At 43.4% G+C, this 144,179-nt stretch overlaps 2 protein-coding genes across 10 annotated transcripts; one reads left to right on the top strand and one right to left on the bottom strand.

Annotated features, from left to right (window-relative positions):
• The first annotated feature begins 796 nt into the window (after window positions 1–796).
• Window positions 797–72,472, top strand: CLGN (calmegin). 4 transcript variants are annotated; one of them, XM_056562935.1, is made up of 15 exons: window positions 797–953; window positions 31,667–31,822; window positions 40,279–40,352; window positions 43,098–43,156; window positions 44,982–45,123; window positions 51,225–51,306; window positions 53,911–54,103; window positions 55,211–55,400; window positions 56,808–56,921; window positions 57,496–57,652; window positions 57,741–57,956; window positions 66,722–66,841; window positions 67,790–67,934; window positions 69,792–69,892; window positions 71,408–72,472. In XM_056562935.1, exons 2-15 carry the CDS (start codon window positions 31,676–31,678, stop codon window positions 71,486–71,488), a joined length of 1,821 nt encoding a protein of 606 aa, XP_056418910.1. In that variant the 5' UTR covers window positions 797–953; window positions 31,667–31,675; the 3' UTR covers window positions 71,489–72,472. The 4 variants fall into 4 exon arrangements, with proteins under 4 accessions (XP_056418910.1, XP_056418933.1, XP_056418917.1 ...); XM_056562958.1 differs by lacking the exon at window positions 797–953 and adding an exon at window positions 9,969–9,989; XM_056562942.1 differs by lacking the exon at window positions 797–953 and adding an exon at window positions 10,095–10,219.
• Window positions 72,473–77,863: 5,391 nt separating this feature from the next.
• Window positions 77,864–88,033, bottom strand: SCOC (short coiled-coil protein). 6 transcript variants are annotated; one of them, XM_056562968.1, is made up of 5 exons: window positions 87,738–88,033; window positions 83,995–84,069; window positions 82,458–82,541; window positions 80,218–80,356; window positions 77,864–79,433 (listed from the first exon to the last, which is right to left on the bottom strand). In XM_056562968.1, exons 2-5 carry the CDS (start codon window positions 84,014–84,016, stop codon window positions 79,424–79,426), a joined length of 255 nt encoding a protein of 84 aa, XP_056418943.1. In that variant the 5' UTR covers window positions 84,017–84,069; window positions 87,738–88,033; the 3' UTR covers window positions 77,864–79,423. The 6 variants fall into 6 exon arrangements, with proteins under 6 accessions (XP_056418943.1, XP_056418969.1, XP_056418962.1 ...); XM_056562994.1 differs by lacking the exon at window positions 87,738–88,033 and adding an exon at window positions 85,116–85,154; XM_056562987.1 differs by lacking the exon at window positions 87,738–88,033 and adding an exon at window positions 85,032–85,075.
• Window positions 88,034–144,179: the final 56,146 nt, after the last annotated feature.

Here is a 144,179-nt window from a genome sequence, read left to right on the forward strand (position 1 = left end):
TCTCCAGTATTCAGTACTCTATATACAGACAGTATATACAGATCTATGGATCTCCAGTAGTCAGTGCTCTATATACAGACAGTACATACAGATCTATGGATCTCCAGTAGTCAGTGCTATGTATACAGACAGTATATACAGATCTATGGGTCTCCAGTAGTCAGTGCCATGTATACAGACAGTATATACAGATCTATGGGTCTCCAGTAGTCAGTGCTCTGTATACAGACTGTACATACAGATCTATGGGTCTCCAGTAGTCAGTGCTCTGTATATAGACTGTACATACAGATCTATGGGTCTCCAGTAGCCAGTGCTCTGTATACAGACAGTACATACAGATCTATGGGTCTCCAGTAGTCAGTGCTCTATATACAGACAGTACATACAGATCTATGGGTCTCCAGTAGTCAGTGCTCTATATACAGACAGTATATACAGATCTATGGATCTCCAGTAGTCAGTGCTCTGTATACAGATAGTACATACAGATCTATGGGTCCCCAGTATTCAGTACTCTATATACAGACAGTACATACAGATCTATGGGTCTCCAGTAGTCAGTGCTCTATATACAGACTGTATATACAGATCTATGGGTCTCCAGTAGTCAGTGCTCTGTATACAGACAGTACATACAGATCTATGGATCTCCAGTAGTCAGTGCTCTATATACAGACAGTATATACAGATCTATGGGTCTCCAGTAGTCAATGCTATGCAGGGTATTAGTGATGCCCATATGATCACATACACCCCCAGCAGACATCCAGCTTCTCCTCCTCCCGCACTCCCATCCCCCCGCCCGGGCTCTGAGCAGCAGCAGCAGGAGGAGGAGGAGGAGGAGGATTATCGCAGGAGATCTCCCGGTGGCAGAGCTCGGATTCTACCTGTCACTGCTTCATCCTCATCATCCTTACACCGGGCCGCCCGTCCTGTCCTCCCCGATCACAGTGAGTATAGTCCCTGCACCCATCACCCCACATCCTGACACCTCAACATCATGTCATCTTCTCTCCATCATCATTGAACACGTCCAGGCGGGTGTCAGGGCTGTAGATTGGACGATGCTGTCTGCAGATCACCCCCCGACCATACATCCTAGCACTAATATCACCTCCATGTTGATGCTGGCAGGCCGTGCCAGCTTTACTGAGGGTGCTGGGCAGATTGTCTCCATGCCTTCTTCCTCTATGTCCATGGCAGCACCTCCATCCTCAGCATCTCCAGCACCTCTTGACCTCTGACATCCCCTTCACCCCCCTCTGGGTTATTTGCCCCAGTTGGGGTAGATTCTGCAGGATCAGTGAAGTTCCATGCATTACAGGGGCAGACATTACTGAATATCTACTACAGTCCTAAGTCAGATTGTAGTTTATACCATCTGCGTGTATTGCTAAACAGATGTTGCTTTATTACTACATTATTATTATTTGTTTAGCTACAAATGTGAGTGTCTTCTGTAATGACAGATAAAATACATAAGTTGTAACCATTTATTAATAATTGTCATTGTATTATTACCATTAGGCTATTGCTATAGTTATGGCAGTTTCACCTGACCCACATGGGTTCGCAATCTTTCCTTCCTTACTTGACTTGGTTGAACATGAGTTGCAGTAATGCCATATAACCCTAGCCTTATTTCTGGGGTCCCATTAAAGTCCATACCAACGGTGTCCATTTTAGGACATCGTCAGTCGTAACTCTGTCAGGCGAAACGGCGTCCCGCCTCCTCCCTCAGACCAATCTCCATCAGGCGTCAGCCGCAACTCCCTCCTCCGTCATCCTAACCTCCCTCATCCGAAACTCTGTCATCCCTCAGACGAAAAACGTTCCTGCCGTGTAGCAGAGCCGAGTCAGTGTCGGCTCTCTGCTATACAGTTTCTGCTGTACATGCTATTCAGTGTCGGCTCTGCTATACAGACTCTGTAGCACATATAGTGTCTGTAGTACACGTGCAAGTCGGATCTGCTATGCGGCAGGAAGTTGCGTCTGAGGGAAAATCTTCTGAGGCATGACGGTGCTTTGGAGGAGGGAGTTGTGGCTGAAGGATGACGGCGATTGGTGTGAGGGAGGAGACAGGACGCTGTTTCGCCTGACGGGGGACAGAGTTGCGGCTGACGACTGATGGCGATTGGTTCGAAGGAGGAGACTGGACGCTGTTTCACCTGGCGTGGGACAAAGTTGCGGCTGACTGACGGCGATTGGTTGGAGGGAGGGGGCGGGACGGAGTTACGGCTGATGACTGACAATGTCCTAAAATGGATGCCGTACATACCTAGTAATGTCTCCTTACATGCAGCAGATTCTGTAGGTGTGCTTACTTTTAGGCCTGGGTAAGGCTGGGTTCCCACTACGTTTTCCCCATACGGGAGCGCATACGGCAGGGGAGACCCAAAACCTTGCGCTCCCGCATGCCTTTCTATGCGCTCCCTCATGTAATTCATTTCAATGAGCCGACCGCAGTGAAACGTTCGGTCAGCTCATTTTATCGCCGTATGCGCTTTTACAACCGGACCTCAAACTATGGTTGACCACAGTTTTCGGTCCGGGGAAAAAGCACATACGGGGCAAAAATGAGCCGACCGGACTCAACATTTCACTCCGGCCGGCTCATTGAAATGAATTACATACGGGAGCGCATATGAAGGCATATGGGAGCGCAAGGTTTTTGCTCCCCCCTGCCGTATGCGCTACCGTATGGGGAAAACGTGATGTGAACCCAGCCTTACACAAGTCCTGCAGCACTATTGCCTCATTTATGTATATTGACCTAGGGTTAGACTTCAGTCCGCTGTAGTCTGGGTGTGAGGCTGTAGCCTGCTTATTGGGGTTGTCCTGGCTACAATATTGTCTGTCGCCAATTTGCTGTCATCTGCACCAAGATGTTGCAATTGCGTTCCCTTAGTGCCAGAGAGCTGTGTTGTATGCACTTGTATTCCCGTGTATTGCTACTTTATAGAGTACTGTATTTGTGCTCAACTGTGGTAAAAGGATATAAAACTGAAAAAGACAAAAGGCTGAAGACATTGACCATCCAAAGTGTCACATTAATAGTGAAAGACTGTTCATTTCTATCACTATGAACTATGGAAACATGGAGATGTGGCCATAGTCTAAAACAGTGATTCCCAATCAGTGTGCCTACAGCTGTTGCAAAACTACAACACTCAGCTTGCCCGGACAGCCTTTGGCCATGCTGAGTGTTGTAGTTTTGCAACAGCTTTAGGCACACTGGTTGGGAAACACTGATCTACAGCATCTGATCGAGCTTGCGTAGTTTCCCAGCATGCCTAGAGATCCAACAGGCTGGGAGTTATAGTTCTGCAACAGCTCAGGGCTGGCTCTGCCTATAGGCAAAATAGGCAGCCGCCTAGGGCACCCTCTAGAGGGGGGGGGTTCTGCTCTGTTCGCCACAAGAAACGTAGCCAGCCAGCATCTGAACCCCCCCATCTGACCCCCCCCCCCACACACACACACTATCAAATTTATCCGTTTTAAAGATCCGTTCAATGTTTCATTATAAAAAACCTGCAAATCGGCCGTTAAACGGCTGTTAGAAAATCCCATTATAGTCTATGGGATTTTTACATTATCAGTTTTAACCCGTTATAGCCTGTTATTAATAACGGACGTTATTGTTACGCCTAGCGCTCCGGGTCCCCGCTCCTCCCCGGAGCGCTCACGGCGTCTTTCTCCCTGCAGCTCCCCGGTCAGTCCCGCTGACCGGGAGCGCTGCACTGTCACGGCCGTTGGGGATGCGATTCGCACAGCGGGACGCGCTTGCTCGCGAATCGCATCCCAGGTCACTTACCCGTTCCCGTCCCCTGCTGTCATGTGCTGGCGCGCGCGGCTCCGCTCTCTAGGGCGCGCGCGCGCCAGCTCCCTGAGACTTAAAGGGCCAGTGCACCAATGATTGGTGCCTGGCCCAATTAGCTTAATTGGTTTCCACCTGGTCCCTGACTATATCTGACCTCCTCCCATGCACTCCCTTGCCGGATCTTGTTGCCCTTGTGCCTAGTGAAAGCGTTTTGTGTGTCTAAAGCCTGTGTACCAGAACTTCTGCTATCCACCCTGACTACGAACCTTGCCGCCTGCCCCCGACCTTCTGCTACGTCCGACCTTGCTTCTGTCTACTCCCTTGTACCTCGCCTATCATCAGCAGTCAGAGAGGTGAGCCGTTGCTAGTGGATACGACCTGGTCACTACCGCCGCAGCAAGACCATCCCGCTTTGCGGCGGGCTCTGGTGAAAACCAGTAGTGACTTAGAACCGGTCCACTAGCGCGGTCCTCGCCAATCCCTCTCTGGCACAGAGGATCCACTACCTGCCAGCCGGCATCGTGACAGTAGATCCGGCCATGGATCCCGCTGAGGTCCCTCTGCCTTATATCTCTGATATCACCACGGTGGTCGCCCAGCAATCCCGACAGATCGCCCATCTAACCCACCAGCTGTCGGAAATGTCCACCATTGTGCACCAACTTCAGTCGCAACTTCAGCAGCAATCATCTCCTCCGCCAGCTCCTGCACCCCTTCCGCAGCGAGTGGCCACTCCTAGCCTCCGCCTGTCCTTGCCGGACAAATTTAATGGGGACTCTAAGTTTTGCCGTGGCTTTCTTTCGCAATGTTCCCTGCACATGGAGATGATGTCGGACCAGTTTCCTACTGAAAGGTCTAAGGTGGCTTTCGTAGTCAGCCTTCTGTCTGGAAAAGCCCTGTCATGGGCCACACCGCTCTGGGACCGCAATGACCCCGTCACTGCCTCTGTACACTCCTTCTTCTCGGAAATTCGAAGTGTCTTTGAGGAACCTGCCCGAGCCTCTTCTGCTGAGACTGCCCTGCTGAACCTGGTCCAGGGTAATTCTTCCGTTGGCGAGTACGCCATACAATTCCGTACCCTTGCTTCTGAACTATCCTGGAATAATGAGGCCCTCTGCGCGACCTTTAAAAAAGGCCTATCCAGCAACATTAAAGATGTTCTGGCCGCACGAGAAACTCCTGCTAACCTGCATGAACTCATTCATCTAGCCACTCGCATTGACATGCGTTTTTCTGAGAGACATCAAGAGCTCCGCCAGGAAAAAGACTTAGATCTCTGGACACCTCTCCCACAGTCTCCACTGCAATCTGCGCCTAGGCCTCCCGCCGAGGAAGCCATGCAAGTGGATCGGTCTCGCCTGACCCTGGAAGAGAGGAATCGCCGTAAGGAAGAGAATCTTTGTCTGTACTGTGCCAGTACCGAACATTTTTTGGTGGATTGCCCTATCCGTCCTCCACGTCTGGGAAACGCACGCTCGCACCCAGCTCTCGTGGGTGTGGCGTCTCTTGATGCTAAGTCGGCTTCTCCACGTCTCACGGTGCCTGTACGGATTTCTACTTCAGCCAGCTCTTCCCTCTCAGCCGTGGCCTGCCTGGACTCTGGTGCCTCTGGGAATTTTATTCGGGAGTCCTTGGTGAATAAATTCCGCATTCCGGTGACCCGTCTTGTCAAGCCACTCCACATTTCCGCGGTCAACGGAGCCAGGTTGGATTGCACCGTGCGTTACCGCACGGAGCCCCTCCTAATGTGCATCGGACCTCATCACGAGAAAATTGAATTTTTGGTCCTTCCCAATTGCACTTCCGAAATTCTCCTTGGACTACCCTGGCTTCTACACCATTCCCCAACCCTGGACTGGTCCACTGGGGAGATCAAGAGTTGGGGTCCCTCTTGTTCCAAGGACTGCCTTAAACCGGTTCCCAGTACTCCCTGCCGTGACCCTGTGGTTCCTCCTGTATCCGGTCCCCCTAAGGTCGTTAGGGACTCTGCCTGCCACAGAAAATGCCTCTCCCCCCCTCCCAGTCCACTTAGGCAAGCCTCGGTGCCTCCTCTCGGCCCTCGTCCTGGTGTCACTCTGCCCCGTGCCAGGCCTCGCCCTCTGCCCTCCCTCCCCATTCCCACTCCTGCTGTACTGCCTGCCATTGAGGAAACCATCCATTCCTTCCCGGTGTCCTCATCCCAGGGGAGGCAGTCACCGGACAAAAAAAAGGGGAGACCTAAGGGGGGGGGGTACTGTTACGCCTAGCGCTCCGGGTCCCCGCTCCTCCCCGGAGCGCTCACGGCGTCTTTCTCCCTGCAGCTCCCCGGTCAGTCCCGCTGACCGGGAGCGCTGCACTGTCACGGCCGTTGGGGATGCGATTCGCACAGCGGGACGCGCTTGCTCGCGAATCGCATCCCAGGTCACTTACCCGTTCCCGTCCCCTGCTGTCATGTGCTGGCGCGCGCGGCTCCGCTCTCTAGGGCGCGCGCGCGCCAGCTCCCTGAGACTTAAAGGGCCAGTGCACCAATGATTGGTGCCTGGCCCAATTAGCTTAATTGGTTTCCACCTGGTCCCTGACTATATCTGACCTCCTCCCATGCACTCCCTTGCCGGATCTTGTTGCCCTTGTGCCTAGTGAAAGCGTTTTGTGTGTCTAAAGCCTGTGTACCAGAACTTCTGCTATCCACCCTGACTACGAACCTTGCCGCCTGCCCCCGACCTTCTGCTACGTCCGACCTTGCTTCTGTCTACTCCCTTGTACCTCGCCTATCATCAGCAGTCAGAGAGGTGAGCCGTTGCTAGTGGATACGACCTGGTCACTACCGCCGCAGCAAGACCATCCCGCTTTGCGGCGGGCTCTGGTGAAAACCAGTAGTGACTTAGAACCGGTCCACTAGCGCGGTCCTCGCCAATCCCTCTCTGGCACAGAGGATCCACTACCTGCCAGCCGGCATCGTGACAGTTATTTTATGATGGAAGATAGTAATGGGAGAAATAGTGCATGCACTATTTCTTCCGTTCATTCACCCGTCACAAAATAATGTCCGTTATTAATAACGGGTTAAAACGAATAATGTAAAAATCACATAGACTATAATGGGATTTTGTAACGCCCGTTTAATGGGCAATTTTCAGGTTTTTTATAACGGAACATTGAACGGATCTTTAAAATGGATACATTTTATAGTGTGAAAGGGGCCTAAGAAGATTACATGGGAAGGGGGTTGTTACAGTTTGTCACCCTAGTAGTAAGGTGATTACATGGGATGGGGGTTTGTTACAGTGTGTCACGAAAGTAGTAAGGTGGGGCATGTCACAATGGACGGGGTCAAGGGGGCGGCAATATTAGCTTTCGCTTAGGGTGGCAAAAATCCTTGCACCAGCCCTGCGTCAGCTGGAGGGACGCCGATGTAGGCTTAGCATCTCTGACCTTTCGCCTGCTTTGGTCCAGGACAGGTCCACTGCAGATTCTCTGCAGAAAATCCACAGCCATTCTGCATGTAAATCTACGTGTATAAATCCAAAATCCATACCACGTTGTGCAGATTTGCAATTGCAGATATTGTAGATTTGTAGATTTCGGAGAAGGAAAAAAAAAATCATTATTCAAAACGGTCTAAAGTAAAAATGTCTTTGCTGTCCATAGCAACCAAGGAGCCCTGATTCCTTTCTATAGGCAACAAAGACAGATCTACTGTCAGCCAATTTGGATAAATCATTGTAAATTGTATTTTTGCCGGTTTACATGCAGAAAATCCTCAGTGGTCCCGTCCTGTTTCACCTATTATTCTCTGGTTTCTGTGGCTTTTTAATGTCCAGAATAATAGAACAAGCTGCGATATTCGATCCAGTAAAGAAAACCTCCAATCTCAGGCCGGGTTCACACTACGTTTTGGCTTTACGGGGACCGGATCCGGCTGGGGGGAATGAAAACCGGGTGCTCCCGTAAACCCAGCCTTTCCGATCCAGTGTGATCAAGACAAATCCATCATGGATCCCGTAATCCATGACCCCAGCCAGTGTGAGCAAAGCCTTATGTGTGTATAATTATTGTATATCTATCTCTTTCTGTTGTTAGGATATAAAGCTGAAGCAGAACTACCTCTTACCTCATATTACTATATTAGCTTCTGCTCAAACCCCCAAGGTGGGTATTGCTACTGGGCAACGGCAGGTGAACACACAGATGAAACTATGCAGAGTTCTTAACATAAAGAGCCTTTAATAGACTGTTCTTAAAGGGGAACTCTGGAGGAAAATATATGTTTTCAGATTAACTGGTGCCAGAAAGTTATACAGATTTGTAAATGACTTCTATGTAAAAATCATAATCCTTCCAGTACTTATCAGCTGCTGTATGCTCCACAGGAAGTTGTGTAGTTCTTTGCAGTCTGACCACAGTGCTCTCTGCTGACTCCTCTGTCTGTGTCGGGAACTATCTGGAGAAGAAGAAGTTTGCTATGGGGATTTACTTCTAATCTGGACAGTTCCTGACATGGACAGAGGTGTCAGCAGAGAGCACTGTGGTCAGACTGGAAAGAACTACACAACTTCCTCTGTAGTATACAGCAGCTGATAAGTACTGGAAGGATTAAGATTTTTATTAGAAGTAATTTACAAATCTGTTTAACTTTCCGGAGCCAGTTGATATATATATATATATATAAAAAAAAGGTTTTGCCTGGAATACCCCTTTAATGGCACCAGTGGATTTGAAATTATTATTTTTTTCTCTGGAGTACCCCAATACAGACAAATATGACATATATAGAGGTCTGATTCCAGTCTGTTTGTTAGTTCACATCACAGATCCCAATAAAGTGGTTTGTTTGTGAGAAATCTATATGTAACTTACACTATAAGCTTTATGTTGCTTTTCATCAACCTGTAATCAAATAATAAAACACAAGAACAAATATTTAGAAATAAAACTCTTAAACATTGGCAACAGTTTTACAAATAAGGTCGTGTTCACATAGTTCTTATTTGTATCCATTTAAAGGGGCACTCCGGCGCTTAGACATCTTATCCCCTATCCAAAATATAGGGCATAAGATGCCTGATCGCGGGGGTTCCGCCGCGTGATCTTGCACACCGCACCCCGTTGAAATCATACCCCAGGGCGTGTTCGCTCCGGGTCTGATTACTTTCGATCACGGGGCCAGAGCATTGTGACATCACGGCTCCGCCCCTGTGTGACATCACGCTCTGCCCCCTCAATGCAAGCCTATGGGAAGGGGGCGTGACAGCTGTGTGACAGCGGAGCGTGACGTCACACGCTCCGGGGACTGATTTTAACGGGGTGCGGCGTGCAAGATCACGGGGTTCCCCAGCGGCGGGACCCTCGCGATCAGGCATCTTAGCGCAGGAGTACCCCTTTAACATTTATGTTTCATACACTTGAAAAAAGAAAAACATATTTATATATTAATGGATGCTGAAATGGATGCTACTGTATGCCATACAGCAGAATCTGTTTCCCATCGACTTACAATGTAATATACACAATAGCGTAGATGACTATGTTTTTGCATACAGCAATAAAATAAAATAAAAATGACCATAACGTTTCCAAATTTTTGGGCGTACACAATAGCGTGGTTGACCGCGTTTTTTGCATACAGCAAAATCACACGGACTGTATCGGAAACAATGGGGGAGATTTATCAAAACCTGTCCAGTGTAAAAGTTGTTGAGTTGCCCATAGCAACCAATCAGAGGTCTTTTCAAAAATGAAAGAAGCGATCGGATTGGTTGCTATGGGCAACTCAGCAACTTTTTCTCTGGACAGGTTTTGATAAATTTCCCCCATTGAAATGGAAACAAAAATGTGGTGTAAGCCTATCCGTACGGACGCAGAGTCAAACTCGAGTATACTTATAAGGCTAGGTTCACATCACGATATTTGCCCCTGTGGCACGGATACATTGGGAAACTGACAAAAAAGACTGTATCTGTGCTCGGACAGGCACAGGCCCCATTCATTTCACTGACTTTATCCGCTGACTATATCCGCGCCGCTGAAATAAATGGGACCGGGCTTGTCTGAGCACAGATAGGTCGGCATATAATTTTGACAGTTTTCCAACATATCCATACTTCGGACACACAAATCACGATGTGAACCTTGCCTAAGAGATATCCTATCATTATATATTCCCACGGAATCCTCTCTACGTTCTCAGGTGCTGTTAGGCCTCATAATCCCATTAAGAACAAGCATGATTCCGCTCGGAAAATCCGTAATGTAAATGGGCCCAAAAAGAAGAAATTTTTAAAATATCCAGCTGAGGGTCCAACATTATAGAGATCTGGAAAGCTGAGCTCTGATTGGTTGCTATTAGCAACAGATGGAATCTTACTATCAGACAGTACAATAACACTTCCTGTTTGTAGACATAGCATTATAAGCAAGGTATGTGTACACTGGGCTTGTGAGTGGGGTCACCCTTATAAGCTTTAACCCTTTCCCACACCATGATGTATATTTACACCATGGAGTCATTAAGGGTGTACGGAGCGTGCTCGTGATGCCATCCCGCTCCATACCTGATGGCCCTTGGCTGAATTTAGTAGCAGGGGGCTGCGGCTAATAGCCGATGTGTACCCATCACTGTGGATGGCTATTAACCTAATAGATGCCGCTGTCAAAGTTTACAGCAACATCTAAATGGCCATCAGAACTGTCATTGGTGCAGTGGTTCAGTACAGACAACATTGCAAGAAGCTGTCCTGTTGTCACCGCAGCAGCCTATGGCCTTGCCTAGCCTTCGGTGGCTGCCAGGTCTATTCTATGTGTGACAGGCTGTACCAGTCGAGCACAGCTCTCATAGATCAATACATTACAGACATACTGCATTGATCTGTATGAGCAATTGAACGATTGATTACAGCATGGTAGATTTAGGTAGGCAGCATGTTCCTCCACATTAGTGGGCAGCATGTTCCCCCACATTAGGTTGGCAGTATAGTTCCCCCCACATTAGGTAGGCAGTATAGTTCCCCCCCACATTAGGTTGGCAGTATAGTTCCCCCCACATTAGGTTGGCAGTATAGTTCCTCCCACATTAGGTAGGCAGCATGTTCCCCCACATTAGTAGGCAGCATGTTCCCCCACATTAGGTTGGCAGTATAGTTCCCCCCACATTAGGTAGGCAGTATAGATCCCCCCACATTAGGTAGGCAGTATAGTTCCCCCCACATTAGGTAGGCAGTATAGTTCCCCCCACATTAGGTAGGCAGTATAGTTCCCCCCACATTAGGTTGGCAGTATAGTTCCCCCCACATTAGGTAGGCAGTATAGTTCCCCCCACATTAGGTAGGCAGTATAGTTTCCCCCACATTAGGTAGGCAGCATGTTCCCCCACATTAGTTGCCAGCATGTTCCCCCACATTAGTTGGCAGTATAGTTCCCCCACATTAGGTTGGCAGCACCCCCCCCCCCCTCCCTCCCCACAGACATACAGCCTCCAGCCATATACTGTGTATGGCTGGAGGCTGTATGTCTGTGTGCTGCCCCCACTGTGATCCGGTCACCGCTCCTCCGGCCCGGGGTCACATCTACTGCTATGGCCTTTGGACCATAGCAGTAGGTGCCAGGACCGGTCGAGCGGTGACCGAAATGCTGAAGAAGATAACGCGCTGCCGATCACTTACCAGGGCCTGCGCGCGTCCTCCTGCGATGATCCTGCCGTCCTCCTGTTCCTCCGCGTCTCTATGGTTGTACGCACGGGACGTCACTGACGTCCCGTGCGTACAACCATAGAGGCGGAGGACCAGGAGGACCGAAGGAGGATCGCCGCGCATGCGCTGAAGAGGCGGCTTTCTTTCTTTTTTTTTTCTTTTTTTAAAAGCGAGATTAAAGGTGAAGGCTGGCGGCGGGCCACATGACGAGGTCTGGCGGGCCGGATTCCGCCCGCGGGCCAGGTGTTTGACTCCCCTGCTATAGGGGGACTAATAAAGTGTAAAAAGTAAAATCAAATACAATTCTTACAAATGTAAATTACCCCTTCCATACTTAAAATTTAAATCAACCCTCTTTTCCATTTTTCCATATGAAAAAATAAAAATATTTGGTATTACTGTGTGGAAAAAGACATCAAACGCCAGAACTGTTCTTTTTTTTTTTAGTTTTTTTTAGTTTTTATTTATTTATTTTTTGTGCATCACATCCCACAAAGAAAGAAAGATAATAAAAAAAAAGCGATAAAAAAATAATATCTAAACCAAATTAGTATGGATAAAAACTACAGATAATGCCAAAACGTATAAGCTTCAAAACAGCTCCACAGGCGGAAAGGTAAAAATAGTTAAAAGGGTCAGAAAATGGCAGTTTAATAATTTTTTTTCCATTTAGTAAAACATGACGGAAATTATACAAATTATGGATCATTGTAATCGTACCGACCAGAAGAATTAGGATAATATCAGTTTGACCACATAGTGAATAGCATAAAAGTGACACCCAAACCTCTCCCAAATTTAACAAATTAAATTTTTTTTGTTAATTTTACCTCACAAATATTTTTTATTTCGGTTTTGCAGCATATTTATGGAAAAAATGTGGGATGTCATTACAAAGAACATATCGGTCCCGCAAAAGACAATCCTTCATATGGGTCTCTAGATAGAAAAAAAAAAGCTTTATAGCACTTAAAATGCAAGAAGGAAAACAAAAACAAAGAAAATGGGATGCGTCATTACACTAATGACACTGCTTAATAGAAGATGTCACTGACCATACCTTCGCTATATTTTATTGCTGTGCCGATGTCCAGAAAAATTACATATAGCTTAAAAAGGTTGTATATACACGTACAGGATCTACTGCAGATTTCAGTTTAATCGAAATGATTGAGCACAGCATCAAATCTGCAGCTTTACAGTGGGGATCAAAGGTTTGGGCACCCCAGGTAAAAATTGTATTAATGTGCATAAAGAAGCCAAGGAAAGATGGAAAAATCTCCAAAAGGCATCAAATTACAGATTAGACATTCATATAATATGTCAACAAAAGTTAGATTTTATTTCCATCGTTTACACTTTCAAAATAACAGAAAACAAAAAAATGGTGTCTGCAAAAGTTGGGGCACCCATCAGAATTTATAGCATGCACTGCCCCTTTGCAAAGCTGAGACCTGCCAGTGTCATGGATTGTTCTCAATCATCATCTGGGAAGACCAGGTGATGTCAATCTCAAAGCAAAACGTTTTCAGATGTCAATATCCTCTGTTCGGAATGTAATTAAGAAATGGCAGTCATCAGGAACAGTGGAAATTAAAGCAAGATCTGGAAAACCAAGAAAAATATCAGACAGAACAGCTCGCAGGATTGTGAGAAAAACAATTTAAAACCCACGTTTGACTGCACAATCCCTCCAGAAAGATCTGGCAGACACTGGAGTTGTGGTACACTATTCCACTATAAAGAGATACTTGTACAAATATGGTCTTCTTGGAAGAGTCATCAGAAGAAAACCTCTTCTATGTCCTCACCACAAAAATCAGCGTTTGAACTTTGCAAATGAACATATAGACAAGCCTGATGCATTTTGGAAACAAGTTCTGTGGACCGATGAGGTTAAAATTGAACTTTTTGGCCGGAATGCGCAAAGGTACATTTGGAGAAGAAGGGGAACAGAATTTTATGAAAAGAACCTCTGTCCAGCTGTTAAACATGGGGGGGGGGGTGGTGGTGGTGGTGGATCAATCATGCTTTGGGGTTGTATTGCAGCCAGTGGCACAGGGAACATCTCACGAGTAGAAGGAAAAATGGACTCAATTAAATTTCAGCAAATTTTGGATGCTAACTTGATGTCATCTGTGAAAAAGCTGAAGTTAAAGAGAGGATGGCTTCTACAAATGGATAATGATCCTAAACACACCTCGAAATCCACGGGGGATAACATCAAGAGGCGTAAACTAAAGGTTTTGCCATGGCCTTCACAATCTCCTGACCTCAACATAATTGAAAATCTATGGATAGATCTCAAAGGAGCAGTGCGTGACAGACAGCCCAGAAGTCTCAAAGAACTGGAAGACTTTTGTAAGGAAGAATGGGCAAAGATATCTCAAACAAGAATTGAAAGACTCTTGGCTGGCTACAAAAAGCATTTACAAGCTGGGATACTTGCCAAAGGGGGCAGTACAAGATATTAACTCTGCAGGGTGCCCAAACTCTTGCAGATGCCATTTTTTTGTTTTCTGTTATTTTGAAAGTGTAAATGATGGAAATAAAATCTAACTTTTGTTGACATATTATAAGAATGTCTTATCTGTAATTTGATGCCTTTTGGAGATTTTTCCATCTTTTCTTGGCTTCTTTATGCATATTAATACAAATTGTTACCTGGGGTGCCCAAACTTTTGATCCCCACTGTGAATATGTAGCAGATCCTGTACGTTTGAATACACCCTAAGACATATTGGTACACTGGGGGGGTGGCTGTACCTTCCCGTGCTATGGCCACTCAGAACACTCCCCTCTGACCTTTATCCCACACCTGGCCCATCAGAATGAGACGCCCCTCAGTGCGAGATATCACGTCTTTCATATAGCAGTCATGTCTTCTATATAGCGGTGTAACTAGTGCGGTACTAGTGGTAGACTAGGTTGTTCAGCAATTTGTTGTTATTTTTAAATGTGTTCAGGCTGGGGTGGCTTAAAAACAACTGCTACTCAGTTCTGGCTCACTTATGTCCACTTTATACTTGCACATTGTTCTGGTTTAGCCAGTGTACCAGTGAACACCATATAGCACGATAAATAGATCTGTAAGGTTAATTTGTTTCCAACACAAGAAAGTGATCTCATGCTACTGCTCTCTATGTACTCACAAAAGGAGGGATTAAAGGGGTATTCCAGGAAAAAACTTTTTTTTATTTATCAACTGGCTCTAGAATGCAGGGCCGGTACAGTGCCTTAGATTGTGATTTGCCATAGATTGTGATGGAGTGACTCAGCAGTCTTCCCTGCTCGAGCGCTCCGCATCCATTACATTCTATAGGCTGACACTCGCACACCACCCCCCAACTATTGGTTACTGCGGGGGCTGGGGGGGGGGGGGTGTGCGAGTGTCACGTGACATATGTAATCATCAGGCATTGCACCTCACGACAGTCTCACTTGGGCTATCACAGGGAGAGGACTGCCCGGGCATGAAGGCTGCTGGGAGTTGTAGTGCAGGGAAGGGCCCACAACTCCCAGCATGCCCAGACAGCTGAAGGCTGCGCGGTGATGCTGGGAGTTGTAGTGCAGTGAAGGCACCACAACTCCCAGCATGCCCAGACAGCTGAAGGCTGCCCGAGCATGCTGGGAGTTGTAGTGCAGTGAAGGGCCCACAACTCCAAGCATGCCCAGACAGCTGAAGGCTGCCCGGGCATGCTGGGAGTTGTAGTGTAGGGAAGGGCCCACAACTCCCAGCATGCCCAGACAGCTGAAGGCTGCGCGGTGATGCTGGGAGTTGTAGTGCAGTGAAAGGGCCACAACTCCCAGCATGCCTAGACAGCTAAAGGCTGCCCAGGCATGCTGGGAGTTGTAGTTTTACACAGGTATAAAGTAGTGTTAGCGCGATTTAAGCGTAGTTAGCGTAGCGTAGTGTTAGCTCAATTATAGCGTAGCTTTAGTTTAGTGTTAGCGCAGTTTTACATTTTTAGCGTAGCGTACATTTAGCGTAGTGTAGTGTTAGAGCACTTTTAGTGTAATGTAGTGTTAGCGTAGTTTTAGTGTATTTAGCGTAGTGTAGTGTTAGCGTAGTTTTAGTGTAGGTTAGTGTTAGCGCAGTTTTAGCGTATTTAGTGTAGTGTAGTGTTAGCGCAGTTTTAGCGTATTTAGCGTACCTTAGTTTTACCGCAGTTTTAGTGTATTTAGCGTAGTGTAGTGTTAGCGCAGTTTTAGTGTATTTAGCGTAGTGTAGTGTTAGCACAGTTTTAGTGTATTTAGCGTAGTGTAGTGTTAGCGCAGTTTTAGTGTATTTAGCATAGCGAATTGTTAGCATAGTCTTAGAGTAGTGAGCGCAGCGTAGTCCTAGAGTAGTCAGCGTAGTGTAGTGTTAGTCCAGTTCTAGCATAGTTGGCGTAGTTGTACACGAGTGTAGTGTAGTGTTAGCGCAGTTTTAGCGTATTTAGCGTACCTTAGTTTTACCGCAGTTTTAGTGTATTTAGCGTAGTGTAGTGTTAGCGCAGTTTTAGTGTATTTAGCGTAGTGTAGTGTTAGTATAGTTTTAGTATATTTAGCGTAGTGTAGTGTTAGCGCAGTTTTAGTGTATTTAGCATAGCGTATTGTTAGCGTAGTCTTAGAGTAGTGAGCGCAGCGTAGTCCTAGAGTAGTTAGCGTAGTGTAGTGTTAGTCCAGTTCTAGCATAGTTGGCGTAGTTGTACACGGGTGTAGTGTAGCTAACTTAGTTTTACAGGCAGATAAAGCGTAGTTTAGATAGTTTAGCGTGGGGTGTAGCTTAGCTTAGTAGTAAAGTAAAGTGGCAACAACTCCCAGCATGCCCAGACAGCCAAAGCCGTCCGGGCAGGATGGAAGTTGTAGTTTTGCAAAGTAGCAGAGGCAGTTGTGCTCTGCTACGTTAATGCAGTATACAGCCATCTGTATAGATGGCTGTATACGGTGATCACAAGGCCACTTACCCACCTCCGTTCCTGCTCCGTCACTGGACGTGTAGCAATGCAGGAAGATGACGGAGCTGGAACGGGGGTGGTAAGTTAGGCTCTCCAGGTACTAATCCATTTTTTTTGTGTTTTTCTTCTCATTTCAGATATGTGAATGCGGAGGACTACATCGGAATCGTTGGACTACGACGATGACCTGCATTTTTTCTTTTCTTTTAATAAAATGGTTAACGAGGGCTGTGGGGGAGTGTTTTTCCTAATAAAAATGTTTTAACTTGTGTGTGCTTTTTTTTAATTACTTTACAGGCTTAGTAGTGGAAGCCGTCTTGTAGACGGGGTCCATTACTAAGTCGGGGCTTAGCGTTAGCTCCAAAAACAACTAGCGCTAACCCCCAGTTATTACCCCTGGTACCCACCTCCACAGGGGTACCGGGAAGAGCCGATACCAACAGGCCCAGAGCGCCAAATATGGCGCTCTTGGGCTTAGGCGGTAACAGGCTGACGTTATTTAGGCTGGGGAGGGCCAGTAACGATGGTCCTCGCCCACCCTGGTAACGTCAGGCTGTTGCTGTTTGGTTGGTATTTGCCGGAAAATGAAAAGACGGGGAACCCCCCCCCCCATTTTTTTAAAACGTGTGTGGTTCCCCGTCTTTTCATTTTCAGGCAAATACCAACCAAACAGCAACAGCCTGACGTTACCAGGGAGGGCGAGGACCATCGTTACTGGCCCTCCCCAGCCTAAATAACGCCAGCCTGTTACCGCCTAAGCCCAAATATTTGGCGCTCTGGGCCTGTTGGTATTGGCTCTTCCCGGTACCCCTGTGGCGGTGGGTACCGGGGTAATAATTGGGGATTATCGCTAGCTGTTTTTGGGGCTAACGCTAAGCCCCGACTTAGTAATGGACTCCGTCTACAAGACGGCTTCCACTACTAAGCCTGTAAAGTAATTTAAAAAAAGCACACACAAGTTAAAACATTTTTATTAGGAAAAACACTCCCCCACAGCCCTCGTTAACCATTTTATTAAAAGAAAAGAAAAAATGCAGGTCATCATCATAGTCCACCGATTCCGAAGTAGTCCTCCGCATTCACGTATCTGAAATGAGAAGAAAAACACAAAAAAAATGGATTAGTACCTGGAGAGCCTAACTTATCACCCCCGTTCCAGCTCCGTCATCTTCCTGCATTGCTACACGTCCAGTGTCGGAGCAGAAACGGAGGTGGGTAAGTGGCCTTGTGATCACCATATACAGCCATCTATACAGGTGGCTGTATACTGCATTAACGTAGCAGAGCGCAACTGCCTCTGCTACTTTTGCAAAACTACAACTTCCACCCTGCCCGGACGGCCTTTGGCTGTCTGGACATGCTGGGAGTTGTAGCCACTTTACTTTATTACTAAGCTAAGCTACACCCCACGCTAAACTATCTAAACTACGCTTTATCTGCCTGTAAAACTAAGTTAGCTACACTACACCCGTGTACAACTACGCCAACTATGTTACAACTGGACTAACACTACGCTGCGCTCACTACTCTAAGACTACGCTAACAATACGCTATGCTAAATATGCTAAAACTGTGAAACGCTACACTACACTAAATACATTAAAACTGCGCTAACACTACACTAAATACACTAAAACTGCGCTAAAACTAAGCTACGCTAATTACACTAAAACTGTGCTAACACTAAGCTACGCTAAAACCACGCTAACACTACACTACGCTAAATACACTAAAACTGCGCTTAAACTAAGCTACGCTAAATACGCTAAAACTGCGCTAACACTACACTACGCTAAATACACTAAAACTGCGCTAACACTACACTACGCTAAATACACTAAAACTGCGGTAAAACTAAGGTACGCTAAATACGCTAAAATTGCGCTAACACTACACTAAATACGCAAAAACTGCGCTAACACTAAGCTACACTAAAACTACGCTAACACTACACTACGCTAAATACACTAAAACCACGCTAACACTACATTACACTAAAAGTGCGCTAACACTACACTACGCTAAATGTACGCTACGCTAAAAATGTAAAACTGCGCTAACACTAAACTAAAGCTACGCTATAATTGAGCTAACACTACGCTACGCTAACTACGCTTAAATCGCGCTAACTCTACTTTATACCTGTGTAAAGCTACAACTCCCAGCATGCCTGGGCAGCCTTTAGCTGTCTAGGCATGCTGGGAGTTGTGGTCCTTTCACTGCACTACAACTCCCAGCATCACCGCGCAGCCTTCAGCTGTCTGGGCATGCTGGGAGTTGATGTGCCTTCACTGCACTACAACTCCCAGCATGCTCGGGCAGCCTTCAGCTGTCTGGGCATGCTGGGAGTTGTGGGCCCTTCCCTGCACTACAACTCCCAGCATGCCCGGGCAGCCTTAAGCTGTCTGGGCATGCTGGGAGTTGTGGGCCCTTCACTGCACTACAACTCCCAGCATGCTCGGGCAGCCTACAGCTGTCTGGGCATGCTGGGAGTTGTGGTCCCATCAGCTAAACTACAACTCCCAGCATGCCCAGGCAGCCTTCAGCTGTCTGGGCATGCTGGGAGTTGTGGGCCCTTCCCTGCACTACAACTCCTAGCATGCCCGGGCATGCTGGGAGTTGTAGTCTCTTTCAAACTAATCCTAAACTACGCTACACTAAAAGTAAATCTATGCTACCTACCTAGGCATGCGCAGTACTCGCTGTGCCCGAAGCCCTTTAAATCTGTTTCCTGTTCCCTGGGCTAACATGGAGCGGGGAACAGAGCCGCAGGCGGGGTGGATGACTTGCGCAGGCGGGGACACATAACACTGCTAGCGGGCACAGGGGTCCCGTTAGCAGTGAACATTGCACAGGTGGGGACACACAACACTGCTAGCGGGCACAGGGGTCCCGTTAGCAGTGAACATTGCGCTGGCGGGGACACACATTACTCTGCTAGCGGGCACAGGGGTCCCGTTAGCAGTGAACATTGCGCAGGCAGGGACACATAACACTGCTAGCGGGCACAGGAGTCCCGTTAGCGGTGAACATTGCGCTGGCGGGGACACACATAACACTGCTAGCGGGCACAGGGGTCCCGTTAGCGGTGAATAGAGATCGCGCTGGCGGGTGACACTGACTGTCAGCTTGTGCGAGGGGCACACAAGCTGACAGGCGCAGCGGGGAGGACACAGTAAATGGATTGACTTCTGTGGCTCCATTCCGCTCTCGGAATCGGGCCACAGACGCCATGAGAGCTCCGTGCAACTTCGGGCTATCACAGGGAGAGATCCTCTCCCTGTGATAGCCCAAGTGAGACTGCCGTGAGCTGCAATGCCTGATGATTAAATATGTCACGTGACACTCGCACACACCCCCCCAGCCCCCGCAGTAACCAATGGTTGGGGGGTGGTGTGCCAGTGTCAGCCTATAGAATGTAATGGAGGCGGAGCGCTCGAGCAGTGAAAACTGCTGAGTCACTCCATCACAATCTATGGCAAATCACAATCTATGGCACTGCACCGGTTTTAGACAAAGTGTGGCCCTGAGCAAACCTAAAAAGGGGGCCCCAAATTTTTTTATATTCTACCAAAAATATAGGCGCATTTAATGCTGAAACCGATCAGCTGTTCTGCGGAGCTGTCACAGCTGTATCAACGCTGTAAATAGGGCGGGAAATAAATGGCCCCATTCACTGTGTAGTGCCCGTGCTGAATTACTGCAGCTCTGCTCCCATTCACTGTATACAGAGCAGAGCTGCTGTAACTCAGCATGGCCACTACACAGTGAATGGGGCCATTTGTTTCCCGCCCCATTTACAGCGTCGATACAGCTGCGGCAGCTCCGCCGAATAGCCGATTGTTTTCAGCACCCCACCAATCAGATATTGATGGCCTATCCTGGCGATAGGCCATTAATAGGTGGAACTGGAACTACTATCAGGGGTAATTAAGACATTTTATTACATGTATCAGGGTGCGTTCACATGCTGGTAACTTGCAGCAGGTTTCCTTCACTACCTTTCATTTCAATGGGTCTACGGACAGTCAGCAATAGTGGCAGATTTGCAGACTGCTGGCAGACCCGTTGAAATGAATGGTAGTATAACTCCCAGCGGATTTCCCACAGCAGGAAACCCACTGCTTGTTACCAGCATGTGAATCCACCCTTACATCCAAGGTGACCAATCTGTAGCCCTTCAGCTATTGCAAAACTACAACTCTCAGCATGCCCAGACAGCCAAGGACTGTTTGGACATGCTGGTAATTGTAGTTTTGCAAACAGCTGGATGGACACAGATTGGACACCTAGGTTATAGTGTGTGTATGAATTAGTGTATGTATTGTAATGTTTTTTTTACTGTAACACTTACCCTGTAATGTCCCTAAACTGACTCTGGCTGCCACTGGCTTCCTGGTACTGCTGGACCACCAGCCTGACCTGGCTCTGCTGACTGCTCTTAAGATGCTCCTTAAGGCTGCACTGCGTCTGCTTTACACCACTGAGTCTGTGCTGTGGTGACAGGATGCACGTAGCTCAAGGAACGTCATAATCTGGAGGAGGAGGGGCCTTGCTGACTGTCGCTGAGCTAGTAGGCAGACTCACTAGCCCACTAGCTATCAATGAGGACCGTCGGACGCGGAGGCGGCGTGACACTGTCAGCACTCCTGACAGTGTCACGCTGCTTCCGCTGCTCGTCCTCATTGAGCGGACTCCATCTTCCAAAGGGCCCCTGTCACAGCCCTTTGGAAGATGAAGTCCGCTCCTGATACGGGGCCCCTTTGGAGATGGGGGCCCCAGGCAATTGCCTAGGTTGCCCCGCCCTAACGCCGGCCCTGCCAGAATGTTACACAGATTTGTAAATTACTTCTATTAAAAAATCTTAATCCTTTCAGTACTTATGACCTTCTGAAGTTAAGGTTGTTCATTCTGTCTAAGTGCTCTCTGATGACACCTGTCTCAGTAAACGCCCAGTTTAGAAGAGGTTTGCTATGGGGATTTGCTTCTAAACTGGGCGGTTCCCAAGACACGTGTCATCAGAGAGGACTTAGACAGAAAATAACAACCATAACTTCAGAAGGTCATAAGTACTGAAAGGATTAAGATTTTTTAATAGAAGTAATTTACAAATCTGTTTAACTTTCTGGAGCCAGTTGATATATATATATATAAAAAAGTTTTTTCCTGGAATACCCCTTTAATGGGACAAGAAGCCAGGTGAACCCTGGGTGGTGTTTGTGGGGATTGAAGGTCCAGGTCTGTAGGGCACCTAGATTAATAAAAGATGAACAGGCTGGCATCTTGGGGATGATAGACACATAGGTAGTCATGAAGTGGTAGAAATGTGCGTCTTGTCAACATCAAAAGATCCAGAAATAGAAGTTGCGGAATCTGATGTGTAGCTTTATGTGTAATTATTAGTGGCAGTTTACTGTATCATCAATTTGGGTACTAGAACATCTAGTTTACAATTGTTCTAACACCCCAGAAGATGGAGAAAAAAAATGACGAATGTATTTGATGGCTGTCTCTTTTCTTATCGAGTGCTCTTGGGAGGCGCTGCCTGATACCTAGAGACATGGATGATATGTGATCAACAGCAATTAGTTATGCATAAACTATGGATGCTGATGGCGGCAGTGCTGTGCATTAATTATAGCAACAGTAATGAGCAGAGGCGCTCACAACACTTCGCTAGAGCACCCCCTGGGATTACACCTCTGATCTACTCTTCTGTGCTTCTCTGCTTTTTGAGGCCATGTTTAGTCAGGGTTTAGTTTATAATGAATCTTTTCTTATTCTTATATAAACATCAAACAACTTTAGTTGTCTGAATTTCCTCATATACACGACAGACGTGCCTAGAATTTAGTAAGTGTTACCTTTAAGGGGTACTCCCGTGGATGTTTTTTTTTTTTAAATCAACTGGGGCCAGAAAGTTAAACAACTTTGTAAATTACAATACCTTCCAATACATTTTATGAGCTGTATACTACAGAGGAAATGCTTTTCATTTTGGATTTCTGATGTCACGACCACAGTGCTCTCTGCTGAAATCTGCTGTCCATTTTAGCAACTGTCCAGAGCAGCATATGTTTGCTATGGGGCTTTTCTCCTGCTCTGGACAGTTCCAAAAATGGACAGCAGAGGTCAGAAGAGAGCACTGTGGTCGTGACATCAGAGAAATCCAAAAAGAAAAGCATTTCTTCTGTAGTAGATAGCTCCTAAAAAGTACTGGAAGGATTAAGATTTTTTTATAGAAGTAAATTTACAAATCTGTTTAACTTTCTGGTGCCAGTTGATTTAAAAAAAACAAAAACGTTTTCCACGGGAGTACCCCTTTAAATACGCAATCCACAGTGGAAAATTCTCAAGCGAATTATGTTGCTATCCATTGATTTCAATTAGTCCACAGCAAATTTTCCAATGTGGAAATGCCAATTGTAGAATTTCGCAGAAGATAATGTGCAAGTGAAATTTCCACTTAAGAATATCCACTGTAGATTATGTACAGTCATGGTCGTAAATGTTAGCACCCCTAACATTTTTCTGGAAAATGAAGTATTTCTCACAGAAAAGGATTGCAGTAACAGATGTTTTGCTATACACATGTTTATTCCCTTTGTATGTATTGGAACTAAACCAAAAAAGAGAGGAAAAAAAGCAAATCGGGCAAAATGTCCCACCAAACTCTAAAAATGGGCTGGACAAAATTATTGTCTCCATTTCAAAACTGTGGAAAAATAAGATTGTTTCAAGCATGTGATGCTCCATTAAACTCACCTGGGGAAAGTAACAGGTGTGGGCAATATAAAAATCACACCTGAAAGCATATAAAAGGAGAGAAGTTCACTTAGTCTTTGCATTGTGTGTATGTGTGTGCCACACTAAGCATGGACAACAGAGAGAGGAGAAGAGAACTGTCTGATGACTTGGGAACCAACATTGTGGAAAAATATCAACAATCTCAAGGTTACAAGTCCATCTCCAGAGATCTAGATTTGCCTTTGTCCACAGTACGCAAGGTTATCAAGAAGTTTGCAACCTATGGCACTGTAGCTAATCTCCCTGGGTGCGGGCGGAAGAGAAAAATTGATGAAAGGTGTCAACGCAGGATAGTCCTGATGTTGGATAAGCAGCCCCAAACAAGTTCCAACGATATTCAAGCTGTCCTGCAGGCTCAGGGAGCATCAATGTCAGCGAGAACTATCCGTCAACATTTAAATAAAATTAAACGCTATGGCAGGAGACCCAGGAGGACCCCACTGCTGACACAGAGACATAAAAAAGCAAGACTACATTTTGCCAAAATGAACTTGAGTAAGCCAAAATCCTTCTGGGAAAATGTCTTGTGGACAGATGAGACCAAGATAGAGCTTTTTGGTAAAGCACATCATTCTACTGTTTTCCAAAAACAGAATGAGGCCTACAAAGAAAAGAACACAGTACCTACAGTGAAATATGGTGGAGGTTCAATGATGTTTTGGGGTTGTTTTGCTGCCTCTGGCACTGGGTGCCTTGAATGTGTGCAAGGCATCATGAAATCTGAGGATTACCAACGGATTTTTGGGTCGCACTGTACAGCCCAGTGTCAGAAAGCTGGTTTGCATCCGAGATCTTGGGTCTTCCAGCAGGACAATGACCTCAAACATATATCAAAAAGCACCCAGAAATGGATGGCAACAAAGCGCTGGAGAGTTCTGAAGTGGCCAACAATGAGTCCAGATCTAAATCCCATTGAACACCTGTGGAGAGATCTTAAAATTGCTGTTGGGAAAAGGCGCCCTTCCAATAAGAGAGACCTGGAGCAGTTTGCAAAGGAAGAGTGGTCCAACATTCCGGCCGAGAGGTGTAAGAAGCTTATTGATCGTTATAGGAAGCAACTTATTTCAGTTATTTTTTCCAAAGGTGTGCAACCAAATATAAAATTAAGGGTGCCAATAATTTTGTCCAGCTCATTTTTGGAGTTTGGTGTGACATTATGTCCAATTTGTATTTTTTTTCCTCCCTTTTTGGTTTAGTTCCAATACACACAAAGGGAATAAACATGTGTATAGCAAAACATGTGTTACTGCAATCCTTTTCTGTGAGAAATACTTCATTTTCTAGAAACATTTCAGGGGTGCCAACATTTACGCCATGACTGTATGTAAAAGTACCCCTTGGCTAGGTTTCTACAAAGGTTTTCTTCTGGCATTTTTTTAAAAACTATCACTGCAGTTTTTGAGCCAAAGCCAAAAGTGTATTAAAAATTGGAAATATAAAAGAAGAACTCTTCCTTATACTTCAACTTCCTTGTGAATCCATTTCTGACTTTTGCTTGTAAAACTGCAGTGGAGGTCCCCCCCCCCCAAAAAAAAAATCAAAAACAAAAAAACAACCAAATAACTTGCGTGGTGACCTAGCATAGAGGAGGTAACAAAAATTATACAGAAGAGTAAGGGGACACTATCTGAGGTTAGTTGTGGGGGAGGGAGATGAGGGAAAATATCATTTTACTGAAAGAGTCGTAGATGTTTGCAACAAACTTCCAGCAGATGTGGTTGGTTAATCTGCAGTTAGTGAATGTAAACATATCTGGGATAAACATATATCTATCTTAAGATAGAAATATAAAGGAAATAATATAAGGGCAGATTAGATAGAGCAGTGGACTTTTTCTGCAGACAATCTGTGTGTCTGAGAATATGTAGTTTAACTTCATAGCAAGTATTGGGGGCTAAAGACCCTTTTGCACGAGTCGATTATCGCCTTAATGAGCGTTCCTAGGAATACTTGTTCTGATTATGACCCTGTGTAAAATGGTGAGCAATCCACCTCTAATAAAATCATTGCTATCGGCTGCACATCGCCCTGAATAAACAGGAAAGCAGATCGGCACTAGTTATAGGAGCCACTGGCCCATGGAATAGGACTTTAACATCACAAGTTCTATTTATTCCAAGATTATCACTTTTCAATGTCTGTGTATCATAAACCTAGTATAATGAAAATGCTGAGGTGTTTTTAAGACTCTTTAGTGGATTGTAAATACACTATAAATAGTTTTATAATTCTAGTAAAAAATACAGTTTGTTTGACCTTTTCACTTTTTCCAGTTTCTCTTTTCATTCTTTTTGTCTGTTTTATGGGGTTGGTCTATATGTGTAGTCAGTGAGCAGTGCTTCTCCGCAAACCTTCTGTCTGCCGTCCTCTTCATACATACAGAACAGCAGCATTTTCTAACATATTTCTAAATCTCCCATTAAATAATTTTATAAAACAGTAGTAAAAAAAATAAAAGAAACATTGTAATTTTATACCTGTAACACTCCCATCCCCTGTACAGATATATAGGGAGAGAGGGAGAAAAACAAACAAAAACTTAATTTACCTTTCTAGGTTCTGTTTAGTTTCTTATTATTCATACTGCCATATTTTTATTATTATATTTATGTTTCGTTAGCCTAATCAAGTAATATCCAGTTATTAAAGATGTACTTCGGGGAGCTAAATCCATAGCTCATCTTTTCCCTTTCATCAACCTATTTAATTGTCTAAATATTCATTACCTATATAAAGCAGTTTCCCCTCTTTGGTTGTCACTAACATGCATGAAGTGAGGGAATTATGGTACATTATCAAGCCACCCACTCCGTCTCTGTCCAAATCCTTCTCTGAAAGCAGCCCCCACCCTCCTGAGTGACACAGACCATGTGGTTTCTCCCCTGCACTGATGAGTCATTCTTACATTAGTGCTGAGAACCCGGAGGTGTGTGCTGCCTTAGCCAATTAGACACTGAATCTCTCTCTGCTGCTCAGGATCAGGAGGGTGGGGGCTGGCAGAGCAGAGCTACAATGATTGCTGGGAGATGTAGGCGAGGGGAGAGAAGAATGAAAAGAATATCAAGCAGCCAGAGAAAACAACAGAGGCCACCAATGGCATGCATATCAGGCAGGATGGTTTACAGGGAACATACAGTCATTGCCGTAAATGTTTGTACTCCTGAATTTTTTCAAGGAAATGAAGTATTTCTCACAGAAAAGGATTGCAGTAACACATGTTTTGCTATGCACATGTTTACGCCCTTTGTGTGTATTGGAACTAAACCAAAAAAGGGAGGAAAAAAAGCTAATTTGACATAATGTCACACCAAACTCCATAAATAGACTTGACAAAATTATTGGCACCCTTTCAACATTGTGGAAAAATAATATTGTTTCAAGCATGTGATGCTCCTTTAAACTCACCTGGAAAAAAAAACAGGTGTGGGCAATATAAAAAGAAAAATCACACCTGAAATCAGATAAAAACGAGAGAAATGATCTTAGTCTTTGCATTGTGTGTCTGTGTGTGCCACACTAAGCATGGACAACAGAAAGAGGAGAAGAGAACTTGAGAACCAAAATTGTGGAAAAATATCAACAATCTCAAGGTTACAAGTCCATCTCCAGAGATCTAGATTTGCCTTTGTCCACAGTGTACAACATTATCAAGAAGTTTGCAACCCATGGCACTGTAGCTAATCTCTCTGGGTGTGGATGGAAGAGAAAAATTGATAAAAGGGGTCAACGCAGGATAGTCCGGATGGTGGATAAGCAGCCCCAAACAAGTTCCAAAGATATTCAAGCTGTTCTGCAGGCTCAGGGAGCATCAGTGTCAGCGCAAACTATCCGTCGACATTTAAATGAAATGAAACGCTATGGCAGGAGACCCAGGAGGACCCCACTGCTGACACAGAGACATAAAAAAGCAAGACTACATTTTGCCAAAATGAACTTGTGTAAGCCAAAATCCTTCTGGGAAAACTTCTTGTGGACAGATGAAACCAAGATAGAGCTTTTTGGTAAAGCACATCATTCTACTGTTTACCGAAAACGGAATGAGGCCTACAAAGAAAAAGAACACAGTACCTACAGTGAAATATGGTGGAGGTTCAATTATGTTTTGGGGTTGTTTTGCTGCCTCTGGCACAAAGGCATCATGAAATCTGAGGATTACCAACGGATTTTGGGTCGCATTGTACAGCCCAGTGTCAGAAAGCTGGGTTTGCATCCAGATCTAAATCCCATTGAACACCTGTGGAGAGATCTTAAAATTGCTGTTGGGAAAAGGCGCCCTTCCAATAAGAGAGACCTGGAGCAGTTTGCAAAGGAAGAGTGGTCCAACATTCCGGCTGAGAGGTGTAAGAAGCTTATTGATGGTTATAGGAAGCCACTGATTTCAGTTATTTTTTCCAAAGGGTATGCAACCAAATATTAAGTTAAGGGTGCCAATAATTTTGTATAGCAAAACATGTGTTACTGCAATCCTTTTCTGTGAGAAATACTTCATTTTCTTGAAAAATTTCAGGGGTGCCAACATTTACGGCCATGACTGTACCCAGGGAGTGTGGTAGTTTAGGAGCTTTTCCTTATATATTTACTTCCCTGGAGTACCCCTTAAACACTATCCAATCAAGCCAGAATTAACATCTTAGTGATCATCAACTTTGTACAGTTGTCAATATTTAAAAAAGTGTTTTTTACTTCCTAGATCTTATACTATGTGGGCTATGGCTAGCTTATGAATTATAAAAGAAAATCTTGACACACAGGAAGTGCTGGTTCAGCCAATCATATACTTAGGTAGGTCAACCCTATTGCCAGTGATTGGTTTAGCAGGCACTTCTGGTGTGTGTCGAGAGTGAGCACCGATGTGCAGAGAAAAACTAATAAGGAGATGCAGCACTACACCAGCACTGCATTTCCTTCATTCTTAAATCCTGTCTCATTCTCATGTTCTCCTGGAGGTTGGATCCCACTGATCATAAAGTAATAAAATATCCTAACAGTATTTCATCACTTTGCAGGATGGAAAACCCCTTGGGGTGTATTCACATGAACATGACGTCAGACTTGCATTGAGGGGGCGGGGCGTGATGAGGGGGTGGGGCCATCACAACGTCATGATCCTCTGGCCCCTGTATCACCCGTCATCAGGCACGGAGCGAAGTTTGCTCCGTGCACAAGAGGACAGGGGGTGCTGCAGGAGAGATCGCGGGGGTCCCCAGAGGCGGGAGCCCTGGGATGAGACATCTTGTCCCCTATCCTTTGGGTATGCCTATGTCCTGCTGATCTCCTGCTCTGCCACGCACAGCTTAGGAGATCGGCGGAGGGACCCGATTGTCAATCACAGCTGGGGTCCTGCCGCAGCTGTCGGGGCCGCGATTGCGTCAGTCCTGGCAGCATTAAACACATAGATGCTGTGATCAGTCCTGATCACGGCATCTATGGTGTTGACAGAGAGAGGGTGCTCCCCCTGTTCACCAACAGCAGCCCGCGATACAATCACGGGTCGCCGTTGCTTGCTATGGCAGTAGGAGACTGATGGCCTCCTCTCTGCCAGCTACGGAAGCCTGTGAGATCCACCCACAGGCTGGATTCAGGGCCATTTGAAGGAATTTGGGGGCCCCAAGCAAAATAGACATGGAGGCCCTACCCCCTCCCCACCTTAAAAAAAGATTATATAGAAGACCATATAGAGATATACACCAGCTGTACACAGGATATATACCCCATATAAGGGATTACAGCAACATGAAGGAACTCACAGGTCACGTCTTTTCTGATCAGCGCCGTTCTCTTTCCTTTTCTTCCCCATCCGACTCAGACCGCCATGATGTCTTCTTCCAGCCAAAATTTTATCTCTCTTCATCTGCAGAACAAACATTTTAGACTCTGCATTTTTCCAGTGCTCTCATTAACACTACACAATCTCCTCATCAATAGGCATGTAATAATGCCCCCCTTGGTGTCCCACTCAGTAATAGAGCATGGTGCCCAACAGTCCCCAACCATGGTGCCTCCAGCTGTTGCAAAACTACAGCGCCCAGATGACCTCTGGATTTCCGGGCATGCTAGGAGTCATAGTTTTGCACCCTGGTTGTGAAACACTGATGTAGGTAGTAAGGTAGCCAGGTACATAGCTAGTAGGGCTGCACGATATGGGGAAAATGTGCGATTGCAATTATGGATCTAAATATTGGAATTTCAATATTATAAAAAAAATAGTGGAATCCTCCTATTTCATGTCCAATCTCCCCCTATTTTACATCTATTCCCCCTTTTTATATCCACCACCCATTTCACATCTTCCCCGTTTCATTTCTATCCCCAATCACATTCTCCCCATTTCATTTCTATCCCCCCCATGTCACATTCTCCCCTTCCCATCCCTATCCCCTGTCTCATCTTCTCCCTTGTGACATTCTCCCCCCATGTTAACACCCCCCCGTCCCAGTAGACAGGTAGTACCCCCAAATTAGATCCCCAGTAGGCAGGTAGTACCCCCAGATTGACCCCCTCCCGCAGTAGGCAGGTAGTACCCCCAGATTACCCCCTCCCCCCAATAGACAGGTAGTAGCCCCATATTAGACCCCACCCCCCTGGTAGGCAGGTAGTACTTCCAGATTAACCCCCCCCCCCCCAGTCGACATGAAGAACCCCCAGATTAACCCCCTTCCCTCCAGTAGGCAGGCAGTACCCCCAGATAAACCCCCTCCTCCCCAGTAGGCAGGTAGTACCCCCAGATAAACCCCCTCCCCCCAGTAGGCAGGTAGTACCCCCAATTAACCCCCTCTCCCCAGTATGCAGGTAGCACCCCCATATTAACCCCCTCCCCCTTAGTGTGCAGGTAGTACCCCCAGATTAACCCCCTCCCCCCAGTAGGCATGAAGCACCCCCAGATTAACCCCCTTCCCCCAGTAGGCAGGTAGTACCCCCAGATAAACCCCCTCCCCCCAGTAGGCAGGTAGTACCCCCAGATTAACCCCCTCCCTCAGTGTGCAGGTAGTACCCCCAGATGAACCCCCCCAGTAGGCAGGTAGTACCCCCAGATTAACCCCCTCCCTCAGTGTGCAGGTAGTACCCCCAGATTAATCCCCCAGTAGGCAGGTAGTACCCCCAGTACCCCAGGAGGGGGTTAATCTGGGGGTACCATCCACCTACTGGGGGGGAGAGGGGGTTAATCTGGGGGTACCACCTCCCCCCCCCCCCCCCTCGTAGGAAGGTAGTACCCCCAGATTAACCCCCCCCCCCCAGACCCAGTAGGCAGGTAGTAGAACACCTAGGTTATCATTAGTCCCCCCCGGGGGCCCCGGCTGGTACCTGCTCTGCTGCTGCAGTTGCCGGGAGAAATTCAGGGGCTGAATCAGGGCAGAATCTTGCTTGCGCTGTTGCTACGCGCACGTCACGCTCTAGGGCCAGCGGCAGGACGTAGTAACGCCGGCCCTTAAATTCTGGGAGCGTGACGTGAGGGTCACCGCATAGCTGCACGGCACTGGGAGTGGGGACATCCTCTTGAGTTCATTTCCCACCGGCAACTACAGGCTGTAATCTACAGGTGAGTCGGGGCGGGCACAAAAATAGGAGCCGGAGGCCGAGCGGCTTTAGTCTCGGCCTCCCGCTCCAGGCTCTCGCACTGCTCGCCCGGGCCGGCTGACAGGGCGAGCTGCCGAACTGGGACAGAGGCAGGAGGATGGCAAGCACCAGTTCTGCTCGGGGCCCCAAGCAATTGCTTGGTTTGCCTGTCCTGCAGCGACGGGCCATTGCACAGGCTTTGCAAGCTTATCACAAAAATGCACCCTTTATATAAAGTACAATATGTCAGGAAAAGCGTTCTAAAGTTATAACCATTTAAAGAGAGACATGTCAATTTTTTTTTAAAAGAGCCTGGTCATTAAAGTATAAAATGGGTCTGTCCTTAAGGGGTTAAAAAAATCTTAATCCTTCCAGTACTTATCAGCTGCTTTTTACTACAGAGGAAGTTCTTTTCTTTTTTAAGTTCCTTTCTGCCTGACCACAGTGCTCTCTGCTGACACCTCTGTCCTTTGTCAGGAACTGTCCAGAGCAGGAGAGGTTTGCTATGGGGATTTGCTATTACTCTGAACAGTTCCTAAAATGGACAGAGGTGTCAGCAAAGAGCACTTTGGTTAGGCAGTAAGGAAATTAAAAAATACAAGAACTTCCTATGGAGCATACATCAGCTTATAAGTACTGGAAAGATTAAGAGAGAAATTTACAGATCTGTTTAACTTTCTGGCACCAGTTGATTTAAAAAAAAAATGTTTTCCAGCGGAGTACCCCTTTAAAATGAATAAAGCAATGATTTTTGTTTTATCTACTTATATTCACTTCTACTGAAGTCCTGTTTCATATTTTTTTTCCGTTAAAATGGTTTCTCAAAACAGTAGCATTGGTTTGCAAAACCTACTTACTCCTATGTTTGGTGTTTTCAGGGCCTTAAAATGCAGCCACATTGGAGGTGGATATGTTTCGCTATGCTGCTTGTTGGCTTGGCATCAGCTGAAGTCAGCGTCAAAGAAGAGGATGATGAGGATGATGTTACAGACACCACAGAAGCCAACAGTGAAGAGCAAAAGAGTTATTTAGAGGTGGGCTCTACATACTTTATATACTGCAGCATCTGTAGCTGCTTCTAAGGGCCACATTCCCAAAATAGACACCCATTCCTGATCCTTGTTGCCATGAGTTATGCATTTCTTTTTCAGCCCCATTCTTGTTATGCACTACAATACTGGCAACAGAAATTGCACAAAAGTATATGTCATATGCGGCAACTACCATAAAGTGCAGTAGACGTATCCACATTATATGATTGGGCTATGTTCACACCTGTGTCAGAGGCTCAACATAGCACCTTTTTTGCAGGTTTGACAGGAAAAATAGCACTGCTTTACACTGTCACCTTCACTGTATCTGCGTTTCTGTTGTGTTTTTTAACCATTATCAAATACATATCAATAAATATAAATAATAATAATGATAGAAACATTGGTGGAACATGACACACCATGATATAAGTCATTGGGGTGCTCCGGGCATTAGCAGTATCTGTTACCTGATGGACCTGGCACTACATTGTGGTATCTGTAATAAATGAAAGTAAATGGATAAGGCTCCTTTCACACTATGCGTATTCATCCGTTATTAAACATCCTTTTTCTGTGTAAAAAACGATGTATAATAACGGATGAAATAACGGGTGCTAACGGATGAATAAATATGCATCCGTTAAGACCCGTTATAACATCCCTTATGTAGTAACACCTCTGCCTACAGACTCCCACAGCCGGGACTACTACTACTCCCATCATGGAACAGACTTATAATATGCCCCCCGCAGAGCATTAATAAACATATATATGACCCCCGCCAGTGCATATATATATATATATATATATATATCCCCGCAGTGCATTAATAAACATGACCCCCGCCAGCGCACACATATATACCAGTGCATTTATTCATACCCCCCGCAGCGCATTAATAAACATATGACCCCCGCCAGCGCATTTATATATATATATATATATATATATATATATATACCCCCCGCAGCACATTTTTCATAATATGCCATCGCAGCGCTATGTATGAAAAGTATTTCTATCAGCACCAACGGGCTGGCCAGCTGCTGGCACTATGCGCTGCTGATAGAAATACTTTTCTTTCATAGCGCTGCGTGGCATATGATGACAAATGCGCTACGGGGGGTATATACATAAATGTGCTGGCAGGGGTCATATCTTTATTAAAGGGGTTATCTAGGAAAAAAACTTTTTTATATATATGGACTGGCTCCAGAAAGTTAAACAGATTTGTAAATGACTTCTATCAAAAAATCTAAATCTTTTCAGTACTTATGAGCTGCTGAAGTTGAGTTGTTCTTTTCAGTCTAAGTGCTCTCTTATGTCACATGTCTCGGGAACTGTCCAGAGTAGAAGCAAATCCCCATAGCAAACCTCTTCTATTCTGTGCAGTTCCTGAGACAAGCAGATATGTCAACAGAGAGCACTGTTGCCACACAGAAAAGAACAGCTCAACTTCAGCAGCTGATAACTACTGGAAGGATTAAAGGGTACCTTTCATCAAAAAAACTTTTGATATATTATAGATTAATGTATGCAGAATAACTTTCCAATAGCATGTTATTTAAAAATATGCTTCTTTCTATTTAATTTTCCACTTTGAAAAAATGACCACTAGGGGTCTCCCTACCAGTCCTTTTTTATAGATTTCAGACTCATGCAGGAGTCCTAAATCTCAGACTGCAGCTGGAACACAGACAAACTCACCACTGCACACTGCCAGGGAGCAGTGTTAAGCTTGTCTGTGTCTCGGCTGCAGTCTGAGATTAAGGACTCCAGTATGAGTCTGAAATCTATAAAAAAAAAAAAAAAAAAAAAAGGACTGGTAGGGAGACCCCTAGGGGTCATTTTTTCAAAGTGGAAAATTGAATAGAAAGCAGAATATTTTTTAATAACATGCTATTGGAAAGTTATTCTGCATACATTAATCTATAATATATCAAAAGTTTTTTTGATGAAAGGTACCCTTTAAGATTTTTTAATAGAAGTCATTTAGAAATCTGTTTAACTGTCTGGAGCCAATTGATTTATAAAAAAAAAGTTTTTTCCTGGAATACCCCTTTAATGCGCTGCGGGGGCATATTATAAATGCGCTGGGCGGCTAGATATATAGGCTATATGTCTGCCCCCCTGCATCGCTATATATCTTGCCCCAACAGTGCTTTTAGTATACATATGGCCCCCGCTGCCACTCACAATGTTCATTTAAAAACCCCCGCTGGGAGCTCTGAATGACTCCTTGGTACCGGCCAAGGGCTCCCGGCGGGGAATTTAAAAATGAAAGTAAAAACACACTATACATTGCAGAGTTGCGGACCATGCTGCCCGCTCCCCTGCTTAATAACTTCTGATCGCATCGGGTCTCAGCAGTGAAACCCGGTGCGATCAATCCCTCAGCCCCTGTACTACAACCCCCATCATGGAACAGACGCTGTTCCATGATGGGGGTAGTAGTACAAACACTAATGTAGCCTCCCCAGCTGTCTGTAGACTCCCACAGCCAGAGAATTACTACTCCCATCATGGAAACAAGTCTGTTCCATGATGGGAGTAGTAGTAGTCCCTCAGCACTGCAGGAGTCTGCTGATGTCACCTCTTCTGAGCATGCTCAGAAGTAATAACGGACATTGTAAACCAGGTGCAAACGGATGACATAAAGGCTCATCCATCAGCCATAGACTTCAATGTTAAAAATAATGTCCGTTAATTTACCCGTGTCTTGTGACGGAAGAAAAATTAGTGCATGTGCCTTTTTTCTTCCGTCACAAATAACGTCCGTTATTCATGACAGGCTATAACGGGTCATAACCGATAATCAAAAAAATCCCATTGTAACAGACGTCTAACATCCGTTATTAAGGCTTTTCTAACGGATGTTTATAACGGATCTTTTAACGGAACATCTTTATAGTGTGAAAGCAGCCTTACATAGTAAATCAGTAACTGATACTGAGAAGATAACCTTTTCTCAAAAACAAGACAAGCATTGTCCATGTACTTTAGAACTTCCTAATGTCCAAAGGTTTGTAACAATCTAAAATATCTTTACAAATACATTCTAAATCTAGCTCTATATGTCCTCTGAAAGTTTTTTTGGGGAAAAGTAGCAAATTTTCCTCTGAAGTTTCAAGATAAATGCATAAACACTTTTCAAGAAGACAACACCTTTCTGTATGTCCAGCTGGGAAAAATGGCTTCAGTAAAAAGCAAATGTATGTACATATATATAGTCATACATTTTGTGGTAGGGTACATTATACAGTTGGGAAAAAAGTATTTAGTCAGCCACCAATTGTGCAAGTTTCCCACTTCCCATCACAGAAAGATGAGAGAGGCCTGTAATTTTCATCATAGGTATACCTTAACTATGAGAGACATAATGAGAGAAAAAAATCCATAAAATCACATTGTCTGATTCTTAAAGAATTTATTTGCAAATTATGGTGGAAAATAAGTATTTGGTCAATAACAAAAGTTAATCTCAATACTTTGTTATATACCCTTTGTTGGCAATAACAGAGGTCAAACGTTTTCTGTAAGTCTTCACAAGGTTTTCACACACTGTTGCTGGTATTTTGCCCCATTTCTCCCTGCATATCTCCTCTAGAGCAGTGATGTTTTGGGGTAGTCACTGGGCAACACGGACTTTCAACTCCCTCCAAAGGCTTTCTATGGGGTTGAGATCTGGAGACTGGCTAGGCCACTCCAGGACCTTGAAATGCTTCTTATGAAGCCACTTCTTCATTGCCTCTGCGGTGTGTTTGGGAACATTGTCATGCTGAAAGACCCAACCACATTTCATCTTCAATGCCCTTGCTGATGAAAGGAGGTTTTCACTCAAAATCTCATGATACATGGCCCCATTCATTCTTTCCTTTACACTGATCAGTCATCCTGGTCCCTTTGCTGAAAAAAAGCCCCAAAGCATGATGCTTCCACCCCCATGCTTCACAATAGGTGTTCTTTGGATGCAACTCAGCATTCTTTCTCCTCCAAACACGACGAGTTGAGTTTTTACCAAAAAGTTCTACTTTGGTTTCATCTGACCATATGACATTCTCCCAATCCTCTTCTGGATCATCCAAATGCTCTCTAGCAAACTTCAGACGGGCCCAGACATTTACTGGCTTAAGCAGGGGGACATGTCTGGTGCTGCATGATTTGAGTCCCTGGCATCGTAGGAAGTTACTGATGGTAGCCTTTGTTACTTTGGTCCCAGCTTTCTGCAGGTCATTCACTAGGTCCCCCCGTGTGGTTCTCGGATTTTTACTTACCGTCCTTGTGATCATTTTGATACCACGGGGTGAGATATTGCATGGAGCCCCAGATCGAGAAAGATAATCAGTGGTCATATATGTCTTTCATTTTTCTAATAATTGATCCCACAGTTGATTTCTTCACACCAAGCTGCTTGCCTATTGTAGATTAAGTCTTCCCAGCCTGGTGCAGGTCTACAATTTTGTTTCTGGTGTCCCTCGACAGCTCTTTTGTCTTGGCCATAGTGGAATTTGGAGTGTAACTGTTTGAGGTGCCATTATTACAGGTAACGAATGGAGGAGAGAGGAGACTCTTAAAGAAGTTGTTACAGGTCTGAGAGAGATAGAAATCTTTGTACGGGACCAAATACTTATTTTACTGAGGAATTTACCAATTAATTAATTAGAAATCCTGCAATGTGATTTCCGGTATTCTTCCCCCCCATTCTGCCTCTCATAGTTGAAGTATACCTGATGATGAAAATTACAGGCCTCTCTCATCTTTTAACTCTTTAAGGATGCAGGATATGGGCACACCCCGTTCCCAAGTCCTTAAAGGAGATATCCAGTGGTGAACAACTTATCCCCTATCCTAAGGATAGGGGATAAGTTGCAGATCGCGGGGGGTCCGACCCCTGGGGCCCCCTGCGATCTCCTGTACGGGCCCCGACAGCCCGCGGGAAGGGGGCGTGTCGACCCCCGCACGAAGCGGCGGCCGACACGCCCCCTCAATACAACTCTATGGCAGAGCTGGAGCGCTGCCTTCGGCAATCTCCGGCTCTGCCATAGCGATGTATTGAGGGGGCTTGTCGGCCGCCGCTTCGTGCGGTGGTCGACACCTGCTAACTGGCCGGAGAGCCTGGCCCCCGTACAGAGAGATCGCAGGGGGCCCCAGCGGTCGGACCCCCCGCGATCTCAAACTTATCCCCTATCCTTAGGATAGGGGATAAGTTTTTCACCACTGGACTACCCCTTTAAGGACTAAGGGCGTACCTGTACGCCCTGATCTCACTAATGGGGTTTAAACCGTTCTCACGAGTGGAGAACAGAATAAACCCTGTGGGTCCTCGTTGGTATGGGCAGCCAGGACCCATGGCTAATGCCGGGCACGGCTGATCGGACTGATGCCCGGCATTAACCCTGAGAGTAAAACTATCCTGGCAGCTTAGTGGAGCTGATCGGGACTATCGCGACAGAATCGCGATGTCCCGATCAGCTTACTGGACGACGGGAGGGGGTTCCTCACCTGCCTCCTCATCGTCTGATCGGCAATCTACTGCTCCATGCAAAGTGCTGGCAACACTGAGCAATGCTATACTATGGCATAGCATTGAACAGTGTATGCAATCTAAAGATTGTATGATATAGCTCCCTAAGGAGGCAAAAAAAATTGGAAAAAGTGGTTACAAAAATAAAAGAATAAATGTGAATAAGCTTCCCCCCTCCTAATAAAAATGTACATCACCCCCTTTTCCTATTTTTTAAATAAAATAATGTAATAAAAAAATTATCATATGTGATACCACCGTGTGCGTAAATGTCCGAAGTATTAAAATATAAGGTCAGCTCAACTGCACGGTTGATGGCGTACATGTAAAAAAAATACCAAAATCCAAAATTGTGAATTTTTGGTCACTTTCATATACCATAAAAATATTAATAAAAAGCGATCAAAAAGTCCCACGGCGCAAAAAATGAGCCCTCATATAGCCCAATATGCTGAAAAATAAAAAAGTTATAGGGGTCAAAAGATGACAATTCTAAACATACTAATTTTGGTGCATGTAGTTATCATTTTTTTAAAGTAGTAAAATAAAATTAAACCTATATAAATTAGGTATCCCTGTTACTGTATGGACCTATAGAATAAAGATAATGTGTCATTTTTACACTGCGTAGAAACGGAAGCCCTTAAAATTAGCAAAATGGCGTTTTTTTTTTCATTTCACGTCACAAATTATTCTTTTTTGTTTCCCCATGGATCATGTTATAAAATAAGTAATGTAATTACAAAGTACAATTAGTGGTGCAAAAAACAAGCCCTTATATGGGTTTGTAGGTGCAAAAATTGAATGTGTCATGATTTTTAGAAATGAGGTGGAAAAACCGAAAGTGCAAAAACGAAGATTGTTTTGAGTCCTTAAAGGGGTATTCCAGGAAAAAACTTTTTTTTTATATATATATATTAACTGGTTCCAGAAAGTTAAACAGATTTGTAAATTACTTCTATTAAAAAATCTTAATCCTTTCAGTACTTATGAGCTTCTGAAGTTAAGGTTGTTCTTTTCTGTGTAAGTAATTTCTGATGACACGTGTCTCGGGAAACGCCCAGTTTAGAAGCAAATTCCCATAGCAAACCTCTTCTAAATTGGGCGGTTCCCGAGACACGTGTCATCAGAGATTACTTAGAAAGAAAAGAACAACCTAAACTTCAGAAGCTCATAAGTACTGAAAGGATTAAGATTTTTTAATAGAAGTAATTTACAAATCTGTTTAACTTTCTGGAGCCAGTGGATATATATGAAAAAAGTTTTTTTCCTGGATAACCCCTTTAAGGTGAAAATGGGTGGAGTCCTTAAGGGGTTAAAGTGGGAGCACTTGCATGATTGGTGGCTGGCTAAATACTTTATTTTCCACACTGTACAGTGGTCCCTCAACATACGATGGTAATTCGTTCCAAACGACCCATCGTTTGTCGAATCCATCGTATGTTGAGGGATCCGTGCAATGTAAAGTATAGGAAGCTGTACTCACCTGTCCCCGCCGCTCCGGACCAGGTCCTCACCGCTCCCGCTGCTGTCCCAGGGGCTCCCGATGCTGTCCCGCTGCTCCGGTGTCTTCTTCGGGATCCTCTGGCTTCTTCTGCATCTACTGCAGGGTCCGGGCCTCGCTTTCTGGAGACGTTATTATGCTGCTGCGCTGGCACGGCCTGCGTAGTGACGTAATAACGACGCCGGATCGCGAGGCCCGGACCCTGGAGAAGATACAGAAGACGCCGGTGGATCGCGAAGTGGACCCGGAGCATTGGGGATAGGTAAGCGAACCTGTCCGGGATGCTTAAACTGCTATCCGACAGCAGCTTAAGCATTTTGCGCTGTCGGATAGCAGTTAATGCGATGGCCCTGACATATAAAAGCATCGTATGTCGATGCTGACATCAACATGCCATGGCCTCTGAGAGGCCATCGTATGTCGATTTTATCATATGTCAGGGCCATCGCATGTCGGGGGGTTACTGTACTACTGAAAGAGATCACTGCTATTAGGGCATACCTAATACCTAATTATGCCATGACAAGATGTACTTGGTCTGCAATAAAGTTTAGGCAGGTTGTTACGTGACAAACTGAATATTATTTATATATTATGTGAGTTTTTGGGTAGAATGGTATTTTTTTGGGGGGGGGGGGGGTAGAATGGTAAATTATAAATTTTTATTTCTATAATGATAGCTATGTGGATGAAAAGACAAAAGTGTTATGACTCTTAAGGGTCTATTCACACGTACAGTATTCTGCGCAGATTTGATGTGCAGGATTTGAAGCTGTGTTCAGTCATTCAGTTTACATTGAAATCTGCAGCAGAAAATCCTGCGTATCAAATCTGCGCAGAATACTGTACGTGTGAATAGACCCTAAAAGTAGAAAATCAAAAATCAAAATCGGCTTGGTACTTAATGAGAAAGGGGTATTCTAGAGATTCAAAATATGTATTGTATACATGTGTATGTGTTAATAAAGTTATATAATATTTTAAGATAACTATTTTTGTTCTTAAATGTACAACTCTTGTGTAAAATCCATGGAGATGTGTGGTGCAGTAAGAGACGACACAGGGTTCTCTGCTGCTACCAACTGCAGGGCTGCTCATGGCTTAGTCCCTGCTTGCCTGCTCAATGGCTGCAGAACACACAAGACTCGTCCCTTTATATATATATATATATATATATATATATATATTCTAATGCATTTGGGCTGGTCATTAGAATACACCATACACTGGGGGTGTCTCTCTGTTACTAGCGCTGTGTACACTGCAGCCTCTAGCAGAGCGAGCAGTGATTGCTTTAGCTATAGGCTGCGGTGTACGACCATGACTCTAGTGACAGCCGTCCCCAATGATTTATTTTATTGTCATTTAACTTTGGCACAGTAATTATTTTTTATTCTTAATAATAAGTGATTTTTTTCTTCATACTAGGTTATATACCAGACGCCTGTCCCTAGTGGTGATGTGTTCTTCGCTGAGACCTTTGATGATGGATCTCTGAATGGGTATGTTACTTAGGATATGTATATTGTTACCTCTATACAGTGGGGATCAAAAGTTTGGGCACCCCAGGTAAAAATTTGTATTAATGTGCATAAAGAAGCCAAGGAAAGATGGAAAAATCTCCAAAAGGCATCAAATTACAGATTAGACATTCTTATAATATGTCAACAAAAGTTAGATTTTATTTCCATCATTTTACACTTTCAAAATAACAGAAAACAAAAAAATGGCAACTGCAAAAGTTTGGGCACCCTGCAGAGTTAATATCTTGTACTGCCCCCTTTGGCAAGTATCACAGCTTGTAAATGCTTTTTGTAGCTAACCAAGAGTCTTTCTATTCTCGTTTGAGGTATCTTTGCCCATTCTTCCTTACAAAAGTCTTCCAGTTCTTTGAGATTTCTGGGCTGTCACGCACTGCTCTTTTAAGGTCAATCCATAGATTTTCAATTATGTTGAGGTCAGGAGATTGTGAAGGCCATGGCAAAACCTTCAGTTTACGCCTCTTGAGGTAATCCCCCGTGGATTTCGAGGTGTGTTTAGGATCATTATTCATTTGTAGAAGCCATCCTCTCTTTAACTTCAGCTTTTTCACAGATGGCATCAAGTTAGCATCCAAAATTTGATATGTTATTGAATCCATTTTTCCTTCTACCCGTGACATGTTCCCTGTGCCACTGGCTGCAATACAACCCCAAAGCATGATTGATCCACCCCCATGCTTAACAGTTGGACAGAGGTTAATTAAATTCTGTTCCTCTTCTTCTCCAAACGTACCTTTGCTCATTCTGGCCAAAAAGTTAAATTTTAACCTCATCGGTCCACAGAACTTGTTTCCAAAATGCATCAGGTTTGTCTATATGTTCATTTGCAAAGTTCAAACGCTGATTTTTGTGGTGAGGACATAGAAGAGGTTTTCTTCTGATGACTCTTCCATGAAGACCATATTTGTAAACAAGTATCTCTTTATAGTGGAATAGTGTACCACAACCCCAGTGTCTGCCAGATCTTTCTGGAGGGATTGTGCAGTCAAAAGTGGGTTTTGAATTGTTTTTCTCACAATCCTGTGAGCTGTTCTGTCTGATATTTTTCTTGGTCTTGCAGATCTTGCTTTAACTTCCATTGTTCCTGATGACTGCCTGGTCTTCCCAGATAATGATTGAGAACAATCCATGACACTGGCAGGTCTCAGCTTTGCAAAGGGGGCAGTGCATGCTATAAATTCTGCAGGGTGCCCAAACATTTGCAGACGCCATTTTTTTGTTTTCTGTTATTTTGAAAGTGTAAATGATGGAAATAAAATCAAACTTTTTATTGACATATTATAAGATTGTCTAATCTGTAATTTGATGCCTTTTGGAGATTTTTCCATCTTTCCTTGGCTTCTTTATGCACATTAATACAAATTTTTACCTGGGGTGCCCAAACTTTTGATCCCCACTGTATCTATAATAGGTAAAACATCCATTGCAATCAAAGGATACCTATAGTCTTAAAAAAAATCATTTGTATATTATACAACAAGCTTTTCACTAGTAAACTAGGCTTAGATGTGGATCCATATTTGTAGATGATGATGTGGATTTAATAAAGTATACTGCAATTGAGGCAAAGGGAATTATATACAGTTTGTTCATACTATTGATTCATGTTCATCTCTAACTATTCTCTGATCTGTAAAGAAAGAAATTGCTGCAGGTTTCATTACATGCTATTTTGAGAAGGCATTTTATTATCATTATCATCATTATATAGAAATTAGTTTTTCTCATGGATTCATTCACAAACTTTCAGAATTTTTTTTGGTTAAAGCTGGTAAATATGTCAGAGGGTATATTCCAAGTTCTAAGCATACAGATGAAATCTATATGACATAGAGACATGAGGGTGACATGGTCAGAAGGAGACTTACAGAATACACATATACAAATGTCATTTGGAAGCAAAGTAAAGCTGACCAAGCACATTAAGGGTCTATTCACACTTACAGTATTCTGCGCAGATTTGATGCGTAGGATTTCAAGCTGTGTTCAGTTTACATTGAAATCTGCAGCAGAAAATCCTGCGCATCAAATCTGCACAGAATACTGTATGTGTGAATAGACCATAAAGGAGATATCCAGTGCGGAAAAACGTATCCCCTATCCTAAGGAAAGGTCGTGGGGGGTCCGACTCCTGTACGGGGCCCCGGCAGCCCACGGGAAGGGGGCGTGTTGACCACCACACGTAGCGGCGGCTGACACGCCCTCTCAATACAACTCTATGGCAGAGCCAGAGCACTGCCTTCGGCAATCTCCGGCTATGCCATAGCGATGTATTGAGGGGGCGTGTCGGCGGATATCTGGCCAGCGAGCCGGGGCCCGGTACAGGAGATTGCGGGGGCCCCCGGCAGTCGGACCCCCCGCGATCTGAAACTTATCCCCTATCCTTAGGATAGGGGATAAGTTTTTCAGCACTGGACTACCCCTTTAAAGCTGGCCAAACCTGCTGTTTTTGGTGTGATCAGTTGACTATCATGTGTATGGTGGCCTCCCGACTCTCCCCTTAACAATGATTTTGGAAAGGGTGTGGGTAGGGGATTGAAGGATCAGATATGTTGAATTTCAACTGTCTCTTCCTTTTGGAGGTTGATCATACATTAAAAACCTCCTTGGAAATAACAGAGTTTGTGCTACGTGCGAAAAACAGATACGTGATTGGTTTCCTTTTATTTTTAAAAATTTTTAAATTTGACTTATCATTTTATCCAGGTGGGTCCTCTCCAAAACCATGAAGGAAGATGCTGATGAAGACATTGCCAAATACGATGGTAAGACATGTGCACGTGGAATTAGCCTCATACACAGGGTTGGGGTGAGCACCAATTTGCCAGTCTTGTTCTCTTGTGTTAGGGTAAGTCCACATGGCTTGAATTTGTTGCTTAATGCCTTTCAATTGCAAACAATCCATAGGAAAATCCCCACTGAATGCAGATTTTGGTTAGGATTTTTTGGTGTAGATCTTCCTAAGAAAAAACGAAAAAAAAAACAAACTGTGGTTTGAAATCCACAGTTTTCTGCAGATATCAGAGCCGATTTTTTGTCCCCATTGACTTTAATGGGAAAAATCCCCAGCAGGCAGACATATTCGACAGCATGTAGTATTCTGCTGTGGATTTACTTGTGCTGATCTGTAGGTAAAATCTGCGGCAGTTCTTTCCTGGGTGAATTTACACTTAGGGTACATTCACACGTGCGGATTTCAGCAGAGAGCACTGTTGTCAGACAGAAAAGAACAACTCAACTTCAGCAGCTGATAAGTACTGGTAGGATTAAGATTTTTTAATAGAAGTAATTTACACATTTTTTCAACTTTCGGGAGCCAGTTGATATGAAGAAATTTTTTTTTTCATGGAATACCCCTTTAATTTCTGCATGGATTTTTTTGCCATTTTTTCCCTGCATATATGGTTGAGATTTTTTTTTAATGGGTTTGCCCATGAGAGACACTCATCCCCTATCCTGCGTTTGAGGGATGAGTGTCTGAGCAGTTGGGGGTTATTCAGCTACATGGGCAGAATAAATAGAGCTGAGCACTGTACTTAGCTATTTTTGCCCCAGCAATAAGGTTGAGTTAAGCAGTAGCATTTAAGGGTACATTCACATGCTGGTAACTTGCAGCGGGTTTCCTGCCGTGGGAGATCGGTTGTTGTCTGTTGTGGGAGTTACGCTACTATTCATTCCAATGGGCCCACTGGCAGTCTGCAAATCTGCCACCCGCTGCTAGTTACGAGCATGTGAATGTACCCTGAGGCTATGTTCTCATGGGTGAGTGTACCCACAGAAGATTTCCATGCAGACATTTTCCCAACAGCATCAATGCATTTCCGTGCAGACTTCACAGAAAGAATAGACATATTTATTCTTTCTGCGGACACTGGAATTTGAATTTTCGCACCGGAATTCTGTCGTGTGAAGAGTGCAGCAGAATTCCATTGACTTAATGGGACTAAGCTGCTGCGGAATCTCCGTGCGGAAATCTAATGTGGAATTTTGCACCGAAATTCCATTGTGTGAACATACCCTGAGTGGTAAGTGCCATTCAATCAGGGGGACCATCGGACCCCCATTCTAGCGATCAGTGCGGATTCCTGTAGTCGGACCACCACTGATCAGACACTCACAGAATAGATGATTGTCTTTCGTGACCATACCCCATTAAGTCTGTCATGTGTGAGCAAACCCCTAAATTCTCATCCATTTGCTTCCTCTGCAAATGCTGTGGATTTTACTCAAGAAAAGTGTGAATACTCCATCTGTGAAATTACACTAAATGTCGCATGAAATATCTTTGTCCTGGATTTGATCAGGTTATTACTATTTCCAGCATAGACTAAATGCTTTACTAGTGAATAATGTTGTGACTCAACAATAGTACTGATTGTAAAGTGCACTACTAACCCAGCTGTGTCTAAACCAACCAGTTCATAGCACATCAAGGGGCCCTTATATTCTAAGATCATGTCCGAAGAGATGTTTTGACTGGGCCACAAAGCAAGGACTCGGGTTATGTTGTTTTTTAATTTTTTACCGTAATTCCATTGTCAACAACACTACATAACTTGACTTTGTGTATACCCTATGCTTTTCTTTTAGGTCAGTGGAAGGTAGAAGAATTAAAGGAAAACAAGTTATCAGGAGACTTGGGTCTGGTGCTGAAGTCCACAGCAAGGCACCATGCCATTTCTGCAAAACTAAAGAAACCTTTTGTCTTTGAAAGTAAACCTCTGATTGTACAGTGAGTGCTCTATTTATTGAGTTGACTTGTAATACCAAACACAACCCATGGACAGGTGGGGCACTGTTTCTAGGAGAAAACAGTCTTGACAACCATTTAAAATCAGATAAACCCATGTGGTATGGCGCGGTGTAAGGTGCAGGGCAGATGTTGTTATACAAGGGGCAGATGGTATTAACTTTGTGTTTGTGATGACAGGGCGTGGTTTAGCCTTAACCACCCGAAGGTATACCGCCGGATCCTGGGCTAGGCACGGGGGCAATGAAGACACAGATGCCAAGTTATGGACAACGGTATCTTTACTGAGGGTAGACAGTTGTTACAGTCTATGCAGTACAGCCAAGGCCCAAGGAGGTGACCAGTGACCGAGACCTCGCAGGCTTGCTGGGACTTATAGTTGGACAGAGAATTTAGTGCAGGCCACTCTGGGTAGACAGATGACTTGACTGACTTGTGACTGACAGGACGATGACTTTAGCTTACTTGCACTTGACTTGTGGCTGCAGGACTTGACTTGAAGCCTCCACTACTCTGGACACACACACTAGGCATGACTTTACTGGCCCTCAGCAGGAAGCAATTGAGAGCTCAAAAAGAGCTAGCTCAACCCAGGGCTTATATGGGGGAGCCCATAGGTCAACTTTGGGGTCAGGTGGTCATTTGGTACATTTTATTAAAAGCATAACACATCTTTTAATATACAACATTTATACAAATGGGGAAACCACTATAGGGGGCCCTGGGGTCACTGAGGGACACTGCCTGACAGGTCAGGAAAGGTACGTGGCAACACCATCCTGTACTGGGTCACCACACCTACATGTGCACTCAAGAAACGAGTGCAAGTACTAAAATTCTTTACCAAGCTTTGTCTATGACATATGGAAACACAGAAACATATAATGTGTCGACAGACCATTTGGCCCATCTAGTCTGCCCAATATGGTCCTGTTCTCCTAAGGGATGAGAACAAAATTAACAGCATTACAAATTTCTTCTATTAAATTGTACCTATATATTGGTTAAAAATGTGTATATTTTTGGGTGGAAAAATGCTGTCACTGCAATTATTGCGTGTGTGTCTCTGTGAGAAGGCCAAACACAGTGTGGATAGGACAAGTGTGGGTAGGAGAAGCAGGGCTCTGTGCAGGCTGCTGGCTTTTCAGTCATCTTGCTGTGTGAGCTGGGAGCCTGTCACAGAGCCTCACTGCACAGAGCCCTGCTTGTCCTCAGTGCACAGAGCCCTGCTTGTCCTCAGTGTACAGATCCCAGCTTGTCCTCAGTGTACAGATCCCAGCTTGTCCTCATTGTACAGAGCCCTGCTTGTCCTCAGTGTATAGAGCCCTGCTTGTCCTCAGTGTACAGGGCCCTGCTTGTCCTCACTGCACAGAGCCCTGCTTGTCCTCAGAGTACAGAGCCCTGCTTGTCCTCAGTGTACAGAGCCCTGCTTGTCCTCAGTGTACAGAGCCCTGCTTGTCCTCAGTCCACAGAGCCCTGCTTGTCCTCAGTGTACAGAGCCCTGCTTGTCCTCAGTGTACAGAGCCCTGCTTGTCCTCAGTGCACAGAGCCCTGCTTGTCCTCAGTGCACAGAGCCCTGCTTGTCCTCAGTGCACAGAGCCCTGCTTGTTCTCAGAGCACAGAGCCCTGCTAGTCCTCGGTGCACAGAGCCCTGCTTCTCCTCAGTGTACAGACCCCTGCTTGTCCTCAGTGTACAGATCCCTGCTTGTCCTCAGTGTACAGAGCCCTGCTTGTCCTCAGTCCACAGAGCCCTGCTTGTCCTCAGTGTACAGAGCCCTGCTTGTCCTCAGTGTACAGAGCCCTGCTTGTCCTCAGTGCACAGAGCCCTGCTTGTCCTCAGTGCACAGAGCCCTGCTTGTCCTCAGTGCACAGAGCCCTGCTTGTCCTCAGTGTACAGAGCCCTGCTTGTCCTCAGTGTACAGAGCCCTACTTGTCCTTAGTTCACAGAGCCCTGCTTGTCCATAGTCCACAGAGCCCTGCATGTCCTCACTGCACAGAGCTCTGCTTGTCCTTAGTCCACAGAACCCTTTTTGTCCTCAGTGCATAGAGCCCTACTTGTCCTCTGTGCAGAGCCCTGCTTGTCCTCAGTGCACTGAGCCCTGCTTGTCCTTAGTCCACAGAGCCCTGCTTGTCTCTAGACCACAGAGCCCTGCTTGTCTCTAGTCCACAGAGCCCTGCTTGTCCTTAGTCCATAGAGCCCTGCTTGTCTCTGGTCCACAGAGCCCTGCTTGTCCTTAGTCCACAGAGACCTTCTTGTCCTTACTGCACAGAGCCCTGCTTGACCTTAGGTCACAGAGCCCTGCTTGTCTCTAGTCCACAGAGCCCTGCTTGTCCTTAGTCCACAGAGCCCTGCTTGTCCTCACTGCACAGAGCCCTGCTTGTCCTTAGGCCACATAGCCCTGCTTGTCTCTAGTCCACAGAGCCCTGCTTGTCCTCACTGCACAGAGCCCTGCTTGTCCTTAGTCCACAGAGCCCTGCTTGTCTCTAGACCACAGAGCCCTGCTTGTCTCTAGTCCACAGAGCCCTGCTTGTCCTTAGTCCATAGAGCCCTGCTTGTCTCTGGTCCACAGAGCCCTGCTTGTCCTTAGTCCACAGAGACCTTCTTGTCCTTACTGCACAGAGCCCTGCTTGACCTTAGGTCACAGAGCCCTGCTTGTCTCTAGTCCACAGAGCCCTGCTTGTCCTTAGTCCACAGAGCCCTGCTTGTCCTCACTGCACAGAGCCCTGCTTGTCCTTAGTCCACAGAGCCCCGCTTGTCCTTAGTCCACAGAGCCCTGGTCCTTAGTCCACAGAGCCCTGCTTGTCCTCACTGCACAGAGCCTTGCTTTTCCTTAGTCCACAGAGCCCTACTTGTCCTCACTGCACAGAGCCCCGCTTGTCCTTAGTCCACAGAGCCCTGCTTGTCCTCAGTGCACAGAGCCCTGCTTGTCCTCAGTGTACAGAGCCATGCTTGTCCCCAGTGTACATAGCCATGCTTGTCCTCAATGCACAGAGCGCTGCTTCTCCTCACTGCACAGAGCTCTGCTTGTCTGCCCACACTTCCTGTATTTGGTCTTCTCCCAGAGACACACAGGCAGTAGCTGCAGGGATAAAAATGTACACATTTTTTTTTACCAATGTATGTTACAGAAATACAGTACAGACCAAAAGTTTGGACACATCTTCTCATTCAAAGAGTTTTCTTTATTTTCATGACTATGAAAATTGTAGATTCACACAGAAGGCATAAAAACTATGAATTAACACATGTGAAATTATAGACATAACAAAAAAGTTTGAAACAACTGAAAATATGTAGTATTTTAGGTTCTTCAAAGTAGCCACCTTTTGCTTTGATTACTGCTTTGCACACTCTTGCCATTCCCTTGATGAGCTTCAAGAGGTTGTCACCTGAAATGGTCTTCCAGCAGTCTTGAAGGAGTTCTCAGAGATGCTTAGCACTTGTTGGCCCTTTTGCCTTCATTGGGTTCAGGTCTGGTGACTGTGGAGGCCAGGTCATCTGGCACAGCACCCCATCACTCTCCTTCTTGGTCATATAGCCCTTACACAGCCTGGAGGTGTGTTTGGGGTCATTGTCCTGTTGAAAAATAAATGATGGTCCAACTAAACGTAAACCGGATGGAATAGCATGCCGCTGCAAGATGCTGTGGTGGCCATGCTGGTTCAGTATGCCCTCAATTTTGAATAAATCCCCAACAGCAAAGCACCCCCACATCATCACACCTCCTCCTCTATGCTTCACAGTGGGAACCAGGCATGTAGAGTCCATCCGTTCACCTTTTCTGCATCGCACAAAGAGACGGTGGTTGGAACCAAAGATCTAAAATTTTGACTCATCAGACCAAAGCACAGATTTCCACTGGTCTAATGTCCATTCCTTGTGTTCTTTTGCCTAAGCAAGTTTCTTTTGCTTGTTGCCTGTCCTTAGCATTGGTTTCCTAGCAGATATTCTACCATGAAGGCCTGATTCACACAGTCTCCTCTTAACAGTTGTTCTAGAGATGTGTCTGCTGCTAGAACTCTGTGTGGCATTGACCTGGTCTCTAATCTGAGCTGCTGTTAACCTGCGATTTCTGAGGCTGGTGACTCGGATGAACTTATCCTCCGCAGCAGAGGTGACTCTTGGTCTTCCTTTCCTCGGGTGGTCCGCATGTGAGCCAGTTTCTTTGTAGCTCTTGATGGTTTTTGTGACTGCACTTGGGGACACTTTCCACCTAGAATATGACATATTTTCAGTTGTTTCACATTTTTTTGTTATGTCTATAATTCCACATGTGTTAATTCATAGTTTTGATGCCTTCAGTATGAATCTACAATATTCATAGTCAGGAAAATAAAGAAAACTCTTTGAATGAGAAGGTGTGTCCAAACTTTTGGTCTGTACTGTACATATAATGGTATCTACATTATATAAAAAGTTTTTGTTAGCGACAGGTACACTTTAAGACTGATGGGTTATGTAGCAGTTGCCTTTTACTCAAGTTATTAGATGTTGAAAAATTCCTTCAACAATCTACAGTCAGTTATTAGGAGAAATGTTGTGTAAAAATGTTATGTTAAATTATATTGTGATTCAAAGACTAGTAGTGATGGATGTGATGCTGGCCCTAAATCCATGTAATTCTATGAGGTATAAGCAGCTACCGCTCTTGTGAAGGTGCTGGAGACCTGTCTCCTGAGACACTAGTTGGGGTGCATTCACACTGCATTCACACTGCATTATTGTCTGTTTAATGTATATATTTTATAGGGGGGGAAAAAATTACATTAGGGGATGCTAAAAATAGATGCCGGTTTATGCCATACAGCATAATTCAGTTACCATTGACTTACATTATTTAAAAAGAAAAAAAAAGAAAAGAAAGGTATAATAACGTATGATTTTTTATTGCTTTTTGCCATACAGTGTAGTGGACTATTTTTGCATACAGCTAAATTAAATGTACTGTAATGGAAACAGTAAAACTGAGAAAAACATCACAGTGTGAACACTATTTTAGATTAGGTTTACATACATTGTTTAGATTTTTTTGTATTTTTAGCCAAAACCAGTAGTGGAACCGAGAAAGAGAAAAACTATGATCGTAAGTTCTGTGTTTTGGACACACTGGTTTTGACTACAAATAATGACCAAAATAACCAATAGTCCCATTAGACCTTTATTTCATATTTTATGTATCAGCATTATATCGGGTCTAGGCTATATACCTTCCTCCTATACTTTGGAGGGCTCTATAGGAATACATGTACACCAAGCAGAAAAGATAGAGCTATAAACTCCAATAAAAAATTTAACAAATTTTATTTATTATCATTTTAAAATAATAACATGAGGTATAAAAAACAATGGCACACCAATAAATTTATTGGTGTGCCATTGTTTGTTATACCTCATGTTATTATTTTAAAATGATAATAAATTAAATTTGTTACATTTTTAATTGGAGTTTATTGCTCTATATTTTCTGCTTGGTGTACAAATAGTGACCAAAGTAGTCAGTAAACCCATCTCTTAAATGGGCACTGTCATTAAAACGAATTTTTTGCTATTGCATTCCTCATAGTAAATAAAAAAATCTTTCCAATGTACTTTGTTTAAAAAAAAAAAAGAAGTTTTCTATATTTTATTTGTGTTTAAAAAGCTGCCACTACATGTTTCCCTACTTGTCCAGAGCACATTTTCCCCAATCTTTTGCACAGACTTTGGACTCCTGCTGGCCTGGCAGAAATCTAAAATCAGGAAATGCAGTCTGGAGTGCTGAGTAGGGAGTGTGCAGCCTTAGCCAATCATAGCTCATCTCACACTGAACTGCTCTGAAGTTCTCCCCTGTATGGCTTCAGATGATGTCACACCTGCTGAATAACGCCCCTTCCTAGTCTGTGAATCTGACTGAGCTGAAAATACAGAGCAATATTAAGGTAGAAAACAAAAAAATATATAAAAACAAAGGCAAGGGGGTGGTTTATCCTGATGGGGCAGTGAACTGGGAGAATTATAATTTCCCAACATCATGAGAGGTACTCTTTAAGTATTATTTATTCCTGCTTCTCATCTGCATATATTTTTTTCTATTTTCATTCAGGTATGAGGTGAATTTTCAGGATGGCATTGATTGTGGGGGTGCATACATCAAGCTTCTGTCTCATTCAAGTGATCTGAATCTGGTGTGTGAGTTGAGCTGCTTTTGTTATATCCATTTCTATCACATATTTGAAATTTAACAGCTGGAGCCCTTAGGTAGATATTAATGTTATATTTTCTAGCACTTCTAAAATAATTAAGGGGATGCTTAAATCACACATCGGACCTTGACTAACAATTGATTTTCATGTTTTAAATCTCTACAATTGTGTAAAACCATAGTAAAAAATGAAATCACAGGTCAATCCAATTTGTGTGAATTTCATCATGGGAACTCCTAATGTGAATCGGCAGTGTGTATGGTGCCCATGTGTTGCTCTGTACTCTGGACAACGTCTGGGCATGCCCCTGATGAGATGGCAGATAGTGTCCTTGTGATCTCCTCCCAAACCTGGATGAAGTCATCAGTCAGCTCCTGGACATTCTGTGGTGCTACTTGGTGGCATCCAATGCACTAAAAAATAACATCTCAGAGGTTGTCAATTGCATTCTGATCTGAGGACATTTAGGGCCAGTCAGTGACATCAATGCCTTTGTCATCCAGCAAGTTCATACACATTCTGGCCACATTCTGAGCATTGTCCTAGCACCAGGAGGGACCCAGGGCCCACTGCACCAGCATAAAGTCTGACAGTGGCTCTGAGGATTGCATCTTGATTCCTTACAGCAGTAAAGGTACTGTTGGCTATAACATTAAGGTTGTATGACCCAAGACCGTCACTGACTTATGCTTCCTAGCTGTACAGATTGATATCTCTTTTGGATTTTTCTTGACTTGATGCTATACAGTGACGTTTAAGTGCTCTTTTAATTCTTTTCAGTGTTTTCAATAACATTTGGTTCATTGTTTAATTATAGGACGTTTAGTTCAATCTAAACACCCCTCCCACTTTGGCAGGATTAAAGTAGTCATCCAGTATAAAAAAAAAACATATTCTGCTTGGCATCCCAGCTCTGTGCTTGAATGAATGAGGCTGTATTGACCATGGCACAAAGTTGTGGCCCACCCCCCCCCCCCCCCCCCCCCTCCATACATCTATATGGAAGAGCCAGAGATACAGTGGTTGTGTTTCTTTGGTTCTCCCATAGAGATGCATGGAAAGGGCGGTTGTGCCAGCGTCATTCATGCAGAGAGCTGGCCAGGAGATAGCAGGGGGGGGGGGGTGTCAACACTTTCGGATAGGGGATACGTTTTTTTAAACTGGACTACTCCTTAAACTGATGATTAAAGGGATACTCCACTGGAAAAAAAAATTCAAATCAACTGGTGCCAGGTCTATTAAAAAATCTTATTCCTTTCAGCTGTTATGATTCACGGGAAGTTCTTTTTTTTTCTTTTTTTTTTCTGCCTGACCACAGTGCTCTCTGCTGACATCTCTGTCCATTTTAGGAACTGTCCAGAGCAGTATAGGTTTTGTATGTGGATTTGCTCCTACTCTGGACAGTTCTTAAAATGGACAGAGGTGTCAGCAGAGAGCAGCAGAGAGCACTGTGGTCAGACAGAAAGGAAATTCAAAAAGAAAAGAACTTCCTGTAGATCATACAGCAGCTGAAAAGTACTGGAACTACGGATACTGGAAGCCTGTGCTAGCATTTCTCCTGCGGTGTTGCTATCAGTGTGTGAAGAGTGGGAGAAGAGGGTTGAACACATTTTAAAAGTGGTCAGAAACTTGTAAATAACTCATGAAAGAATAAAGTTACGTTAAAACCAAGCACATCATTGTTTTTCTTGTGAAATTCCCAATAGGTTTGATGTGTCACATGACCCTCTTCCTATTAAAAAAACAACAGTTGGATTCAAAATGGCCAACTTCAAAATGGCCGCCATGGTCACCACCCATCTTGAAAAGTTTCCCCCTCACATATACTAATGTGCCACAAACAGGAAGTTAATATCACCAACCATTCCTATTTTATTAAGGTGTATCCATATAAATGGCCCACCCTGTTCTTTCCACTACCTAGCCAGTGGACCATGTAAATGCCGATACTAGTGTCTGCAGATGCTGCTGTGTCCAGAGTTGTATTTTGCCAGTTATTAAAGTGCATTTTAGTTTTAACAATGCCACAAAAGGTCATTTATGACCATATGGGGGGCACAAAATATACAATAAAAAGTATAAAAATATATAAAATTGGAAAAAATAAAATACATAAAAAAAACAAACAGCCCAAACTACAAAAAAATTTAACTAACATAAAAATGACAAACATGAATTGACGTAAAAATAAATGAATTCCTGATGTATTATGAAAAATGCTGCAAAAATTATTTGAATAATTGAACAAGAAGACTCTTCATAGCTTTGAAATCTGCATGCGCAAAATTATTTGAAAATGTGTCTGATCAGGAACATGGGTTGTGAGCCTGTTCTGGAAGTGGTTAAAGAGAATAAAACCTAGGGTTTCTACTTATCTAACTAGGATACCTACCTTAGAATGGTCTAGCAGAGTCTTCTGCCAATGGTGGATGTGTTAGTTCCTACCCAAAAGGTAAAACTAAGAAATGGATTTTATGAAGGAAATGTTTATGGGATTACCAGGAAATTAAATAACACTAGAATAGTATTTTACACTAATAACTAATGACTTGTTATATAAAATGGATTCTTATTTACATTTCACAGGAAGAATTCCATGATAGAACCTCATACACAGTTATGTTTGGTCCAGACAAGTGCGGGGAAGATTATAAACTTCATTTTATCTTCAGACATAAAAACCCTGTAATCGGAGATTATGATGAGAAACATGCAAAACGGCCTGAAATTGACCTGAAGAAATTCTTTACTGACAAGAAGACGCATCTTTACACTTTGAGTATGTTACTGCCATATTATAGTCCTACTTATAAACAATTGTGTTAAGAAATGACCAGTTTAGAAAGTGGTGCTGTTAACTTTAATTGTTTCCCTTAAGTTTCGGGTATACATTCGCCTTGTGTCAAAAAGCATTGCCAGCATATACCACAGTTTACTGGCTGCAACCCCATTTACATTAATGTTCCAAATTTCCTGCATGTATGGCGTTATTTTGTGGGACTAAAAAGCATGGTCTGCTGCGTGTATATGGCCTGATCTTAGTCACTACTTCACTACGTTCAGTGCTTAAAGTAAATAAGGTACACATCAGCATCACTTTTATACAAGATACCAAAGTGCACCCTGAATGTAAGTGGAAAACGTGATGTGAGCTGTTGGAGGGATTATCTGGTGTTAACAGAAATGTTGTTCCCTAGTTTCGACGTAAGACTATCTATGTATATGGCATGTGACAAAGCATGCCATAATTTCATTGTCAGCAAACTTAAATAGTCCCCAAATTTATTCTACCACCGAAAATATTTGTCACCCTTTACACCTATACAATGAAAGTGTCAGTCCGCCATGTCCCAATATGGCCTATAAATATCATTTCCTCCACCCTTTTATTTTATTCTAAGGGACTCTTAGTTCATGCCCCCTTCTTTTAGTACATCAAATGACCCTTATGAGTCTTTGCCATGCTCCCCTCCTTGGTTTTGCTGGTACGCTGTGTAAAAGAGCAAATGACAAAGCCACCCAGAATGTGACTCAGCTATATTATTTTGTAATATATGTTTCTGCCCTGCACAGCTGAGATCAGCTCCTCCTTTGGGGCCCCTGCAGCATACAGTACAGTACCCACTCACAATTAACTGAACAGCCTTGCTTGGCTTGCTTTAGTCACATGCATGAATGCCACTACAATGCTGCCACTGATTGTGAATCAAGACCCACGTCTGGGGGGGGGGGGGGGGGGTTTGGCGGATTCTTCTTAAGCCAAACACCCCTTTGTTCCAACTAGAATTCCCAGCACAGTTCAGAATTGTTTCTATTTGTAGGGATTGGATGGAATTTATATTTCTTGTGGACAAGTAACAATTTATAATTTTTTGTTACCTACCAGTACTAAAGCCGGACAACACATATGAAATATTGATAGATCAAACTGCTGTTAGCCAAGGAAGTCTTCTGGAAGATGTTATACCACCTCTGAATCCACCTAAAGAAATAGATGACCCAAAAGATAAGAAACCTTTAGAGTGGGATGAGCGTCCTAAAATTCCTGATCCTGATGCTGTGAAGCCAGAAGACTGGTAAGACTGAAATTATTTAGATTTAACCAAGTGCAGAGAAACAAACCATTATAACAAATATTTCAGGATAAATAGTTATTTTCACATAACTAAAGTCAACCATAGACAATACATTGATGTCAATAAGTCTGATAGTAGTCTTGGGCTGGATGATATAATGATAATCTCATGTGTATAATTGCCCATGCACTGATCAGTTTGACCCTTTTTTTCCTAGATTGGACCAACTGTATAGTATTTGGCTAAGATTATGGTAGCATTGAAGTCATTATTACAGGGGCATACTATCACTAGACATCCACATTCATAAGAATGATTTTTTTTCATGTAGTAGACACCAGTTGATCAAATGTATTTGATGTACAATAAGGATCTGCCCAACCATCCATTGTATATGGTGGCCTTCTGGCTCTTCCACAATAAATGATGTCAGGGAAGAGTTGTCTGGCAGTAGCTTACCATTGTTCTCCATTCAAAACACCTAAATGTCCAGCAAAGCCGAATGTTCATAAATATGGGGGCATCGAGTAAGATAGCTGTTGGCTTTAAAAAAAAAATGTTTGTTTGACAGCTATTAAAGGTGTATAGGTACCTTTAAGCTGGCCATGCACGTTAGTTTACTGGATCGGCTGACAGTCTAATGTACATAAAGCTATCTTGACAGCCTCTGACAGCAGACATTGGGGAAAAAAAGATCAGATAGGAACATGCTGTACTTTTGCATCTGCCGGAGATAAGCAGTTACCAGTGGTGTCTGGCTGCAGTTTATTTCCACGTGTTCTGACAGCTATCTTGTGTGGCTAACATTATTGTAAGTTGAAAAAAAGGAAGCAGTTCCTATATCTGTTATTAAGGACCAAATGGAACAAATATGGCAAACATGCATATTAATGTGAGAATCGTTTCAGCAATTATTTGCATGGCTAGCTTTGGATGAGTTTGGCCTTACACAAGAAGAATGGATCTGTCAGATTCAATTTGGCATGTATAAATTCACTATGTTTAGTCTTCAATGAGGCTGAGAAGCTCCTGTGCCCATACGCCATTGGTAGCCCCTGATGCTGTGGGACGCTTATGTGTAGTAAAAGGAAATTAATAATTTATACAGACAAATGATAAGTCCAGGACTATAGAAAGCTGAGAGAGAGGTAGCAAATGCACTTATAATATTACTGCTGCTTTCTAGGCCTCTAAGTGATTTCTATCTATTGCATTTGAGAGACCGCTTTTCTGGCTCATTGATCCTATTAGTTTTTACATTGGTGTATCTTCTGAATTTTACACTTTTTTAATATTATTTCTGTGCCATGCATAACTTTGGTGGTCTTTCTATCCTAAAAAGCCCTTATTAGTGAAAATACTGTTTTTGTTTTTTTAATCATTTGTATATGTTAATGTATGCTTTAGGGATGAAGGGGGGCCTGCTAAAATAGAGGATATGAGTGCAGTGGAACCAGAAGGCTGGCTGGAGGACGAGCCTTACCTGATACCTGACCCAGAGGCTCAGAAGCCCAATGACTGGTAAGATGCTCTATTTACTCTTATGAAGTTTGGTTGCTAAATGTGGATTGTTTACCAACCTTTTGAGCTAGAAATACCCAGGGCTGGAAACTCTATTGGTGTATCGGGGACATGTTTAGCACATTTTTCCACATTTGAGTACGTTTCCTGTATGGAGACATGAGATCTACAATACAAAGTTAAGCAATTTCATTCACCTCTGGAAATTAATACAGGCGGTAATTCTTGATAAGTATATGGTTCGAAAATTATTTTCATACACTGCAGCTATATGTACACTGTTCAATAATTTTTCAGTCCATCTCCATGTTATAGTCTACTTAAATACAGTTTTCAAGCTGAAGCTCTATGATACTACATAGCCAGGTTACTGCTAAGTCTGACATGTAGTCCTAAAAACACCAGGGGGACTGTGGGTGTTAATTTCACCAGAAGGCTGATACATTACTCTAAAATAGACCTAGAATTCCCAGAATACAGAAAGTTGATCAACCATAGGGATATTACACATAAACAGTATGTATATGACTTGCAAGTTATTACTAATTATGAAGGACCTCTTTGGTGTTGGTAGGAATGATGACATGGATGGTGAATGGGAAGCTCCTCTAGTTTCCAACCCAAAGTGTAAGACTGCACCTGGATGTGGAGAGTGGACACCCCCGCTTATAGACAATCCGAACTACAAAGGACCCTGGAAGCCCCCTATGATTGAAAACCCTGATTACCAGGTTTTAACTCTATATGGTCACTACTCTTTCATATCATATGTTACATTTTACACCAGAGCTTAAGCTTTTATTATTTCATTTTGTACAGGGAATTTGGAAACCTCATAGAATCCCAAACCCACATTATTTTGAGGACCTTAATCCATTTAGAATGACACCTTTCAGTGCAGTTGGATTGGAGCTGTGGTCAATGACTTCCGATATCTATTTTGACAACTTTATCATCTGTACTGAGAAGGAGGTTGCTGACCGCTGGGCTTCTGATAGCTGGGGACTGAAGAAACTGGTGGCCAGCGCCAATGAGGTTTGGTATTACAGAAATCTATTTTTCATACACAGTGGTGAATGTATTTCTTCTGTACAGACTATGATCAGTTCTTCATACTCTCTCGATTGTCTGTCGTTAGGGGCTGTATAGGCTAAATACATATGTATGTATACAGTCATGGCCGTAAATGTTGGCACCCCTGAAATGTTTCAAGAAAATGAAGTAATTCTCACAGAAAAGGATTGCAGTAACACATGTTTTGATATACACATGTTTATTCCCTTTGTGTGTATTGGAACTAAACCAAAAAAGGGGAGGGAAAAATCAAATTGCACATAATGTCACACCAAACTCCAAAAATGGGCTGGACAAAATTATTGGCACCCTTTCAAAATTGTGGATAAATAAGATTGTGTCAAGCATGTGATGCTCCTTTAAACTCACCTGGGCCAAGTAACAGGTGTGGGCAATATAAAAATCACACCTGAAAGCAGATAAAAAGGAGATAAGTTCACGTAGTCTTTGCATTGTGTGTCTGTGAGTGCCACACTAAGCATGGACAACAGAAAGAAAAAAGAACTGTCTGAGAACTTGAGAACCAAAATTGTGGAAAAATATCAACAATTTCCAGGTTACAAGTCCATCTTCAGATATTCAAGCTGTCCTGTCAGGGAGCATTAGTGTCAGCGCGAACTATCCGTCGACTTTAAATCATTCGTCATTTAAATGAAATGAAACGCTATGGCAGGAGACCCAGGAGGACCCCACTGCTGACACAGAGACATAAAAAAGCAAGACTACATTTTGCCAAAATGAACTTGAGTAAGCCAATATCCTTCTGGGAAAACTTCTTGTGGACAGATGAGACCATGATAGAGCTTTTTGGTAAAGCACATCATTCTAGTGTTTACCGAAAACGGAATGAGGCCTGCAAAGAAAAGAACACGGTACCTACAAAGAAATATGGTGGAGGTTCAATGATGTTTTTGGGGTTGTTTTGCTGCCTCTGGTACTGGTACTTGAATGTGTGCAAGGCATCATAGAATCTGAGGATTACAAACGGAATTTGGGTCGCACTATACAGCCCAGTGTCAGAAAGCTGGGTTTGTGTCCAAGATCCTGGGTCCAGCAGGACAGTGACCCCAAACATACATCAAAAAGCACCCAGAAATGAATGGCAACAAAGCGCTGGAGAGTTCTGAAGTGGCCAGCAATGAGTCCAGATCTAAATCCCATTGAACTTCTGTGGAGAGATCTTAAAATGGCTGTTGGGAAAAGCAATAAGAGAGACCTGGAGCAGTTTGCAAAGGAAGAGTGGTCCAACATTCCGGCTGAGAGGTGTAAGAAGCTTATTGATGGTTATAGGAAGCGACTGATTTCAGTTATTTTTCCCAAAGGGTGTTCAGCCAAATATTAAGTTAAGGGTGCCAATAATTTTGTCCAGCCCATTTTTGGAGTTTGGTGTGACATTATGTCCAATTTGCGTTCTTTCCTCCTTTTTTGGTTTAGTTCCAATGCACACAAAGGGAATAAACATGTGTATAACAAAACATGTATTACTGCAATCCTTTTCTGTGAGAAATACTTAACTTTCTTGAAAAATTTCAGTTACGGCCATGACTGTATATAAATATGTCCTCCACTAGGAAACAGCACCCAACACGAGGTCTACATTACAGTGCAATCTCCAGGGTCTTTATTGCAACATGATATACAATGCAACGTTTCAGCTGGCAAGCCTTTTTCAAGCCAAAACGTCGCATTGTATATCATGATGCAATAAAGACCCTGGAGCTTGCACTTTAATCTGGACCTTGTGTTTGGTGCTGTTTCCTAGTGGAGGACATATTTATGTGGATCCAGTGTGGCACACTGGGGGTTACGCCGCACCACACCTGAGCCATCCTGTGCTGAAGTTTCCACAGTGACTTCTGCATGACTGTATATATATAGAGGCAAAATCAAAAAATGTTGCAGTATCTTGTAATACCTTTTTTTTGGACTAACAGAATTTTGTAGAGACAAGCTTTCGGGGTTTAAGCTCACAAGCAGAAGACACAGGTTCCATCTTACAAATATGCAGGGGTTGAGACAATAGATGTGGAGAATTCACACTAAGATAGGCCATAAATTGTCTAGCTATAGGAACATAGGGGGATATTTATCAAAACCTGTACAAAAGGAAAAGTTGCCCAGTCGCCTATAGGAACCAATCCGATTGCTTCTTTCATTTTGCAGAGACCTTGTTATAAATGAAAGAAGCGAGCGGATTGGTTGCTATGGGCACCTGGGCAACTTTTTCTCTGGACATGTTTTGATAAATCTCCCCCATAGGCTTGATATATAAGGCAAAAAAAGGGAGGGAGGGGGAGCAGGGGAGAAACTGGTAATTAAACAGGACAAAGTGAGATGCAAAAGAGAATACAGTATAACCAAGGTTATAACAGAATCATGTACAGTACAGGATATAATAGACTACAGTACAGCACAGGTTATAAGAGAATCCAGTACAGCACAGGATATAAGAGAATACAGTGCAGCACAGGCTAGAAGAGAATTCAGTACAGCACAGGTTATAAGAGAATACAGTACAGCACAGGATATAAGAGAATACAGTACAGCACAGGATATAAGAGACTACAGTACAGCACAGGTTATAAAAGAATACAGTACAGCACAGGTTATAAGAGAATACAGTACAGCACAGGATATAAGAGAATGCAGTACATGATATAAGAGAATACAGTACAGCGCAGGATATAAGAGAATACAGTACAGCACAGGTTATAAGAGAATACAGTACAGCACAGGTTATAAGAGAATACAGTACAGGATACAAGAGAATACAGTACAGCACAGGTTATAAGAGAATACAGTACAGCACATGATATAGGAGAATCCAGTACAGCACAGGTTATAAGAGAATCCAGTACAGTACAGGTTATAAGAGAATCCAGTACAGCACAGGATATAAGAGAATCCAATACAGCACAGGATATAAGAGAATACAGTACAGCACAGGTTATAAGAGAATACAGTACAGCACAGGTTATAAGAGAATACAGTACAGCACAGGATATAAGAGAATACAGTACAGCACAGGTTATAAAAGAATACAGTACAGCACAGGTTATAAGAGAATACAGTACAGCACAGGATATAAGAGAATACAGTACAGCACAGGTTATAAAAGAAAACAGTACAGCACAGGTTATAAGAGAATACAGTACAGTACATGATATAAGAGAATACAGTACAGCACAGGATATAAGAGAATACAGTACAGCACAGGTTATAAGAGAATACAGTACAGCACAGGATATAAGAGAATAAAGTACAGGATATAAGAGAATACAGTACAGCACAGGTTATAAGAGAATACAGTACAGCACATGATATAGGAGAATCCAGTACAGCACAGGTTATAAGAGAATCCAGTACAGTACAGGTTATAAGAGAATCCAGTACAGCACAGGATATAAGAGAATCCAGTACAGCACAGGATATAAGAGAATCCAGTACAGCACAGGATATAAGAGAATACAGTACAGCACAGGTTATAAGAGAATATAGTAGAACACAGGATATAAGAGAATACAGTACATCACAGAATATAAGAGAATACAGCACAGCACAGGTTATAAGAGAATCCAGTACAGCACAGGATATAAGAGAATCCAGCACAGCACAGGTTATAAGAGAATCCAGTACAGCACAGGATATAAGAGAATACAGTACAGCACAGGTTATAAGAGAATACAGTACAGCACAGGTTATAAGAGAATACAAATCAGCACAGGATACAAGAGAATACAGTACAGCACAGGTTATAAGAGAATACAGTACAGCACAGGTTATAAGAGAATACAGTACAGCACAGGTTATAAGAGAATACAGATCAGCACAGGATATAAGAGAATACAGTACAGCACAGGTTATAAAAGAATACAGTACAGCACAGGTTATAAGAGAATACAGTACAGCACAGGTTATAAGAGAATACAGTACAGCACAGGTTATAAGAGAATACAGTACAGCACAGGTTATAAGAGAATACAGTACAGCACAGGATATAAGAGAATACAGTACAGCACAGGATATAAGAGAATACAGTACAGCACAGGTTATAAGAGAATACAGTACAGCACAGGATATAAGAGAATACAGTACAGGATATAAGAGAATACAGTACAGCACAGGTTATAAGATAATACAGTACAGCACATGATATAGGAGAATCCAGTACAGCACAGGTTATAAGAGAATCCAGTACAGTACAGGTTATCAGAGAATCCAGTACAGCACAGGATATAAGAGAATCCAGTACAGCACAGGATATAAGAGAATCCAGTACAGCACAGGATATAAGAGAATCCAGTACAGCACAGGATATAAGAGAATACAGTACAGCACAGGTTATAAGAGAATATAGTAGAACACAGGATATAAGAGAATACAGTACATCACAGAATATAAGAGAATACAGCACAGCACAGGTTATAAGAGAATCCAGTACAACACAGGATATAAGAGAATACAGTACAGCACAGGTTATAAGAGAATCCAGTACAGCACAGGATATAAGAGAATACAGTACAACACAGGATATAAGAGAATACAGTACAGCACAGGTTATAAGTGAATACAGTACAGCACAGGTTATAAGAGAATACAGTACAGCACAGGATATAAGAGAATACAGTACAGCACAGGTTATAAGAGAATACAGTACAGCACAGGATATAAGAGAATACAGTACAGCACAGGTTATAAGAGAATACAGTACAGCACAGGATATAAGAGAATACAGTACAGCACAGGTTATAAGAGAATACAGTACAGCACAGGTTATAAGAGAATACAGATCAGCACAGGATATAAGAGAATACAGTACAGCACAGGTTATAAGAGAATACAGTACAGCACAGGTTATAAGAGAATACAGTACAGCACAGGATATAAGAGAATACAGTACAGCACAGGTTATAAGAGAATACAGTACAGCACAGGATATAAGAGAATACAGTACAGGATATAAGAGAATACAGTACAGCACAGGTTATAAGATAATACAGTACAGCACATGATATAGGAGAATCCAGTACAGCACAGGTTATAAGAGAATCCAGTACAGTACAGGTTATCAGAGAATCCAGTACAGCACAGGATATAAGAGAATCCAGTACAGCACAGGATATAAGAGAATCCAGTACAGCACAGGATATAAGAGAATCCAGTACAGCACAGGATATAAGAGAATACAGTACAGCACAGGTTATAAGAGAATATAGTAGAACACAGGATATAAGAGAATACAGTACATCACAGAATATAAGAGAATACAGCACAGCACAGGTTATAAGAGAATCCAGTACAACACAGGATATAAGAGAATACAGTACAGCACAGGTTATAAGAGAATCCAGTACAGCACAGGATATAAGAGAATACAGTACAACACAGGATATAAGAGAATACAGTACAGCACAGGTTATAAGTGAATACAGTACAGCACAGGTTATAAGAGAATACAGTACAGCACAGGATATAAGAGAATACAGTACAGCACAGGTTATAAGAGAATACAGTACAGCACAGGATATAAGAGAATACAGTACAGCACAGGTTTTAAGAGAATACAGTACAGCACAGGTTATAAGAGAATACAGTTCAGCACAGGTTATAAGAGAATACAGATCAGCACAGGATATAAGAGAATACAGTACAGCACAGGTTAGACGAGAATACAGTACAGCACAGGTTATAAGAGAATACAGATCAGCACAGGATATAAGAGAATACAGTACAGCACAGGTTATAAGAGAATACAGTACAGCACAGGTTATAAGAGAATACAGATCAACACAGGATATAAGAAAATACAGTACAGCACAGGTTATAAGAGAATACAGTACAGCACAGGTTATAAGAGAATACAGTACAGCACAGTTTATAAGAGAATACAGATCAGCACAGGATATAAGAGAATACAGTACAGCACAGGTTATAAGAGAATACAGTACAGCACAGGTTATAAGAGAATACAGTACAGCACAGGTTATAAGAGAATACAGTACAGCACAGGTTATAAGAGAATACAGTACAGCACAGGTTATAAGAGAATACAGATCAGCACAGGATATAAGAGAATACAGCACAGCACAGGATATAAGAGAATACAGTACAGTACAGCACAGGTTATAGGAAGTTTTGATACTGCGATTGTCATGCTTTGGCAGGCTGGAGGTGGATCCTCTGTGCCAGAGAGGGATTGGCGTGGACCGTGTCAGTGGACCGGTTCTAAGTTGCTACTGGTTTTCACCAGAGCCCGCCGCAAAGCGGAATGGTCTTGCAGCGGCGGTAGCAACCAGGTCGTATCCACTGGCAACGGCTCAACCTCTCTGACTGCTGAGATAGGCGCGGTACAAGGGAGTAGACAAGAGCAGGTTCGGACGTAGCAGAAGGTCAGGGCAGGCAGCAAGGATCGTAGTCAGGGGCAACGGCAGGAGGTCTGGAACACAGGCTAGGAACACACAAGGAAACGCTTTCACTGGCACAATGGCAACAAGATCCGGCAAGGAAGTGCAGGGGAAGTGAGGTATTAATAGGGAAGTGCACAGGTGAAGGTACTGATTAAAACCCATGAGCCAATCAGTGGCGCACTGGCCCTTTAAATCCCAGAGACCCGGCGCGTGCGTGCCCTAGGGAGCGGGGCCGCGCGGGTCGGGACAGCACAGACGGGGAACGAGTCTGGTAAGCGTGTCGGGATGCGCATCGCGAGCGGGCGCGTCCCGCATCGCGAATCGCATCCCGGCTGGGGACATTATCGCAGCGCACCCGGTCAGCAGGTCTGCGAACAGGAGAACGCTGTGAGCGCTCCGGGGAGGAGCGGGGACCCGGAGCGCTCTGCGTAACAGCGATAGGAAGCTCAGATCCTTGCTCCCCCTCCCTCCCCCTTTTTCTCAGCCTTATCTATCAAGTCTATGTCCCGATGGCTAGACAATTTATTGGCTCCACATCTATTGTCTTAACCCCTGCATATTTGTGAGACGGAACCTGTGTCTTCTGCTTGTGAGCTTAGATTTGCTTTGGACTTGATAAAGGGAGGAATCCCGAAAGCTTGTCTCTACAAAATTCTGTTAGTCCAATAAAAAAGGTATTACAAGATACTGCAACATTTTTTGATTTTGGATCTGCATCACTGGACTAATAAGGCTACTCAAATTTGCTATCTATCTATCTATCTATCTATCTATCTATCTATCTATCTATATCTATATATATACCTGTGTGTATATGTGGCTGTTAGTGTATATTTATGCAGTATTTACTGACTATGTTTGGCAGCACCATAGTGTGTGGTGGTCAAGGACCACTGTTCTTATGATCGCAGGGGTCCCAGTGGTTGGACCATAACAATCATGTGTTCATTATCTACCTGTGGATAGGCAATAAAATGTAAACCTAGGGATACGCTCTTTAAGGAAGAGAAAGAAAACTCTAAAACATTATTCTTATTATTATTATTTTTAAAGCATAGCATTTGAAGCCTCGATGGCTCTTAGAAATGGTAGCACTCTTTCTCTGGTTAAAAGCTTGTGGAGCAGCTGCCAACAAAGTCGCTGCATCCGAGCATTATTGTCTAATAATAAACTCTGGGCTTGGTGAGCTAATCGTGACTACATATCTAGATGTGTGGCACTTTTGTTTGGCAGTAACCCCTTTAAGACATGAATTCAGTAGCAGAGTATGATCTTTTGCTGCCTAAACACTTTCTGAATTGGCCCTTTCCCTTGTCCTTGGTCTCTGAAGTTGATAACAGATAATCACTCATTTAGTGTATAGTGTTCTTACTTATAATACTTACTTCCCATTTCCCTGCAGCCTTTTGCACATGCCTAAAAGAAATGACCTGCCTGTGGTCAGGCCTGATTCGGTGTCTTCCTCTACTGCCTCTAGTGACCATAGAGTAATCACTACTGAAGGTTGTGCTTCTGCAGTGCTCTAGTGACCACTAAATGGTCACTAGAGGTCAAGGAGAAAGATGCTGGTGCTTCGTCACTTAGATCCTTGTGCTTGCTGCGTTGAGTCTTCTGTGTCCAGCAAGTATTCACTGAGCAGGAGGCATACAGTACATAGTTTCAATGGCACTTTAGCATAGGGTGGCACGGAAACTTCATTTTGACAGTCCTGGCTCCTCTGTAGTAAAGAGCCATGTTATCGCTGTTTACTGTATGGGCCACAGAGGTAAGTGGCGAGGCATCACCTCATAACTCCTTACATTCAATGGGAAGGATGTCCTGCACCAGGCCCAGGAAGCATAGGGACGAATCTGAGTCGGTATTGAATTGTTCGTGTGTACATTTATTAGGATATGTGGAGTGCCCTGATTGATTGTAATGCCCATAAGCAACTGGCTAGTTTTTTTTATCTTGGATATAAAAATGTTTGTTAATTTTTTTTATTATGCCTGGCATCAACCGATAGGGCTGAATAGGTCAAGACAACCATGTTACACATGTAATGAATTGCATTTTGTCTCATCCACATATTTTTAGATTTTTCCTTATAATTGTTCTATTCTCTTTTTTTATAACAAATGGTAACCCGTTCGCTATATAATGATTGATATGCTCAGCTTGCACAAAATGCTGATACATGTTGACAAGTAGCTGTGTTTTCAAAACTCAGGGCTGAAACTAGCCACTTGGTTTGGTAAGGTTTAATAGGTTCAAACCCGGTCAGCTATACTGATGGATTGCAACTGCTTGAAGACGCTTCTTCCATAACTTTTCTTTCAGCCAGGCATGATGAATCAACTCCTGAGTGCTGCAGAAGAGCGGCCATGGCTGTGGGGCCTTTACATCCTGACAGCTGCCCTCCCTGTGGGTCTTCTAGTCCTGTTCTGCTGGCCCAGAAAGGTTAGGACCATTAGTTGTTCTTGTTGTTACCATTTTGATATATAGTTTCTGCAGCATGTATTAGGAAGAACCTACCGTATGTTTCGCCGTATAAGACGCACTTTTTCTTCCCCAAAACTGGGGGGAAAAAGTCGGTGCGTCTTATACGGCGAATACACCCCTATCGCGGCGGTCCCTGCGGCCATCAACGGCCGGGACCTGCAGCTAATACAGGACATCACCGATCGCGGTGATGCCCTGTATTGACCCTTCAGACGCAGCGATCAAAGCTGACCACCGCGTCTGAAGGGAAAGTGACACTAACCCGGCTGTTCAGTCGGGCTGTTCGGGACCGCCGCGATTTCACCGCGGCGGTCCCGAACAGCCCGACTGAATAGCCGGGTTAGTGCTTACAGGACACCGGGAGGGACCTTACCTGCCTCCTCGGTGTCTTCTCCGTTCAGGGATCCCCTGTATGGCCGGCGCTTTCCTTCCTCGTCATCACGTCGTCGCGTACGTGCGTTGGCGTGCGTAACAACGTGATGGCGGCGACGGAGAGCGAGGATACCCGGCCGGCAGCAGAGACGTTCCGGAGTGACGGGGACGCGGCGACAGCGATGGAGCGACATCCAGGGCAGCGGTGACGGGTCCGGAGCGGCGGGGACATGTGAGTATTACCTCCTATGCAGTGGTCTTCAATCTGCGGACCTCCAGATGTTGCAAAACTACAACTCCCAGCATGCCCGGATAGCGAACGGCTGTCCGGGCATGCTGGGAGTTGTAGTTTTGCAACATCTGGAGGTCCGCAGGTTGAAGACCACTATTGGGTTCAAAATCTTAATTTTTTTAGATTTTGCACCTATAAATTGGGTGCGTCCTATAGGACGAAAAATACGGTATATAGCCTAATAAAGGGAAGACGTGATTGGAAATAAACTCAATTTATGTACTTTTTTTTTTTTTTTAAAGAAAATTGAAGAAGAAGAAGAGGATGCAGACTTTTCTATGAGTGATTTTCTGGAGCCTGATGAAAATGATTTAGGTCCCCGGAATGATATGAAGAAGGGGGATTTAGAAAGCCCTGAAGTTTACAGGAAGGCAGACCTGTACAATGGTGAACATCTTCTCTGTTATTATTTAGTTGATAATCAATACCAGTGTTTCCCAACCAGGGTGCCTTCATCTGTTACGAAACTACAACTCACAGAATGCCTTGACATCCTTCGGTAACAGCTGGAGGCACCCTGCTTGGGAAACACCGATCTATATACAGCAATTACTAGCATATTTTATTAGCCTGGGTTGACACAAGCACTATTTTACCACACTGGGGGAGATTTATCAAAACTTGTGCAGAGTTAAAGTTAACCAGTTGCCCAAAGCAACCAATCGGATCACTCCTTTAATTTTTAAAAAGGCCTCTGAAAAGTAAAAGAAGCTATAGGCAACTGCACCACTCTTACTCTACACAGGTTATGACAAATTTCTCCAACTGTGTTCGTGGGGCAACAATCCATATAAATGGTGTAAAAATATCTTCAGCTCTGCTGTCTTATAAAGTATTGGGTCACATTTAGGCTAGGTTTACACGGCGGAATTTCTTGACTCCAGGAATACTTCATAAGTCTATAATGTGTTTGCCCACAATATTGTCTGTGTGATTGTCTTTGCTGAGAGCTGAGTACACTGACTTGTGTCTATGAATTGGGGCTAAAAATGAATTGCTTTGAAGGTATGACCTTCCGGTGCTCCCCCATATATATTTAAAGGAGGGAGTGAGGGTCTTGTATACGACTTTAGCTCTGCATATAAGAATAAGAAAACATAACTGGCCTGTCTTGATCCTATTGCAGACACTGGGCAGTCAGTATGGCCAATGCCATCCTTATCCATATTATTTGTCACCAGATCCTATTCCTGTGTTTTTGTATCTGCTGAGGAGATTCTTAAATGGGCACTGTCACCAAACTTTTTTTTTTTTGATATGTTGTAGTACTTATGTACTACAACATATCTCTAATCTAAATCTATAACAAAAACATTTTCATTAAAATAGTTTATTTTAATGTTGAAAACTGGCCACTAGGGGTCTCCCTCCTAGTAGCCGGCTGCAGGCTGGCGTGATGTCATGCATGAATTCGGATCGATGCTGAGAGCGCATTGGCTCCTTGGCCGCTGCTGCTCTGCACTCGGGTATGGCTGGGTTAGGGGTAGCGCTGCAGCAACTTTTGATTTCAACAGGGGGGGGTGGGGATGGGGGGTAGCGCTGCGGCATGCGGCAACTATTGATTTCAACGGGGGGAGGGGAGCGGGGGAGGGGTAGTGCTGCGGCATTCGGCAATTATTGATTTCAACAGGGGGGGGGGAGCGGGGTTCGGGGTAGCACCGCGGCGCTAACAAAGTTATTGTTTTCAACACAGGGTGCCTCCAGTTGTTTCACCACTGCAACTCCCAGCATGGCCTGACAGCCAGTAGATGTCAGGGCAAGCTGGTAGTTGTAGTGGTGAAACAGCTGGAGGCACCCTGCATAGTGAACTAAGGGCGGAAGTGTCGGCCCCAGCAGGCATCAGTGACGTTGTGCCTGCTGGGGAAGTCTGCCTGGTAGTGAGCATACTACCAGGCAGACAAAAAGGCATTTTTAATATGTGTAAAAAAAAAAATGTAAAAGCAGGGAGGAGGTCAGGGATAGATGGGCAATAGGCAGGGACAGGAACAAAAATGGATGGTGGGAGCTACCCTTTAAATTTCTCTACCCATGATCTGATGAAAGGGTTAATAATATAACATGATGACTGTTGCTCTTTAGATCCGTTGCTGCTTGTTGATCATAACAATTATGAAGAATTTTCTTATGTTAAACTAAGTTGCTCTATTTATCTTTTCCAATCTCAGCCGCATCTTCCCATGAAACTGATCACTTTGTTAATGCATTAAGTAGATTTTATGATCAAAGTGACTTTTGTTTTCACAGGCGATGTGGATGATAAGACAGAAAATGAGGAGGAAGATGAGGAATTTAGTCAGGAAGATGAAGATGCTGGAGCCACAGTAGAACAGTCTTCAGATGATGAGGTGAATAGAGCACAATACTCTACAACAGTTGTCTCCAACCTGCGGACCTCCAGATGTTGCAAAACTACAACTCCCAGCATGCCCGGACAGCCGTTGGCTGTCCGGGCATGCTAGGAGTTGTAGTTTTGCAACGTCTGGAGGTCCGCAGGTTGGAGACCTCTGCTCTACAACACTTGTGCTACCAAAGTCACAATACTTACATTGCAAGAACATAGCTTTTCCTAATATACTTTCATTTCAGAGTTTGGGCAGAATAAATCTATCTGGATATAAATATTGTGTAAAAAGAACCATTTTAGAGTTTCACTAAATACCCCCCTCCATATTTGTGTATGTCTTCTGTCTCCTTAAAGGTACACTATCATCAGGTGTGTAGTGCGGGTGACACTGATGATATTTACCTACCCCCAATCTGTCGCTCTGTTTGCCCGTTATCTTCATCATTCGGTAGAGGCAGACATTCAGAGAGGGGGTCAAAGTCACAGCAGCATTCCTCCTCCCCGCCCTCACCTCCTTCCAGCACAGAGTCCTGTAAATTGTGGGTCCTAATGTCCGAACTGCCGATGTCCGCCCCCTTGTACCTCACACATTAAATATGTTAAATAGGAAGAGAAAAATAGAGCTAATTTCTTCAAAAGAACAGCACAACATCTGTCCTCAGGTTGTGTGTGGTATTACAGCTCAGTTCTATCGAAGTGCAAATCGAACAGCCAAGTTGTAATACCACACACAACTAGAGGATAGGTTTGGTGCTGTTTGTAGAAGAAATTGGCTGTCTTTCTCTTCCTGGATGCCCCTTTAAAGGGGTATTCCGCCCCTGGCATCTTATCCCCTATCCAAAGGATAGGGGATAAGGGGATAAGATATTAGATCGCCGCTGCGGCACCCCGCCATCATTACTGCACAGAGCGAGTTCGTTCTGTGCGTAATGACGGGCGATACAGGGGCCGGAGCAGCGCGACATCATGGCTCCGCCCCTAATGACATCACGGCCCGTCCCCTTAATGCAAGTCTATGGCAGGGGGCGTGACGACCGCCATGCCCCCTTCCCATAGACTTGTATTGACAGGGCGGGCCGTGAAGCCACGAGGGGCGGAGCCGTGACGTAACGATGCTCCGGCCCCTGTATTGCCCGTCATTACGTGCAGAGCGATCTCGCTCTACGCAGTAATGATAGCGGGGTGCTGCAGCAGCGATCCCCGGGGTCCCCAGCAACGGGACTGCGGCGATCTGACATCTTATCCCCTATCCTTTGGATAGGGGATAAGATGTCTAGGGGCGGAATACCCCTTTAAGAGTTTGGCCACTTTAAGAGTTTGTCAAGGTTTTGTTTTATTTAAATTGCGCAGCGCCTCAGATTGTGGGCCTCAATTGAGACAGATGCCAATTTCCCTACTCCAACATGAAACATGTTTGGTCTATATGAATTTAGAAAATAGCCAAATGTTTCCTAACTGTGAATCTATCATTTACAGTAAACTTGAGCTAACATTCATGTTTACCTTTCCTCAACAGATGAAAGAGGCAGACGAAGGTGCAGATAGTGGTGACAACTTAAAGAAATCTCTTCGTAAAAGACGAGTACGGAAAGATTAACTGTTCCCACATATCTATTGGACTGTTCTAGAAAGCTGGTTGCCAACCAGTTTGTATCAACTTGGTGACAGTCATGATACACTGGCATGGATTCACATCTTACCTCTTGGTCCGAGGCATTGTGAAACCTGAACATTTCTTGTTCATGCACTCTCGTCAGAGACTTTACATTTTGGTGCACATTCATTTTCTTTGACATTTCATGTACATCCAGGTTTTCATTAGACTGTGCTTATTTCTTATTTCGTTTACTGTTTAATTCAGTTCTATACAATAGACACTAAGGGGCACTAGCAATTCTTTTTCTCCTGAATTTCTTTTGTTCCTTTATCCTAACTTTCCTGTTATATAGTGCACTCTATCTTCCCGTTAGATCTGCTCTGCGTTTAATACTATGATAATGGCATGTGAGCTGATGCCAGTTGCACCACACCAGAGGCACTTGACACAGTCCTATTCATGCCAACAAAATACTTCAGTTGCGGACTTAGTAAAGGCGATATTGATCACTTCTGGATGAAACCTTTCTCAGGTTGTTACTTTAGCAGGCTTTTTATTTGGTGCTGATAACAACCACCCTATAAAGCACAGCTGGTTAATACTATCTGCATAGTATATTTGGGGCTTCCCTCAAATACTGTTGCTACGGGCAGAGGAATGTGTATGGGGTTACAAGAAATTTACCCTTTAGACATTTACTGTGAGTTAGCTGAATTAATAACTCTGCCAAGTATTCCTTCCCAACAAGTGGTTAATAATGGGCCCGCCATAGGGGTCAATGATTTGTACTGTGTTCTTTTTCACAAATAGTTTTCCATGTTAATGCTAATGATATTCTACTGTATGTCTAACATGATGTACGTTTTATTCCCAAACTTTTATAGTTGACTGTTGAACAAAGACTTGTCCAAGTTTATTAAAATAACAAAATGTATATTGTTATTTCAAATAAATATTTAATATAACAGGTGCTTTTTTTCCCTGTCTATTCAGAAAAACACACAGTACACAAAAAATAGCAATAAACTAAAAACATGGGAGGGGTCCACATGGGGGACATCACACGGGGGCAGAGTCCTGATGTCACAGACTTCCGTTCCCATAGTCGCGACTCAGACCCTTCAGCGGTTCCGGTGAAAAAACAGGTGGGTGCCGCATGCAATAATGCGGAGGTCCCAGCGGCGGGACCCCCGCGATCAGATATCTTATCCCCTATCCTTTGGATAGGGGATAAGATGTCTAGGGTGGGAGTTCCCCTTTACGTGGATCAGGAAACACTGCACTACCTTGCACCACCAGGACAAATAGCATGGCATATGCACTTATGAACTGGTCTGCAGTGCCAGGGTCTCTTCAAACAGCTGATCAGCGGGGATGCCAGGATATAGGCCCCCAAAAATAAAACACAGATGGCCTATCCTGAGATTAGGGCACCGATTTTTAACCCCTTGGGGACCAAGCCCATTTTGACCCTAAGGACCAGAGTATTTTTTGCAATTCTGACCACTGTCACTTTAAGCATTAATAACTCTGGGATGCTTGTACTTATGAATTTGATTCCGAGATTGTTTTTTCGTGACATATTCTTCTTTATGTTAGTGGTAAATTTTTGTCGATACTTCAATCATTTCTTGGTGAAAAATTCCCAAATTTCATGAAAAATTTGAAAATTTTGCATTTTTATAACTTTGAAGCTCTCTGCTCTCTGTTTACTATATGTTGGCATCATAAAGTTGACATGTTTTTAATTTTTGAAGACATCAGAGGGCTTCAAACTCAGCAACAATTTTCCAATTTTTCAAGTAATTTTTCAAAATCTGAATTTTTCAGGGACCAGTTCAGTTTTGAAGTAACTTTATGTTAGAAATACCCAATATTGGACCCCATTATGAAAACTGCACCCTCAAAATATTCAAAATGACATTCAAAAGGTTTGTTAACCCTTTAGGTGTTTCACAGGAATCGCAGCAAATTGAAGGAGAAAATTCAAAATCTTCATTTTTTACACTGGCATGTTCTTGTAGACCCAGTTTTTTTATTTTTTTTATTTTCCCATAAATACTTTTTATTACATTTTCAAAAAGTGGCAACAGAAATACAAACACATTACAGCATTTTGTATGATCAGTAGCATTGAAAGAAGTGAGTAGCTCATATCAAGTCGTTAGCTTCCATTCGAGCATGCTTTAGTTAAGCAAACATAACGTAAAGAAATAAAGAACAATTACAACATGCAACGTATGTCTTTAAGCGTATGCTATTCTACTAAAAACCATTTTATGGTAAGTGGTGAACGATGTCTCCTGAGTTGGTATAAGTTTGGTAAATAAATCAGGAACCCTATCTGTTCATAGATTAAGCCAATGTGTGAGTCTGTTGTTGAGCGTCGAAGTTGAGTGAATGGGTGAAAGAGGGTGTAAAAAGGGGGGGCGCGATAAAATACGCCCTGTATGACATTGGAAGGGGCATTATGTATGGGGGGTATTGTAGTTGTGTATGTAGGATTGTATTGGGTGCGAGTATCATGAGTCTAGGAGTAGTTCTATTGACAATCCAGTATTCTGCAGGTATGCTAGGGTACATCTAGTAGTCCAAGAAGGGATGTATCATATATCTTTACAGTGTTGTGAGCACAAGGGGTAAAAGGAGAGAAATCTTCCTAAAATGTGTAACCTAATTTCTCTCGAGTAATGAAATACCTCATGTGTGTATGTCAAGTGCTCTGTGGGTGCACTAGAGGGCTCAGAAGGGCAGGAGTTTTTGGAGAGCAAGTTTTTCTGAAATGGTTTTTGGGGGGCATGTCGCATTTAGAAAGCCCCTATGGTGCCAGAACAGCAAAAAAAAAAAAAAAAAAACAACCACATGGCATACTACTTTGGAAACTTCACCCCTCAAGGAACGTAACAAGGGGTACAGTGAGCCTTAACACACCACAGGTGTTTGATGACTTTTCGTTAAAGTTGGATGTGTAAATGATTATATATTTTTTTTGTCACTAAAATGCTGGTTTTCCCCCAAATTTTACATTTTTACAAGGGGTAATAGGAGAAAATTCCCTCCCAAAATGTGTAACCCCATCTCTTCTAAGTATGGAAATACCCCATATGTGGACGTCAAGTGCACTGCGGGCGCACTACAATGCTCAGAAGAGAAGGAGTCACATTTGGCTTTTGGAAAACACATTTTGCTGAAATGGTTTTTGGGGGGCATGTCCCATTTAGGAAGCCCTATAATGCCAGGACAGCAAAAAAAAAAAAAAAAAAAAAAAAAACACATGGCATACTATTTTGGAAACTAAACCCCTCAAGGAACGTAACAAGGGGTACAGTGAGCCTTTACACCCCACAGGTGTTTGACAACTTTTCGTTAAAGTTGGATGTGTAAATTATTTTTATTATTTTTTTTTCCACTAAAATGCTGGTTTTTCCCCAAATGTTACATTTTTGCAAGGGGTAATAGGAGAAAACCCCCCCCCCCCCCCAAAATTTGTAACCCCATCTCTTCTGAGTATGCAAATACCCCACGTGTGGACGTCAAGTGCTCTGCAGGTGCACTACAATGCTTAAAAGAGAAGGAGTCACATTTAGCTTTTGGAAAGCAAATTTTGCTGAAATGGTTTTTGGGGGGCATGTCACAGTTAGGAAGCCCCTATGGTGCCAGAACAGCACAAAAAAACAAAAAAAAAAAAACATGGCATACTATTTTTAAAACTGCACTCCTCAAGGAACGTAACAAGGAGTACAGTGAGCCTTAACACCTCACAGGTGTTTGATAAATGTTCATTAAAAAGGGATGTGAAAAGGAAATATTTGATTTTTTTACACTATAATGCTGGGGTTACACCAAATTTTTCATTTTCACAAGTGGTATTAGGAGAAAAGATCACCATAAATTTGTAAGTACATTTCTTTGGAGTAAGGACCTCATCTCATATCTGGGCGTAAACAGCTCTGCGGGTTTACACCGGTCAAGGGAAGAGCAGGAGCGCAGTCAGGAGTGCAGCCTTGAGCTTCTACATAACTGTCTATGGAGGCAGAACAGTGGGACATGGGGTACACTAAGTTACTAAAGTGGGGTACAGTGGGACAGAAAATCATAAAAAAAGGTTATGTTCCCAGAATGATGACCCAGAGCATAACCAAAACTAAAAAATATGCCCAACCCAAACCCTATGCTCTGAATCATTATTCTGGGAATGTGATGTGTGTAGCCGTCCCTAACCTGTTTCCTCAAATGCGCACCCCGCTCAGGTGGAGAGAGAGCGCTGCACATTTGAGGCAACATAAAAAGTCCCCAATGATAGTGACTCAGTGACCCATGGTCCAAAAAATACCCCCAGAGGTCTTATCAGTTTTTTTTTTTTTTTTATAGAAGTTTTTTTTTTTTTGGCAATTTAGTGGTTTTATGGGGTTAAAATTTGGAATGTACTCTGGACTTGGTAAACTGGGATAAAATTATGGGAAATTAAAATGAAAATGTAGTACTGCATGGAAGTGTGATACTTCCTGAAGCAGTTTTTAATGCAGAGGCCCGGATAATCGGGCAAGTGTCACTTTGATAGGTGGTGTCCTTCCGTATCCCCCTCCTGTGACACACTCTGTATTTTTTCTGGGATCGTCCCTTCTTTCCAGTGTGGGGGACTTCACCTGGAAAGTGTTGGCCTGGGACGATCCTGGCACCTATAACTTCAGTTTCTTGGGAAATCCGGCCTGCTCTTTTCTGGTCAGCAAAGATCAGGACCTTTAGGACTTCTTCTTGGAACTGAAGGTATGTCCCTGTGTTGCCAGTGTACTGGGACAGTACAAAAGAGTCGTACATGGCAACCTGTACCATGTAGATCGCAAACTTTTTTTGTACCATATGTGTTTTGCGCATGGCCATGTAAGGCTTGAGGACTTAATCAGAAACTTCAATCCCCCCCCCCCCCCCCCCAAAACCGATTGTAGTCCTGAATACAAATCGGGCTTGAGGACCGGTGTTGTGGTACCTTGCACAGGGACAGGTGAGCTGCCATTACCATGAATTGAAGTCAGCATAAGGACATCCCTCTTATCCTTAAACCTGACCAGCAACAGGTTATCATGGGTGAGGGCAGGCCTCTCTGGTTTTTCCGCGCGGTCCCACAAGCGGACATTGATCTGGCTGCAAGGGATGTGAACAGAGGGATGCTGGTATAAAAGTTGGCCACATACACATGGTAACCCTAATCCAGCAGTGGGTGCACAAGGTCCCAAACGATTTTCCCTCTAACACTCAAGAATGGGTGAACATTCTGGGGGGTTCAATACATTCCTCATATACTCTAAACTTGTAAGTGTACCCAGAGGTACTCTTACAAAGTTTGTAGAGTTTCCCGCCATATCGCATCCGCTTCAAGGGAATATACTGGCGGAAGATGAGTCTCCCCTTAAAACTGATAAGAGACTCATCTACCGAGAGCTCCCTGAGTGGTATGTAGGCCTCCAAAAATTTCACCCCAAAGTGATCTATGACCGGCCTCACTTTGTTAAGCCGATCATAGGTGGGACCACGTCGGGGGGTGGGGGGGGGGGAGGACATGCCACATTATCAGTGTAATGGAGGCATTTCCGAATGGCCTCGAACTGCCTCCATGACATGACCATACTGTAGAGCGGGGTCTGGTAGAAGATGTCTCCGCTCCAGCACTGTCTGACACTGGGCTTTTTGACCAGGCCCATATGCAGCAAGAGGCCACAAAATGTCCTTATTTCTGCTGCATCAATGGCGTACCATTCATTGGACCTGGCCAAAAAAAGAATCTGGGTGGTGGGCGATGAACTGTTGGGTGTACAGATTCTTCTGCTCTACCATATGATTAACAAAGCCGTTACAGCTGCAGCAAAAAAAAAAAAAAATGGGGGTTGGGGGCAAATGCAGCACCCTGAACCCCTAATAGGGCCTGGGTCATGCTGAAAAAAAAACTTTTCTTTTAACAGTCCTACCTGTCCCTTTAGTGTATTCTTTCCCTGCACTACACAGATGTCTTCTGACCTGAGGGGCTCCGATCTCGTCTAGAGGAGGAGTCCCTGGCTCCTTCTTGCAGCTTTGCCCGCTGACTGAACTCAGACGGCAGAGCGGCGAGATGATGTCATTAACCCCTCCCCTGCCGGTTGCTATTGGCCAATAGCAGAGATCCTTGGGTGGGGACCACCAGAATCGCCGCAAATCATCTGTGTTAATTCTGAAGACCCACCCTGGGCATTTGCGATATCAGCAGGCACCCCCGTCCGGTCCCTGCCCGGCTGGGACCGAAATTCCCACGCGTGTATCGGTACATCATGGGTCCTTAACAGGTTAAAGTACCTTCTACAAACGTTTCTAAACAAAAAAGAAAGAAGACATAGCCAAAAAAAATTGCATAAAATAACCAAGTACTTTATTTCAGAAACATAAGTTTATAACAGAATAAATTAGATTAACTAAAGATGTAAACGAAAAGAATTCCTAATAACAGTGTTAGGTTTCAATGAGACACATTACATAAATACTATGCTCTATGTGGGTACGCTCTGGTTGGCACCGCAGGGAGCATGCCTGGGTATCGAGGAGGCACCTATTCATAAATTTTGTATTTTTTTTTTACACATCAGATACATACACTGCCAAAAATGCACTGCAGTACATTAAATGTTAAAAGCCAGAACATAGGAATGAGGCAAGGACGGATCTGGCAAACACATGAGTACCTGCTTTCCTAACCGAGAAGATTCTGCTAAACATGACTTCTCAAACACCATATTTGTTACCTACAGAAGTAAACATTTACTCAGCCAGACAACACATCATTAAATAAATAAGGGGGGCTGAGCAGATCTAGGGAAGAATACTGTTTCGACTTTACAAGATATTATTCACATGACAAAGATTCAGAACTAGTAAGTATCAATAGATCAGAACTATGCTATAAGAGAGTGCAAGAGGTTCCACTTTAAAAGGGTATTCCGGGCAAAGATAAAGATGTCTGATCGCGTGGGGGCCTTCTGCTGAGACCCCCCCGCGATCTCCCTGCAGCACCCGCCATCACGCCCCCTCCCATAGACATGAATGGAGGGGGCGTGGTGTGACGTCACATCCCCAGTCCCGGAAACCCAGAGGTTTCCGAAACTAGAGATGCAGTCCCCGCATAGAATGCAGGTGCTGCAGGGAGATAGCGGGGGGTCTCAGCAGTGGGCCCCCCGCGATCAAACATCTTATCCCCTATCCTTTGGATAGGGGATAAAATGTTTTTGCCCGGAATACCCCTTTAAAGAATAAATGGATTGGCTTAGATCATTTGTAAGGGTGGGGTGTATTTTTCTGCAGCAGATTTGACGGTTACATGCAGATTTGCTATGGAATTGACAATCCATATCCGGTTGTGAAATCCACAGCCGGTCCGCAGTAAAGCAACGTGTCACAGGCAGGGTTTGCAGTGGACTTGTTGCTGTCAAATCTGAAAAAGAAAAATGAGCCACATGGAAAGCTTCCCTAAAAAGGTGTTGCATAGGCCACGTAACATGTTATGACCAGCAGCCCTCCCTAATGCAGTGTTTCCCAACAGGGTGACTCCAGCTGTGGCAAAACTACAACCCCCCGCATGCCCGGACAGCCGGAGGCTGTCCGGGCATGCTGGGGGTTGTAGTTTTGACCCAGCTGGAGGCACCCTGGTTGGGAAACACTGCCCTAAATGACTACTATGAGACAATGACAGGATCACATAACCAGAACTCCATGGATATTTCTGTGCAGCTCTTCCACAATTGGCACTGTAGTAAATGGTTAATTATGGCAGCTATTAAGAAGACAACTATTCAGGGGTTAAAAGCCAAATTGCTTCTTGTCACATGCCCACAAGTATAGTGTCTTCTGAAAAGTAACAGTGCTTTCTGCATGTGGACCCTTCATTCCACAGATGACACTCGGAGAAGGCCTTTATTACCATATACTGGAGTGTGCAGAGAACGAGAATTAATACATAAAACATGCTGCAAAAAGCAACATAAAACTAAATAAAGGTGTTAACTTTCATGTGCTGCGTATTCTTATAGCTTGAAAACTACATGCCACATTTTACACAAGGCAAGTGGTAAGAACATCCAGTTATCACTATACGCATCATTTGTAACAAACTTAGAAGACGTTCTGTATCATTTAAAGGGACAACAAATGCGACCTCCGACCATCAGTGGTTACATGTGGAGAAACCACTTGATGATGATGCAAGAACAATCCTTCCAGCCCTCTTCAGGATATTTTGAAATATGGAATTAATACATGCAATATATGGTATAACCCTATTATGCTATTGACTGTTTGCCTTTTTGTTGCAGCCATATACATAAAGGGCCTATAAAATGCTTTATTTTTATTTTTTTGTTTATTTATTTTTTTTATGTTTAAACATACCACAGTTTTTATTCAAACATTTTCTTCTATAGATAAACCAGTTTACCAAGGGTATTACTAAATGGATTCTTTAAGAGCAAATTACATGAGTTCTCGTAAGACATTATCCTGTGTGTGCTGAAGTCTTTCACCTTGTATTAATAATACAGAAGGCCATTTTTTTTTATAGTATTAAAGTATTATTGTCCGTGCAGTCACCATGTGTACAACAGTTTTACTACTAGAGTGAAAGCACGTTCTATCCTAACTGGACCCATATTCACTACTTAGGTACAAACAAAACCAGTGGAGACAAGGATAAATCAGGTACAATTGGCTATTACTTTCGCTTGCTTTTAGTGTCTGTTGTCTGGAAAACACTGGATGCAGACATAAGGTTCTCAATGTACTGGCCCAGGACTTGATTTTCTGACTTGAGCTTCAAGTTTTCCTCTTTTACAGCATCAACCCGGGCAGAGAGATCTGTTAGGAAACAAAATATTGGAAATGTAGAATTGTGCTGCCTATCCCTATCAGCCAACACATAGAGTTACTTCCCATTTACGTACAGCAACCTCCAACCATTGTCAAGATTTAGACAACACAACACATGTGTAGAGGGTAGAGAGTGGTGCAGTTGCTCATATCAAACTGCTTCATTCATTTTTCAGAGTCCCTTTAAAAATGAAAGAAGCAATCTGATTGGTTGCTATAGGCTACACTCATTTCTGGCCCATATCCGGTTTTGTGACCGGACCTAAAACCGCAGAAAATTACAGTTTTAGGTCCGGTCACAAAACCAGATACAGGGCAAAAATTAGCCGATCTGAGTCACCGTTTGACTCCGGTCGGCTCATTAAAGTCAATGGAGTTCGGCACCGGTCTGGCTGGGGTATGGGAGAGCACAGTTTTCCCCTCCCCAGCTGGATCTGACAGCCATACGCTCCAACCGCAGTGTGAATGCAGCCTAAGGCTGCCAGCCAGGGAGTGAAGCATGCTACAATTCTCTGCAGCCAGCTATTGCTTATGATCGCAGCAGGTCTCAGGAGTGAGACCTGGTGTGATCTAAACATTTGACATGTCTGGACAACATGTCAAAAGTTTATACTAATGACTAATGCTTTAAAACAAGACCCCCGTTCCCTCACTCAACACATTTATTTGCTGCTTATTAAAATGATTAACCCAAAATTAAAACTTACCACCTATCCACAGGTCTAAAAGTCCAAATATACAAGTATATGAAGAGAGGGTGGTCCAACTGCTAAACCACCACTGATCACAAGAATGGGGGTCCTTTGTCCCGCTTATGTGAATAGCACAGAGCTAAAGCATGCACACTGTCTCTTCAATCACTCTCTATGGGAGTACTGCCAAACACCACTCCATTCACAAAGGAAGACCCCTGTTCTCTTATCAGTAGGGGTGTCAGCAGTCGGACCACCACTAATCAGATACTTAGATTGGACATGTAGCCTGTGGATAGATGAAAAGTTTTAATCCCATTTAAAGTAGTTGACCATGAAACATAAGTGTATGATCATAGGTGTGGGGGGAGGGGGTGTTCAACTGCAGGGGTTCTCCACAATCTTAAGAACAAAGTCACCCATAAAAATAAAGTGGTGTACTCTGCTATGTGCGATCGCCGCTCCATTTCAATAGGAGATTTGGGACTCGTTCTCAACTCAAATCCATGATCCAGGATTTATACACATAGGGTACATACTAGGGCTGCACGATATGGGGAAAATGTGCGATTGGGATTATGGGCCTAAATATTGCGATTTCGATACGTGATGCGATATAATAAATGGTGAAATCCCCCCATTTTATGTCCAATCTCCTCCATTTCACATCTATCCCCCTATTTTATGCCCACCACCCATTTCACATCTATCCAATTATTTTATGCCCACCGTCCATTTCACATCTCCCCCTGTCACATTCTTTCCCCATGGTCACATCTCACCCCCCAGTCCTCCCCCCCACCTGTAGGTAGCTTTTTGTACTGCAGCAATACACTATGTTTTCCGGACGATTTTCAAATCTTCCGTGGGATCTGGAAAACCTAATGTGTTTGCAGCTAAAATATACCTTTCCCAATCAGCCAATCACTGGCTTGACACGTGACACCGCTGCGGCCAGTGATTGGCTGAAAAGGGAAAGGTCCTACTACTTGTATGGAGAAGAGAGGAGACACCCTGTGCCCTTTTACTTAGCTCAGTGTTTTTCTACCAAGGCGCCTCCAGCTGTTGTGAAACTACTACTCCCAGCATGCCCAGACAGACTTTGGCTGTCCGGGCATGCTGGAAGTTGTAGTTTTGCAACAACTGGAGGCACCCTGGTTGGGAAACACTGAATTTAAGTATTTAAAATTTGTTTTTACCTGCTCTGGCCGGCCCCTGCTTGCAGCAGCACACGGGAGCTGGCCCGAGCAGATAATCTCAAGTTTTCCCAGCGGGCCGTATTGCTATATCGCCAAAAACAAATCACGATTCGATTGCTTTTGAGATATATCGTGCAGCCCTAGTACATAAACAAACATATACAAAGCAAGAGGCATCACAACAGAACAACATTGTACCTTCTAACGTATGCTGAAGTTCCAAAACCTGGTTAATAAGCCGTGTCTTCTCTTCCAGTTCTACCTGATTTTCTACATCAAGAGCTAAAAAGGCAATACATTTTATTAGTAATATTCTCCTTAAAAAGAGGTTCCAAGCCTTTTTGTCTCCATAATTGCCTAGTGACTGGCTGGATATACTGTATGACAAATTAATTGTTTGCATAATTGAAAAATAGTTCCAAGTTGTATGCCAAGAGTCAATATGATCACATGAACCTATCACACCCTGTGCTCACCATACTGGATAAAAAAGGTAATATGGAATGTAAAAAACACTAAAATGTCAGAAAAGAAAGTAAAATTTATATGTCCTAATAATTTTTTTTTCCATCTGAAGCAAATAACAGGAGAAAAAGAATAGAGCAAAGGGAAAGGGAGACCACGTGACTGCTATGAGGCCCGTGGTAAAATTGCAGACCTGGTAAAACACTGAACTGGCATCACGACGGGCAAGGTCAGTTCAGCTAGTGCTTTGAATTTAAATTGCATGGTCGGCACCCGATCTGGAGGGCCGACGCTGACTTCAGGTTCTCCTGCCCGCACACATTCGAGAGCCGCCAGAGGAAGGGCAAATGACTAGCCTAGGAAAAACTCATGGTGCTGCTCATGTGCCATTACCCTAGCCTGAACCCTGCTCAATGTGTCTGGCTGGCAGTGGTGTAAGTGAGCACTGGACCGTCCTCCCGGAGAGGGTGTAAACACATAAGCCAGGAGTGTGCTGGCAACAGTAACCATTATATAGGGAGGTGATATGTATAATAAATTGGGTGGGGAGTGACAGGTATAAAGGGGGGTAATATGTATAATATTCAGAAGAGTGACAGGTATAATATACAGTGGGGTGTGACAAACACCTTATGTAGATTACACCTATAAAATGATATACAGTCTTAGTGTTAAAGGGGTACTCTGCCCTAAACGTCTTATCCCTTATCCAAAGGATAGGGGATAAGATGTCTGATCACGGGGGTCCCGCTGCTGGGAACCCCTGCAATCACTCCTGCTCCCCCGAGTCATTACTGCACGGAGCTAAGTTTGCTCAGTGCGTGATGACTCAGGATACAGGGGCCGGAGTATGGTAACGCCGTGACTTGCATTGAGGGGGCAGGACGTGATATCACGATACTGTATCGCGAGTCATCATGCACAGAGCAAACTTAGCTCCATGCAGTGAAAACTCGGGGGGCTGCAGGAGAGATTGCGGGGTCCCCAACAGAGGGACCCCCGTGATCAAACATTGTATCCCCTATCCTTTGATAGGAGATAAGATGTCTAGGGTGGAGTACCCCTTTAATCTACAAATTATTAAAGAAACCTCTGTACACAGAAGATCTGTACAATTCTGATTATTTGTTATGGGGCCCAGCTTTTTCTAGTTACACCCCTGGTTCCACTTTATAGCTTCTATTTCCATATATAGGTTTTGAGGTAATACCATCTCCCCTTTTATCCATGTTGCCAATGGAGGGGGTATAAAAATGATAATCTTACGTACCATCCATGTCGGAGTTCATCATTGTGGAAGGCAGGTCTTCTTGTGTAGTCAACTCTAACTTCAGTGAACTAAAATCTATGAAACAAGAAATAAGTCAGTAGTAGAGTTGAGCTAACTTACAGGAAATTGGCTCGAAGCAAACCTCGCGGCTCGGCTGTTGATTACTTTAGTCTGCATACATTAGTTCAGCTTTCCAAAGGTTCTGGTTGGCCTGGAAAAGTAAAGGATGGCAGTCTTAGGTCTCATAGGATTGTATCAACCTTTTCCAGGCAATCAAAGCACTTGGAAAGCTGAACTTTATGCAGACTAAAGTAATCAACGGCCGAGCCGCGAGGTTCACTACAAGCCAATTTACTTCAAGTTCGTTCAACTCTAGTCAGCAGGTATGAAGTAAATCAAAGACATCGCATCATACAGAGACAATGAGCTGTCACATGACCTGGGACCTGCCTCTACCACATGACCTGGGACCTGCCTCTACCACATGACCTGGGACCTGCCTCTACCACATGACCTGGGACCTGCCTCTACCACATGACCTGGGACCTGCCTCTACCACATGACCTGGGACCTGCCTCTACCACACATATCCTGTAGCTAAGTCATGAATATATACATGGGAATATGGGTGTATCGTAATATCGATGGGAAGCATTGTACGGCCATTCGTAAGGGTAGCATGTCTTAGTCACATGATCATTGGGGTCCAAGTACTGGGACTCTACCAATTACTAAAATGAATGGACAGAGGTGCTAAACCCCTTAGTTTCTGACTGGCTCTCCTCAGAGGTGTGAGCAACAGTGTCAATAGAGATCAATAGAGAGTCTGTACAATACACGCTCAGTAAAGCTAAAGGGGGACCATGTCCAGCTGAGCACTTCTCAGTACATAGGGGTCTCAGTACATAGATCCTCACTAATAAAAACTAAATTTCCTTGTCCCCAACCCACATGAAAGTATGTATCAATAAAAAATAAAACATAGGACAGGCTGAGGTAGAAGTGCATCAATGCTTTCTTATTATAAGCCTGCATACTAGTGGGTATCCATCCATTAAAGGGCTCCTCCGGTCACACAGACATTATCAAGTAGAACAGTGTGTGTGTGAATTATTTATCACCATTTATATATACACATAGGCCCAGATTTATCAAACTGTGAGAGAGAAAAAGTGGAGTGATTTTCCCCCCAGCAACCAATCACAGCTCAGCTAACGAGCTCTGGTAAAATGAAACCTGAGCTGTGATTGGTTGTTGTGGGAAAATCCACTAAACTTTTTTTTCTCACACAGTTTGATAAATCTGGGCCAGTATACAAACCTGTCCAGAGGAAAAGATGACCAGTTGCCCATAGCAACCAATCAGATTGCTTCTTTCATTTTTCAGAGGCCATTTCAAAAATGAAAGAAGTGATCTGATTGGTTGCTATGGGCAACTCAGCAACTTTTCATCTGGACAGGTTTTGATAAATCTCCCCCTATATATTTAGGTCTTGTCTTATCAGCAAAGTGACATTGTAAATATTCCTACAGCCGCCACTAGCCTGGGAAAAAGGCGGATAGTAAAGACTTGGAGGGGAATTTATCAAAACTGGTAAGGGACTTTTTTTTTTTTGCTTATTCTATGCGCATATTCTGTCACATGAGCGCCAAAGCGACTTTTTGAAGGCAGTGGCTTCTAAGCAAATTTTTCTCAAAACCCTAGGTAAGCAAGTTTTCAATATTTCACTTTGCAGTAGTAGTGAATTTATTATGGTGACATTCGCAAAAAAAGAAGTCGCACGGAAGTAAAAAAAATACCGCAGAGCAAAGCAAATAAAATCCTGTCTTTTGAAAACCACTTATGTACCAAATGTCAATGGGCCCGGTAAGGTATGCGAGGTGATTTTCAAAGTTTGACTTTCGTGTGCAAAATTTACCAATGCCGTGCGACTTTTTGATAAATTTTGCCCACAAAAGAAAAGCCACAGCAAAAAAGAAACTACCATATTTTTCGCCGTATAAGACACTTTTTCTTCCCCAAAACTGTCTTATACGGCAAATACACATTAAAACCCTGTCCTATCGCGGCGGTCTCTGCGGCCATCAACGGCCAGGACTAGCGGCTAATACAGGACATAAACGATTGCGGTGATGCCCTATATTAACCCTTCAGATGCGGCAATGAAAGCTGACCGCCGCATCTGAAGCAAAAGTGACACTAACCCGGCTGCTCAGTCGGGCTGTTCGGGACCGCCACGGTGAAATCGCGGCGTCCCGAACAGCTTACAGGACACCGGGAGGGCCCTTACCAGCCTCCTCGATGTCCGATCGGCGAATGACTGCTTCGTGTCGGGATCCCCTGCATGGCCGGCGCTCTCCTTCGTCGTCATCACGTCATCACGCACGTCGTCCCGTCATCCAATAGGAGCGACGTGCGTAGGCAACGTGATGGCGGCGACGGAGAGCGAGGATACCGGGCAGCAGAGACATTCCGGAGCGACGGGTACACCCCGGGGACAGCAATGGAGGGCGACATCCAGGGCAGCGGTGACGGGTCCGGAGCTGCAGGGACACGTAAGTATTACCTCCTATACCAGTGGTCTTCAACCTGCGGACCTCCAGATGTTGCAAAACTACAACTCTTGGCATGCCCGGACAGCCAACGGCTGTCCGGGCATGCTGGGAGTTGTAGTTTTGCAACATCTGGAGGTCCGCAGGTTGAAGATCACTGTGCTATACTTTACATTGTATTCGGTTCAGAATCTTTTTTTTCCTAGATTTTCCTCCTTTAAAATTGGGTGCGTCTTATATGGCGAAAAATACGGTACTTATATGATGACTTTCTGAAGTAACCTTTGATAAAATCCCCTCTTGGTGATTTCATCACTAAAATACCAAAAACAATTAAAGTGTTGTCATAGGAACAGATGGGTCTGTGATAACTAGTAAGGCCGACCATACACAAAACAATGCTTGACAGACTGATGGAGAGAGGGCAGTAAGCTGCCGCCAGACACCTAAAGCCTATAACAGGCATAGGCAACCTTCGGCACAGCAGATGTTTTGGACTACATCTCCCATGATGCTCTTACAGCCAAAATGCTGACAAAGCATCATGGGAGATGTAGTCCAAAACATCTGCAGTGCCGAAGGTTGCCTATGCCTGGCCTATAACATTGTTTCCCAACCAGGGTGCCTCCAGATGTTGCAAAACTACAACTTCCAGCATGCCCGGACAGTCTCTGGCTGCACCACATTGGGAAAACACTGGCCTATAGAATGACAGGCTCAGCTAATATGTATCCATTATGTATGTTCAGCTCATATTATTATCCGGCACTCATGCCTAACACGCACTACAAACAAGCACACGTACTATAAAAGACAAATATTTCCCCCAGCAAATAGCTGAGCCTGTAATAGCTGCCCAGGAATGATGGGAGTTGTAGTTCTACGCCAATTTAAGGCACACTAGTCTAAGTCCTGATCTTTATATACAGTAAAACATGATAGATCTGCCTTTCATTGTACAATGAAAAAAACAGATTATGTAACAATTATCTGCAATGTATACAACATTAAAGGGGTACTCCTCCACTAGAATGTGTGACCAATGGGGTCTACCTCCCCAGAATACCCCTTTAAATGTTCCTATTTAATGTCCAGCTTAGTAATAATAAGAACACCACATTAGTTAGAGTACATTACATATACATAGTAAACAATCAGAGAACGTGCTGCTTCCAATGGCCAACACCTCACCTCCCCGGGACCGGCGCTGTACGGAGCCTCGTCCACTAATGTACACAGCGCTCTCCCCTCCCAGGACCCTCCTATGCGACAGCAAGCAGGACTGGCTGTACGTGAAGCTCAACGTCGTGACGTCAACAGAAGCCAGAAACGCGTTTACTTGGTATAGAATGCGTCCCTACTACAGGAGCCATATTTGCGAAGCCAGCGCCGCAGCTTAATGACGCTGACTACACAACTATAGGCTCCTGTGCTGTAAATTCGTTCAGGAAAGATGCCATATTTGTGTAGTCACCGACGTACACGGCTTCACACCGTGTCTCAGGTTTTCCCCGTCCTTTCTAGTAGATGTCTGTAATAACACATCCTAGTTAGCATCGCGAGATTATGATTGGCTGATGTAGAACGCTCACTGCCGGGATTGGGCGGGGCTATTTTAGAACCAACCCCTCCCCTCCCCCATAGTCTTTATTATCATATAATGGGAAGTTCAGCTACTATTCTGTTTTTCAGTCGTCTTATTACAGGTCACCTACATCTCATTGATAAACTGTTAGAATGTATGGGTATAAACCAATTTTACCAAAGCTTTTACCGTACTTCTTTGATTTTAAATTTTTCACACCACTTATTATCGAAAATAATATTTTAATGTTACTGTACTTGTTGTTACAATAACACTTAAACCAGATTTTTTTTTTTTTTTTTTTTTTTACATTTTACCCCTTTTACACAATAAAAGCATTTTAATATATAAATGTGATAGCCTGGGGGATGTAGGGTTTGGGGAGTGTAGCTGTGCGGTGACTAAAGGGTGTTTGTTAACCCTTGCTATTCGTGATGCCAGGGTGGGGGCTCCTCAGTAATGCTTGTCCTACCGCCACCCTTCCCAAGAGCGATAGGGAGGTAGATAATATTAGAATGTCCACAAACAGAGAGTTTTCTGAAACAGGTATAACTTTTACTGAAGATTTTCTGCAAGCTTCATAATCGGAACAGTCTCTATACATACAACTGCTTTCTTGGAGATTGACAAAGGTTTGGACTTTAGCAATTCAGAGTCTTTAAGGTATTATGCGTTGTTCCACTGGATTTAGGGGATTTAGTTGCGGTCCAGTAGTCATGCTAGCTTTAGCGGGGGTAGTTTAGAACTCACGGTTTTAGTTCCGCTGAGGCCGGTGGGTTTTTAGGCCTAGCTTGTCTTTGCAAGTTGCGCAGATCCGTCCTGCTAGTCCGGCATCCACGAGAGCAGCAACCCAAGAGAGCGATAATTGGCTACAGCTCCCTTATATGGGCAGGGGCTGGATTAGTGCTAATTGGTCCAATACTGATGTCAATCACCATTACAAAGGCTTGTGGGTAACATGTGACCCAAGGACCTCCAAAGGTCCTCCATCATACCATAGAGGATTTAACATGGTCACATGACCGAAGGTCCTGCGACGCTAGACAAGGTAAGTACTGTACATTATATTAGATATACATTATTGTTAAATATATACATGCATTAACATTAAAGAATTAGAGTAGAGAAGAGGCGACTAGGGGCTGTCCCACCTGAGGAACCCTACCTGAGCGTAGTTACTCTGACTTTAGGGACCTCTACACTAGGTACGGTATGCAATACGGTACCGGGACACCACATAAAGCTCAATTAAAGGGGATATATCAAAAACTAAAATTATAGGATACCTAAATTAAAGGGGTTATCCAGGAACAGAAAAAAAGAGCTAATTTCTTTCAAATACCACTCACTGTCTTTCTCCAGATTGGGTGTGGTTTTGCAGCTCAGTTCCATTAAAGTGAATGGAGCCAAGTTGTATTACCACACCCAACCTGGAGACAGACGTGGAGCTGTTTTTGAAAGAAATTAGCTCTGTTTTCCTATTCCTGGATAACCCCTTGAACTCTGACCCATCCAGTTTTTTAAGGGTTTTTGTCTAAAGTTCCATGCAAGTCTATAGGACTTCCAGTACCTTACTCCACAAGCTTTGCTCTGCATCTCCTGGTGTGTGTTGGTGAAGCCTAAAAGCCACGTCCCTTCTGTTTTCTCCCCTTTTTTTTTTTGTTTTGGCTCAAAGCTGAAAACACCATTTTCACCCAAGACACCCACATCACAAGTCCTTCAACCACAATTTCTTCATCACAGCCCAGCCTCACATTCCTCCACATACTACTCATCTTCCGGTGAATGTGCCGGTCCGGCTTGCAAAGTTCGCCCCATCCCATAAGCCAATCCCCAAAATAGCCGAGCCCCCTTCTATTTTCACCCTACAGTCTCCTCATCACAGTTCAGCTCATCGTATGAGGACAGGATATGAGGTTGCGAAATGAGGACGGGATGTGAGATCGGGAAATGAGGATAGGATACCAGGTAAGGATATGAGGACGAGATATGAGGACAAGAGCCTTTTTGTGGCTACTTCCATATATTATGTAGGTGTCCTCCTAACACTCCCTTGATAGCAGATATGGGAAGAAAGAATGGTCGGCATGTTGAATTTCAATACTCCTTCTGTTTTCATGAAAATGAATTATAACCAGAGGCAGTATTTTCCACTCTCCCCATTACAAACTCATGCATGTTTAGGTGAGCCAAGTGTCTGTGTGTATGGTAGGATCAGGTGAGAGTGTTTGCCCAACAGCATCCATATCTATATGATCAACTCTTAAAGGGGTACTCCCCTAGAATTTTTTTTTTTAATCAACTGGGGCCAGAAAGTTAAACAGATTTGTAAATTACTTATATTTAAAAATCTTAATCCTTCCAGTACTTATCAGCTACTATATGCTCCAAAGGAAGTTATTTTCTTTTTTAATTTCCTTTCTGTCTGACCACAGTGCTCTCTGCTGACACCTCTGTCCATTTTAGGAACTGTCTGGAGCAGGATAGGTTTGCTATGGGGATATTCTCCTACTCTGGACAGTTCCTAAAATGGACAGACATGTCAGCAGAGAGCACTGTGGTCAGACAGAAAGGAAATTAAAAAAGAAAATAACTTCCAATGGAGCATATAGCAGCTGATAAGTACTGGAAGGATTAAGATTTTTAAATAGAAGCAATTTACAAATCTGCTTAACTTTCTGGCCCCTGTTGATTTAAAAAAAAAAAAATTCAGTGGAGGACCCATTTATAGTGTTGAGCGGCATAGGCCATATTCGAATTCGCGAATATTCGTGAATATATGGACGAATATTCGTCATATATTCGCGAATATTCGCATATTCGTTATATTCTCGTTTTATTTTCGCATATGCGAATATTCGCGTATGCGAAAATTAACATATGTGAATATTGGCATATACAAAGTTAACACGCGCGTGAATTCGCATATGCTAATTTTCGTATATGCGAATTTTCGCACGTCAGTCTCACACAGTAGTATTACAGCCTTCTTTACACCACACAAGCTGGAAGCAGAGAGGGATGATCACTGTGATGTGTACTGTGAAGAAAAAAAAAAAAAAAAAAAAACGAATATTCGTAATTACGAATATATAGCGCTATATTCGCGAAATTCGCGAATTCGCGAATATGCGATATTCGCGAATAATATTCGAATTGCGAATATTCGCGAGCAACACTACCCATTTAAGTGTTCCTGTCATTTACCAAAACTTTTGACATAGTCTAATGATCAATAAGGATCCCAACCCCAGATGAGCATGGAGAAGCATGTACCTAAGAGCCTTACTCTCTGGTTCACAGTGGTTTCCATCCAGTTGTACTAGACGACTTCATTACAAGACTATGGGGCCATCTAATGCAACTGGACAGAGATAGCTGCAAGCTAGGTGATCCGCTTAAGTGCGTTCTTCTCCTGTCTTGTTCTAATGAACACTAAGACCTGGACTGATGAAAACATTTAAAATGTCTCTGTGACATGTCAAACATTTTGATAAATGCCAGGGACACTTTAACCGGTTGCCGTCTAAGGACGAGCCGGCTTGTTCTAAGACGGAAAGCAATGTATGGCGCGGGCTCCTGATTCGAGCCCGCGCCATATCGGGTGGCCCTCAGCTGATTTTTGTAGCTGAGGACTGCCGTTAATAGCCAACATGCGGCGATCGCCGCAGGCGGCTATTAACTCTTTAAATCGCGGCTGTCCATGCTGAAAGTGGCGTCTAAAGAGACCTTTAAGAACTCCCTGCTGGTCCAGTGGGGTGGATTGATAAAGGCTGGACCAGCCTTTACCAATCGAGTGCAGAGCACACAGATCAATGTAGTTCTATGGAACTGCAAAACAAAAATGGTACCAATAAAAACTTTTCAGATCACGGCGCAAAAAATTAGCCCTTATACATCCCAATATACGAAAAAAATCTTTATTTTTTTGGTAGTAAAATAAAATAAAACCTATATAAATTAGGCATCCTTGTAACCGTATGGACCGACAGAATAAAGATAAGATGTAATTTTACCAAAAAGTGTGCTGCGTAGAATCAGAAGCCCCCAAAGGTTACAAAATGGCGGAATTTTTTTTTTCAATTTTGCCCCACAAATATTTTTTTTCTTATTTTGCCATAGATTTTCTGGTGAAATGATTGCTGTCATTGCAAAGTAAAATTGGTGGCACCAAAATCAAGCCCTCATATGGGTCTGTAGGTGGAAAATTAAAAGTGTTATGATTTTAGAAGGTGAGAAGGCAAATACGAAAGTGCAAAAAGGAAAAATGACCCGGTCTTTAACCCCTTCCCGACCTATGACATACATGTACGTCATGTATTATATTGGCCACCAGCCATCTTGGCTGATAGCCAGCCATCTTGCCTCGGGACCTAGTGGGGTTTCGTCCCCCCCCCCCCCCCCTCACAGCGATCGCTCCTATCAGCTAGTCAAATCTGACTAGCTGATGGCAGCGTTTCGTACATAAAAATCCTAAGCAGCGTGGTGTGTGTGTCCCGATCACGGGGATCGGGACACACACTGCTCTGCTAGGAGACCCAAGTGTCCCCCTTCCCCCGGTGTCCCTTACCTGTCCGGAGCTGCCGGCGCTGTGCCCAACGGCATGCTTTACTTTCACTTTCGTTTTCTCAAAATGTTTATTTTTATTTTTTTAAGTTGTACAACAGCTCCCTCTAGTGTCCAAAACTTGATACTGCATGTTTTGGGCACTAGACACTATGGGGAGCTATTGTAGAGAAGTAAAAATAAAAATGTAAATAAAATAAAATAAATTATAAAAAATTTTTAATAAATATATACGTATATATATATGTGTATATATATATATACATGTGTGTGTATATATATATATATATATATATATATATATATATATACTTATATATGTGTGTATATATATATATATATTTATATACTTATATATGTGTGTGTATATATATATATATATATACACACACACACATATATATTCAAAATGGTATTGTTCCCCAAAAAAATTTGATTTTGAACTTTTGTAGAAAATGTGAAAAAATGCTCATAATAATATAAGCCTTCTAATGTCGTAAAAAAGTAAAGGAATGTTTAACAAATGATGCCAGCATAAAGTAGACATGATGTGGATGTGAACTCATAACTTTAATTTTTTTGGCATGACTATTTCTCTTACAAGTAGAGAGTTTCAAACATAGAGAAATTAAAAAATGTTCTATTTTTCACAATACTTTAGAGTTTTTCACAAAAATCGTATCATGTATCAACAAAAATTTACCACTAATATAAAGTACAATATGTCTCGAAAAAACAATCTCTGAATCACTTTGCCTGGTAAAAGCAGTTCAAAGTTATTACCACTTAAAGAGACACATGTCAGATTTGAAAAAACGGACTGGATCATGAAGGCCAAAACTACCTGGGTCATGAAGGGGTTAAGGGGTTAAAGATCAGCTATTTAATGCTGTCCAAACCATAGGAGCCCTATGATTTACTCTGAAACCCTAGGGTGTTGAAAGCTGCTGGTAATGGGGTAAGTAGCCATGGGGGCAAACTCCCAGCTCCATTCTGCCCCAACAGCCCCATAAAGGCCGGCAGACCTTGAGAGTCTTTCCAACTGTTGCAAAAACTACAATCCCCAACATGTCTAAGCAGCCTTTGTCTGTGCATGCTTGATGGGAGTTAAAGTTAGGGAACACTGGTCTAGAATGTGGCACACATGACTGCAGCCTGAAGCAGACAGAATGGATCGGCAGTAAAGTAAGCTTCCACTCCATTCACAAACTGTGATAATAATGAAAACATCCAACCACTGTGGGGGAAATTTGTCAAAACCTGTCCAGAGGAAAGGTTGCTGAGTTGCCCATAGCAACCAATCAGCAGAGATTACTGTGGTCAGACAGAAAATGAATAAAAAAAGAAAAGAACTTCCTCTGTAGTATACAGCAGCTGATAAGTACTGGAAGGATTAAGATTTTTAATTAGAAGTAATTTACAAATCTGTTTAACTTTCTGGAACCCGTTGATTTGCATATTTTTTATCCAGAGTTCCCCTTTAAGTCTATTGGGGTCTTAAAGGGGACCAAATTCCTCTTCCAAAGCGTTAGCTGTCACCACCCATGGTAAGCTGGTGTCCCACTGATTTCGATAATTTTTTTGGCACCCCCTATTAGGGGCTAGACTTTCAATTTAGCAGTCACCACTACTCACTTATCAGGGGGGGGGGGGGCACTCAGGACCACCCCATGACAGTCTTTGGACATTGTTGCAGTCTATGCATTTCCAAGGGGGAGTTTTTCACAGCTCTCAATGGGACATACCAGTGCCCATCCCACTTCCCAGTCTATGAGGGGTTTTTATTGAACCTTTTACTCCATAATTTTGGCTGTAATTTGTTGCTTTGTTTTTAAGCAGTTGTTTTTTTTGCAACAATGTTTTGCGCCAAACCAAATAGAATTTTTTTCAAAGTGTTGTTGGAAGTTATGATTTCGGTTTACTTATGGAATTGTAACTTTTCAGTTTGTCGCATCATTTGGCGCAACTTTGCTAACTGAGGAGCAATTCTACACCAGTCCTTAGTTCGCTTAGAAACTGACTGTGCACAGCATTATTAAAAAGTTGCACATTTGTTGAACTGGTTAAAAGGTTGCACAAAAAGTCGCAGAGGAATCCCCATACAAATAAGATTACTAAAGTAAGAAATGTGATCCGCACCAGAGTTATCACATGCCCTGTGCCATGTAATAAATTTTGTGCAGGTTCACAGTTTCCACCACAAGAATTAATAAAGTAAAAAGACGTTCTCCACCTTCACTTTTCATGAATACCCCCATATGTGCTTATTAGGATACAGAACATCAAAGCTAATGGCACTATTAGCTAAAAACAAGAGGTCTAGAAAAAAAGGGCCCAAATCTTTGGATAGGCAGCTCCAGATGGAAGACAACAGTTATTTCTTTAAATGGGCACATGGTCAGATACAAAAACTTTTTATATGTTGTACATCTTGGCAAAACATTAACTTTTCCAATATATATCATAAGAACATTTTATTTCCTTTTTATAGAAATCATGACTTATACAATCTTGGCTTTGTCCAAACTGAAGCACAGGCATGGACAAAGTCCAGCAAGTGAGGGTGGGCTAGCACTCCTCTGTGCTCTCTCCTGTCTGATAGGAGAGGAGAGAGCACAGAGGAGTCCTATCAGACAGGAGAGGGCACAGAGGAGTTCTATCAGACAGGAGAGAGCACAGAGGAGTCCTATCAGACAGGAGAGAGCACAGAGGAGTCCTATCAGACAGGAGAGAGCACAGAGGAGTCCAATCAGACAGGAGAGAGCACAGAGGAGTCCTATCAGACAGGAGAAAGCACAGAGGAGTACTATCAGACAGTAGAGAGCACAGGGGAGTTCTATCGTTCTATCAGACACGAGAGAGCACAGAGGAGTCCTATCAGACAGGAGAGAGCACAGAGTAGTACTATCAGACAGTAGAGAGCACAGTGGAGTCCTATCAGACAGGAGAGAGCACAAAGGAGTGCTATCAGACAGGAGAGAGCATAGAGGGTTGCTATCAGACCAGAGAAAGCACAGAGGAGTGCTATCAGACAGAGGAGAGCACAGAGGAGTCCTATCAGACAGGAGAGCGCACAGAGGAGTCCTGTCAGACAGGAGAAAGCACAGATAAGTACTATCAGACAGGAGAGAGCACAGATAAGTACTATCAGACAGGACAGAGCACAGAGGAGTGCTATCAGACAGGAGAGAGCACAGAGGAGTCCTATCAGACAGGAGAGAGCACAGTGGAGTGCTATCAGACAGGAGAAAGCACAGAGGAGTACTATCAGACAGTAGAGTGCACAGAGGAGTACTATCAGACAGGAGAGAGCACAGAGGAGTGCTATCAGACAGGAGAGAGCACAGAGGAGTGCTATCAGACAGGAGAGAGCACAGAGGAGTCCTATCAGACAGGAGAGAGCACAGAGGAGTTCTATCAGACAGGAGAGAGCACAGAGGAGTGCTATCAGACAGGAGAGAGCACAGAGGAGTGTTATCCGACAGGAGAGAGCACAGAGGTGTCCTATCAGACAGGGGAGAGCACAGAGGAGTGCTATCAGATAGGAGAGAGCACAGAGGAGTCCTATCAGACAGGAGAGAGCACAGAGGAGTTCTATCAGACAGGAGAGAGCACAGAGGAGTACTATCAGACAGTAGAGAGCACAGAAGAGTCCTATCAGACTGGAGAGAGCACAGAAGAGTGCTATCCAACAGGAGAGAGCACAGAGGAGTCATATCAGACAGGAGAGAGCACAGAGAAGTTCTAGCCCACCCTCACTTACTGGACTTTGTCCATGCCTGTGCTTCAGCTTGGACAAAGCCACAATTTTATAAGCCATGATTTCTATAAAAAGGAAACAAACATTTCTTAGGAAGTGTAGTGGGCCACGGGGTGTGATGAGGTGAGGTATGGGGCAGATGTTGTACCCCAGGGGCAAGGTGTTATTAACCCCTAAATGTCTGTGACACCAGGGCATGGTTTTCCTGGTAACCACCCGAACGGTAGTACCGATATCCCAGGGTTAGGCAGGGCAATAAAAGTCCAATACTAGGTTAGGGTTAACGGTAGCTTTACTGAGGTAGACAGATGGAAATAGTCTTTACAGCTAGGCCAGGATCCCAGAGAGGTGGCCAGTAACACAGAAGGACCTCGCAGCTTGCTGGAACTTGTAGTTACTTTAACAGGGTGGCCACGCTGACTATAATAGACTTGACTTTTAGACTTGACTGTAGGTAATGACAGCAGACATAGAAGACTTGACTTACTGGCATGTTGCTGTAGGTAGGCTTGAGGCCTCCAGATGAGCTGGACACTAGCTTTGAGATGTCTGGTCTTTACTGTACCTCAGCAGAAAGAGTGTGGTAAGAGAGAGATTGTAATGGCTCCCCCTCTTATAAAGGGGGGCTGAGCCAGAAGCCCATAGGTCAAGCTGCCAGTCACCTGGTTAGCTGGTTCTCTCTGGGTAACAAACACATCATATGAACACATTATCATGTGACTAACTCAAAGCTCCTTAAAGGTCCTTTATACATATGTGTTAGCCCTTGGGGGGTGTATGGTAGTGGTGGTATGGTATCGGTATATGAGGGGTTAAAGGTTAACCCTATAGTTCGTGATGCCAGGCTGAGGGCTGGTATGCTGAGGTAATGCTCCGGCCTATCGCCGCCCTTCCCAGTAACGACAGGTGCATGAAATGACTGAAGGTCCACAAGGAGATTGAACTTGAACTTGAACAACTTTACTTAAGTGCTTGCGATACATCCAAGGCACAGCAACCAGTAACGGTCTCATACAAACAGTCTTTATGTCGCTCAGTGACTGACAGTTGTTGCGGACCTTGAGCTATTTAGAAAGTCTGTGAATTTAGGGTAGATATTTGCAGATGCGTCCGGATTTAGGGGTTATATTAGGTCCGGTGATGCTGCAGAGTGTCTGGGGATTGATACACCCTCTATTCTTAATTACTCAGCCGTTGCCGTAAGGCTTGGGCCTAACTCACTGCGATAGTTGCTGCGCAGATCCTTCTCGTTTGACAGCCCAGGAACAAGAGAGAGAAAACATGGCCGCCGCTCCCTTATATGGGCAGGGGGTGGGGTGAATCCGATTGGTCCAAACATCTGTCATTCACCATTACACAGAGTAATGGGATTGCATGCGTCACCGGGCCTCCAAAGGTCCTTAAGCAGAATACCATAGAGTTTACCTAGTCACGTTACCCGCAGGTCCTGCAACGCTATGGAACCGGTAATTAACCATTTATTTACATATATTACTATATTTACATCACCCTTACATAAATTACTAGGCTATTAGTTGGAATAGAGGCGACAAGGGGTAGGCTACACAACAGGGATCCCTACGTCCTAGGGACTCTGGCTATGGGGACCCACACATACATAGGTACCGTATAAGATGCGGTACCGGGGCACGACACATAACACACATAACACTATACATAATATATATTCCTATGGGGGAGACTCAGCAGGAGAGCCCCTAGAACACAGAGGGACTCAAATTGGCAGGGCCTAAGTGCTGTACGGGACTATATCCCATACTGCGACATCACAGAAGTATATTAGAAAGTTTAATGTATTGCCAAGATGTACAACATTCAGTATCAAAAGATTTTGTATCTGACAGTGCCCATTTAAGTTATTTACTTTGCATAGATTTAAATTTTCAGAGAGATTAGTAACTGTAACAGATACATGCATTTTTGCCTACTCTGACAAAGTAAAAATATTTTTCTGTTCATGGATCTTTACGGAGAATTCTTAGCTTGGCCGGGAAATGACCCAAGACACATCAAAGCTTTGCATGAACAACCTGTGACAAGAACACAGATGATGAGCAAAGAACTGTGCCTTCCAACCACAGTTGCGGACATTAAAGGGGTACTCCGCCCCTAGACCTCTTATCCCCTATCCAAAGGATAGGGGATAAGTTGTCTGATCGCAGCTGGGACCCCCGTGATCTATGTGCATCCCCCGGCATTTGTTTAGAACGCTGGGTGCTGGCGGTGGGGGTCATAATGTCACGGCCATGCCCCCTCGTGACATCACATCACGCCCCCTCAATGCAAGTCTCCCATAGACTGGGGCATGGCGTGACATCACGAGGGGGAGTGGCCGTGACGTCACAATCCCCGCCACCTGCTCTAATGTTCCAAACGCTGGAGCAGCGGAGTTCCCCTTTAATGTCCATGGATTTACTTAATTTACGAGAAAGAAATTCAGGAACATCACAAGATAAACAGCATATATGTACAAACGTGTGGAGAGCGTGGCCATAGACTGCTGACAAATATTATACCAGATATATTCTGAAAACCAAGAAATCTAAATACAAACTTTTTCTGCTAGTAAGCTTAGACTTTTGGACCCCACTATGTGTGAAGAAGCAACCTTTATGATATTAGAAACTTAAATCCCAGCCACTATGCACATCAATATTTATGTCAGTAGATGGCAGCAAACAACAATGTTCTGATATGTAAGTTTTAGATGCCATACCCAAGTTTGCACAACAAAATGCTGCCACTGTGTCATAAATTTTGGTGTGGTTTGTGATTTATTCTCCTGCCCTATCAGGTCTGTTTTGTAATTTATGACAGTGTTATTCGGGGATATATACTAAATTTTGCCATTGATTTTATCATGATTGGCTTTTCTAGAAAATCGGAAATATACACTAGCATGTTTTTTCATTCTCCATGTAATCTGTGTCCTAGTGCACCATCAATTTAGTTTGTAAAATGTAATAGAGACAAATAATAATGACAATAATATAATTTAAAGGGGTTGTACAAGATTTAATTTGGGTCTTCTTATTTCCCCATAAATAGTACCGCTATTGTCTACAAGCTTTAAATGGATCTGAGCAGTCATACCAGACACTGCCTATGGATACGGGTGGTGTTGTTTCTGGAAGAAAAAAAGCAGACTCTTCTGTCTAAGCTCTAAGGACCAAATTCAATCTCCTTAACCCGTTAACCCCTTAAGGACCGGGTTTTTTTCCGTTTTTGCATTTTCGTTTTTTGCTCCTTGCCTTTAAAAAATCGTAACTCTTTCAATTTTGCACGTAAAAATCCATATGATGGCTTATTTTTTGCGCCACCAATTCTACTTTGTAATGACGTCAGCCATTTTGCCCAAAAATCTACGGTGAAACGGAAAAAAAAATAATTGTGCGACAAAATTGAGAAAAAAAACGCCGTTTTGTAACTTTTGGGGGCTTCCGTTTCTACGTAGTATATTTTTTGGTAAAAATGACACTTGATATTTATTTTGTAGGTCCATACGATTAAAATGATACCCTACTTATATAGGTTTGATTTTGTCGGACTTCTGGAAAAAATCATAACTACATGCAGGAAAATTAATACGTTTAAAATTGTCATCTTCTGACCCCTATAACTTTTTTATTTTTACGTGTATGGGGCGGTATGAGGGCTCAATTTTTGCGCCATGATCTGAAGTTTTTAACGGTACCATTTTTGCATTGATAGGACTTCTTGATCACTTTTTATTCATTTTTAAATGATATAAAAAGTGACCAAAAATGCACTATTTTGGACTTTGGAATTTTTTTGCGCGCACGCCATTGACCGAGCGGTTTAATTAATGATATATTTTTATAATTTGGACATTTCCACACGCGGTGATACCATATATGTTTATTTTTATTTTTATTTACACTGTGTTTTTTTTTTTATTGGAAAAGGGGGGTGATTCAAACTTTTAATAGGGGAGGAGTTAAAGGATCTTTATTCACTTTTTTTTCCCACTTTTTTTTGCAGTGTTATAGGTCCCATAGGGACCTATAACAATGCACACACTGATCTTCATCATTGATCACTGGTTTCTCATAAGAAACCAGTGATCAACGATTCTGCCGCATGACTGCTCATGCCTGGATCTCAGGCACTGAGCAGTCATTCGGCGATCGGACAGCGAGGAGGCAGGTAGGGGCCCTCCCGCTGTCCTGTCAGCTGTTCGGGATGCCGCGATTAGCCGCGGCTATCCCGAACAGCCCGACTGAGCTAGCCGGCAACTTTCACTTTCACTTTTAGCCGCGCGGCTCAGCTCTGAGCGCGATCGGCACTGCGCGCTATTAGAGGCGGGTCCCGGCTTCACTATGACGCTGGGCCCGCCGTGATATGACGCGGGGTTACTGTGTAACCCCGCGTTATATCAGGAGAGCAGGACCAAGGATGTACCGGTACGTCCTTGGTCCTTAAGGGGTTAAGGACTCAGGGTTTTTCAGTTTTTGCACTTTAATTTTTTCCTCCTTACCTTTTAAAAATCATAACCCTTTCAATTTTCCACCTAAAAATCCATATTATGGCTTATTTTTTGCGTCGCCAATTCTACTTTGCAGTGACATTAGTCATTTTACCCCAAAATGCACGGCGAAACGGAAAAAAAAATCATTGTGCGACAAAATCGAAGAAAAAACGCCATTTTGTAACTTTTGGGGGCTTCCGTTTCTACGCAGTGCATATTTCGGTACAAATTACACCTTATCATTATTCTGTAGGTCTATACGGTTAAAATGATACCCTACTTATATAGGTTTGATTTTGTCGCACTTCTGGAAAAAATCATAACTACATGCAGGAAAATGTATACGTTTAAAAATGTCATCTTCTGACCCCTATAACTTTTTTATTTTTCCACGGACAGGGCGGTATGAGGACTCATTTTTTGCGATGTGATCTGAAGTTTTTATCGGTATGATTTTTGTTTTGATCGGACTTTTTGATCACTTTTTATTAATTTTTTAATGGTATAAAAAGTCACCAAAAATGCGCTTTTTTTGACTTTGGAATTTTTTTGCGCGTACGCCATTGACCATGCGGTTTAATTAATGATATATTTTTATAGTTCGGACATTTACGCACGCGGAGATACCACATATGTTTATTTTTATTCTTTTTTACACTGTTTTATTTTTTTTTATGGGAAAAGGGGGGTGATTCAAACTTTTATTAGGGAAGGGGTTAAATGACCTTTATTAACACTTTTTTTAAACTTTTTTTTTGCAGTGTTATAGGTCCCATAGGGACCTATAGCACTGCACACACTGATCTCTCATCCTGATCACAGGCGTGTATTAACACGCCTGTGATCAGCATTATCGGCGCTTGACTGCTCCTGCCTGGATCTCAGGCACGGAGCAGTCATTCTCCGATCGGACACTGAGGAGGCAGGTAAAGGCCCTCCCGGTGTCATGCAAGCTGTTCGGGACGCCGCGATTTCACCGCGGCGGTCCCGAACAGCCCGACTGAGCAGCCGGGTCACTTTCACTTTAGAAGCGGCGGTCAGCTTTGACCGCCGCTTCTAAAGGGTTAATACCGCACATCGCCGCGATCGGCGATGTGTGGTATTAGCCGCGGGTCCCGGCCGTTGATGAGTGCTGGGACCGACGCGATAGGATGCAGGATCGCGGGGATAGCGGCGCGATCCCGCTTCATATCGCGGGAGCCGGCGCAGGACGTAAATATACGTCCTGTGTCGTTAAGGGGTTAAAGGGGTTCTCCGGCCCTAAGACATCTTATCTCCTATCCAAAGGATAGGGGATAAGATGCCTGACCGCGGGGGTCCCGCCACTGGGGACCCCCCGCAATCTTGCATTCGGCACCCAGCTGCCAGCTCACAAACTGCCGGCTGCCGACCACGGGGCCGGAGTATCGTGACGTCACGACTCCGCCTTCGTGTGACGTCACCTCCCCCGCCCCCACTATGAAAGTCTATGGGAGGGGGCGTGACAGCCCTCAGTGGGGCATAACTGGGCTCTCCTATATTGTCATAAACTAGGGCCATAGGGGGTTGCCGCACTCTGCTGCTGTGTCTCAGTTCTTGCTGTGGGAGAGGGTCTTGGGACCGCAAATGTGGAACTTCGGCTCCTGCCCTCGGACTAGAGTCTTAAGGAGAGTTCCAGGCACAAAACACAGACTTTCTGGGTTCAATCCAGGCACAAAACACGGACTTTCTGGGTTCAATCTTGGAGAACTTTGTGACCCAGGAGGGGTTCCAGGACTTTGTGAAACCACAGGAGTTAAAGGAGGCAATTGCTGTGTTTCCTCAGCAGGAGATAACCACTGATCCTCTGTACTGGGGGCTCCCAGGGTCTCCTCTGCCCCATTCACAGGACTCTCTGTTATGTTTTCCTCTACTTCCTCTTCATCAGCATACACAACTAGAAGCAGATGATTTCTATGCCAAGCCTTTATTCCGCCCTCTGGGCCCTTGATGTTGTACACTGGCAGTCCTTCCAGTTTAGACACAACTTCGAACAGGGTATCTTTCCAGCTGTCAGCCAGTTTGTGTTTTCCAGGCACTCCTGAATTCCGGGGAAGAACTTTATCTCCTGCTTGAATCTCCCAATGTCTCACCTTAGGCTCCTTTCACACTATAAATTCATCCATATTAAAGACCCGTTTTAATGTCCCTTTCTGAAAACCCTTAAAATTGTCTGTTAAATGGCTGTTATAAAATCCCAAACTGCCATTACAAAATTCTATTATAGTCTATGGGATTTTTACATAATCTGTTTTAACCCATCATAGCCCGTTATTAATAACGGAAGTTGTTTTGTGACAGGAGGAAGAACGGAAGAAATAGTACTATTTCTTCCGTTCTTTCTCCCGTCACAAAATGACATCCGTTATTAATAACGGGCTATGACAGATTAAAACGGATAATGTAAAAATCCCATAGACTATAATGGGATTTTGTAACGACCGTATAGGATTTTGTTACGGCCGTTTATCGGCTGATTTTAAAGGTTTTCAGAAGGGAACATTATAGAAAGTCTTTAAAACGGATGAATTTATAATGTGAAAGGGGCCTTAGCATCATACCTTCTTTTGTTCTGTTCTTCCATTTTTGCTGCAGCTTGGGTGGCCAACTCATAGGCCAGATGAAGGTTTTGTTTAAGGTTCCTCACTTATTGGAAGTGTGAGGTTGAATCTGTTCCATCAGCAGACACTCCCAACCAGACATCTATCGGTAATCATGCTCTCTTCCGAACATTAGGAAATAGGGTTCAATCTAGGCACAAAACACGGACTTTCTGGGTTCAATCTTGGAGAACTTTGTGACCCAGGAGGGGTTCCAGGACTTTGTGAAACCACAGGAGTTAAAGGAGGCAATTCTTTATTTTTTATTTTTTAATTAATAATAAATTTTAATTAATAATTCTTTAATCCCTGTAGATTCATGCCTTGTACAGTTTTATGCGTGGACCATGGCTTCCACATGCTTACTCCAAGATCGCTTCTCAACTTGCTTGAGAGTCCCTAGCATGTCTAGGAGGGTCCTATTGAACCGTTCTGGATGTGGATGACCCTCCTTATGATAAGATATGGTTCTGGACTTATGCAGCTTTAACATGTCCAACAGTTCCTTGATTAACATGCTCTCAAAGTCTCTACCTTGATCAGAGTGTATCTGATTGGGTAGTCCATAGTATTTAAAATACTATGTGCCATACTTTCCAGATGACCCATAGGGGCAGCTCTCACAGGCAGGGTCTTCCTCTGGATACACGTTCTGCAGGTCTTTACATGTTGCTTGACATGTTCCCTCGTGCAAGGTCAATAAAACCAATCTTGTACTAGGCCATAGGTCTTGTCCACCCCAAGATTCCCATGTTGATCGAGGAGGGCTCTCAGGACCATGCCCCGATATCTGTGTGGTAGTATCAATTGTTTTATGCCAGGGTAATCATGATACTTCACAACCCTATAGAGGACTCCATCTTCCAGGCGTAGTTGGCTCCATTCTCTTCGGTAGAACTATCTCTGACTCACAGGGAGAGAAGTCAGCAATTTGGGATTCTTAGTCTTGATTGCCCTGAGAACTGTCCCAATATACCAGTCCTGTGCCTAAGCCTTCCTCTTCTCTTCTGTGGTTATGCAGGACTACTGTTTAAGCATGACTGGAGCATGGAACACCTCGGGCACTGCTTCTGGGGAGTGACTAATAGAGTCTATCCCTCTTAGCCCAGCAAATTCCTCTTGACCCTCATCCACTACATACGTTTGACAAAATGCTCCCACCCTGGTCCAGGGATCTCTTCCCATTCCTCTTCTTCTTGGTGAGCAGGGAGTCCAGGTCTGCGGGACAGGGCATCCACACTAACATTCTTGGGGCCGTGCTTGTATTTCAGGCTGAAACTGTAGTTTGACAAGGCAGCCGACCATTTCTGTCCTGTGGCATCCAGCTTGGCTGTAGTCTGAATGTAGGTGAGTGGATTGTTATCAGTCCTTACTTCAAATGTTGCTCCATACAAATAGACATGCAGCTTATCCACGATGGCCCATTTGAGTGCCAGAAATTCCAACTTAAGGGCTGGATAGTTCTTCTCAGCACATGTAAGACTTCTACTTATGTAACTTTGGTGCAATAAACCCCTAGGCCTTCCATACTGGCATCCACATGGAGGATATATGGTTTCTCAGAGTCTGTAAACGCCAAGACAGGAGCTTCTTTAAGTCTCTTCTTCAATGTCAGAAAAGCCTCTTCACATCCTGAAGTCCATTTCTCTCCAAAGGAATCTTTAAGACATGGTGCCTTAGCACCCCCTACGTCAAAGGTAATCTTCAGCTGGTCATGCAACTCTCGAGCAATCTTCGAGTAGTCTTTCAAGAACCTTCGATAGTAACCACAGAAACCAAGGAAGGACCGCAATTCGCTGATGTTATTGGGTCTTTGCCAATTCAACACTGCTTCAATCTTAGCTGGGTCTGTAAGTGACAGAGTTCTGGGCAAACTGGCTTTTGTCCTCTGACAGCTTCAGGTTCTCTGCTTGAAGTCGATCCAACACCTTCAACAACCTCTGTTCGTGCTCCTCTGGTGTCTTCCTGAACACAATATGGTCATCCAGATACTCTAAACACTCTTTGGGATTCATATCCCCCACAGTTTTCTCCATCAGCCTATGAAAGGTAGCAGGAGCTCCTGTGACTCCTTGTGACATTCTGGTAAACTGGAAGAACCCAAGGGGCAGATGAAAGCTGTCTTCTCCTGATCCTCCTTCTTCATGGGTACTGAATAATGCCCAGATCTCAGGTCAAGCACATTGAACCACTGACTGCCAGATAGGGCATTCAGCAGATCCTCTATCCAGGGCAAGGTGTACTGATCAGGCACAGTCCTCTTGTTCCGAGTATGATAGTCCACGCATAGCCGAACTGCACCATTCTTTTTCCTCACTACTACGATGGGTGAAGCATTTGGACTCTGTGATTATCTCAGCTCCTTCCATCTGTTGGAGTATGTCCCAAACAACTTCCACATCTCTAGTGGGTATTTTTCTTGACCTTTCCCTGAAAGGAGTAGGATCAGAAAGTCTTATATCATGGGTGGCACTCTTAGCACTTAGCACTTTTAGCACTTAAATTACTGCTCTGGAGAAAACTCCCTCTCGAGTAGCTAGTTTAGAACGAAGGCTGTCTTTCCACTGTTGTGGTAGAGGAGAATCTTCCAAATTGAAATCTTCCAGTGCTTTCACATGATCCTTCTGTCCTGCACTCACAGACAAGATGGACGAAACTTGATCTAATAGGTGTATCACACCAATCTTCTGATGACGATCAATCCGGACTTCCGTGGGTGTTAAGTTCTGTAGCATCACAGGAAAACTCAGACACCAATTTTTGCGCCAATCTTTCATCTCAGGTATGAGAGTCAACTCTACTTAATCCTAGCCTGGATTTTTCTTCCCCATGTGCATTACCTTACATTTATAAGTGTTGAAACTCATCTGCCACTTCCCAGCCCAAACCTCCAACCTATCCAGATCTATTTCTAAAAGTGCACTATCCTCTATAGTGTTTACCGCTTTACAGAGCTTTACTATTCAACCCCTCTACAAGATCATTAATGAATATATTTAATAGAACAGTGTGGTATCCCGGTACCGTATTTCATACGTTACCTTGTGGTGAGGTCCCCAAAGACAGAGTCCCTAGGAACAGTGGGGGTCCTCTACCTTAGCTAGCCCCTCATCACCCCATAGTTAGTTAATATTTATGTAAATAAATATGTAAATATGTCTATTAAAGATTCCTACCTTGTTCGCGTCGCAGGACCTGCTGGTCATGTGACTTAGTTCAGAGCTCTATGGTTTGCTGAAGGGCCTTTGGTGGTTCTCGTGACATGTGATCACCCACAATGCAATGTAACAGTGAGTGACAGCTGATTGGACCAATCCAAACCAGCCAGCCCCTGCCCATATAAGGGAGCTACGCCATCTTGATCGCTCTCTTGGGTTGCTGACTCTGGATGAGGTAGGACCTCCGCAGCTTACAGGACAAATTACTAGACCTAAGCCTAAGCCTTGCGGCCTAAGGCTGCGCTAGAGACGGATAGTTCATACAATTCCCTGCTACCTCAGCAAGATCTCCGGACCTAATCAAACCCCTAAATCCGGCAGATCTATGCAGATACAATCCTCTAAAGCTAAAGAGAACTTTCCGGTCCTAAGCATCTGTCAATCACTGCTGTGCTGTTTCAATAGACTCTGTTATCTGGACTGTTACCATTATTGATTTTACCGTTTTAAGATTTTAAATACAGAAAATCTACAGTAAAGATTCTGCAAGTTTTAAGTTCAGCACTGCTGTGGACAATCTATTTATTTCACACTCACCTATCGCTCTTGGGAAGGGTGGCGATAGGCCCAGCAATCACTACAGAGTTTTAACCCCCACCCTGGCGTCACGAGTGACAAGGGTTACAAGGGTTATCAGCGCCCTTTCAGTATCTAGAACAGCAACACCCCAGCTAACCTACACCCCACAAGGCTTTCCACACAGTTCCTCACCACAGCATTACCCAAGACTGACCCCTGTGGTACCCACCAGTAACAGTCACCCAATCAGAATAAGTACCATTAATAACCACCCTCTGTTTCCTATCACTGAGCCAGTTACTTACCCACTTGCACACATTTTCCCCCAGTCCAAGCATTCTCATTTTATGCACCAACCTTTTATGTGGCACCATATCAAATGCTTTGGAAAAATCCAGATATTCGACATCCAGCAATTGCCCCTGGTCCTGTCTGGAGATCAACTCCTCCAATAAGCTGATCAGGTTAGTTTGACAGGACCGATCCCTCATAAAGCCATGCTGATATGGAGTCATACATTTATTTTTATCAAGATACTCCAAAATAGCATCCCTTAGAAAACTCTCAAACAATTCACATACAATGGAGGTTAAACTAACAGGCCTATAATTCCCGTGGTCACCTTTTGACCCATTTTTAAATATTGGCACCACATTTGCTAATGCGCCAGTCCTGGGGAATAGTCCCTGTTACTATAGAGTCCCTGAATATTAAAATAATGTCTGTCTATTACATTACTTTATTCCTTTAGAACACAGGGGTGAATGACATCTGGACCTGGGGATTTGTCTAATTAGATTTTTTGTAGGCGGCACTGTACTTCTTCCTGGGTAAGACAGGTGACCTGTACTGGGGAGTTTACCTTATCTCGCTGTATTGCTTCTCATTTTAACACTTTCATTTTTAACCTTTTTGCTATTTATATAGTTAAAAAACATTTTGGGGTTAGTTTTACTCTCTTTGGCAATACGTCTTTCTGTCTCAATTTTTTTACATATTTTACATTTTTCTCTATAGCTTTTTAATGCTTCTTCACTGCCATCCTGTAGAGGTCCGCACACTCGGTGAAGTTTATAGAAAAAAATGACACTTTTCTGGCGCTTGGTGGGTAAGGAGATGGAGTAAAATGATGCCAAAACTCCAGGTAGTGTTGAACAGCATTCTTTTATTGTAGTGAACAAGCAGTTTCGAGGGGGTCTGCACCCTCTTCCTCAGGTCAAGGAGGGGGACACATACACACAAGGGTAGTTATATACATGCCCAATTTGCAGGAGAGTGCACCCGGTTTGTGGGCAGGTCTCTGCCATCCTGTTTTAGTAGTTTAAATGCTTTAATTTTGTCATTTATTGCCCCCTTAACATTTTTATTCATCCATATTGGTTTTCTTTTATTTCTGACCCTTTTATTCCCATAAGGTATATACGTCTTACAGTGAGAATTTAAGATTTTTTTTAAAAGTCTCCCATTTTTTGTCAGTATTCCTGTTTTTGAGGACATTATCCCATCTTATATTGTTAAGGGCTTCTCTGAGTTGATCAAACTTTGCCTTCCTAAAGTTCATTGTTTTTGTGGCCCCTCAAGAGATTCCCTTATTGAAGAATGAGATATAATGTATTATATTATGATCACTATTTCCTAGGTGTCCTTCTACTTGCACATTAGTTACTCTGTCAGGTCTGTTGGTTAATATTAAGTTTAGTAGGGCGCCCCCTCTGGTTCGGCCCTGCACCATTTGGGATAGATAATTGTCTTTAGCTACAGGCAGAAACCTGTTTCCTTTATGAGATTCACAGGACTCAGTCTCCCAGTTTATATCAGGATAGTTAAAGTCCCCCATTATTATCACCTCATTTTGATTTGCTGCCTTGTTCATTTGCCTCAGTAATTGATCTTCTGCCTCTTCCATTATGTTTGGTGGCTTATAGCAAACCCCTGTCAGTATTTATTTTTTATTTTTATCTCCATATATTTCTACCCATGACTACCAATGACTCCACATTATCATTTCCCTCGCATATATCCTACCGCAGTGCGGCCTTCAGACTCGATTTCACATAAAGACAAACTCCTCTCCCTTTTCCGTTTTGACCGATCCTTCCTGACTAGACTATAACCCTGTATGTTGACTGCCCAGTCACAGCTATCGTCTGGAGAGGACTCTTTGACTTCTATGGAAGCATGTTCTAGGCATACTCTGGGACCTGTGCAGAGGGCAGTTTGGAGGGAGGGGGGAGCTGAAACCATCACCTAGTGTGATGGATCCTGTGTTATTTGCATAGGCGTTTGCTTGCATAGTAATCTTGTCTGTGATGATAAGTTGGAGAGAGCTCAAAACTAGAGCATGATTAGAACATAATGCAACAAGTGACATTACACAATAGGCAGCATAATGTATAAGACATGGCAAGGCAAAAACATCAGTAATGAAAAAGAAGTTCCTTTCATATAATTATACCAATGGTACTCCTAGATGGAAATTTATCGAAACCTGTGTAGAGGAAGAGGAGTGCGGTGGCCCCTAGCAACCAATCAGATTGCTTCTTGTACTTTTTACAGTCCTTTTTAAAAATAAAAGAAACAATCTAATGGTTGTTATGGGCAACAGCTTAACTCTTCCTCGGCACAGGTTTTTATAAATCACCCCCCTAGCCAAGACATTTGCGATGTATATTGCCCCCTCTTACTTGCATTTTGCTTGGTTCATGGCATGAATAGAGAATTAATCCACTTATCCCCAATTCATGTTGCAAAAATATAACCTTGCAACAACCCACATATATGTTTTAGTTCTTCCCGCAAAATGTCTGTAAATTATGCTCTTGCTAAACTCTTGCTTTTATTTTTTGCTTCAAAAATCGAAGTTTATTGAAAGTTTTTCAAGGTTCATAACAAAACAAGTGTAAGAAAAACACAAACAGAACAGCAGGAATACAACAAAAATAAAAGAAGGGCATTACACATTTACCTCGTGCATACAAGCAAATAATAAAGCCATCAAGGGGCATAAATGACATACAAAATATAAGAGGGTTATCAACATGAAAATATGGCAAACCTCTCGCTTTTATTATACGTTCTAATTGTGATGTTGGGAACTGAAACATATTAGGGTCTGTACAGTTAAGTTTCAAGCCAGTCATCTCCCTTACTAGAATAGCTTGAGCTGTATGTGCATGGTGATTGCTATGAGCCATGATTATCACATTCCCTGAGATTGGTTTTCGATTTGTAGAAGTCAGTATATAATGACCAGTAACATTCCGAAGATTTAATCCAAAAAAGATACATTCTCCGAATGCGTATGAGAAGTACATTTTAAATTGTACTAATTGTTATTGAAATGATCCACATACAGTGATACGGAAGACATATCGCCCTTCCAAATGATAAGGCGGTACCACTGTATGTATTTGCAAAAAGGATTATAAACTGAAAATACAAACTCTTCTTCCCAAAATGACATAGTGAGACTAACAAGGGAAGGGGAGGGATGAGCCCCCATGGAAATGCCACTACATTGAAGATAATACTTATTATTGAAAAAAGTTGTGAGAAATACTGTCGCTGATAAAATAAAAGACTACTCCTCCCCTGTAAACCCAGATCTACACTGACACTGGCAATGTCCATTAAAAGCTAATGTATTTGAGTGATGACCACTTATTATTCCTGCCATTAGCAGAAAATCTGGTTTATTCCTGCACCCATTACCTGCCCAATTTGCTAATAATACAAGAACCAGCCATAAAGGCATCTATTCCTATGGACACTAGGCTATCACCCATGATGCCCACATCCCAGTATATATGGGTGCACAGGTCCCGGACCACTGGAAGCACGTGCCACCTGATGCTTCTATGACATAATGTCACCCGGACATGGCCAACTGCAGCTTATTCCTAACTGTAAGTTAGACCGAGCGGCCGGACGTCAACAGGATTCTGAAGATGGCAACTACTAAAGAAAAAAAAGATGGCGAGAAAAAGAAAGAAGAGGATGGATATGAAGAGAAAGAGGGAAGAGAATAGTGAGGAGGTGAAGAAGAAGTAGAAGAAGAAGAAGAGGGGATGATAGAGTATTGGAGGATGAGGAGCTAAGACCAGGCAGCAGCAAGGACCCTGAACATCAAGCCCCTACCCCAAATTTATCCTCAATCGTCTCACTTTCCATAAGGTGTTAGGTAGGAGCAGCTTTGGTGTAGTAAGTTTATAAATAATAATTTTCTGTTAAAGAGACAGTAAATATAAATTTTCTGTAATTTCCATTTGACATATCTGCTGCACTAGTCTCTAGTATTATTTAAAGGGGTACTCCCCTGGAATTTTTTTTTTAATCAACTGGTGCAGGAAAGTTAAACAGATTTGTGAATTGCTTCTATTAAAAAATCTGAATCTTAATCCTTCCTGTACTTATCAGCTGTTGTGTGCTCCACAGGAAGTTCTTTTCTTTTTGAATTTCCTTTCTGTCTGACCACAGTGCTCTTTGCTGACACCTCTGTCCATTTTAGGAACTGTCCAGAGCAGGATAGGTTTGCTATGGGGATAGGTTTGCTCCTACTCTGGACAGTTCCTAAAATGGACAGAGGTGTCAGCAGAGAGCACTGTGGTCAGAAAGAAAGGAAATTCAAAAATAAAAGAACTTCCTATGGAGCATACAACAGCTGATACATACAGGAAGGATTAAGATTTTTGTTATAGAAGTAATTTACAAATCTGTTTAACTTTTTGACACCAGTTGATTTTCAAAAAATGTTTTCCAGGGGAGTACCCCTTTAAATCCCCGTGTCTGACAAAGATATCAGTTCCTATAATGCTGCACTGTAATAAGTCTCCATATTAGATCCGGTTTGCTAGAAAAGGGTATTAGATGGTATAGGCTGCAATAAGGATATATATATAATCTCCACACTGACCTCTACATCTGCATTATACTGTATTACTACACCTAATATGCATGTATACATAGGTATGTAAATGTCATTGACGATCACTCCACAATCCCTATCTACAGTTAAATGGTATTATTCTTTATAGACATATTGCATGTAGTTTGTTTGTTGTTGATAAATGTGTAATACATTTGTAGAATTGTAGGGTTATGTTAGTATATAATATAATAACAGCTTAAAGGATACCTGTAGAGATGAGCGAACTTACAGTAAATTCGATTCGTCACAAACTTCTCGGCTCGGCAGTTGATGACTTTAGTCTGCATAAATTAGTTCAGCTTTCAGCTGCTCCGGGGGGCTGGAAAAGGTGGATACAGTCCTAGGAGACTCTTTCCTAGGACTGTATCCACCTTTTCCCACCCACCGGAAAAGTCAGCAACTGCCGAGCCGAGAAGTTCGTGACGAATCAAATTTACTGTAAGTTTTCTCATCTCTAGGTACCTGTCATGATCTTGTTAAATGTTATAATCCTGATACGGGAACTGTATTGCAAAAACGTGGTGTGAATGCACCCTTAGTAAAATTTCTGCAAGATGGAACCATGATAAAAAAGAAATGCACCTCTGCTTTGGTGTTCCTCACCAAAAGTGTTGCAATTGTAGTGCATGGGGACAGTTGTGGTGCAGGCCAGCTGGGACTTGTAGTCCTTCAACCAATTTATCACAGGACAGGGCAGTGTAACTTTATGTTCCCTGTGGATCAAACTATATTTTTTTGTCAGTTGAGTTGTTCCAATAGTACAGTGGTCCCTCAACATACGATGGTAATTCGTTCCAAACGAGCCATCGTTTGTCGAATCCATCGTATGTTGAGGGATTCGTGCAATGTTAAGTATAGGAAGCTGTACTCACCTGTCCCCGCCGCTCCGGACCGCATCCCGATGGTGTCCCTGCCGCTCCCGATGGTGACCTTGGGCCTCCGCTGGGCTCTCCTGGTCTTCTCCGGTCCTCCGCTGTCTTCCGCAAGGCCTTACTGGGCCTGCGTAGCGACGTCATTACGCCGTTGCGTACGCCGTTCCTATTGGATGACGGGACGGCGTGCGCAACAGCGTAGTGACGTCACCGGAGAGGGCCGAGAAGACACCGGAGGAACAGCGATGGACCCGGAGGGCACCCCGGAGCATCGTGGAGGGTTAAGTAATACTCACCTCACCACACGGGGAACATTAAGCTGCTATCCGGCAGCAGCTTAAGCATTTTGCGCTGCTGGATAGCACTTAATGCGATGGCCCCGACATAAAAAAGCATCGTATGTCGATGCTGCCATCGTATGGCGATTTTATCATATGTCGGGGCCATCGTAGGTCGGGGGGTTACTGTACAATGTACAGGAAGGAGACCTCTGGACACTAGGATTCTGTGAATTACTTGAATGTCTTGTGAAATATAATACAGTTCTTTTCGCACAGCTTGGAATGTTACATATTTTTATCCAGGACAATGGATATGTGGTCCCTGTCCCTTTAAATGTAGCTTTTATAGCAGATTTACTTAAAGGGGTTATCCAGGAAAAAACTTTTTTTATATATATCAACTGGCTCCAGAAAGTTTAACAGATTTGTAAATTACTTCTCGGGAACCACCCAGTTTAGAAGCAAATCCCCATAGCAATCCTCTTCTAAACTGGGCGGTTCCCGAGACACGTGTCATCAGAGAGCACTTAGACAGAAAAGAACAACCTTAACTTCAGAAGCTCATAAGTACTGAAAGGATTAAGATTTTTTAATAGAAGTAATTTACAAATCTGTTTAACTTTCTGGAGCCAGTTGATATATAAAGAAAAGTTTTTTCCTGGATAACCCCTTTAATGTAGGATTCTCCTAAATGCTTTTAGCATGTGGTAGTGTAATGACTAATGCAGATGCAGACAGATATTAATGTCCCCTGTCCAATTTAATGAAGATACTGATAAGGATCTTAACAGGTTGGCTTACTGTGATGCAAAATGTAAACTTTCTTTATGCACAAAACTCTGGATGTGGGCAGGAAAACTTTTGATGATGTAGCAGCATTAACTTGCATTAACTCAGACCATAGGTCACTAGAGAGATAAGGATATTGCAGAGACCTTTGTTCAGCCTTATTCTCACTGACAAAGATTAAAAACTTAAACAATAACAAAGACGTGGTCTCAAATGGCAGGAGGTGCTCAACCCCAAATGCAGTTGTGCATATATACTGGGGGAGCAGATCCTGCCCTTGTAGTCCATTGCTAAGGGCAATCCTCAGCATAAATTGCATACAATGAAGGATGCATACAAGTGCCACAATGGCATCCTACACCATATAAACGGTGTGGATGTGTAGCAATTAGAATAATACAATACAGGAATTTAGGTGCACTACTGTGGTAGATGTATACAATGACATTGGCTATCCCTCAAGACTGATGTTAAAATTGAGACATTAGCCATTATATCCTTAGATGAAGGACATACGCACAGGTAGGTTAGTGTTAGGTCCTGTGCCACTTGAGAAACCTTGGCATTGGTGTGCAGGCTCTGGTATGTCCTTCATGTAAGGATATACTGGCAAATGTCTCAACTTTAACATCAGTGTTGAGGGATAGCCAATGTCATTGTATACTTCTACCACAGTAGTGCACCTAAATTCCTGTATTGTGTTCTAATTGTTACACATCCACACCATTTATCTGGTGGAGGATGCCATTGTGGCACTTGTAGTCTGTTGCAGGCATCCTCCATTGTATAAATTTTTATGCTGGGGATCGCCCTTAGCTACGGACTATAAGGGCAGGATCTGCTCCTCCAGTATATATGCACAACTGCATTTGGGGTTGAGCACCTCCAGCCATTTGAGACCGCGTCTTTGTTGTTGTTTAAATCTTACACTTGGAGGTGTATAAACTCCACATTTAATGCGCCTTGATCACTATTAAGGCAGCATTAAGGTTCACCTGTGAGGCCGGCACACATATCAGCCAACTTAGGCAGGGCTTGTAGTCTGCCTCCCTCCTCCCATTGCATGTGTGCTCAGTCACACTGGAGGCAACTGGGAGAAGGCTGCGAGTCGGCCTAATGCTGCTGTAATTGCCCACTAGCCCCTGGTTTTGCTTATCACGCACAGGTAGGTTAGTGTTAGGTCCCGTACCACTTGAGAAACCTTGGCGTTGGTGTGCGGGCTCTGGTATGTTCTTCATCTAAGGATATACTGGCGAATGTCTCAATTTTAACATCAGTGTTGAGGGATAGCCAATGTCATTGTATACATCTACCACAGTAGTGCACCTACATTCTTGTATAGAGATTAAAAACTCCTTAGAAATGACGAACTTAAAGGGGTACTCCAGTGGAAATTTTTTTTTTAAATCAACTGGTGTCAGAAAGTTAAACAGATTTGTAAATTGCTTCTATTAAAAAAATCTTAATCCTTCCAGTACTTATTAGCTGCTGAATAATACAGAGGAAATTCCTCTCTTTTCAGAAAACAGAGCTCAGTGCTCTCTGCTGACATCTCTGTCCATATTAAGAACTGTCCAGAGTAGGAGAAAATCCCCATAGCAAACCTATACTGCTCTGGACAGATCTGGACAGATCATCCAACCAATAGCAGCTGTTCAGCTCTGCTCGCCCACCGTGCTCAGTCAGCGGGCAGAGTTGAGAGAAGGAGCCAGGGACCCCCCTCTGTCAAGATCTGTGCCCCTCAGGGCAGAAGAAGTGGCCTCCAGCCACCTGTAGTCAGGGTGAGTTGACAGAAAAGGGAAAGGTAGGGGTGAAAAAAAAATTACCCCCCCCCCACGACCCCCTAATAGGTCCTCTGTGATTTCTAATCACACACCGTTATATAAAGATAACGCCAAGCACATACACATTACACACTTCACACCCCTATGGGAGCTCTCGGTAAATGAGTCTCTTATCAGTTTTAATGGGAGACTCATCTTCCGCCAGTATATTCCCTCGAAGTGGGCACGGTATGGCGTGAAACTCTACAAACTTTGTGAGAGTACCTCCGGGTACACTTGCAAGTTTAGAGTATATGAGTGATGGGATTCCTGTATTGAACTCGTTTGGGACCCTGTGCACCCATTGCTGGATTAGGGTTACCATGTGTAGGTTGACAACTTTTATACCAGCATCCCTCTGTTCACATCCCTTGCTGCCAGATCCACGTCCGCTTGTGGGACCGTGCGGAAGAACCAGAAAGGCCTTCCTCTAAATTTTGTTCGGACACCTATGACCAAGGGTGAGTCCCGTGCCCTTACCCATGAAAACTTGTTGATGGTCAGGTATAAGGATAAGAGGGTTATCCTTATGCTGACCACAATTTGTGGTAACGGCAGCTCACCTGTCCCGGTGCAAGGTACCACAACAACGGTCCTCAAGTCTAATTGTATTCTGGTCTCGAATCGATATATGGGGGGAGTTGATCTCTCTGATCAAGTCCTCAAGCCATGCATTGCCATGCAGAAAACCCAGGTATGGTACAAAAAAGTTGCGCTCTACTTGGTACAGGTTGCCATGCACAACTCTTTTGTACTGTCCCAGTACACTGGCAACACAGGGACATACCTCCAGTTCCAAGAAGAAGTCCTAAGGGCCCTGATCTTTGGGAAAGAGCAGGCCGGAGTTCCCAAGGAACTGGAAACATAGGTGCCAGGATCGTCCCAGGCCAGCACTTTCCAGGTGAAGTCCCCCACATTGGAAAGAAGGGACGATCCCAGAAAAAATGCAGAGTGTGTCACAGGAGGGGGATTCGGAAGGTCATCACCACTCAGTGTGACACTTGCCCCGAACATTTGGGCCTGTGCATTAAAAACTGCTTCAGGAAGTATAACATTTTCCCTTTTCATTTAAATTTTCAATAATTTGATCCCAATGTACCAAGTCCCGTGTACATTCCAAATTTTAACCCCATAAACCACTAAATTGTCCCAAAAAATATTTTATAAAAAAAAAAACAAAAAAAAAACTGATAAGACCTCTGGGGGTATTTTTTCTAAAAAAGGGTCATGGGTCACTGAGTCACTATCATCGGGGACTTTTTTATGTTGCCTCAAATGCGCAGCGCTCTCTCTCCACCTGAGTGGGGTGCGTATTTGAGGCAACATGTTAGGGACGGCTACACACATCACATTCCCAGAATGATGATCCAGAGCATAGGGTTTGGGGTGGGCATATTTTTTGTTTTGGCTACGCTCTGGGTCATCATTTTGGAAACATAACCTGTTTATGTCCCACTGTACCCCATTTTAGTAATTTACCCTATGTAATGCTCCTTGAGAGGGGGGTCCCGCTGTTCTGGCTCCATAGGCAGCTATGTAAATGCTCAAGGCCCCTGACTGCGCTCCTGCTCTTCCAAAACAGGTGTGCACCCGCAGAGCTGTTTATGTCCAGATATGAGGTATGTCCTTACTCCAAAGAAATGTATTTACAAATTTACAGTGACCATAGGGGCTTCCTAAATGCGAGATCCCCCCCCCCATTTCAACACAATTTACAAATGTGACTCCTCCTCTTCTGAGCATTGTAGTGCGCCCGCAGTGCACTTGACATCCACATATGGGGTTTTTCCATACTCAGAAGAGATGGGGTTACAAATTTTGGAGGGTATTTTCTCGTATTACTCCTCCCAAGTCGTCAAACACCTGTGGGGTGTTAAGGCTCACTGTACCCCTTGTTACGTTCTTGAGGGGTGTAGTTTCCAAAATAGTATTCCATGTGCAGGTTTTTTGCTGTTCTGGCACCATAAATTTGCTTTCCAAAAGCCAAATGTGACTCCTCTTCTGAGCATTGTAGTGCGCCCATAGTGCAATTGACTTCCACACATGGGGTATTTCCTTACTCAGAAAAGATGGGGTTACAAATTTTGGGGAACACTTTCTCCTATTCCTTGTAAAAATGTAAAATTAGAGGGAAAACCAGCATTTTAGTAAAAAAATAAATAAAAAATCATTTACACATCCAACTTTAACGAAAAGTCGTCAAACACCTGTGGGGTGTTAAGGCTCACTGTACCCCTTGTTATGTTCTGTGAAGGGTGTAGTTTCCAAAACTGTATGCCATGTGTTTTTTTTGCTGTTCTGGCACCATAGGGGCTTCCTAAATGGGACATGTCCCCCAAAAACCATTTCAGCAAAATTTGCTTTCCAAAAGCCAAATGTAACTCCTCTTCTGAGCATTGGAGTGCGCCTGCAATGCACTTGACGTCCACACATGGGGTATTTTCATACTTAGAAGAGATGGGTCACCGAGTATTCGTCCTCATGATCAATACAGAGTATTATTTAAAATATAACTTTTAATGTACTACAGACTAAAATTAGAAAATGACAATAGAACTAAGATATGTGCTATTTGTACTTAATAGTGCTAGGGAGCCCGGGGGTGTGCAGACCCAAAAATAAATGGATGAACCACGCCTACAGTAGATATAGATGGATAGTCTAAGATAGGAGCGACTAAGTTCCTGTATTACAGGATGTAGATGTATAATTGTTCAACAATGAGATGGTATAGGGATTAGAGAGATGGAGGGATATGTGCCCACTATAATAGATAAACCCATCCCTCTTTCCCTGCCTTTTGAGGGACCCACCTCCTTAACAGGGTGGCCTCAACCACGGTGACGTTCCCTGCTCTCACTAAGTGAGGGGAAAAAACAACAAAATGAGACAATAGATAAAAGGGGATAGGGCTGCACAACCCAGGGCTCCAAAAAGCAAAATGTGTGTGGTAACCACGATAGTGCAAAAACAATCAAAAAAATAATAACCCAACTCCAACGCGTTTCACCTGTCAAATTTAAACAGGATCATCAGGGAGAAACGTGACACCAAACATAGACATTAGTGATAGTAATAGCACCAATTTAAAAGGGAGGGCACTTATGATGGCCAAGTATACCCTAAGAGCGCAGCGTACCAGACCCAGATAGTAGCTAATTCCTCCAAATTTGCCCTCCTAGTGTGGGATGTACACTAGGTGCATGAGGTATGCCACATATAGTAGATTGTGCCCTTATGCAGAGTAAAGGCTGTTAATAGCCATGATGTTTACTCATTACAGACATGTACACGAACAACCAAAGGATATTGTTTTTCCTTGCACAATTTGCTAGCATAGATATAGATGCAAAAATATACACATACCTAAGTACTCTGGATTATTGAAGTAAATACAAGTGGTGACGTAATAGACAATATCACCGTTAACCACTACCAGAAAAATATATGCATAGGTACCATGATATAGTTGTGATTGGTCAGAGATAAGTCAAGGGGTGACTTAGTGTTAGTGCATTAATAGATGGGTGCACTACACACAATGATAGCAGCACGATAGGAGCTGCCACTGAATAAACATAAATACAAGAAATGCCTAGGCTGGCAGGTATATTGAGTATAACCATTAAATCACAGACTAGGACAAAAATGTTAGATAGCTAGCATAGATATTCAAGATATTCAAAAATATAGGGAAAGGCTAGTGGAGTATAATGGCACCCCAGCAGCAGGTATACTTAGCACCCCAGCAGCAAGTATTCAAGATATTCAAAGATATAGGACAAGGCTAGTGGAGTGTAATGGCACCCCAGCAGCAGGTATACTTAGCACCCCCAGACGATGGTACACTCAGGGCATCTGGTCTTTCTGGGCTGGCGACATGCTCAGATGTGTTAAACAGAGTGTACCAGCTGATTTTAAATAGTGCGCCTCTTACCTGGCGACCAGTCAGAGCCAGTGGCGCATAATGTGACGTCAGACGCCGGGCGCAAGCAACACGTCACTGATCAGTAAATGTCAGTGAAGTGGTCATCTGCGTTTGCGAAGATACGGCACTACGGCGCATGCGCGGTATAGCCGCGCCTCCAGACAGGAACTGAATACAGTCCAGAGACGCGTCACGTGACCTACTTAGGTCACGTGAGCGTTCCAAATGCCGGAAATGGGTTCCGGAAGGTATGTGACATGCAAATAAAGCGAATATTAAATCCATAGCCAACCAAATTATGCAATCTTATATTTGAAGCTGATGTTATGCATAGAGATGGAAAAATAATGTTGTTATGTGAATGATCGCTGCTATGTGTAATGTATTTAAAGTACAAAAAAAGTTGATAAAAGATAGACTGACCAGACAATGATGTCAGTCAGTAGGTCCCTATTTTTTAGTATGATAATAGGATGAAAAAAGGGGGGACAATTCAAGATAAGCTGTCAATAATAGTTAATTCTGATGAAAAATCAATCATAAAAATGAGAATCCACAAGGGAGGTCTAGCTATCAGCATATAGTAAATACGTATATATGTAATAATTGATGGCCAAAAATTACTAAAGGAATGGGGGATTACTCCCCAATATGAGATAGAAAGGGGGGGGCAAATTTTTACCAGATAAAGGGATTGTCATCTGTTCGGATGTCTATCAAATAAAGGAGGTAAATGACAGATGTTCATTCAGCCCTCCAGGGGATACAGTCCCCAGTCTATAAATCCACTGAGTTTCTTTTTGCTGGAGGCGACGATCAATGTCGCCACCCCTTACATTAGCGTGTACTACCTCCAACACTTGGAAAGAGATAGCACAAGGTGTAGACGCATGTACAGATCTCATATGATTAGAGATGGGTTTGTCTTTAAATTTGACAGGTGAAACGCGTTGGAGTTGGGTTATTATTTTTTTGATTGTTTTTGCACTATCGTGGTTACCACACACATTTTGCTTTTTGGAGCCCTGGGTTGTGCAGCCCTATCCCCTTTTATCTATTGTCTCATTTTGTTGTTTTTTCCCCTCACTTAGTGAGAGCAGGGAACGTCACCGTGGTTGAGGCCACCCTGTTAAGGAGGTGGGTCCCTCAAAAGGCAGGGAAAGAGGGATGGGTTTATCTATTATAGTGGGCACATATCCCTCCATCTCTCTAATCCCTATACCATCTCATTGTTGAACAATTATACATCTACATCCTGTAATACAGGAACTTAGTCGCTCCTATCTTAGACTATCCATCTATATCTACTGTAGGCGTGGTTCATCCATTTATTTTTGGGTCTGCACACCCCCGGGCTCCCTAGCACTATTAAGTACAAATAGCACATATCTTAGTTCTATTGTCATTTTCTAATTTTAGTCTGTAGTACATTAAAAGTTATATTTTAAATAATACTCTGTATTGATCATGAGGACGAATACTCGGTGACTTTTTTTGCTTAGATCCTCTTGACATTTATCATTACGATAATATAGGATCACATAACTATGTAAGTGATTTCCTAGTCGGTGATAACCTTAGAAGAGATGGGGTTGCAAATTTTGGGAGGCATTTTCTCCTATTACCCCTTGTAAAAATTTAAAATTTGACGGAAAACCAGCATTTTAGTGAAAAAAAAATCATTTACACATCCAACTTTAACGAAAAGTCGTCAAACACCTGTGGGGTGTTAAGGCTCACTGTACCCCTTGTTATGTTCTTTGAGGGGTGTAGTTTCCAAAATAGTATGCTATGTGTTTTTTTTTTTTTTTTTTTTTACTGTCCTGGCACCATAGGGGCTTCCTAAATGGGACATGTCCCCCAAAAACCATTTCAGCAAAATTTGCTTTCCAAAAGCCAAATGTGACTCCTTCTCTTCTGAGCATTGTAGTGCGCCCGCAGTGCACTTGATGTCCACACATGGGGTATTTTCATACTCAGAAGAGATGGGGTTACACATTTTGGGAGGCATTTTCTCCTATTACCCCTTGTAAAAATGTAAAATTTGGGGGAAAACCAGCATTTTAGTAAAAAAAAGAATTAATTTAAACATCCAACATTAACGAAAAGTTGTCAAACACCTGTGGGGTGTTAAGGCTCACTGTACCCCTTGTTACATTCCTTGAGGGTTGTAGTTTCCAAAATAGTATGTCATGTGTTGTTTTTTTTTGCTGTCATGACACCATAGGAGCTTCCTAAATGGGACATGCCCCCCAAAAACCATTTCACCAAAATTTGCTTTCCAAAAGCCAGATGTGACTCCTTCTCTTCTGAGCATTGTAGTGGGCCCACAGTGCACTTGATGTCCACACATGGGGTATTTTCATACTCAGAAGAGATGAGGTTACAAATTTTGGGGGGCATTTTCTCCTGTTACCCCTTGTAAAAGTAACGTTTTTTTGGGAAAACCAATATTTTAGTGAAAAAAAAAATTCATTTACACATCCAACTTAACAAAAGTTGTCAAACACCTGTGGGGTGTTAAGGCTCCCTGTACCCCTTGTTACATTCCTTGAGGGGTGTAGTTTCCAAAATAGTATGCCATGTTGGGTGTTTTTTTTTGCTGTTCTGGTACCATAGAGGCTTCCTAAATGTGACATGCCCCCCAAAAACCATTTCAGAAAAACTCAATCTCCAAAATACCATTGTCGCTCCTTCCCTCCTGAGCCCTCTACTGCACCCGCCGAACACTTTACGTACACATATGAGGTATTTCCTTTCTCAAGAAAAATTGGGTTACAAATTTTGGGGGGATTTCTACAAGAACATGCGAGTGTAAAAAAATGAAGATTTAGAATTTTCTCCTTCACTTTGCTGCTATTCCTGTGAAAGGGTTAACACACTTACTGTATGTAATTTTGAATACTTTCAGGGGTGCAGTTTTTTTTTATAATGGGGTCATTTGTGGGGTATTTCTAATAAGAAGGCCCTTCAAATCTACTTCAAAACCGAACTGGTCCCTGAAAAATTCTTGAAAATGTTGTGAAAAATTGGAAAATTGCTGCTATACTTTGAAGCCTTCTGATATCTTGTAAAAGTAAAAACATGTCAACTCTATGATGCAGTCATAAATAGACATATTGTATATGTGAATCAATATATAATTTATTTGGAATGTCCATTTTCCTTATAAGCAGAGAGCTTCAAATTAAAATAAATGCAAATATTTAAATTTTTTCATAAAATTTTGGAATTTTTCACCAAGAAGTGATGCAAGTATCGATGAAATTTTACCACTAACATAAAGTAGAATATGTCACGAAAAAAACTCTCGGAATCAGAATGAAAAGTAAAAGCATCCCAGAGTTTTTAATGCTTAAAGTGACAGTGGTCAGATGTGCAAAAAACGCTCTGGTCCTTATGGCCAAAATGGGCCTGGTCCTTAAGGGGTTAAAAGGGTTCTCCAGTGGAAAACTTTTCTTTATCAACTGGTGCCAGAAAGTTGAACAGATTTGTAAATGACTTCTATTAGAAAAATGTAATCCTTCCAGTACGTATTAGCTGCTGAATACTACAGATGACATTTTTTTCTTTTTGGAACACAGTGCTCTCTGCTGACATCACGAGCACTGTGCTCTCTGCTGACATCTCTGCTGACATCACGAGCACTGTGCTCTCTGCTGACATCTGACATCTGCTGACATTTTAAGAACTGCCCAGAGCAACATATGTTTGCTATAGGGATTTTCTTCTACTCTGGACAGTTCTTACTGACTACTGGAAAACCTATTAATGCGGGCAGTAGCAGTAACAAGGGCAATGTCACTGGCATTGTATAAGACCTTCTAAGATGTACACAAATCATTATTTAATGTTATTGAGGTCAATAGCAAACTTTGACGAATAGTACCTTGATGTATAACCATCAAAGGAAATATCCACTATTGATTGGTATTGTGCAGGTAGGTATTATGCCATGGGCTGAGCAGCTTGCAGAAGAGTCACAGAACTGAGTCATCTTATAATGAGGCAGGAGGTGGCGGGTTCCTTGCAGTAGAGCGACACATTTGAGAAGCATTATTTCCACCCACCTGTAATTATAGGACATGGAATCACAGTGTGAGGTCACCATTTGCCTCATGCTGAGACTGTTAACTAACATCGACCTTTTAGATTGCATTCCTTCTTAGGAACAGCCCAACAGGTTCATCTAACAGACGTTTACTGACATTGTGTGTAAAGAATATTGAGCATTGTATTTACTGAAATGTTTAGGGGGAGGTTAGCGCCAGTGGTTTTCTGCACACAGACATAGAAAGTTGTTCCAGGCTGTTGCACATGTCGAGAGAGGAGGGGAAAGAGGAGAAGTGATGAGTCTTACAACAATTCTCTCTGAAGAGTTTTCTGTGATATTTTTTCCCAGATCCAGTACTATTTTGCCTTTTCTGCTGATGCTATGTCTTTAAACCTGTCATCCTTAAATATACCTGCCCCCCTTGACTGCCAGGGTTGCTGTGTTATATTGTAAATTCCCTCCTGGTGTTCCTGCTCAGCCTGGGATCTACTGTCCCTCTAGGTTAGTTAATTGCTCTAGTCACTGTACGGTGCCACTATACATGTTGGCACTGTACAAATCTGTATATGCTATATTCTCATTAGCTGCGTATTTTTAGCCAATTGATTAGGAGAACATCACCTATATGTATTCATACATGTACTACATACAGTGCGTCATTGTTATCCCAGTAACAAATTAGTTTCACTTTCTAATTTGGTCCACGGTGTCCCACTGACGGGGTATACCTAATGCTGAGCCATCCCGGCAATCACGCCCTCCTGCGGCGTCACAGGAGACGCGTGGCTCAAGCATTTTTAAGCCCCATACATGTGACCGGCAGTGACGTCAGACGCCACTGTCTCGCTGCATCCAGCGATAGACCCGGACGACTCCAACTCCCTGCACGTAGCAGGTTGTTCCTTATCGCTCCGGAAACCAATGGAACCATGAGTAGCATACAGTGGGGATCAAAAGTTTGGGCACCCCAGGTAAAAATTTGTATTAATGTGCATAAAGAAGCCAAGGAAAGATGGAAAAATCTCCAAAAGGCATCAAATTACAGATTAGACATTCTTATAATATGTCAGCACAAGTTAGATTTTATTTCCATCAATTACACTTTCAAAATAACAAAACAAAAAAAATGGCGTCTGCAAAAGTTTGGGCATCCTGCAGAGTTAAAGGGGTATTCCAGGCCAAAACTTTTTTTTATATATCAACTGGCTCCGGAAAGTTAAACAGATTTGTAAATTACTTCTATTAAAAAATCTTAATCCTTCCAATAGTTATTAGCTTCTGAAGTTGAGTTGTTGTTTTCTGTCTAACTGCTCTCTGATGACTCACGTCCCAGGAGCTTTGCAGTTTCTATGGGGTTATTCTCCCATCATGCACAGCTCCCGGGACGTGACATCATCATTGAGCAGTTAGACAGAAAACTTCCGAAGCTAATAACTATTGGAAGGATTAAGATTTTTTAATAGAAGTAATTTACAAATGTGTTTAACTTTCCGGAGCCAGTTGATATATATACAAAAAAAAGGTTTTGCCTGGAATACCCCTTTAACCCCTTAAGGACCCAGCCATTTTACACCTTAGGACCCGGCCATTTTTTGCACATCTGACCACTGTCACGTTAAACATTAATAACTCTGGAATGCTTTTAGTTATCATTCTGATTCCGAGATTGTTTTTTCGTGACTTATTCTACTTTAACATAGTGATAACATTTTGTGGTAACTTGCATCCTTTCTTGGTGAAAAATCCCAAAATTTGATGAAAAATTTGAAAATTTTGCATTTTTCTAACTTTGAAGCTCTCTGCTTGTAAGGAAAATGGATATTCCAAATAATATTTTTTTTTATTCACATATACAATATGTCTACTTTATGTTTGCATCATAAAATTGACGTGTTTTTACTTTCGGAAGACACCAGAGGGCTTCAAAGTTCAGCAGCAATTTTCCAATTTTTCGCAAAATTTCCAAAATCACAATTTTTCAGGGACCAGTTCAGGTTTGCAGTGGATTTGAAGGGTCTTCATCTTAGAAATACCCCACAAATGACCCCATTATAAAAACTGCACCCCCCAAAGTATACAAAATTACATTCAGTCAGCATTTTAACCCTTTAGGTGTTTCACAGGAATAGCAGCAAATTGAAGGAGAAAATTCACAATCTACATTTTTTACACTCGCATGTTCTTGTAGGCCAAATTTTTGAATTTTCACAAGGGTAAAAGGAGAAAATGGATTGTTATTTTTGTAGCCCAATTTCTCTCGAGTAAGCACATGCCTCATATGTCTATGTAAAGTGTTCGGCGGACGCAGTAGAGGGCTCAGAAACGAAGGAGCGACAAGGGGATTTTGGAGAGTACGTTTTTCTGAAATGGTTTTTGGGAGGCATGTTGAATTTAGGAAGGCCCTATGGGGTGCCAGAACAGATAAAAATCCCCACATGGCATACCATTTTGGAAACTAGACCCCTTGAGGAACGTAACAAGGAATAAAGTGAGCCTTAATACCCCACAGGTGTTTCACGACTTTTGCATATGTAAAAAAATATATAAATTTTTTCACTAAAATGTGTGTTTCCCCCCAAATTTCACATTTTTGCAAGGGTTAATAGCAGAAAATACCCCCCAAAATTTGTAACCCCATCTCTTCTGAGTATGGAAGTACCCCATAAGTTGACCTGAAGCGCACTACGGGCGAACTACAATGTCAGAAGAGAAGCTGTCATATTTGGCCTTTTGAGAGCAAATTTTGCTCGGGGGCATGTCGCATTTAGGAAGCCCCTATAGTGCCAGGACAGCAAAATAACTCCCACATGAAATACCATTTTGGAAACTAGACCCCTTGAGGAACGTAACAAGGGGTACAGTGAGCATTTACCCCCCAGTGGTGTCTGTCAGATCTTTGAAACAGTGGGCTGTACAAAATTTTTTATTTGCACAGCCCACTGTTCCAAAGCTCTGTCAGACACCAGTGGGGTGTAAATTCTCACTGCACCCCTTATTACATTCCGTGAGGGGTGTAGTTTCCGAAATGGGGTCACATGTGTTATTTTTTTTATTTTTTTTGCGTTTGTCAAAACCGCTGTAACAATCAGCCACCCCTGTGCAAATCACCTCAAATGTACATGGCGCACTCTCCCTTCTGGGCCTTGTTGTGCGCCCCCAGAGCACTTTGCGCCCACATATAGGGTATCGTCGGGAGAAATTGCATTACATATTTTGGGGGGCTTTTTCCCCTTTTACCTCTTGTCAAAATGAAAAGTATAGGGCAACACCAGCATATTAGTGTAAACAATTTCATAAGGGGTGAAAGGAGAAAAAGCCCCCAAAAATTTGTTAGGCAATTTCTCCCGAGTACGGCGATACCCCATATGTGACCCTAAACTGTTGCCTTGAAATACGACAGGGCTCCGAAGTGAGAGCGCCATGCGCATTTGAGGCCTGAATTAGGGATTTGCATAGGGGTGGACATAGGGGTATTCTACGCCAGTGATTCCCAAACAGGTTGCCTCCAGCTGTTGCAAAACTCCCAGCATGCTTGGACAGTCAACGGCTGTCCGGCAATACTGGGAGTTGTTGTTTTGCAACAGCTGGATGCTCCATTTTGGAAACAGTGGCGTACCAGACGTTTTTCATTTTTATTGGGGAGGGGAGGGGGGCTGTGTAGGGGTATGTGTATATGTAGTGTTTTTTACTTTTTATTTTATTTTGTGTTAGTGTAGTGTAGTGTTTTTAGGGTACAGTCACACGGGCGGGGGATTACAGCGAGTTTCCCGCTGCGAGTTTGAGCTGGCGTGCAAAATTTGCTGCATCGCAAACTTGCAGCCTGATACTCACTGTAAGCCCCCTGCCCATGTGAATGTACCCTGTACATTCACAGGGAGGGGGGATCTCCAGCTGTTGCAAAACTACAACTCCCAGCATGCACAGTCTATCAGTGCATGCTGGTAGTTATAGTTTTGCAACAGCTGGAGGCACACGGGTTGGGAAACACTGAGTTAGGAAACAGACAATGTTTCCCAACCAGTGTGCCTCCAGTTGTTGCAAAACCACTACTCCCAAACATTCTCAGGCATGCTGGAAGTAGTAGTTCGGCAACATCTTTAGAGCCAGATGTTGCCGAACTACAACTCCCAGCATGCTTGGAGTTGTAGTTTTGCAACATCTGGAGGACTACAGTTTGCAGACCACTAATACAGTGGTTCCCAATCTGTGCCCTTCCAGATGTTGCAAAACTACAACTCCCAGTATGCCAAAACTGTCCAGGCATGCTGGGAGTTGTAGTTCTGCAACATCTGAAGGGCCATGCTGACAGTAAGGGCATGCTGAGGATGTGTAGTTTTGCAACATCTGGAAGGGCACAGTGGTCTCCAAACTGTGGACCTCCAGATGTTGCAAAACTGCAAGTCCCAGCATGCCCAGACGCCAAGGGCTGTCTGGGCATGCTGGGAGTTGTAGTTTACAGGGTCCCATTACAGCAATGCATGTCGCTTTACGGCGACGTGCATTGCTGTAAAGGGCCCGTCCGCGGCTGAAGAGGAACTCACCTGTCGCCGCCGCCGCCATCTTCATCGCCGGGATCCGGGTCTTCAGGGATGAGGTATGTACCGGGACCGGTCCCCAGCACTCCCCCGTCCCCCGTAGCATCCTCCGGTCTTCCTCCCGTCCTCTCTGGATTTTCAGGGGACGGTCAGGACGGGAGGAAGTAACCGCCCCAACCCCCCCCCCCTCTGCGATTGGTCGGTTAACTAACCAACGGATCGCAGGGGATCGGAGGAGGTGGCCGGCTTGCCACCTCGCTCCTATACTTCAGTATGGTCCTGGCTGTCTGTGACAGCCGGGATCATGCAAAATTACCGGGCGGTCGGGTCACAGAGACCCGATCAGCCCGGTATCGCCGCAGATCGCAAGGGCGATTTCCCTTGCAATTTGCGGCGATCGCCAACATGGGGGGCCTACGTGGCCCCCCTCGGCGTTTGCCCTGGATGCCTGCTGAAGCATTTCAGCAGGCATCCGCTTCCGATCTCTGCCCGGCGCGCGGCAGGGACCGGAAACCGCCAGGGCGTAAGTTTACGCCCTGGGTCCTTAAGTACCAGGGCGCCGGGGCGTAAAATTACGCCCTGGGTCCTGAACAGGTTAAGGACCCAGCCAATTTTCACTGTAGGACACGGCCATTTTTTGCACATCTGACCACTGTCACTTTAAACATTAATAACTCTGGGATGCTTTTACGATTGCGAGATTGTTTTTTCGTGACATATTCTACTTTATGTTAGTGGTAAAATTTTGTCGATACTTGCATCATTTCTTGGTGAAAAATTCAAAAATTTGATGAAAAAATTAAAAATGTTGCATTTTTTTAACTTTGAAGCTCTCTGCTTATAAGGAAAATTAATATTCCAAATAATTTATATACTGATTCACATATACAATATGTCTTCTTTATGTTTCCATCATAAAGTTGACATGTTTTTACTTTTGGAAGACATCAGAGGGCTTCAAAGTATAGCAGCAATTTTCCAATTTTTCACAAAATTTAAAAAATCAAAATTTTTCAGGGACCAGTTCTGTTTTGAAGTAGATTTGAAGGGCCTTCTTATTAGAAATACCCCACACATGACCCCATTATAAAAACTGCACCCCTCAAAGTATTCAAAATGACATTCAAAAGGTTTGTTAACCCTTTAGGTGTTTCACAGGAATAGCAGCAAATTGAAGGAGAAAATTCAAAATCTTCATTTTTTACACCCGCATGTTCTTGTAGACCCAGTTATGGAATTTTTACAAGGGGTAAAAGGAAAGAAATCTTCCTAAAATGTGTAACCCAATTTCTCTCGAGTAAGAAAATACCTCATATGTGTATGTCAAGTGTTCGGCGGGCGCAGTAGAGTGCTCAAAAGGGAAGGAGCGACAGTGGGATTTTGGAGAGCGAGTTTTTCTGAAATGGTTTTTGGGGGACATGTCACATTTTGGAAGCCCCTATGGTGCCAGAACAGCAAAAAAAAAAAAAAAAACACATGGCATACTATTTTGGAAACTACACCCCTCAAGGCACGTAACAAGGGGTCCAGTGAGCCTTAACACCCCACAGGTGTTTGAGGACTTTTCGTTAAAGTTGGATGTGAAATTTTTTTTTTTCACTAAAATGCTAGTTTTCCCAAAAATTTTTAATTTTTACAAGGGGTAATAGGACAAAATGCCCACCAAAATTTGAAACCCCTTCTCTTCTGAGTATGGAAATACCCCATGTGTGGACCTCAAGTGCTCTGCTGGCGCACTACAATGCTCAGAAGAGAAGGAGCGCCATTGAGCTTTTGGGAAAAAAATTGTTTGGAATGGAAGTCAGGGACCATGTGCGTTTACAAAGCCCCCACGTGGTGCCAGAACAGTGGATCCCCCCACATGTGACCCTATTTTGGAAACTACACCCCTCACAGAATTTAATAATGGGTGCAGTGAGTATTTACACCCCACTGGCTTTTGACAGATCTTTGGAACAGTGGGCTGTGCAAATGAAAAATTACATTTTTCATTTTCACGGACCACTGTTCCAAATATCTGCCAGACCCCTGTGGGGCGTAAATGCTCACTGTAACCCTTATTACATTACGTGAGGGGTGTAGTTTCCAGAATGGGGTCACATGTGGGTATTTATATTTTTTGCGTTTATGTCAGAACCGCTGTAAAATCGGCCACCCCTGTGCAAATCACCAATTTAGGCCTCAAATGTACATGGTGTGCTCTCACTCCTGAGCCTTGTTGTGCGTCCGCAGAGCATTTTACGCCCACATATGGGGTATTTCTGTACTCAGGAGAAATTGCGTTACAAATTTTGGGGGTCTTTTTTTCCTTTAACGCTTGTGAAAAAAAAAAGTATGGGGCAACACCAGCATGTTAGTGTAAATTTTTTATTTTTCTTACACTAACAAGCTGGTGTAGACCCCAACTTTTCCTTTTCATAAGGGGTAAAAGGAGAAAAAGCCCCCCAAGTACGGAGATACCCCATATGTGGCCCTAAACTGTTTCCTTGAAATATGACAGGGCTCCGAAGTGAGAAAGCTCCATGTGCATTTGAGGACTAAATTAGGGATTGCTTAGGGGTGGACATAGGGGTATTCTACGCCAGTGATTCCCAAACACTCCAGCTGTTGCTAAATTCCCAGCATGCCTGACAGTCAGTGGCTGTCCGGAAATGCTGGGAGTTGTTGTTTTGCAACAGCTGGAGGCTCCGTTTTGGAAACACTGCCATACAATACATTTTCATTTTTATTGGGGGGGGGGGGGGGGACAGTGTAAGGGGGTGTAAATGTAGTGTTTTACCCTTTATTATGTGTTAGTGTAGTGTAGTGTTTTTAGGGTACATTCGCACTGGCGTGTTATGGTGAGTTTCCCGCTAGGAGTTTGCGCTGCGGTGAAAAATTTGCCGCAGCCCAAACTTGAAGCAGGAAACTTACTGTAAGCCTACACGTGTGTATGTACCCTGTACGTTCACATGGTGGGGCAAACCTCCAGCTGTTTCAAAACTACAACTCCCAGCATGTACTGACAGACCGTGCATGCTGGGAGTTGTACTTTTGCAACAGATGGAGACACACTGGTTGGAAAACCTTCAGTTAGGTTCTGTTACCTAACTCAGAATTTCCAACCAGTCTGCCTCCAGCTGTTGCAAAACTACATCTCCCAGCATGTACTGATCGCCGAAGAGCATGCTGTAAGATGTAGTTATGCAATAGCTGGAGGTACGCAACTACAACTCCCAGCATGCCGAGACAGCTGATTGCTGTTTGGACATGCTGGGATTTACAGTTTTGCAACATCTGGAGGGCTACAGTTTTAGAGAACGCTGCAAGGTGATCTCCAAACTGTGGTCCTCCAGCTGTTGCAAAACTACAAATTCCAGCATGCCCTGACAGCAAACAGTTGTTTGGGCAGGCTAGGAGTTGTAGTTTTGCAAGATCTGGAGGGCTACAGTTTAGGGACCACTATATAGTGGTCTCAAACTGTAGCCCTCCAGCTGTTGCAAAACTACAACTCCCAGCATGCCCAAACAGCTGTCTGGGCATGCTGGGAGTTGTAGTTTTGCAACATCTGGAGGGCTACAGTTAGAGACCACTGTATAATGGTCTCAAACTGTACCCTCCAGATGTTGCTAGGCAACTCACTGGCTTTCGTCGGATCCAGCCGCACGTCATCGCCGCCTGCCGATCTCCGTCGCCCGCAGCCTCCGTCACCCGCCCGGATCGGTAAGTGGATCTTCGGTGCCGGTCCCCGTCATTTCCCCATCCTGCCCCGCCTATTGTGGGTGGGCAGGACGGGGAAAACAAAAGTTAACCCCCCCGCCCCCGATCTGCTATTGGTGGTCGCGTCTAGACCACCAATAGCAGGGATAGGAGGGGTGGCACCCCTGCCACCTCACTCCTATGCCTTCAGGGGGATCGTGGGTGTCTTAGACAACTGTGATCCCCCTTATATTCCGGGTCACTATAGATCCGCAATGACCTGGAATCGCGCAAATCGCAAGTTGCGATTTGCCGCGATCGCCGACATGGGGGGGTCTAATGACCCCCCTGGGCATTTGCATGGGATGCCTGCTGAATGATTTCAGCAGGCATCCCGGTTTGATCCCCGCCCGGTGATCCCCCGCCCGGTATCATGACGTACGCGTACGTCAAGGGTCCTTAAGAGGTTAATATCTTGTACTGCCCCCTTTGGCAAGTATCACAGCTTGTAAACGCTTTTTGTAGCCAGCCAAGAGTCTTTCAATTCTTGTTTGAGGTATCTTTGCCCATTCTTCCTCACAAAAGTCTTCCAGTTCTTTGAGATTTCTGGGCTGTCTGTCAAACACTGCTCTTTTAAGGTCTATCCATAGATTTTCAATTATGTTGAGGTCAGGAGATTGTGAAGGCCATGGTAAAAACTTCAGTTTACGCCCCTTGATGTAATCCCCCCGTGGATTTCGAGGTGTGTTTAGGATCATTATCCATTTGTAGAAGACATCCTCTCTTTAACTTCAGCTTTTTCACAGATGGCATCAAGTTAGCATCCAAAATTTGCTGAAATTTTATTGAATCCATTTTTTCCTTCTACGCGTGAGATGTTCCCTGTGCCACAGGCTGCAATATAACCCCAAAGCATGATTGATCCACCCCCATGCTTAACAGTTGGACAGAGGTTCTTTCATTAAATTATGTTCCCCTTCTTCTCCAAACGTACCTTTGCTCATTCTGGTCAAAAAGTTCAATTTTAACCTCAACGGTCCACAGAACTGCATCAGGTTTGTCTATATGTTCATTTGGCAATTTCAAACGCTGATTTTTGTGGTGAGGGCGTAGAAAAGGTTTTCTTCTGAGGACTCTTCCATGAAGACCATATTTGTACTAGTATCTATTTATAGTGGAATAGTGAACCACAACTCCAGTGTCTGCCAGATATTTCTGGAGGGATTGTGCAGTCAAATGTGGGTATTGAATTGTTTTTCTCACAATCCTGCGAGTGGTTCTGTCTGATATTTTTCTTGGTCTTCCAGATCTTGCTTTAACTTCCACTGTTCCCGATGACTGCCATTTCTTAATTACATTCCAAACAGAGGATATTGACATCTGAAAACATTTTGCTATCTTCTTATAGCTTTCTCCAGCTTTGTGAGCGTCAACTATTTTCAGTTTCAGATTTCTAGACAACTGCTTAGAAGAACCCATGGTGCTGATGGTTGGGGCAAGGTCAGATGAGTCTGGGCATTTAAAACCTTTGAGATTGACATCACCTGGTCATGACACTGGCACATGCTATAAATTCTGCAGGGTCCCCGACCTTTGCAGACTCCATTTTTTGTTTTCTGTTATTTTGAAAGTGTAAATAATGGAAATAAAATCTAACTTTTGTTGACATATTATAAGAATGTCTAATCTGTAATTTTTCCATCTTTCCTTGGCTTCTTTATGCACATTAATACAAATTTTTACCTGGGGTGCCCAAACCTTTGATCCCCACTGTAAATGCACACTGTGAAGGAGTGTTTTTACCTGAAGTACCCATGAAGAAGCCAGTGTGCTGTACTAATAATATGCTAGAGACAGGGCCCCCTAGCAGACATCACCAGAAATGCAGTTTTGGCCACAAAACTTCTAGTTTTCTAGAAACTCTGCAGTCATCAAACCTACTTATGATGCTGGACAAGTTATTTGCTATTTTGGATTGCCATCTATCTATCTAAAGCAAAGGGCAGGCAGCACAACCTCCAGATGATGTTTTAAGGTTAGGAGTGCAGGCAGAAGAAAGCGGGGTCCCAGTCGCAGACCACTTCCATAGATACTGCTGCTTTTATTTATATTGTATCTATCTATCTATCTATCTATCTATTATTCTATCTGTCTATCTGTTTCTCTTTCTGTCTCTTTTAACATGGCAGTGTTTTGTTAATGGGCACAAAACACAGAAGTGCAAACTTTGTGTTCTAGTTTATCTATGTAGGTTTTATTTTGGGCTTATAAATACTCAGGTAGAGTGTTAACAAAAATACCTCACCCATAAAGGATAAGGCTACTTTCACACTATAAAGTTCTTCTGTTTTAAAGAGCTGTTATAATGTTCCTTTATGAAAACCCTTAAAAACGGCCACTACAAAATCCCATTAAAGTCTATGGGATTTCTACTTATCCGTTTTAACCCATCAAAGCCCTTTATTCATAACGGACAGTATTTGTGACGGGAGAAAAAGCGGTACATGCACTATTTTTCTCCCGTCACAAAATAACGTCCGTTATTAATAATGTGCTAAGACGGGTTAAAACGGATAATGTAAAAATCCCATAGACTATAATGGGATTTTGTAACGGCTGTATGGGATTTTGTAATGTTTAACGGCCGTTTTTATGGGTTTTCATAACGGAACATTATAACAGCTCTTTAAAACGGAAGAACTTTATAGTGTGAAAGCAGCCTAAGTCACCACACATTTGGTCACCTATACTTGGACCCCATACAGTATTTGCAGAGATCGGCAGCTGCTTCTGGCTGAGCCTGGTATAGGGAGCTGTGTGTAGAGGAATGCAGCAGCTCCTCCCCTCCTCTATAGCCCCAGTCCTGCCCACAGCAGACCTCAGCTCATTGTTCCAAGTGGACACTGCTCAAGGAGCTGAACAGGCAGCATCATGGCTACTTTAAATCAGTGAGCTGCGGTGGTTGCTGCCGTTACTAGCGCCGCCGCCCCCAACGTTGCGTCATGGAGCCAAGCAGTGCTGTCTGCCCAGACTCGCTGCCTGCACCTGAGCCTGAAGACATATAGGCCAGGGTCGAGGGGAATAAATTGAAGTAGCACCGGGGGGGGGGGTGTTTGAAATGGCCCTGTCTCTGATCACCCCCTGTGCCATTTCAATGCTCCTCTGATTCCTGCTTGCCATTTTTCATCTCGGCTTCTGATCCCTCCCTCTGCCATTTCAATCCTCCCCCTCTGATCCCCCCTGTGTCATTTCAATCCTATCTCTGATCCTCTGTGATATTTAAATCCTACCTCTGATCCCCCCTGTACGGTGTCCATATTAGGACATCATCAGGCCTCAGCCAAATAGCGGCGGGGACCGGAATTCCCTCGGGCGTATCCATACGCCCTACGTCCTTAAGGACTTGGGATGCAGGGCATATGCATACCCCCTGCATCCTGAACAGGTTAGCTCTTCCCCCTCTGATCCCCCTGTGCCATTTCAATCCCGCCTCTGATCCCTCCTGTGCCATTTCAATCACCCCACCACCACACCCCGATCCTACCTGTGCCATTTCAATCCACTTTATATGTATTGTATCTCTTATATCACTTCCGGTGATGTGGCAACCCTAATGTGCACAGTGCCATCATTTGTACACCCTGTTGTCTGTACTGTGACATTACGGTGCTTGTACCTGTATGTGATGTCACCGTGTGCATTCATTATCCCGGTACTGTGACGTCATTGTGTGTATTATCCTTGTACTGTGATGTTACTGTGTATATTAATTCTGCACTTGGTGCTGCAGCTATAGCGCAACCATCTTACAGCTGATTGGATCACCATGTGAAGAAAATGAGGGGCCTCCTGTTCGAGTTTCGCCTAAGGCCTCACAAAGTCTAGAGCCGCCTCTGCGGCTAGGTTCACGCTGCATTTTGTGTCTGCATTTAACATACATGGTTTATCCTTTTAGGGTAGGGTCACACATAGTTTATACACAGCATATTTCACTCTGTGCATAATCTGCTGTACAGCGGAAAATACACTGTGTATTCTTCAATGAGCAGACACACAGGCAGATTGTATGCTGCAGATTTCATTGTAAACTAAATCACTGCGTGCAGCAATAAATCTGCATCTAAAGATATGCGCAGGATACAGTACGTGTGAGTGCACCCTAAGGGCAGGGTCACACATAGCACATATGCAGTGTATTTCATGTTGAGAGAAATCTGCTGGGCAGCGAGAAATATGCTGCGTTTGCGCAATGTGTTACCCTACCAACCCTTAGGGTAGCGTCACACATGCCATATTTTGCTGCTGCATATTTTTCTACTCAATAAAGTCAAAGAGTAGTAGAATACACAGCAGTAAATATGCAGCAAAATATAGCACGTGTCACCATACCCTTAAAGGGGTATTCCGGTGAAAACCTTTTTTCTTTTAAATCAACTGGTGGCAGAAAGTTAAACATATTTGTAAATTACTTCTATTAAAAAATCTTAATCCTTCCAGTACTTATTAGCTGCTGAATGCTACAGAGGAAATTCCTTTCTTTTTGGAACACTGATGACATCACAAACACAGTGCTCTCTGCTGACATCTCTGTCCATTTTAGCAACCATGCATAGCAGATGTATGCTAAGGGCAGCATGGTGGCTCAGTGGTTAGCACTGCTGCCTTGCAGTTCTGGGGACTTGGGGTCAAATCCTACTAAGGACAACAATAAATAAAGCGTTATTATTATTATAGTAACGTCAGCAGAGAGAACTGTGCTCATGATGTCATCAGAGAGCATTCCAAAAAGAAAAGAATTTCCTCTGTAGTATTCAGCAGCTAATAAGTACAGGACGGATTAAGATTTTTTAATAGAAGTAATTTACAAATATGTTTAACTTTCTGCCACCAGTTGATTTAAAAGAAAAAGGTTTTCACCAGAGTACCCCTTTAAGATGCATTCTCATACACTGGATTCACTGCGGATTTGAAGTTGTAAAATCAACAGCTGTGAATATGAAGTTGTAAAATGATCCTAATTAGTACCTAATTTTTCTACAAAAAGGCTTTTCAAATCCTGGACAAATGTTGAACTTCCCGATAAAAAATTATGTTTTTTGGTAAAAATTTAGATAATGAAATAAAATTACACATTTTACTAAACATGTCAATTATCACCCATACCACAATTTTTCCAAGAGACACAAGTAAATAATGTAATGAAGTACATTGATGGATGGGACCAGGGGCTCAGAGTCATGGGCAATGGACACAGTTGCACGCACACGTCTTGCATGCAGAAACATTAGCTATCACTTCTCTGGACAAAATAGGCCACCAATAGTATCTAAAAATGTAACTGTTTTGCACCAGTAATTCCCGGATGTCCTAATATGACAGACTCATGACATTCTTGCATGACTTAACATACGGAGGGGGTTTGTTACAGTGTGTCACCCCAGTACTAAGGAGATTATATGAGGAGGAGGTTTTTATTGTGTGTCACTCCAGTAGTAAGCTGATTACATGATGAGGGGGCTTGTTACAGTGTGTCATCCCACTAGTATGGTGATTATATGGGGAGGAGGTTTGTTACAGTGTGTCTCCCTAGTAGTAAGGTGTGTCAAAGGGCGGGCCAATGAGTGGAGTCAAGGGGGATCAAAATTTGCTTTTGCCTAGGGTGGCAAAAATCCTTGTACCAGCCCTGCTTGCAAACCAAACTGACTAGGGATAAAAAGTCTGCCAAAACTAATGGCTGAGACCACAATTTGAGATGGCAGAATATTCACAATTTTGGGACTCTTTGGAAGAACTTGCAAGAAATCTTTGGGACAAGGCATCAGCCTTAATATTCTAAGACGTAGGTCTATAAGTGGCAACAAAATCAAACCGGGTAAAAAACTAAGGCCAATGTGCCTGACTATGATAGAGGCATTTAGCAGATTCAAGGTACCGTTTATACTCGAGTATAAGCCAAGTTTTTCAGCACGATTTTTCGTGCTGAAAACGCCCCCCCTCGGCTTATACTTGAGTGAGCTCTCCACCTGTGAATCCCTTCATCAGTGGTCTTCAACCTGCGGACCTCCAGATGTTGCAAAACTACAACTCCCAGCAAGGCATGCTGGGTGTTGTAGTTTTGAAACCTCTGGAGGTCCGCAGGTTGAAGACCACTGCGGCCTTCGTCATCATCCAGCCCCCCCCCCTTTTGTTTTTTACTCACCTCCCCTCGGCGGGATGTTAGGGTGAGCTGATCTGGGCCATCTATGCTGGAGGGACCGTCCAGTGGGGATGGTTAGTCGTTGCGGGCTGTCCATTTTCACCGGGGGGGCCTCTTCTCCGTGCTTTGGCCCCGGCCCCGGAGTAGTGACGTTGCCTTGAAGCCGCCACACAGGGACGTTCATGCGCAACGTCCCTGTGCGTCGTCGTCAAGGCAACGTCACTACTCCGGGGCCGGGGCCGAAGTGCGGAGAAAAGGTCCCCCCGGTGAAAATGGACAGCCTGCAAAACTACAGAACCCAGCATGCCTGGACATGCTGGGAGTTGTAGTTTTGAAACCTCTGGAGGTCCGCAGGTTGAAGACAACTGATGAAGGGATTGACAGGCGGTGATGATGAAGGGGTGGATGATGACGAAGGCCGCAGTGGTCTTCAACCTGCGGACCTCCAGAGGTTTCAAAACTACAACACCCAGCAAGCCTGGACATGCTGGGAGTTGTAGTTTTTAAACCTCTGGTGGTCCGCAGGTTGAAGACCACTGATGAAGGGATTGACAGACGGTGAGGATGAAGGGGGGGGGGGGTGGGGAATGATGACGAAGGCCGCAGTGGTCTTCAACCTGCGGACCTCTAGAGGTTTCAAAATTACAACTCCCAGCATGCCTGGACAGCCGTTGGCTGTCCGAGCATGCTGGGAGTTGTAGTTTTGCAACATCTGGAGGTCCGCAGGTTGAAGACCACTGATGAAGGGATTGAAAGGGGGTGATGATGACGGGGGGTCTGGATGATGACGGGGGTCTGGATGATTACATGGGGGGATGATGTATTTCCCACGCTAGGCTTATAGAGTCAATAACTTTTCCTAGGTTTTTGGGGTAAAATTAGGGGCCTCGGCTTATATTCGGGTCAGCTTATACTCGAGTAAATCAAATTCTTGTAATTCGTAAGGATGATAACCTGATGTAGCTCCCTCCCAAAAAGTGATGCCACTCTTCAAATTCCCTGGGATAATACCATGCCCACATCCACCTCAGAAGCTTTGACCTCAACCACAAACAGTTTAGACTGGTCTGATTGTGTCAACACTGAGGCCTCTGTTAAACGTCTCTTTAGGGAACGTTCACACGGGCGGATTTTCGCAGCGTATTTAGCTGCTGATCCTTTGGTGAAGGCCCCGCTCTATGCTGGCTTTTATGTGCATGCTGGTAGCGGCAATACGCCGCTACCAGCAGACACAGTGCAGCGATGTGCGCGGCGTACTCGCACATCGCGGCTGCTCTCCCTGCTCTGAGCTAGGCAGAGAGCTCCCGCGATGTGTGAGTATACTGCGACTCGCACATCGCAGTGTGCCTGCTGGTAGTGGCGTATTGCCATTACGAGCAGGCACATGTAAAGACAGCATACAGCGGGCCTTCACCAGCGGATCTGCAGCGTAAACTACGCTGAAAATCCACGCGTGTGAACGTACTCTTGGGGGCTATTCACACGTAAAGTATTCTGGGCAGATTTGATGGGCAGGATTTCAAGCTGTGTTCAGTCATTCAGTTTACATTGAAATCTGCAGCAGAAAATCCTGTGCATCAAATCTGCGCAGAATACTGTACGTGTGAATAGACCATTAAGGTACGTTCACACATACAGGATCCTGCACAGATTTGATGACCAGGATTTGTAACTGCAGATTAGAAGCTGTGCTCAGTCATTTAGTTTACATTGAAATCTGTAACAGAAAATCCTGTGCATCAAATTCTGCGCATCAAATCTGTATACGTGTGAAGGTACCCTTAGGGTAAGATCACACATAGCACATCCGCAGTGTATTCAACACTGCGGATGTGCTACTGACTGCCCCTAGAGTCAGCCTCCTACTTTGCCTATGTGTCCTGGTTTGTCATCTGCCAAAGCATAGGTTTCTCTGATGTAACCTACAGCATACTGAGTTTTTCCTGCTTCCAACATAAAACAACTTTAGAATACACTGTTTATTTGCTGCCTAACATAGCGCGACTCTTGACAGGTATAATTGTGATAATGGGAAAATCAGTGTTAGCCCTTTTGCCTGTTTTAATGTTATGGCTCTTCCTTGTATAGTCAAGTAGAAGAGAAAATATAGTTGTAATAGTAAATAACGCAGTTAAAATTGCACTGAAAACAAACAAATGGACAGTGTAGAATGTATGGTGCAGACACAATCACAATTGTATTAAAAAATGCAGCATGTCACACGCAAAATGATGGACATCACAACAGAACCTCAACAGATCTCATTGCGAGTGCACTCTGTTCGTGACATATACCATATCAGTTTTGGGATAACCATTTCAAAATGTTTATTGCACAAATACTGTAATGGATCACATTTCTCATAACTTTCCATTCGAACTCCATTGGCTGCATTCAGGCCATTTCCCTGAGAATCAGTGATGTGGACTTTGATAAATAGCCCTACCACTGCTTCAGTTCTCAGTATTGTCAGTATCTCCCATGTGTAATCGTGATTTAAAAGAATTTCTAATTATTCCTCAAAGTGTCCAATTCTATCCATGCATAATACGGGCCCTTTGCTCACTGAAACAATCTTTATATTACATATAAGATCATTTATTTATGCTAAATGAGTTTTCTCCAGAGCTTTTCATAGAAAAGGAAGATTATAATTTTGGTCAGGCCATTACTGACCCTGCAGTCATTTCTAACGATGAACCAATGTTAATCTATTTCTTTCTTGTTACATTTTTTATACATATCCTCTAAGGTCTTTGTCAGATCAGAGTAGGTGTCTGTGACAGTGCATTTTATATTATCTTCCACTTACAAAATCAGCAAGTTTTACCATGGAGAAGTAATTATGCAACCTCAGATTTATCCATTTCCAATTAAGAAACTCCAATTCTGGCAGAAACTACTGAAAATAATGTCCATTTATTTTATCTGTATAGTTAGAAAGCACATAAAAGAAAGAGGAAATGAATCATAAGTTAGTCACATAATATATTTTAACTGTAATATTGTATTCAGAATGTGGAGTGGATTATTTGAATTTGAAAAATTAATGTAACAACAAAACAAGTTGCTTTATAAATAAAGGATGCAGTGAAATGTTTGTCCAATGTTTCAGAGTTTACTTCAAAGTTGTGCTTTAACCCCTCAGGGACTCAGGGTCTTTCCACTTTAGTTTTTTCCTGCTCACCTTTTAAAAAATCATACCGTATATATTCGAGTATAAGCCGAGTTTTTCAGCGCGATTTTTCGTGCTGAAATCGCCCCCCTCGGCTTATACTTGAGTGAACTCTCCGCCTGTCAATCCCTTCTCAGTGGTCTTCAACCTGCGGACCTCCAGATGTTGCAAAACTACAACTCCTGCTCCGGACCAGTGACGTTGCCTTGATGACGACGCACAGGGACGTTCATTCGCAGCCTGCGCATGAACGTCCCTGTGCGTTGGCGTCAAGGCAATGTCACTAGTCCGGGGCCGGCCCGGAGTGGAGAAGAGGGCCCCCCCCCCGGTGAAAATGGACAGCCCGAAACGACTAACCCTCCCCACCGCCAGTCCCTGCAGCACAGATGGCACGGACCAGCTCACCCTTCCTTCGCACCGAGGGGAGTTGAGTAGAAAACTAAAGAGGGGGGGGGGTCTGGATGATGACGAAGGCCGCATGCTGGGAGTTGTAGTTTTGCAAAATCTGAAGGTCTGCAGGTTGAAGACCACTGATGAAGGGATTGACAGGCGGTGATGATGAAGGGGGGGTGGGATGATGACGGGGGTCTGGATGTTGACAGGGGTCTGGATGATGACATGGGGGGATGAAGTATTTCCCACCCTAGGCTTATTGCAGAGTCAATAACTTTTCCTGGGTTTTTGGGGTGAAATTAGGGGCCTCGGCTTATATTCGGGTCGGCTTATACTCGAGTATATATGGTAACCTTTTAAATTTTGCACCTACAGACTCATATGATGGCTTATGTTTTGGGCCCCCATTCTACTTTGCAATGACGTTAGTCATTATACCCAAAAATCTACAGCGAAACAAAAAAAAAATCATTGTGCGACGAAATTGATGCCATTTTGTAACTTTTTGGGGACTACGCAGTAAATTTTTTGGGTAAAAATGACACCTTACCATATTTGTTTTGATTGGACTTTTTGATAGCTTTTTACTAATTTTTTTATGTTATAAAAAGTTACCAAAAATACGCTACTTTGGACTTTGGAATTTTTTACGTGTACGCTATTGGCCGTGCAGTTTAATTAATTATATATTTTTATAGTTCGGACATTTACGCGTGCAGTGATACCACATATGTTATTTTTATTTATATTTTTTTATGGGAAAAGGGGGGTGATTTGAACTTTTATTATGGAAGGGGTTAAATCACATTTATTAACTTTTTTTTTACACTTTTTCTTTTTGCAATGTTAAAGCTCCCATAGGGGACTATAACATGCAGTACATTGATTGCCAGTAGAGATGAGCGAACTTACAGTAAATTCGATTTGTCACGAACTTCTCGGCTAGGCAGTTGATGACTTTTCCTGCGTAAATTAGTTCAGCCTTCAGGTGCTCCGGTGGGCTGGAAAAGGTGGATACATTCCTAGGAAAGAGTGTCCTAGGACTGTATCCACCTTTTCCAGCCCACCGGAGCACCGGAAAGCTGAACTAATTTATGCAGGAAAAGTCATCAACTGCCGAGCCGAGAAGTTCGTGATGAATCAAATTTACTGTAAGTTCGCTCATCTCTAATTGCCAGCACTGTTCAATGCTATGCATAGCATTCAATGATCAGTGTTATCGGTGTTCAGTTGCTCAAGCCTTGATCAAGCCTGGATCACTCAAGGGCTGCAGGACTCCTGCTAATAAGATATGCTGATAGGATCAATATATAGGCCGGACAGTGCAGTGTTTGAGAGCTAGAATGAATAAGCACCGTCACAATATTGCAATCAAGTTTATGCAACATGGAATTTCTTGCAATATTGCGATATCCCATACTAATGAATCTGATTGCATTACGGTTTCTGTTATTGAATCTGCTAGCAATGATGTTCTCAACAGATACCAAAATCCTATCAATAGAGAATCATTCTGGATTTCTAAATTTAACATGATGTGGCCAGAGGGTTTGAATGAATGTATTGGGAGAACTGATATTTAAACTTGATTACAGGCTTTCTATGTGTATATATATATATATATATATATATATATATATATATATATGTGTGTGTGTGTGTGTGTGCGTGTGTGTGTGTGTATTTCTGAAGATAACACTATGGAGTTGTTACTCGCTGCACAATGTATTCAACTTCCATGGAGCGATACTTCATTTCCGGTAATGACGTGTCTCTTACGTGTGTATATATCCCTGATTTTTTCCTTGTTTGGTATCACGCCTGATGAAAGGGTAGTTTATGACCAGAAACACGTGTGTTTAAAATAAAAGGAACCTTAACTAATACTTCTATCAAGACCTTTCTATTATCAGCAGCACAAAGCTAGCTTCCATTTTCTTCTCCTCTCATACTCTTGTTAATAGGAACAGTGTTCCTGCTGTGGAAAAAGTGCAGGAACTCCATTTCCATGAGTTCCTGCAGGACATGAGCCCTGGGTCCACCACTTGTTCTGGTTTTTATAGGTTTTGACAGCAAAAATAGCACTGCTTATAGTGTTATTCTTGCCACCAAATCTCATAGAACAACAGGCAGAGACTCACATAGAACAATATTTTTTTTAATATATTATAAGATAGGTTGGATGTATCTGTCTGTGTCTGTTTTT

Source organism: Hyla sarda, chromosome 1 (genome assembly GCF_029499605.1).
Source record: "Hyla sarda isolate aHylSar1 chromosome 1, aHylSar1.hap1, whole genome shotgun sequence".
NCBI lineage: Eukaryota > Metazoa > Chordata > Amphibia > Anura > Hylidae > Hyla > Hyla sarda.

Excerpts from the sequence above, each read along its gene's own strand:
- SCOC (XM_056562968.1), bottom strand. The coding sequence starts at position 84,016 with ATGATGAACTCCGACATGGATG. Across the intron at positions 82,542-83,994 it reads GATGAACTCCGACATGGATG|CTCTTGATGTAGAAAATCAG; the intron begins GTACGTAAGATT and ends TTGCCTTTTTAG. Across the intron at positions 80,357-82,457 it reads ACTTCAGCATACGTTAGAAG|ATCTCTCTGCCCGGGTTGAT; the intron begins GTACAATGTTGT and ends GTTTCCTAACAG.
- CLGN (XM_056562935.1), top strand. The coding sequence starts at position 31,676 with ATGCAGCCACATTGGAGGTGGATATGTTTCGCTATGCTGCTTGTTGGC. Across the intron at positions 55,401-56,807 it reads GCTGTGAAGCCAGAAGACTG|GGATGAAGGGGGGCCTGCTA; the intron begins GTAAGACTGAAA and ends TGTATGCTTTAG. Across the intron at positions 57,653-57,740 it reads TTGAAAACCCTGATTACCAG|GGAATTTGGAAACCTCATAG; the intron begins GTTTTAACTCTA and ends CATTTTGTACAG.